The sequence below is a fragment of the Kogia breviceps genome, chromosome 3, assembly GCF_026419965.1.
Source record: "Kogia breviceps isolate mKogBre1 chromosome 3, mKogBre1 haplotype 1, whole genome shotgun sequence".
In the NCBI taxonomy this organism is placed as follows: domain Eukaryota; kingdom Metazoa; phylum Chordata; class Mammalia; order Artiodactyla; family Physeteridae; genus Kogia; species Kogia breviceps.
In genome coordinates, this window is record NC_081312.1 from 123947590 (window position 1) to 124091768 (window position 144179).

A 144179-nucleotide genomic window follows, 5' to 3' on the forward strand; every position below is an offset into this window, starting at 1 on the left:
GAACCCTCAAACACAAGGATACTGTTACTGTGTAATCTCTTTTGCTCACCTAGTGATGTTTCAATGCATTTTAATTTGTGACCATTTTTCTCATCATTTTTACCTCATTACTATCTTCTTCAGGTGCTATGGCATCTTGAGCTTTGTGGAAATATTAATATCTTGAGACCTATAATGTATGCATATCACATAGCACACAATTAGGGTGGCCATATGCTTTATCTTCCAAACTAGGATACTTTGGGGAATAAAAGGAGGTCAACCAATAATTACTCCAAGAGAACCTGGCATTAACCAATATTGTCCCAGGCTGATGAGTTAAAGGCCAATCATCGATTAAGGGATGCAAAAGGGTTTTGTGTTGAAGTTGGTTGAGAGGGCTGTCTTATGGTGGCTCTTGTGCAGCCTCAGTATTTCTATCCAAGGCAGCTACTCTCCACTGAGCATCCAGACTTTTCTACTAGCAGAAGGAAGATATATTCTTTCAATAGCATATTTATTTTATAAACAAGCAATAACCACATTTTTCCTATCTGCCAGACACTATAAAATGCAGACAATGCATGAGTAAAAAAGCATGGCCGTTTGCCTTCTGAGAGATCATAGTCTAGCAAGAGTCCATTTATTCATTCACTCACTCATTCATTCATTTAAAATATTTATTAAAAGCCTATCAGGCATCAGGTCAGGAAGAACTGCCCCAGTCCTTGCCCTGAAGGAGCTCCCAGATTGAAATCCAGGCAGCAGAGTGAGAATAGATGATTAAGAAAGTTATTTATGAGCTACAATGTTGGCCCAAAGGAGGGAGGTAGCAATTATGCCTGGATGAGTTAGTGGGACTTTACAGAGAAGAAAAAAAACAAAGATGTAATCACCAGGCAAAAGAGGCGGGAAAGATAGTTTAGAAAGAGGAAATAGCAGAAGCAAAAGTTTGAGGCAGGAAACAGCAAGGTCAGACATGAGAGTGGAGAGTATGTGAGGGCTGAACCACAGTGGGACCTAGGGGCCAAGCTTAGTACTTTAGATGTGACCCATTAGTCAACCAGAGGTCAAGAAAACTCAGTATCAGGGCCATGCCAAGATTGTGTATGTATTTTATTTTACTTATTTATTTTTTGAATTTTATTTTATTTATCTATTTTTTAATACAGCAGGTTCTTATTAGTTATCTATGTTACACATATCAGTGTATATATGTCAATCCCAATCTCCTAATTTATCCCACCACCACCACCCACCCCCCGCCGCTTTCCCCCCTTGGTTTCCATGTTTCTTCTCTACATCTGTGTTTCTATTTCTGCCTTGCAAACCAGTTCATCTGTACCATTTTTCTAGATTCTACATATATGTGTTAACATACGATATTTGTTTCTCTTTCTGACATATTTCATTCTGTATGACAGTCTCTAGTTCCATCCACGTCTCTACAAATGACCCAATTTTGTTCCTTTTTATGGCTGAGTAATATCCCATTGTATGTATATACTACATCTTCTTTATCCATTCATCTGTCAGTGGGCATTTAGGTTGCTTCCATGAGGTGGCTATTGTAAATTGTACTGCAATGAACATTGGGGTGCATGTGTCTTGTTGAATTATGGTTTTCTCTGGGTATATGCCCAGTAGTGGGATTGCTGGGTCACATGGTAATTCTATTTTTAGTTTTCTAAGGAACCTCCATACTGTTCTCCATAGTGGCTGTATCAATTTACATTCCCACCAACAGTGCAAGAGGGTTCCCTTTTATCCACACCCTCTCCAGCATTTGTTCTTTGTAGATTTTCTGATGATGCTCATTCTAACTGGTGTGAGGTGATACCTCATGGTAGTTTTGATTTTCATTTCTCTAATTAGTGATGTTGAGAAGCTTTTTGGCCACCTGTATGTTTTCTTTGGAGAAATGTCTAACTCTTCCACTCATTTTTTGATTGGGTTGTTTGTTTTTTGAATATTGAGCTGTGTGGGCTGTTTATATATTTTGGAGATTAATCTTTTGTCCGTTGATTCATTTGCAAATATTTTCTCCCATTCTGAGGGCTGTCTTTTCATCTTGTTTGTAGTTTCCTTTGCTGTGCAAAAAGCTTTTAAGTTTCATTGGGTCCCATTTGTTAATTTTTGTTTTTATTTCCATTACTCTAGGAGGTGGGTCAAAAAAGATCTTGCTGTGATTTATGTCAAAGAGTTTTCTTCCTATGTTTTCCTCTAAGAGTTTTATAGTGTCCAGTCTTTAATCCAATTAGGTCTTTAAAACATTTTGAGTTTATTTTTTGTGTAGGGTGTTAGGGAGTGTTCCAATTACATTCTTCTACATGTAGCTGTCCAGTTTTCCCAGCACCACTTATTGAAGAGACTGTCTTTTCTCCATTGTATATCCTTGCCTCTTTCATCATAAATTTCTTGACCATAGGTGCGAGGGTTTATCTCTGGGTTTTCTAACCTGTACCACTGATCTATAGTTCTGTTTCTGTGCCAGTACTATATTGTCTTGATTACTGTAGCTTTGTAGTATAGTCTGAAGTCAGGGAGTCTGATTCCTCCAGCTCCGTTTTTTACCCTCAAGATTGCTTGGGCTATTCAGGGTCGTTTGTGTCTCCACACAAATTTTAAGATTTTTTGTTCTAGCTCTGTAAGAAATGCCACTGGTAATTTGAAAGGGATTGCCTTGAATCTGTAGACTGCTTTGGGTGGTATAGTCATTTTCACAACATTGATTCTTCCAATCTAAAAACATGGTATATCTTTCCATCTGTTTGTGTCATCTTTGATTTCTTTCATCAGCATCTTATAGTTTTCTCAGTACAGGTCTTTTACCTCCTTAGGTAGGTTTATTCCTAGGCATTTTATTCTTATTGTTGCAATGGTGAATGGGATTGTTTCCTTAATTTCTCCTTCTGATCTTTCATTGTTAGTGTATAGGAATGCAAGAGATTTCTGCATTAATTCTGTATCCTGCAACTTTACCAAATTCATTGATTAGCTCTAGTAGTTTTCTGGTGGCATCTGTAGGATTCTCTATGTATAGTATCATGTCATCTGCAAACAGTGACTGTTTTACTTCTTCTTTTTCAATTTGTACTCCTTTTATTCCTTTTTCTTCTCTGATTGCTGTGGCTAGGACTTCCAATACTATGTTGAATAATAGTGGTGAGAGTGGACATTCTTGTCTTGTTCCTGAACTTAGGGGAAATGCTTTCAGTTTTTCACCATTGAGACTGATGTTTGCTGTGGGTTTGTCGTATGTGGCTTTTATTATGCTGAGGTAGGTTCTCTCTATGTCCACTTTTTGGAGAGTTTTTATCATAAATGGGTGTTGAATTTTGTCAAAAGCTTTTTCTGCATCTATTGAGATGATATATGATTTTTATTCTTCAGGTTGTTAATATGGTGAATCACATTGATTGATTTGCGTTTATTGAAGAATCCTTGCATGCCTGGGATAAATCCCACTTGATCATGGTGTATGATCCTTTTAATGTGTTGTTGGATTATGTTTGTTAGTATTTTGTTGAGGATTTTTACAGCTATATTCATCAGTGATATTAGTTAGTAATTTTCTTTTTTTGTAGTATCTTTGAATGGTTTTGGTATCAGGGTGATGGTGGTCTCGTAGAATGAGTTTGGGAGTGCTCCCTCCTCTGCAATTTTTTGAAAGTGTGAGAAGGATGGGCGTTAGCTCGTCTCTAAACATTTGATAGAATTCACCTGTGAAGCCATCTGGTCCTGGACTTCTGTTTGTTGGAAGATTTTTAATCACAGGCTCACTTTCATTACTTGTCATTGGTCTGTTCATATTTTCTATTTCTTCTTGGTTCAGTCCTGGAAGGTTATACCTTTCTAAGAATTTGTCCATTTCTTCCAGGTTGTCCATTTTATTGGCATAGAGTTGCTTGTAGTAGTCTCTTAGGATGTTTTGTATTTCTGTGGTGTCCTTTGTAACTTCTCCTTTTTCATTTCTAATTTTATTGATTTGAGCCCTCTCTTTTTCTTGATGAGTCTGGCTAAAGGTTTATCAATTTTGTTTATCTTCTCAAAGAACTAGCTTTTAGTTTTTTCATCTTTGCTATTGTTTTCTTTGTTTCTATTTCATTTATTTCTGCTCTGATCTTTATGATTTCTTTCCTTCAGCTAACTTTGGGTTTTGTTTGTTCTTCTTTCTCTAGTTCCTTTAGGTGTAAGGTTAGATTGTTTATTTGAGATTTTTGTTTCTTGAGGTAGGATTGTATTGCTATAAAATTCACTCTTAGAACTGCTTTTGCTGCATCCCACAGGTTTTGGATCATCGTGTTTTCATTGTCATTTGTCTCTAGGTATTTTTTTATTTCCTCAGTGATCTCTTGGTTATTTAGTAACATATTGTTTAGCCTCCATGCATTTGTGGGTTTTTTTCCCTGTAATTTATTTCTAATCTCATAGCATTGTGGTCGGAAAAGATGCTTGATATGATTTTAATTTTCTTAAATTTACTGAGGCTTGATCTGTGACCCAGGATGTGATCTATCCTGGAGAATGTTCCATGCGCACTTGAGAAGAAAGTGTAATCTGCTGTTTTTGTATGGAATGTCCTATAAATATCAATTAAGTCTATCTGGTCTATTGTGTCATTTAAAGTTTGTGCTTCCTTATTAATTTTCTGTCTGGATCGTCTCTTCATTGGTGTAAGTGAGGTGTTAAAGTCCCCCACTATTATCATGTTACTGTTGATTTCCTCTTTTATAGCTGTAAGCATTTGCCTCATGTATTCAGGTGCATATATACTTATAATTGTTATATCTTCTTCTGGGATTGATCCCTTGTTCATTACGTAGTGTCCTTCCCTGTCTCTTGTAACATTCTTTATTTTAAAGTCTATTTTATCTGATATGAGTATTACTACTCCAGCTTTCTTTTGATTTCCATTTGCATGGAATATCTTTTTCCATCCCCTCACTTTCAGTCTGTATGTGTCCCTAGGTCTGAAGTGGGTCTCTTGCAGACAGCATATATATATGGGTCTTGTTTTTGTATCCATTCAGTGAGCATGTGTCTTTTGGTTGGAGTATTTAATCCATTCACATTTAAGGGAATTATTGATAATTATTATAATTATATTATTATATTATTGTTCATCTCTGTTTGTTCTTTAATTCTTCTAGGTGTTTGTTCTTTAATTCTTCTAGGTCTTTGTTGAACATTTCTTGCATCTTCTCAATTTTTGCCTCCATTCTTTTTCCAAGGTTCTGGATCATCTTCACTATCATTATTCTGAAATATTTTTCTGGAAGGTTGCCTATCTTCACTTCATTTAGTTGTTTTCTGGGGTTTTATCTTGTTCCTTCATCTGATACATAGTCCTCTGCCTTTTCATTTTTTCTATCTTTCTCTGAATGTGGTTTTCGTTCCACAGGCTGCAGGATTGTAGTTCTTCTTGCTTCTGCTGTCTGCCCTCTGGTGGATGAGGCTATCCAAGAGGCTTGTGCAAGCTTCCTGATGGGAGGGACTGGTGGTAAGTAGAGCTGGGTGTTGCTCAGGTGGGCAGAGCTCAGTACAACTTTAATCAGCTTGTCTCTGATGGGTGGAGCTGAATTCCCTCCCTGTTGGTTATTTGGCCTGAGGCAACCCAGCACTCGAGCCCACCAGTTCTTTGACTCTGGGAGGGTTCACACCAAGGAGTACTTCCCAGAACTTCTGCTGCCATTGTCCTTGTCCCCTTGGTGAGCCACAGCCACACCCTGCCTCTGCAGGAGGAGACCCTCCAACACTAGCAGGTAGGTCTCGTTCAGTCTCCCATGGGGTCACCACTCCTTCCCCCTGGGTCCCGATGTGCACACTACCCTGTGTATGCCTTCAAAGAGTGGAGTCTCTGTTTCCCCCACTTCTGCCGAAGTCCTGCAATCAAATCTCACCAGCCTTAGAAGTCTGACTCTCTGGGAATTCCTCCTCCCATTGCCGGATGCCCAGGTTGGGAAGCCCGACTTGGGACCCAGAACCCTCACTCCAGTTGGTGGACTTCTGTGGTATAACTGATCTCCTGTTTGTGAGTCACCCAGCCAGCAGTTATGGGACTTGATTTTATTTTTTATTTTATTTTATTTTTTTTATAATAATGTTTTTTAACATCTTTATTTGAGTACAACTGTTTTACAATCGTGTGTTAGTTTCTCCTTTAAAACAAAGTGAATCAGTTATACATATACATATGTTCCCATATCTCTTCCCTCTCGCATCACCCTCCCTCCCACCCTCCCTATCCCACCCCTCTAGGTGCTCACAAAGCACAGAGGTGATCTCCCTGTGCTATGCAGCAGCTTCCCACTAGCTATCTAATTTACATTTGGTAGTGTGTATATGTCCCTGCCACTCTCTCACTTCGTCACAGCTTACCCTTCGCCCTCCCCAGTGACTTGATTTTATTATGATTGCACCCCTTCTACCATCCCACTGTGGCCTCTCCTCTGTCTTTGGATGTGGGGCATCCTTTTTGGTGAGTTCCAGTGTCTTTCTGTCGATGAATGCTCAGAAGTTAGTTGTGATTCCAGTATTCTCGCAAGAGGGAGTGAGCTCACATCCTTCTACTCCGCCATCTTGAACCAATCTCTGTGTATGTATTTTAGATAGATTATTGTTTTGAGGGACAAAACTCTTCTAAGAGTTAATTTGCAGAAAGTCAATGTGGACAGTAGCCCATGACATACACTACCTGCCCTTCCTTGCTTAGTCTAGGTTCCTGGATGCAGCATATGTCCACAGACTCTCCCTGTACCTGGAGGAACATCATTATTTTCCAAGATGCCCTCTCCTAGATGCAAGGGGTGTTTCCACAAACAAATGCCCAATTGTCCTCAGAGCCCTAATATGTAGAACCTAAAGATTCTAAGAAAGTCCCCCAAGTAAGCCTACCTGTAGGAGTGGAGAGAAACCTTCATGAAACAAAGTCTTGTTCGCTGTTGTGATGTCCCAGAATTGCTGACAGCTGAATTGTTATGTAGATGTGAACTCCCATGACCAGGGACTATACAGTCTCATGAAAATAGCATCATTACAAGATCTGATTTTACTTCTATGCCCATTTTGCTGTCACCTAGAGTGATGATATCTGTGTTGGCCAGAGGGGCATGAATGAGAGTTATTCTCAAGGTCAAACAATCTGCTAGTGCCCACTGGTCTTAACCCCTTATCCCCACATCTACTTCGTGCACCAGACTGGTCTCATTTCGTCTCTCATGAGGCAGCTTGTACTGCCCAGTTTGTTTATTCAACACAAACTAACTTTTGAGCTTAGACCTAAGGCTCCGAGTTCTTAAATCTATAGTATTTGCTTAATTCATAAGGACTATGCAAGGAATGAAAATTAGGCCATTTCCCCTGTGCTCCCAAATGACCCTGATGCCTCATGATAATTCTGGACTAGTTTTTCAAAGACTGAGAATTCCTTTTTCTAATATTTTTCACAAAGAATTAAACTCCAGTAGGGACTTCAGTTAATCTGCTAGAAATTATCTAACCATCTCTATCTGGCTCTCTCCACTCTCACCCTCTTTTTTATAAAATTCTTTTTTTAAGAACTGTGACAGGTCATGACAACAGAGATATCACACTATCTTAGCAAAGGGGATCTCAGCTTCAAAAGCTTATAATTCACTTCTTTTATTTTCTAAGTTTGCCTGTGTTTTCCTGTGTTGCCCTGATGTGACAGATTTATTCATTAATTTATTCATTCATTCACTCACTCATTCACTCAAAAATAAATGTATTAAATGCCACTACATGCTAAGCATTGATTTTTAGTTCTGGGCATATTATGGAAGACAAAAAGCAATGTTCTTCATAGGACTTATTTTCTAGAGCAGGTGTCAGCAAACTACGGCCTGTGGACCAAATCTATCCCATGGGCTGTTTCTGTAAATACAGTTTTAGTGGAACACAGCCACACTGATCCAGGGTACCAATTTTCTATGGAGCTGAGTAGTTGTATGGCCTGCAAAGCTAAAATATATCTGGCCTGTCCAGGGAAAGTTTTCTAAGCATAGCTCTAGCAGATGAGTGAGACAGGTAATAAACAGGTAAAATATATATATAAGATCAAGTATTTGTGAACCCTATAAAAATAAAGTGAGGTTGGACGATTGAGGATTATGATGTAGCTTGCACGAGGAAAACTAGTTCAGATAAGCTGGTCAGAGAAGTGTTCTCTGACTAAAGACTAAAGAATGGGAGAAGAAAGACAAAGTGTTATCTGAGGGAACAGAGAGTGCAGATGCACTGAGAAACAGAGTTAGCTTATTCTATTTGTAAATTCTAGTTAACAAAGTCCAGTCGGAATGGAGAGGGGCTAAGGAGGAAGAGGAAATATACATAATATAATACAACAAAGTTGTATTGCATTGTATGTATTTCCTTTTCCTGGCCTTGATAATGGTAGACTCCTGAAGATGGGAAGATCCAGGAAAACAAATCACAACAGTTCTTGGACTATCACTGCTTCTTTTTGCACAGCTTCCATTTATAGACAGTTTCTTCTGATCTTTGTATCATTTGACAAACTACAAAGGATGGAAAATGCAAGAGAGAAGCACTAAGTGGACCACACTTCCAACATGGTCATGATAAAACGACTCATATGTGGACATGTCACCCCAGTTCCTCTACCACCATCAACATGACTTAAGGTATAAGACACTTTAGTGTGTGTTGTGAAGAGAAGGTGGATTTGGGTGTCAAGCAGACGCTTTCCAGGCTGATGAGCCATTTACCTTCTCTGAGTTACAATTTTCTAATCTAGAAAATGCAGTTAATAATGCCAACCTTTGAGGATTTTTATAAAGAATAAATGGCATAATGCATGTGAAAGTGATTGGCTGGGTTCCTGGGTGCTTCTTGCGTATAATTTTCCCACTCTCACCCCTCTTCCCGCACTCCTTCACCAGGGGCACAGCACAGTTTGTGTTGATTCATGACCTAACAACTCTGGCTCCTTATGATCTTTTATCAGTCTGTCAAGCATCCCCAGAGGCAGCACTGCCTGCCTTCAGTGTAAGGGGAGTGTTGACATGAGAGATGAGCACTGCCAGCTCACACATCTTGCTGATACCCGGGAGGGGGCAATGGATTAGCCTTTGAGTACAAACATTTCACTTCTCCCTCTAGAGGTTTCTCTGCCTGAGCCCACCCAGCCTGCTTCTAGACAATGCAAAAATCACTGCCCAATCTGGTTCAGTTGGAACAAAAGAGTCTTTTGACGGAAATTGATCAATTATTTAAATTATTCAGGCCCCGATGAATCCTGAACCAGCAGCCTCAGCATTGTTTAGGAGCTGGTTAGAAATGCAGAATCTCAGGTCACATCTCTGACCCACTGACTCAGAATCTTCATGTTCACAAGATTCTCACATGATCTATATGCACATTAAAGTTTGAAGTCCACTGGGACAGACCAGGGTTTCTTTATTCAGCTTTTATACAGATGTCTCAACCACATCCCCCGAGAGTGTTTTCCTTGGTCTGGAATTTTTTGCAAGCTTCATGGATGATTCTCATGTGCAGTCAGGGTCAAGAACTACTGGACTACAAACTTCTCATCTAGGCTGACACTCTCGGAAGTCTCAGCAATGTTCACAGTCAGACCCCAAATCCCAGAGTGAATGCCTAACAGAGTTGGGATTAGATATGTAGCCTCCAAATGCCCAGTCTACATTCATTACTCTGTAACCCATTGTTCTTTCCTGAGCAGATGGATAAGGATGTAAATTCATGCATATGATGATATGTTAATTGATTATGACAGACAGTTTCAGAATTTCTAATCCTAATCCATTGAATCTACCCAAATCAAACTCTCCAAAAAAGCTATCCTGCAATACTTGTTTTCAAGATTAGAGTGAGCACAGATGATTTCATGAAATATCTTCACCATATCCTTCCCTCTGAATAAATGTTGATGCCCAGTTCTTCCTACAATATTCTGTGTACTAAACTAATGCTCTCCTTTCTTCCTCTGATATCCACCTTTCTCTGCTGGTTTAACTTTTAGATTCAATCCATCTTCAAAGCCCCAAACCAAAAATAGACTTTTTTAATGAACTTTTCTATGATTCCTCTAAAAATGGACTTTTCCTTCCTGAAAATATTCCTGTTGGATCAGATGAACCTCTATGAAAGAGAATGGCTGAGGTGGTGCTCCAAAAATAATCCAAGTGCCCCATCTCTACATTCTCCAACTTACTTGCAGCTAGTTTGGGGTTGTGCGAATGGTTCATGCCAACAGACGTGAGAAGTTTTCTGTGCCACTTCTTGGCTGAAGCATTTAAGAGGAAGCATGCTAGCTCCATTTCTTTCTTCATTTAAGTAGAAAACTTGGAAGCCACATGTTTATATGGTAGTTTCACAAAGTGAAGAGAACCTAGATCCCTGTGCCATCAGATGGTGGACAGCCCCCAACCACTCATATTGGACATAAAATTATTGTGCTAAGCCACTAAGATTGGGGTAGTGAGTTGTGGGTAACAGCAGCTGGCATTGCTTAACCTAAGAAGAAGTCCATGACATTAATGCATATCAAACTTTAATGTGAATATGAATCACCTGGGGTTCTTGCTAAAATGTTATAATTCAGTAATGTGGGGAGGAACCTGAGATTCTGCCTTTCTTACAATCTTCTGATGCTATCAATGATGCTAGCCTTTGGGCAACAATTTAGTAGCAAGACTTTAAAACATTCTCCATTGCTCTACAGTACTTGCTCTTTCTCTCTCCAACTATACCATAAGCTCTTGCTGGCATGTACCAGCATCCCTGCCACAAATATATTCAAGAAAGTTGAGAGCATCAGAGAAAATTGTGGAGCACAGCCCTCTGAAAATTCTCTTCTCCATAAATGCAAAAAGAAAACTGGCAAAAATTGTATTAAAAATTTCTCCAACACTCTGGAAATTAAAGTCTTGAAGCAATATGGGGAACATGTATTCCCCCCACAAAAAATGGTATAATCTTACTAAGAACAGTGAGTTTTGTAACCTTTTAATTTGTCCTAGTCCTTCCAGCTCTGTGTTAGCTTTGAAAAATAACTGACCAATTTCAAATGAAAACTAATAGTCTGGCAGCCATTGAGGGGAGCAAAATGAAGGGAACAAAAGAGTTTATAACCCTTTCAATTGCTCATTCTCAGAGTTCTGTAATTATCATCTATATAGTATCACTTACAAAGATGTCTGCATTTGACATGATTCAAAAATCTAAAATTGTGGGGCTTTCCCGGTGGTGGAGTGGTTAAGAATCTGCCTGCCAATGCAGGGGACACAGGTTCGAGCCCTGGTCCGGGAAGATCCCACATGTCACAGAGCAACTAAACCCGTGTGCCACAACTACTGAGCCTGCGCTCTAGAGCCCATGAGCCACAACTATGGAGCCTGCGTGCCACAACTACTGAAGCTCACACATCTAGAGCCCATGCTCTGCAACAAAAGAAGCCACCGCAATGAGAAGCCCATGCACCACAATGAATAGTAGCCCCGCTTGCCGCAACTAGAGAAAGCCCACATGCAGCAACGAAGACCCAATGCAACCAAAAATAAATATAAATAAAATAAAATTTAAAATTTAAAAAACATTTAAAAAAAAGAAATCTAAAACTGTGAAAATCATTTTCCCTGGGGAGATTATAAAAAAATTATTATAAGTATGTGATTAACTGTGAAGCAGCCTGAGGTAGCAGATAACAGTTGGGGAAAACAACAGATGAACCAAAAAGCCTAAAAGAAAAAGCTGGGGGGTGAGATGTCCATCGGAGCTTTTCAAAGGTGTGATATGTTCCTGGGAGTCTAGATGGCCACATGCACACCCAGGGAAGTACATGTGCCCAGGGTAGTACTCTTGATCAGGAAAGACCCAAGAAGGTCCTAAGTTCTCACATCTGGCTAAACTTGAGACTCTCCTAGAGCAGGAAGTGAAGGCTAATGCAGAGTCGCCAACTTCCTGGCTGAGTATTGAAGTTATACCCCAACATGCCCACAGAGTCCCTATGCAAAATTGGGAGACTTATTGGTTGCAACAATTAAGGAAATCTCTGTCCAATCATTAGCTGACCACTAAGCTAACCAAGGAGAGATTTAAGTGTTCACACATGACAAAGAATACAGATTTTACTGTATTCTGAATTTACTGTATTTACAGTTCAGAAAAGTCTCTAAACAAAAGTAATAACAGCTACAAAAAACAGCAGCAGCAACAAACACTTGGGGGGGGGCAAGAATTTGGTTTTCAGAGTTGCAGCATTATATTATTTAAAATTTCCATTTTGGGGGCTTCCCTGGTGGCACAGTGCTTAAGAATCCACCTGCCAATGCAGGGGACACAGGTTCAACCCCTGGTCCAGGAAGATCCCACATGCCGTGGAGAAACTAAGCCCGTGCACCACAACTACTGAGCCCACATGCCACAATTACTGAAGCCTGCACGCCTAGAGCCTGTGCTCCACAACGAGAGGCCACCACAATGAGAAGCCTGCGCACTGCAACGAAGTGTAGCCCCCACTCACCACAACTAGAGAAAGACTGTGTGGAGCAACGAAGACCCAATGCAGCCAAAAATAAATTAAATTTTTAAAAAATTTATTTAAAAAATTTATAAAATTTCTATTTTTCAATTAAAAAATACAACAGAAAAAAAAATGAGAAAATATAGACAATACACAAGGGAAAAAGTGATCAATATAAACTGTCCCTGAAGAAGTCCATTGAACTTGCTAGATGAAGACTGTAAGTTGGCTATTTTAAACATTTTTAAAGTGTTAAAAGAAACCATATTTAAATGACTAAAGGAGAGTATGAGAACAATACCTCATATGACAGAATATTAATAAAGAGATGGCAATTAGATGAAGGAAACAAACAGAAATTCTGGAGTTGAAAAGTATAATGAACTAAAATAAAAATACACACTAGGGTTCTCAACAGCAGATTTCAGCTAGCAGAAGAAAGAATCATAGAATTTGAAGATAGGTCAATTGAGATTATCCAGTCTGAACAACAGAAAAAAAAAAAAAATGAAGAAAATTAGCAGTGCTTCAGAGACATCTGGGACACCAAATGATGAGTAATGGGTGTTCCAGAAAGACAGAAGAGAAAGAAATGAGCAGAAAGAATATTTGAAGAAATAATGTATAAAATTTCCCAAATTTGATGAAAAACTTTAACCTACATATCCAAGAAGATCAAGTAACTCCATGTAAAATAAATTCTAAGAGATTTACACATAGACACATTATAATCAAAATGTCAGAAGGAAAAGACAATGAGAGAATCTTGAAAGCAGTGATATATACAACTCATCTTCAATAAGATAAACACCTGATTTCTTATCAGAAACCATGGAGCCCAGAAAGCAGTGAAATAACATATACAAGGTACTGAAAAAAGATACATATATATGTATATATGTATGTGTGTGTGTGTATATATACACACATATGTGTGTATGTACAATCTCTCAGTATATCAACCAAGAATTCTATATATAGTACAACTATCCTAGAAAAGTTAAGATTAAGACATGTCTAGATAAACAAAACCAGAGAATATGTTAGTAGAAAATATGACTTGCAAGAAATACTAGAGTTCTTCAACCTGAAATGAAAGGAGACTACACAGTAAATTGAACCCACGTGAAATAATAAAGACAAGTAGTAAAGGTAACTACATATGTAAAAATAAATGCCAATAAACATGAGTTTTTATTTGTAACTCCTTCTCCTATCTGATTTAAATACAACTGAAAAAAAGCAATGATCTGTAATGATGAACACAAAATCTTGAGAACAAAAACCAGTTGTATAGTGTACACTATACACTAGAGTAGTGAAAAATCTAAAAATAAAATTTTAAAAATATTTTCAATTTGCAGCAACACCAAAGAGTATAACTTAGGAATAAATTAAACAAACGAAGTATACACTTCTTTTGAAGAAGTATACACTTCTTTGGAATTACAAGTGACCCAGAACAGCCAAAACAATCTATGAAAAGAACAGAACTGAAGGACTCACACTTCCTGATTTCAAAACTTACTATAGGAATCAAATCGTGTGATAGTGACATAAAGATAGACATACAGATCAATGGAATATAATTGATAGTCCATAAATAAATCCATACATTTATGGTCATTGGTTTTTCACAAGTCTTCCAAGAAAATTCAACGGGGAAAGAAGAGGTTTTTTTGACAAAAGATATTGAGACAACTGGATATCTACATGCAAAAGTATGAACTTAGATCCCTACCTCACACTATATATAAGAATTAACTCAAAATGGATTAGACTTAAAAGTAAGAGCTATAACTATATAACTCTTAGAAGAAAACATAGGAATAAACATTTGAAACCTTGGGCTAGGTAATGTTTTCTTAGATATGACACCAAAAGCATACACAACAAAAGAAAAAATAGGGAAATTAAACTTCATCAAAACTGAAAAACAATGTGACTAAAAGGACACAATCAAGAAAGTGAAAAATACAACCCAAAGAATGGAAGAGAGATTTACAACACACACACACACACACACACACGTGTATATACACATATATACGTATATATATACTGATCTAGTATCTAGAATATACAAAGAACTCTTAAAATTCAACAATAAAGAGACAATAACCCTTTTTTAACTGTAAAAAGAGTCCAAATAGACACTTCTCCAAAGAAGTTATACAAATGGTCAGTAAGTACATCAAAAGATGGTCAACATAATTTGTCATTAGGGAAATGCAACTCAAAACCACAATGAGATCTTACTTCATATCCATGATGATGGCTACAATAAAAAAGACAGACAATAATACATCTTGGCAGGTATGTTGAGAAAGTGGAACACTCATACATTGCTGATCGGGATGTAAATTGTGCAGCCACTGTGGAAAAAAGTTTGGCAGTCACTTAATAAATGAAACAGAATTACTGTATGACCCAGGAATTCCACTCCTAGGTACGAACCCAAAATAATTTAAAATATACAACCATATACTTGTACACAAGGGTACATAATAGCATTATTCACAATGCACCAAAGTGGAAACAACCCAATGGCCATCAACTGATGACAGATAAACAAAATGGGGTACATCTAAAACTGAAATGCTATCCAGTCATGCTAAAACGTGATGAACTTTGAAAAGAAGCCAGACAAAATAGATCACATATTGCATAATTCAATTTAGATGAAATGTCTTGCATAGGCAAATCCAGAGGGAGAAAGTAGGTTAGTAGTTGCCAAGGACTGGGGGAGGGGAGAATTGATAGTGACTACTAATGGGTATGGGGTTTGTTTTTGAGATGATGAAAGTATTCTTCTGGAATTAGAGAGTGGTGATGGTTGCACCATCTTGTGAAGATACTGAAAATGACTGAATGGTATATTGTGAAAGGAAAAGACATGGTATGTTAGTTATATTTCTATAAAGGCATAAAAAGGAATAAAATAGAAATTCTTGAGTTGAAAAGTACATACAATAACTGAATGACATGAAAACAAAATACAAGCAAAAAGAAATTTAAATAGGAAGGCAGGAGGAAAGAAGGAAGAATAGAGGGGAATAGAAATATTTTTTTTTTTTTTTTTTTTTAGAAATATTTTTTATTTGATTAAGAACACTGCAGCACATCTAGAAGTTTCCTTAATAAACCTTGCTTTTCAGACTTTTCATATGCTATTTCCTCTCCCAGGACATTCTTTCCAGTCTGGTCTGCCCAGGGAAAGCTTAACTCCTTAAGCTCAAAATCTGACTCCAATAAGAAGCATTCTTATCTTCCCTAGGCACTTAATCTCTCGTTTTTCTGTATAGTCAAAGCACTTAGTATTAGTTCTATGGCAGTGGGTCTGTATTTTCATTTTTTATGTATTAATTAAGGCACAATTTACATAAAGTACACAAATGTTAAGGGTAGAGCTCAATTAATTTTTACATATGTATACAGTCATGTGACTACACCCAGATCAAGATACAGTAAGTCCCCTACATACAAACGAGTTCTGTTCTGAGAGCACATTCGTAAGTCCAATTTGTTCGTAAGTCCTACAAAGTTAGCCTAGGGGGACCCAACTAACACAATCGGCTATATAGTACTGTACTGTAATAGGTTTAAAATACTTTCCACGCAAATAATACATTAAAAAATAAAGAGAGAAAACATGTTTAATCTTAGAGTACAGTAACTAGAAAAGTACAGTAACACAGGACAACAGCTGGGGTACTCGGGCTGGCCTCGAGGGAGCAGGCGAGGAGAGTCACTGGTTGGAGGAGGGAGAGGAGTTGGGAGAAGGTAGAGGTGAAGGACTGTCAGCAGTAGGAGACAGAAGGCAAGCTGCCATTTCACTCATGCCTGACGTTGATGGCACAGGTTCCGGTTCCTTGCTGGAACCAGATGCATATTCGCATCTTTGAAAATTTGCAACTTGAAGGTTTGTATGTAGGGGACTTACTGTATAGAAGATTTCTAGGCTCTCAGAAGTCTGCCTTGTGCCCTCCCAGCTAGATAATCAAAGATAATCACTATTCTGACTTCTCTCTGAATAGATCAGTTATGCCTGTTTTTGAATTTCATATCTTTGGAATCAAATCATGCAATCTGAGTTCATTCCTGTCTGGATTTTTCATTCAACATTAGGTTTGTGAAATTCATCTATGTACTTGTGTGTAGCAGTCACGCATTATTTTTCATTGCTATGTAGTATTCCAATGTATGAACATACCAGGAGGTATTTACCCATTCAAATGGTGATGGATACACAGGTGTGTTTCCATTTGGGGGCTGTCATGAATAAAGTCTCTAGGAACCTGCCTGTATATACCTTTTAGTAAACATAAGCACTCATTTCTGCTGGGTAAAAACACAGGAGTATAAGTGTTGGATTATTGCACATAATTATGTTTAGCTTTAGTAGACAGAAACACTTTTCCAAATTGGTTGGCCTGTTCTACAAACTCCAGAACAATGTATGAGAGCATGGAGCTATGTTTTAATTGCCTGTCTACATACCTTTCTCCTCACTAAACTCTTAGCATCCTGAGGGCACAGATTATATTCTTTAACCTCTAAGTACCCAGTACACTGTCTGACATGGAAGAAATAGGAAATAATTCTTGCAAGGCCCTATTCCAGGGACCAGCAAGCCTTTTCTTTAAAGGACCTGTAGTAAATGTTTTAGGCTTTGCAGGTCATAACAGTCTCGGTCACAACTCCTGAGCTCTGCCATTTAGCAGTACAACGGCCATAAACAATATGTAAACAAATGAGCTGTGCTCTAATAAAACTTTATTTGTAAAAACAGGGAGTGGGTCAGATTTGGCCAGCAGTCTGTAATTTACCTACCCTTGCACTATATACAACTCTCAGTCCTATCCTTATCATTTCTCTGACCTCGTCTCCTACCACCATCCCCCTTGTACACCCCAGTACAGCCACACTGGCCCCCAGAACACTCCCATCCCAGAGTCACCTAATCTCCAGACCCTCTGCCTGTGATGCTCTTTCATCATATTTCCCCTGAGTGACAACCTCATCTCCCTCAACTCGTCAGTCAAATGTGCATAATTTCAATGCTTCCCCATCTTCTTTCCCTGGTTTATTTTTCTACATAGCACTTACTGCCATCTAACATATTAAGTATTTTACTTAATGTTTCGTGTCCTGACTCCCCACCATCACTCTCTCTGACCCCACACATATAAACATAAGAACAAGGATTTCTGACATTTTTCTTTCAGGGATGCATCCTCGGTGCCTGAAACAGGGTCTAGTACCCAGCAGAAGCTTCAGATGTATTTGTTGAATGCTTGCAGGAACACATAGTTTCTGACCCCAGGGCCTATGGTCAAGGAAGTCTATGGTTACAATGCTCACTATAATCCACGTGACTTCTGTGGGTCCCAGCAGTTCCCACCACATCCCTGTGGTCATGAAGCTTGAGCATCCAGACAGCAAGAGCACAGAGGCTAAGAAATAGGTCCATCACAGAGTACAGGCTTAGCAGTGGGGACAATGAGACACAGGCTGGCCACCACAATTAGATGCAGATTTCCTTATGGCCACATGATTTGCCACACAAGGCCTAAATAATTATGAATTTATTCTGTAATTATTCCATACCACCAAATTATAAAAATTAGAAGTAGAAAACAATAATGCTGCTAATGAAACCTTGTTTTCATTTGAGGTCTTCTTTCCAAATAGGTCAGAGTGCTTTAGACTGCTGCCCCAAAGTCACTCTCCCAGAGGGAAAAAGGTTGGTGGGCGAGTTTAATCCCCATTTAGTAGAAGGGCAAACTGAGCTACAGAATTAACAAAGATTCTTTCAGACCACATTATGTTCTTGACTGAGCGAAGTCAGGACTAAAACTCCAGTCAATTATTCCTTCCACCTTGCCCCTGAGCTGTTCTGGTCCTCTACACTCCTCCTGGGGAAAATCCATTGTTCTAACCCTCAAGGGCTTCTGGGAAGAAAGGCTCCAGGCTCTGAAAACCACTGCATGGTGCATATTTAATAATTCCTTTATAGAATAAGCACTCAGTTGAGAAAGCTCTTAGCTCTTCATGGGATCTTTTCATCACCCCTCGAGAGCTTTAAAGACCCTAAGATACCCCATGGAAAGAAGTTCGGACGATGCCAGCCTCTCCTCCATCCACAACTTTGGCCAGGTAACCTCATGCCATAGTTTCTATCTGCCCCATTCAGGGCAGAAGAGCTAGAGAAGCTTTTCTGAAACAAAAGATGGAAATAACATTTATCATAAAGGTAGAACACTCCAGCTTTATGCTAAACACTTATATCTCTTGTTTTAGCATTGTTCAGAAAGCATTGTTATCCTTATTTGTGTAAATTAGGGAAATTGAGACTTAGGTCTAAAACTGTGTCCAATACCACACACCAGGATAATAGCTGAGCAGGGAATCAAACCAAGTTCTTTTTTTTTCTATTGTAGAACACCAGAGTCATCATGTATTCTTGGCTGTGAGTAGAAATAATTCCCAGGCAAACCATTGACTTCTTATAAAAAGATACCTCTAACTCCAAAAACCATTACATAACAGGATAATTGTGTGAATAATAATGATATTAATCATTATCATCATCTTTATATATTGAGTTTTAACAGTTTCAGTGAGATACAATTCACATGGCATAAGTTCACCCATTTATAAAGTATGCAAATCAATGGGTTTTAGTACATTCATGGAGTTTTGCAGTCATGAACACGATCTAAGTTTAGAACATTTTCATCTCTCAAAGGAAACCCTGAACCCCTCAGCACTCACTCATTTCCCCCACAAACTCCAGCCCTAGGCAACCACAAATCCACCTTCTGTCTCTACAGATTTGCCTATTCTGGCTATTTCATATAAATGGAATCACATAACATGTAGTCTTTTGTGACCGGCTTCTTTGACTTAGCATAATATTTGCAAGGTTCATCCACATTGTAGAAAGTAACAGAATTTCATTATTTCTTATTGCCAAATAGTATTCCATTGTGCAGATATATCACATTTTGTTTATCTAGTCATCATTAAATGGACATTTGGGTTGTTAGCACTTTTGGCAATTGTGAATAAAGCTGCTATGAACATTCATCAATGTTTTTTTGTGTGAACATATGTTTTACTTCCCTTAAAAACCTTGGAGTGGAACTTTTGGATCATATGGCAACTCTGTGTTTCACTTTCCAAGAAACTGCCAAACTGTTTTCCAAAAGGGCTGCACCATTTTCCATTTCCACCAGCAGTGTATGAGGGTTCCAATTTCTCCACATCCTAGCCAACTCCTGTTATTGTCTTTTTGATTATAGCCATCTTAATGGATGTGAAGTAGGATCTCATTGGGGTTTTGATTTGCATTTTCCCTAGTGACTAATGATGGTGATATCTTTTGATATGCTTATTGTCCATCTGTAACCTTCTTTTTAGAAATGCCTCTCCAGACCCTTTCCCCATTTTTAATCAGGTTATTTTTTATTATTGACTTGTAAAATATACTTTTTTCTTCCACATAAGCCTCTTATCAGATTTGTGGTTTGCAAATATGTTGTCCTATTCTGTGGGTTGTGTTTTCACTCTTGGTAGTGTCATTTAACATACAAAAGTTTTTAATTTTGATAAAGTCTAATTTATCTATTTCTTTCTTTTATTGCTTATACTTTTGTTACTGCATCTAAGAAACCATTGCTTAACCCAAGGTTACTAGGATTTACATTATGTTTTCTTTAACAGTTGTATAGTTTTAGCTCTTATATTTATTTGTTTATGCATTTTGCATTAATTTTTTTTTTTTTTTTTTTTTTTGTGGTACGCAGGCCTCCCAGTGTTGTGGCCTCTCCCGTTGAAGAGCACAGGCTCCAGACGCACAGGCCTAGTGGCCATGGCTCACGGGCCCAGCCACTCTGCGGCATGTGGGATCTTCTCAGACTGGGGCACGAACCCGTGTCCTCTGCATCAGCAGGCGGATTCTCAACCACTGTGCCACCAGGGAAGCCCTTGCATTAATTTTTGATATCACATAAGGTACAGGTCCAAGTTCATTCTTTTCCATGTGGATATCAGTTGTCTCAACACCATTTGTTGAAAAAAATGAATACTTCCTCTACTGAATTGTCTTGGCAGCCCTGAAAAAAAATCAATAGCCATAGATGTATGGGTTTATTTCTGGACTATCAATTATATTCCATTGATCTTTATGTCACTGTCACACTGTTTTGATTTCTGTAATAAGTTTTGAAATCAGGAAGTGTGACTCCTCCAGCTTTGTTCTTTTTCTGGATTATTTGGGTTATTCTGGGTCCCTTGCAATTCCATATGAATTTTAAAACCAGCAGGTCAATTTCTGCAAAAAGAGCCAGTTGAGATTTTGATAGGGATTGTGTTAAATTTGTAGATCAATTTAGAGAAAAACACCATCCTAACAATGTTAAATCTCCTGATCCATGAGCGTAGGATGTTTCTCCATTTATTTACATGTTCTTTAATTCCTTTTCAACAATGTCTTATAGTTTTCAATCTTGCACTTCTTTTGTTAGATTTATTCCTAAGTCTTTTATTCTTTTTGATGCTACTGTAAATGGAATTGTTTTCTTAATTTTATTTTTGGATTGCTGGTCTATAGAAATGCAATTGATTTTTTTTTTTTGTATATTGATCTTGATCCTGTAACCTTGATGAATTTATTTATGAGATCTTGTACTTTCATATTGATTTTTGTTTAAAAATTACTTTAACATTCTTCATCTCATTTGAAGTGGGAGCTGTAGAGGAAAGCATACATGAGCCACCTAATGCTCTTATACTTCAAACAAAGAAACTGAGACCCACAGAGGAGAAGTAACTGGTCCAAAGACACACAGTGATAGAACAGAGATTTAAATGTCCATCTTAGAGATAACAGCTGGAGCTATGGAAACTGATGGGCCCATGAGAGAGGAAAGTCTAAGGAGAAAGCCTGGGAGCATAAGGAAGGAAGAAGAGACCTAAGCAATGGAGAAGGAGAAGAGAAGAAGGAAGAGAATCAGAACAGACCAATCATTGTAGGGGGATGGTTGGGGGTGGGGGCAGTAAGACTTGGGATCAAAGGAGCTGAGCCTACGGTGTTACCCTGGGCACCTTGTCACTTACCTCTCAAATAATCCATATCTTTACCAACAAATGAGATGTATAATGTGTGCTTTAGAAGGAGATTGTGAGAATTACATGAGCTCATGTTTGTGAAAGCACTGTGTCTTAAGCAAAGGGTTCAACAAATTCAAATCATTATTATTTGAGTGATTATTATATTATTAACCAACATTTTGCCAGCTGAGAAAAAGGACTGGATGGGAATACAATAATTGTGGCATGCACAAGTCCCCAGGAGAGTAGGTTTAGAATAGTCAGTGGGGCAACAGCCAGAAAGGGTTTAATGAACAAGTGGGCAATGTTGACACGGGACCCTGAACACCCACTACTCTTCTTTTTTAAATTGGTTTATTGAAGTATAGTTGATTTACAATGTTGTGTTAATTACTGCTGTACAGCAAATTGATTCATTTATACATATATGTACCTTTTTTTTTTTTTTTTTTTTTTTTTGCCACAGCACACAGCATGCAGGATCTTCATTCCCTGACCAGGGATCAAACCCACACCCCTGTATTGGAAGTGCAGTCTTAATCACTGGACTGCCAGGGTAGTCCCTGTACATTCTTTTTTTATATATTCCTTTCCATTATGGTTTATCATAGGACATTGTATATAGTTCTCAGCACTATACAGTAGAACCTCGTTGTTTATCCAAACCCACTACTCTTTTGAGAAGTTTGAAGGTAAAGAAAAAGGGAGCACTCAATGGGAACATAAGGAGTTTCCCTTGTTTAGGGAAGGTAGCCCTTTCTTTTTTAATTTGGGGTGGGGAGGCATGAGTAGTTTGGGAAGTAAAATAGAAGGAGGCAAGAAAGAGAGGGAGAGACAGCCATGAGAGAAAAGAAACAAGAGCTGAACAGGAAGGTTAAGTTTTGGCAAGGAGGGGACTCTTCTCCCTGGGAAGCAAGCCCAGGAAGAGAGGAAAGATGAAAAGGTGGAGAAATGCTGATACAGATGAAGAGCAAACATTTATCAAACGCATGCTATGTACCAGGCACACTATTTATTTCCTATATGTCAGCAATTTCATATTCATTAATGTACAATCACTAACGTAGAGACAGGCAGCAGAAAGGGGGAGATGAAGCCTTGGGGGAATAAAGAAGGTCTGGGGACCCACCATGGGTGTAAGCAGGTAAGGTAGGAGATTACCAAAGAAAGAGAACCAGGCACGGCTTTCTTGACATAAGAGAAGCCCTTTTTGGCCTAAGCCATTTAGTGATATAAGCCTGGCCGCAATGCTTGCCCTTGAACAGGTCTCAGTAATTAATGATCTTAAGGGAAGTGAGGAATGCAGGAACAAAGGAAAAGCAGTCAAGAAACAATATTTCAGCAATAAAACAGGGTCCTAGCCCTTTCTCAAGGGATATACATCACAATCTGATATACATTTTTGAGTTCTGCTGGAACTAAGACCCCCAACCCAGGTGGAAGAGGGAATGTTGATGTGGACCCTCAGGACTTCGATCAACTAAAGCTTGGACTCCGTCGACATTTGCACCAATCCTATGCTGTATTCTACTATGCTCAAGCCTATTCATGAATATGCATATTTACCCAAACCCCTTCATGAATATGCACATACCCTTAGCTTAAAAATTCTCCAATTTTGCTATTCGGGGAGACACTGCTTTGGGAAAGATCCCCACTTTTCTCCTTACTTGCTGCAGTTAATAAATCCTTCCTTCTGCCGAACTTTGCCTTGGTTGTGTCTTTTGGGTTGATACCTACGAAGAGGTGAACCCAGTTCTTAGGTAACAGGGGGATTTAATAACGGTCTGTCTCAATCCTGGTCTTTAAATAAAGCTGATCCAGCCGCACATTGCCTAGTTGGCAGCTAATGGAAACCCTTCATGGCCCCAGCCCAACCTCACTTCTGCCAGTGTTTGAGACACACTCTGCTAGGTCTTGCCCTTAGGTCACTGCTCCTTCTTTCCCAGGTGTTGGCTTTTTCCTTGTCTCTCACTTCCTTGGCTTTCGTGGTTTTCATCCTTGGAGTGTGACGTATACAGAGTCCTGGACTTTCCCTCTCCTCACTGCTCTAGAAACCCATCCTACACCACTTCGGTCCCAAGGACTTTGTTCTGGCACCGTTCCCAACCCCGCACCCCACCTCCTACCCAGACGTGGGTTTTGACATTAGAAAAGCAATAAAAGAAAAATATAAGGAGAGCCAAGGGCCCACCTACAACAGAGATTTAATTCTTACTTGCACCCTTAAAGTACCACAAACTCAAATAGCAGGTAACTTGAGCATGAGAAGAAAGTTGCATGCAGATTGTGGCAAACTCTGGTCCTCCTCACCTCAAGGGGGCAGCCCCCTGCTCATCTGTAGCCAATGAAGGGGATCCTTGCACAGGGTAAGATCTGCCCATTTTTCATAAATTGCAAAAATTTCAGATTTTTGATGTGAATTCTCCCAATCTCTAAATGTAAGCAGTTAATTTGGAAAATCTTAAATGCTGTATAAATCATACAGATAAACCCTGTCTGCAAAACATACATGGCTCTTCAGCTATCGGTTTGTACTCTATCCACCAGGTCTCATACTAACAGTATCCTGAAGGGCTGAAACAGGAGAGAAGGAGACAGGGAACAATCTTTGAAGGAATGACATAGCCCGAGAACATGACATAAACTGATTAGAACCGAGTGGGTCCAAGATGGCGGACAACTCGACTTCCACTAGACCTTAAGCCTCACATCAGCAAGCTAAATGACTTACCCACAGGCACCATGACAGTTCCAAGACCAACCATAAGGATCAAAAAGTGGGTGGTGGCCCAATTCCGGGAAATCCCTGCCCCTTCCTAACATAGCTGGAATACTCCTCCCACTCATTAGCCTATGAAATTACCCACCCCTATAAAAACTGACAACCCCATACCCTGGTGTCTTTCTCACCTTCCGAGAAGGCCCACACTCTCTCTGTCTGTGGAGTGCATTTCTCTTTAAATAAGTCCACTTCTTACCTATCACTTTGTCTCTCACTGAATTCTTTCTGCAGTGAGACATCAAGAACCTGAGCTTCATCAAGTCCTGAAACCAGGTGTGTGATCTCAGTTGGAAGACCATGGGTTTTGGCCGGGTTCGAGTCCCAGTCTGAGTTTTCGCTGGGTTCAAGTCCCAATCTGAGGTGCACAATTTCAGCACCTGGCATTCAGGAGAAAACGGCTCTTAGTGGCACTCTTCCTGGTAGGTGTCTACCTTGGGCTGGCCTTCACTCTGAAGCAGGGTCAGCAAAGCAAGGCCAGCAAGTCAGATCAGACCTATGGACCAAATTCAGCCTGTGGTCTGTTTTTATAAATAAAGTTTTATTGGAACATAGCCCTGCTCATTTATTTCCCTGTTGTCTGTGGCTGCTTTCCCACTACAACAGCAGAGCTGAGCCATTGCCATGGAGACCGTAAGGTCTGAAAACCTTAAAATATTTTCTACGTGGCCCTTTACAGAAAAAGTTTGCTGACCCCTTCTCTAAGGCAAAGAAAGTTCATTACAGGCCCCTGGGGTGGCACATTGTTACTTCCTGAGGAGGCTCCCTGGAGTTATGCCACGTGGAGGCCCTGGTTAATAACAAGCCGGCTGCTTTTTCCCCATTTTCTGGAGCTATTCCACAGATGAGAACCAGGGGCCAGGTAAGCAGCTCCTTACAGCAGAAACAGCAGGCATTTGGAAATAGGAGACTCCATTAGCAACTCTGTGACCTTGAGCAAGTCGCTTATCTCTCTAAGCTTCCAGATAAGAATTTTACAGCTAGAAAGGAATTTGAACCTTTGGGGTTTGTCTTGAGGTTTAAATTGGATTTGCATGCAGAAGTGTTCAAATACAGTTCCTGGCACCTCTGAGCTGCTCAATTATCAGCCACATTTAAACCACTTTGAACACTGCAATCCAAGGATCTAACAAGAATCCAGTTGGGCTTGATTGCAAAATTTAGGACGAGATCAAGAATTCTGGTTCCACTCATGGAAACAAATCCTGGGAAGGTGCTCCAGGGCTCATGACGGTGCTGATGGCCCTTCAGCATACATCTTGGCAGCCTACACTCCTGCCTAAGCCTGTTCTTTACCCAGCCCATCCTGGCACATCTCAACAAAAGTCAGAAGTCTAAGGAGTCTATTTTAAACACTTCAGATTTTCTCTCTCTTTTCTCTCTTCCTCTCTCTCTCTGTCTTTCAGTATCATGAAAACTGGCCAAATTTGTAATTTTGAAAATGAGCCTTTGGCCATCCATCATCCTCCTTATCATAGCCAAGGGGCATGTGCACACTACCTGAAACTTCATTGACAAAGATGTTGGTGAAGATAAGTTTCCTATCTGGACCAGCCCTGAATGTGAGCCATGCAAGGTGGTGAGATAATCCCAGATAGGTGATAAAACCAAGGAGCGAATGAACAAAGGCCACCATGAGGTCAATCCAGCTCCCCAGAACTCCATCCTCTGCTTCATCTGAGATGGGGTGGCTCCCACCTCCTCTGTGGCTGAGTCCCTGCCCCCAAATAAAAGAGCTGCCAGCAGCGAGGCCAGGAACAAGGTACCTGCAGTCCTAGGCCTGACACATGAGAGTCCGTGTCTTCAGAGCGCTGCGAAACAATCATTCCTATCTAAAAGAGACTCTTTGAACCAGAGAACACTCTGCAAAAGAGGTCACTGTGCAGCCCTGAGCCCTCTCTATGACCCTCACTTCCTCCATCACTGATTTCCTCTAAGCATTTTGTGACACCAGATTTATTTGCCCCATACAGATGGCTTGCTCTCTGTCACATCTGATCTTATCTGAGGACTCAGAGGCTCTCCACCTAATTGAAACCCCAAATTATTTATGCAGCCTCTTCAGTGGTCCTCATTCATAGCCTAGACTCCATTCATTGCTCCCATCGTTTGCATTAATGCAAAGCTAAGAGGCCTCTAAACACTGTAGAGGCACCAAGCCCTCCAACACTGGCCTCTGTTCACTGTTCTACACACTTGGCCACATTAATCTTCCTTCAGCCCCACTCGGACCATGTCTTTCCCTGCGCTAATGCGCACACTGACTCCCCTTTGCCTTCAGAAAGGTGCCCCTGTGCTTTGGTAGCATATTTCAAAACACTCCCTTGCCCTGCTTGCCTTTGCAAATTTTTCTCTTATTATCCATCAGCTGATCTCCAAAATAAACCCACATTTCCCACCTCTATGCCTCTGTCCTCAGGGTTTCCTTGGCCTGGAATTCCTAGTAATCATCTCCTCACTATTTCTACCTGCCAAAATTCTGCCAACCTCCGAAAGCAACTCACATGCTATCTTTTCCAAAACAGCTTTCCTATACCCACTGGGTGGAAATTACCTTTCCTGCCCTGGTCTGAGTCTGCCCAGGGTTTTGTATTTTCCACGGGACTCTCCACACATTCGGTCATTTTTAGTCATTACTTGGGTATGTTTGTTCCCTCCCTTGCTCGTTAACAAGCTGCTTCATGACAAGGACTAGTTCTTGGCCATCTTTCTGTAGCCAAATAGGGTGATGGTGCCCAGCAATAGAATGAAGATGGGCTTTGGAATACAACAGACCTGGATTTGAATCCTATTTCCACCACTTACTTGTTCCAGAAAGTTGGAGAGTTTATTTACTTATATGAGCCTAGTCCTTTAACAAAATAAAAATATGAATGTCTAATTCACTGTGTAGTTGTTTAGATAAAATCCCAGGCCAGGTATGAAGTGTATATTTAATAGTTGCCTTTTTCCGTCACCCTTCCCCCTCCCCCTCTATGCTTCCTATTTTGTATGTATCCTCTCAGTGTTCTTTCTAATGGAGTTCCCTGTCCTTTATCCAGGCACTGAGTTTCCCCTGACATCAAGGACAACACCCTCTGTATTCTCCTGAAGACCTCCCCTCCCACCTGTATGAAAATTTGGGGCATCTTTTGACTTGGTCTGAACAATAAGTTTGTCAAAGGCATTTGATGAATGGGCATTGGCAGAACAATGGAATGTCTGTCAGGAGGAAACATTTATTTTTAATTTATTTATTTAAAAATTTGCTCTACATATAACCCCGGTGATTATTTTCCTTTTATATGTGTGTTGTGTTTTTTTTTTTTTTGCGGTACGCGGGCCTCTCACTGTTGTGGCCTCTCCCGTTGCGGAGCTCAGGCTCCGGACGCGCAGGCTCAGCGGCCATGGCTCACGGGCCCAGCCGCTCCGCGGCATGTAGGATCTTCCCGGACCAGGGCACGAACCCGTGTCCCCTGCATCGGCAGGCGGATTCTCAACCACTGCGCCACCAGGGAAGCCCTATTTTCCTTTTAGAGAACAACAAAAGAACAACATTGAGGACAAAGACTTGTGATTTTACTTTAAATGATTTTCCCCTTTAATCACGTCCTCCTGAAGCACAAACCTGGCGTGACTCACCTTCGCTGATCTACTTGCAAACTCCTCAGCCTGGCATTCAGGGCTCTCCTTAGTAGGGCCTCTACCCACCTTTCCATGGTTCTCTCTACTGTTACCCCACACTTACGCCACACTGGCCTGAGTGTTTTCACCATCATGCCCTGCTGGTTTAAGCCTAGGGGCATTTCAACAGGCCAAGAAGAACAGGGTACATAATAAGTTAGGAAGCAGCACAAATAAGGACATTGGTGTCCATGGGTGCTGGGTGTTAGCTCTCTGACCTCTTCTCTTCTTCCTGAAGAACACAGCCCAGCATCTGCTGAGCTCAGAAAGGTCATCCATCTACCTGGGAGGAGAATAAACTGGAGGGAACTGTTTGTTCTTATATCTGGCAGACATGCCATGAGGACCTACTTTGGACCAGGCACTATACATCAACACTGGGGCTTGAGAGAGAGAAAACAACTAAACTTGCCTCTTGCTCTCGAGGGCAGCCACTGTGGCAGAAGAGACCTACACAGAGGGCATCTTCAGTAGATGGGTAGATGAAACACTGCGGATGCTACAACAAAGCACGGTAGAGCCAGAAAGAGATTTCCCTCATCCGGGGTCTGCGACCTCCCGGACTAAAGGGATCCAGGCAGCAGTTTCTCCAACAGCAGCGGGGAGGAAGACCTCTACTATTGCTGCTGGAGCAGCTGAGAATTCCCTGTGTGATCCCCCTCGTCTGGGTCTTCCACATTTATGGGGCCATCAACATACATAAACTGTTTCCTTCACTGACCGTATTCCGGGGCTGGGTACATCATCTAGATCAGTGGTCCCTGGTCCAGCAGCATCAGGATCATCTGAAAACCTGTTAAACATGCAAATACCAGGGCTCTCTTCAGACCTTCTGAATCAAGAAATTCTGGGGGTGGGGCCCAGCAATCTGGGTTTTCACAAGCCCTCCAGGTGATTCTGATTCTGATGCATACTGGAATTTGAGAAAGACAGTTCTGGAAAGATGGTGGACTCTGGAGGGACCCAGGTGTCTGGAGATGTAGGTCAGTGGCTGTAACTGCCTCTTTCTTTCTGCGGTGACTCTCAAGAGAGGTCACAGAGACCCTGACATTCACACCCACCATCTCCTCATCAGTGAACTGAGGCACTGGATCCGGCACGATGTGTGGGATTTTCTCAAGTGTGTTTGACATCTTTCACTGTACGTGTACACTTCTGTACACCATGCGTTCAGTCAGGGCAAGGAAGGTGGCAGAGGTGACAGGAAAAAGATTCTTCTCACAAAGAAACTTCCAACAAGTTCTCAGGCACGTCACAGGCTGGTGCGCCTGAGGGCCACAGCGCTGAGCCATCCTAAAGTAAGAATTGCCAAACGTGTAACATCCAGCCATCTGTGAGTCTGCTTATGTGTCTGGAGACCTCATTATCCTCCTGTGCACAGGAAGGGGTAGGGATTAGCCTGCTCTGAGGGCAAGGCTGGGATCAACTTATAGCCATACAGGAGTCAATTTCAGAAGTGATCCCTGCTAGCCATTACTGTTGTCTAACCTGGCCAGCTTGCCATGGCTCCTGCCCTAAGCGTATTTATCTAACCATACAGCACATGAAAGTGCCATGCGGGGTGGGGACGGGGTGATCACTTCTCCCTCTGGGCAGTGAGAATGACACTGATGAGGCTTCACTGGGAAAGCACAGCCTGGAATCCTGCATGCCAGCCTCTGTCTCTGCGGAACAACAGCGACCTGACTTTCCGTGGAGGGAGCAGGGAAACAGGGAGAGGTGTAAATGAGACTGTAATGAAACAGCTTCCTCCCTACCTCTTAGCAGCTTACAGGGAGAGAAACAGGAAACCTGTGAATTGCAGGCTGAGTGAGCAATCTGCTCTGCTCAGGACCCAATCGCTGACAAGAGGGAAATGGAATGCAAAATTCTCTGTGCTTGTATGGCTGGGAGCCTCCTGGTTGTGTAGTACGCACGTCCAGGGGCAGAAAGCATGCACTTGGGAGGGGGATAATAATAACAAGGGTAACAATGATGCTGCTGCTGACTACTGACAACAGCATCTGACGCTGAGTGCCTGCACTACATAGTATACACTAAAGGCTTCATAAGCATTACCTCACTTAATCTTTACAAGAGCCCCCAAGAGAGAGATAGTTACTATTTTAATCTCTATTTTATAGACAGCAAACTAAGGCTCACGGAGCTTGAGTAACTTGTCCAACATTTGTCTTGGAGCTGGGATTTAAACTTACACAGTGCCCAGACACTCAATAAATACCTGTTGAATAAGCCAATGAATGAATGAGCTCTGACAGTGAGACTCTATTCCAACCCTGGCACTGATTTGTGCTTTGGCCTCAGACAAATCAACTACCTCCTTTATTTTTCCATCCAGAATAATTCTTATAGTATCTATCATGAAAGTTTATTCTAAGAATCAAAAGTCCTAATAAAGGGCTGCCCTTGCATACCCCATGCCTTCCCATGGCTCCTTCATCTCTCTGCCCTGGGGGCTTAGACTAGCCAGAAACATTCTGTAAGACTCAGCTCAGATTTGATCTCTCTTGAGAAGCCCTTCCTGGCCCCCACTGTGACAGGAATGCTCCTCCTCTGGCTTATCTACTCTGTTTAGCTCATTGCATTATGATTTTGGGGTTAGTTGCTCATTCCCCCGTTGACCCTTTTGATGTCAGAGACTGTATTATTTATTTTTGTATCCCCAGAACCTGACCCTATTCTTACTACAGGTTGTTCTCAGGAAATGTTGGCTGAATTATTGTATATATGTAAGCAGGAATGCATTCATGTGTGCCCATATACATGTATACATGCATGCATGTATTATGTGTGTATGCCAAGGAAATTCCTTGGCCTGAACACTGGTACAACATAACGGTCTGACTTAGGGAATGAAGTGCAAGGTGAGATAGGGAAACTCACAACGAAGTCTGTTGGCACCTGTATTCTTACCACTGAAAAAAAGTAAAGCTAGTTGAGTCTGGGGAAGAAAGCTTTGTTTGCTTCTGGACTGTGTATCCACAACTTTCACCTGATTCTTCCTTTAGATCAGGGTTTCTCAGCCTCAACACTATTGAGATTTGAGGCAGATAATTCTTTGTTGTGGAGACTGTCCTGTGCATTGTAGAATGGTGAGCAACATCCCTGGCCTCTATCCCTAGATGCCAGCACCATCCCCTTCCCCTAGTTGTGACAAAGAAAAATGTCTGCAGACCTGGCCAAAAGTCCCCTGGGGGGCCAAATCACCCCCAGTTGAGACCGATGCTTTAGGTATTGTTATTGGTGAATTTGCATGGTATTTGAGTTTTCATGTATTTAGGTTAAATCTGTGCTTTGGGGGCAGCAGAAGCAGATTTGAAAGGTTGTATGCAAGCCATTACACAACAGGCCTTTCCCTGAGATCTAGGCTGACCCAAAAGACTGGGTAAATGTTAGGGACCTTGGGAATTGATTAGTTATGGCTTAGTTGAGAGACAACAAATTTGAGGTTTAACATAAGAAGAGGGCCCCCCCCCCACCGTGGAATGACCCCAGCCCTAAAAACCAAATGTAAATCAAGAATCAACACGTGTAAATGGGAAAAGAATTTGAAAAAGAATGGATACACGTATATGTATAAATGAATCACTTTGCTGTACACCTAAACTAACACAACATTGTTAATCAACTGTATTCCAATATAAAATAAAAAGTTTTTTTAAAAAAAAAGAATCAAGGTTTGGATTAAGCAGTCTTAAAGAAGGCAACTGTAGTAGAGAGAGCTGTCCAGCCTCAGAGATTCAGCTTCAAGGGAGACTGAAAGGGATTCAACGGCAGAAATCTCACCCAGGGAATGGCAGGGGCCCCAGGCAAAGACTCAGTTGGGGAAGAGAAGGCAGGAACACTGTGGTGGGAACATGAGCCTCAAGGCCCCCATGACTGGCTGTCAACGTGATGAACCAATGGCTCCTTCTATTCCGCAGCCCCAAACACAGAGCTTGGTCCACAGAGGTGATGAAGCAGCCCCAGGTGGGAAAGCTATTGGGCTTTCTCTGCCGGCTCTCCCTACCCAGGGAAAGCAACCCCTCCCTCCATAACTCACTCTTTGAAGTCCGAGCGTTGAATTTCCCAGAAATTAAAAATGTTTTATTTCTGTCCTTCTTATTGGCCACCATGTTACGCAGGTCATTCAGCACGCGTCCCACCCTGGAAACAATGGTTTGTTTCCTAACAGAGTCTGGGGCTTGTCCAGCAGCTTCCTGCTGAGGCCCATGACACTCTTTCCCAGGCTCACCTCAGTAACACGCCAGCACTACAAGGCTCAGTTTACAAGAGGAACCAGCAAGGCGGGGTCTACACAGACGCCAAGCCCAGGGATGAAAACCAGAAGGAAAAAGGAGCCATGCAAGGATCCAGGAGTTCCGGTCCCAAATTTCAAACCTCCAGATGTTTGGAACTTTCTCACTGAAAAGGCTGAGATGAGTGCTGATTTCATGCAGATGTGCACATCAGGTAGAATCCGTCTCAGTTACCAAGTAGGGACTCACGCACATGTACATGCATACAAGCCCTCATAAACACACACATACACTCAGAACAAAGGCAACTATTTCAGGAGACAGCTGGTTCATCAGATAGAGACAAGGCCTTCATTAATCCACCACACAGGAACCACCTCTGAACAGAGAGTGAAGGTGAATCTGAAGTGTTACTGGAACTCAGAAATCACTCCAAGTCTGAAAAAGGTATTTCTGTCTCCTCCATTTTTGACACTTTGCAAAATAGAGAAGGAGAGAGTCCCTAGAAGGCTCATTTTCAGCAGTGCTTGCTCAGAATTGATGCTAAACGAAAACTTAAAAAAAAAAAAAGCAATTGAAAACAAGGATTATTTCCAAAGCTGGGGCCTAAAGTACATTATGATGTTTGTGGTATGTTTGGTCTTCAGCTCTCTCATTATCTCTGCCTGCTGAACTTTCAAAGAATGCAGTGAGAGAGGCGAAGGGTCTGCAAGCAGTTTATCAGAGAAATATATGGGTTGGGGTCAGAAAGTTTGAAAAAAAAAAAAGTTCTTCCTTTTCCTAAACTCTTTAGTAAAAATGAAAGTTTAAAAGGTAGTACCAGGGACTACCCTGGTGGTGCAGTGGTTAGGAATCCACCTGCCAATGCAGGGGACACGGGTTCGAGCCCTGGTCTGGGAAGATCCCACATGCCTCAGAGCAGCTAAGCCCATGCGCCACAACTACTGAGCCCGCATGCCTAGAGCCTGCGCACCTCAACGAAGAGTAGCCCCCGCTCGCCGCAACTAGAGAAAGCCTGCACGCAGCAAGGAAGACCCAACGCAGCCAAAATAAATAAATTTTTTTTAAGTTTTTTAAAAAATTAAAAAGAGAAAAAGAAGCCTCGGCCCAAATATTGTTTCTATTCACCATTAGCTGTGTGTCTCTGGGCAAGGCGTGTGTCTCCTTTAAAAAAATAAAAATTAAAAAAATTAAAAAATAAAAGTACCAGGTTTTCTCTACCTTCTAAAGGAAATGAGTGAATGAATTACAGACCCCAGCCCAAGTAATAAAGAAGGAAGAGAGGAACAAAGGATGAAAGGACAAGACTGAAAAGCTGAGATAGGGAATTCATTTTCTAAATGTGTCTTCAACGAGACGAAATAAAGAAATTGGAGCAATTAGGAAGTAATGAAATCCTTACCCAAATTGCTGTTGTCAAAAACTAGATAAGAAAAAGCCTGGGAAATATGAATGTTTACAAATCAATATATTCTGATGACACAACTCCTGGAGTATTAATGAAATTGGCTAATGTACTGAACCATGTACAGTGATCAGAGTTACAAATTATTTAAAAACGATGAAGAATTGGGAAGCTAGCTGGAGGCAGAGGGAAAGGGGTGGTAGAGAAAAAACGTGGTAAGGATCTACTGAAATGTTAAAGGGTCCATAGAGAAATCACTTGCCAGAGTTTCTCACAACTATGTTTCAGTTTTATGCCATCATTTTGGGCAAAGAGAATTCAGCCTAAAGCAGGTAGGAAAATGAGATACAAATATACAGTATCAAGGGAATTTTAACAATTAATCACAGGAGAGGTGTTCTGGGGGTTTTTTTGTTGTTGTTGTTTTTTCCAACAGCATACATTTCAGGGTTTTTAATAATCAGCCAGCAAGACTTCTGTTTGGAACTTACGTGTAATTGCCCTAAGTTTACATTAGTGATATGACCTCCCAAGATTTGAGAACTCTGGAGAAGACGAATTCACCAGTGGAACTGAAATAATGAAAAACTGCTTTGAGGGCACAACTTGTCAGAATGTACTTCTAGAATAGTGAGTACAGATCAGGCCACCTCATTCCCTGAAGGAGGAAGGTTTTTATCATACTCACAGCTCAAATAAGACAAGTGGAAGAAAGTTTGGCCAATATCCAGAGACAGTAAAGCTCTTAAAAGTGGTGCTCAGGTTTCAGGGGAATCCAAAAAGTATTGCAAGGGCAGTCTGGGAGTGATGGTGCAGGTCCCCGGGGCACTCGGCTGACAGCGTGCTGAAAGCTGGAAGCCCCTCTGTGTGTGGCACAATTTGTGCAGCTACAGGGGCGACAGCAGCACAAGTTACACTGCTCCAGAGCTGTGCCGTGCAGAACTTCATCACAGACATTGTAGGGTAAGCACAGAAAAAGGGGGGATATGTGAGCTTTGGAGCAAACTCCAACTGTGATGAAATCCTACCTCCCTCTCCTAAGTTAACTGCTCTCAGCCTCACACTGTTCACCTGTAAAATGGGGTTATTAACACCTATCCTGCAGGAGAGTTGAAAGAATTAGAGATAATACAGTGAATGAATTTAACGGGAACCCAACAAACAGAGGGTTTTCTGGATTACATTGTTGATTTTCTAGAATTCTGATTGGGTGAACTATTTTTTTTTTTACATCTTTATTGGAGTATAACTGTTTTACAATAGTGTGTTAGTTTTTCCTTTACAACAAAGTGAATCAGTTATACATATACATATGTTCCCATATCTCTTCCCTCTTGTGTCACCCTCCCTCCCACCCTCCCTATCCCACCCCTCTAGGTGGTCACAAAGTACCTAGCTGATCTCCCTGTGCTATGTGGCTGCTTCCCACTAGCTATCTATTTTACGTTTGGTAGTGTATATATGTCCATGCCACTCTCTCACTTCGTCACAGCTTACCCTTCCCCCTCTCCATATCCTCAAGTCCATGCTCTAGTAGGTCTGTGTTTTATTCCCATCCTACCACTAATCTCTTCATGACATTTTTTTTCTTTTAGATTCCATATATATGTGTTAGCATACGGTATTTGTTTTTCTCCTTCTGACTTACTTCACTCTGTATGACAGACTCCAGGTCTATCCACCTCATTACAAATAACTCAAGTTTCATTTCTTTTTATGGTTGAGTAATATTCCATTGTATATATGTGCCACATCTTCTTTATCCATTCATCTGTTGATGGACACTTAGGTTGCTTCCATGTCCTGGCTATCGTAAATAGAGCTGCAATAAACATTTTGGTACATGACTCTTTTTGAATTATGGTTTTCTCAGGGTATATGCCCAGTAGTGGGATTGCTGGGTCATATGGTAGTTCTATTTGTAGTATTTTAAGGAGAACTATTGCTCCTGTTGCCATCTGGAGAGATCTGGGGTGAGGTAACATCAACAGTGATTTATAATATTGATCTGCTTGCAGCAGGCACAACGAATGATCTAAGCAGAAACGTAATTATAAAAAAGTTAGGAGGTCCTGGAGAAGCAGGCATATGGAAAACTCCTCTTTGTAATCTTCCTGCAGATAAACAAAGATCTCTAATTTTACATCAGTGGTTCTCAACGAGGGAATATTCTGTCTCACCCACCCCTAGGTGACATTTGTCAATGTCTAGAGATGTTTTTGGTTGCCACAACTGGGGATGGGGGTACTATTGGAATGTAGGGCATAGAGGCAGGGATGATAGTGGGAACGTGTAGACCTCCTATTTTCTAAGGATTCCCCAGGATCAATGGGCATGTGAACACAGGTCTCAGCATTTGGAGGAGAGAGGGGTAAAGGAGTCCCCATTGTGAATGTCCTTCCAATTGTCAACACTTCTGAAACTCAACGGTATTGTCCAGATTAGGCTCAGATCCCTTTAGTGAAGAGAGACAGAGAGAAATCAGTAGAGTCCAGGGCCGTGGGGTCTGGGACCACTTCCAGGTAGATGTGTGGGGAAGCCCTCTGGGCACTGGTCTGACATTAGTCACCTGGCCTTCATCCTTTCTATCAACCATTCTTCCTTCCAAGGCTCATCTAAAGGCACTTAAACTTTAGAGCTGTGATGTCCAGGAAGTAGACTGACTCAGACTCCTGCATTCTATTGATACTTTTCTTCTGTACATATGTTACAAAGCCAGTGGCAGAAATGACCCAGGTACCAGCATCAACATTGCTTCTTGTGGTTAATGTGCAAAAATGACCATCCCTTTGGTCTTAGAGACCAGAGTCTATAGAAAGCAGAGTGTACATGCTGTCTTTTCTTCCCTCAATGTAGCAGGAATTTAGAATGCAATGCCGTTTTCCCTAGGGACTACTCGCAATCCCTACTTTTGGTATCAGTTTGAGAGGATCATATGGCTAGATCTTGTGCTCCTGAACCAGACCAATGTTACTGTCAGCGTGGTCTATTTTCGTCTCTGATACCTGTTCTGATTTTCGTTGTAGTACTTCTTTGAAGGGGCAAAAATCCTCTAGGGCCATGATGCAAGAGAGGTCAGCAAGCTCATCCTCATCTATCAAACTCAACCAAGTTATCAACCCGCCTGCAATTGAATCCATAGAGAGTTTATAAAACCTATGTCCTACAGAGTGTGGTTCCTGCCCCAAATCTGGATCCATCCAGTGACCCAAAAGAGGAACTTTCCCAATCCAAGACATTTCCCGGGCTTTTCAGGAGTGGAGACACCTCGAGAGACCACTTCAGGGAGACTGGAGGTTTGGGTACTATTAGGAAATGCTTGACAGGGAGAGACAGTGAGTATTTATACTTTACTCTTTTATTCCTGACACACTAAAATATGTAGAGACATAAAACTAAGTATATATTCCTTATTCTTATAACTCTTATACAACCATAAAATCAAGACAGTGACAAATCAAGCACAAACAAAGCCAATAATACTTAAATTAACAGTATTAATTTAATGTGATGGATACGGTTTTTTGCTAAAACTAAATTTCAGCTCATAATGTGAATATAATACTGACTGCTGTGGAATAAATTATTCTGAATTTAGCATGCTAATACTAACATGGGCCCTGTGATGACTCAATTTTCCCACTACCTTTTTTTTCTTTACAAGCTACTGCCAAACCATCCATGGTTCAGGATGCAGTGACATCACTTGGATAGAAAACATCTTTTACGCTTTAATCTACCTCTGTCCTCTACTTCTTTGCCCAAACAACTGAATAATATTAGTTGGCTTTGATGCGATTCTAAACAAACTGTAGAAGTAGTCACTGAAATGGTGGCAGTATTTTCTAAGCAGTGGTCAGGCCAAAGCTCTAGAAAATGCCTACAATATATAATTTGGCATAGATATAAAATCACAAATTTTAAATATCATGATGGAGAACTCAGAGCTCCCAAGAATTTGTCCATAGACCACCACTCCCCAACACCGCAGTCCAATTGCAAAAAAAAACAAAAAAAAAACCACACAGGTGATGCAAAGAAGCAAAAGAAGAACCATACCAGAGCAAGAGAACCACAGTATGTTTATATCAAACCACCTGTTGGTTATATATTTTGGTGGTTCTCATCTTGAGTTCCTGGTTTACAGAAGGACCCTGAAAGATTATTGCAACAAAGCATGTCAGTGATGAGGGACAGAATGAATGGGTCGGCATAGGGCAGGATCTATCACAGAGGAAGAAATTAACTAGATGATCTGGGCCTAGAAAGAGTAAGGTCAGATGGTCACTTAATTTATATCAAAGCAAACCAAGACTCTAGATCCATGTAGGAAGAATAACTCCTATATGCTCAGAGGCCCTCACATATTGCTGAGCCTTAGATTACAAGCCCCCAGCTTACTCATCAGAGCCTGAACCCCATGGCCCAGTCTCAGATTCTGCCATTAACTTTCCACAGTACCCTTTTTTCATGTGTCCTTTTCTTTTTTTTTTTTTTTAACATCTTTATTGGAGTATAACTGTTTTACAATAGTGTGTTAGTTTCTCCTTTACAACAAAGTGAATCAGTTATACATATACATATGTTCCCATATCTCTTCCCTCTTGCATCACCCTCTCTCCCACCCTCCCTATCCCACACCTCTAGGTGGTCACAAAGCACAGAGGTAAACTCCCTGTGCTATGCGGCAGCTTCCCACTAGCTATCTAATTTACATTTGGTAGTGTGTATATGTCCCTGCCACTCTCTCACTTCATCACAGCCCACCCTTCCCCCTCCCCATATCCTCAAGTCCATGCTCTAGTAAGTCTGTGTTTTATTCCCGTCCTACCACTAATCTCTTCATGACATTTTTTTTTCTTAGAGTCCATATATATGTGTTAGCATACGGTATTTGTTTTTCTCCTTCTGACTTACTTCACTCTGTATGACAGACTCCATGTCTATCCTCATTACAAATAACTCAGTTTCATTCCTTTTTATGGCTGAGTAATATTCCATTGTATATATGTGCCACATCTTCTTTATCCATTCATCTGTTGATGGACACTTAGGTTGCTTCCATGTCCTGGCTATCGTAAATAGAGCTGCAATGAACATTTTGGTACATGACTCTTTTTGAATTATGGTTTTCTCAGGGTATATGCTCAGTAGTGGGATTGCTGGGTCGTATGGTAGTTCTATTTTTAGTTTTTTAAGGAACCTCCATACTGTTCTCCATAGTGGCTGCATCAATTTACATTCCCACCAGCAGTGCAGGAGGGTTCCCTTTTCTCCACACCCTCTCCAGCATTTATTGTTTCTAGAGTTTTTGATGGTGGCCAATCTGACTGGTGTGAGGTGATATCTCATTGTAGTTTTGATTTGCATTTCTCTAATGATTAATGATGTTGAGCATTCTTTCATGTGTTTGTTGGCAATCTGTATATCTTCTTTGGAGAAACGTCTATTTAGTTCTTCTGCCCATTTTTGGATTGGGTTGTGTGGTTTTTTGTTATTGAGCTGCCTGAGTTGCTTATAAATTTTGGAGATTAATCCTTTGTCAGTTGCTTCATTTGCAAATATTTTCTCCCATTCTGAGGGTTGTCTTTTGGTCTTGTTTATGGTATCCTTTGCTGTGCAAAAGCTCTTAAGTTTCATTAGGTCCCATTTGTTTATTTTTGTTTTTATTTCCATTTCTCTAGGAGATGGGTCAAAAAGGATCTTGCTGTGATTTATGTCATACAGTGTTCTGCCTATGTGTTCCTCTAAGAGTTTGATAGTGTCTGGCCTTACATTTAGATCTTTAACCCATTTTGAGTTTATTTTTGTGTGTGGTGTTAGGGAGTGTTCTAATTTCATACTTTTACATGTAGCTGTCCAGTTTTCCCAACACCACTTATTGAAGAGGCTGTCTTTTCTCCACTGTATATCCTTCCCTCCTTTATCAAAGATAAGGTGCATGTGTCCCCTTTTCATAGTGACCGCATATTCTTATGTCTCACTGCTCTTCCACTCTGATTCTGCGGATGCAACTTCTTGCCCCAAGATTGCATAGTTCATCACGTCCTGGCTCCTCCTGAATTAGCCTGTTGCTGACATATATAAATATCAAACCCAGGACTGGAGTCTTCAGCTTATCACACTCGTAGACCACTGAGAATACCAATTTGTACTGGAAAGGCTTTACATAGGCAGAGAGCTCCAACAAGTCACACTCAGACCCTGGTTCTCATTCTATCCATTGCCTGGTCCTCATAAATTAGTCCCCGAGAAAAAGAGAAGCAGAAGATGAAACAGTGAAACAGACTGAAATCTCCACCTTTCTCACACTGAGAAACTACAAGGGGAATCACAAAATGCCCAGGAAAGAGTGGTTTAGAGCAAGAGGGACCTGGGTTTCAATCAAGTCCATTATGGGTGGTAACTTCAAACCTGGGACCCCCGATGTTTGGCACAACGTAGAGCACACAGTTCGTGCTCAATCAAGGCTGTTGACTTGAATTAAATGGATTAATGAAATCACATGTACTCTCTTAGCCCAAGTTCTTCATCTGTAAAAGGAAGTTGGGAATCTCTAGATTGTAGGGTTGCCATGACTACTAAGGATGATGCACAAGTGCCTAAAATAGGGATAGGCCCATGGTAGGTGCTTCGAGGTAGGTTATCAGTAAATAGTAGTTATTTTACTAGAGAGAGCTAAAGTCATTTCCATGAATTGAAGTTTAAGACTCTAGTTCAGGGCTATCCAAAAGAAATATAGTGCAAGCCACAAATGTAAACTACATATATAATTTTAAATCTTCTAGTAGTCCCATTCAAAAGGTAAAAAGAAATTTTAAACTATATTTTATTTGACCCAATATATCCAAAACATTATCTTTCAACATGTAATTAGCATAAAGATAATTAAGGGGATATTTTGCATTCTTTTTTTCATACTAGGTCTTTTGGAATCCGGTGTATGTTTTACACTTATAGTACATGTCAATTCAGACCAAATGCATTTCAATTAACTACCATTTTGGCCAGTGCAGATCTGCAAAGCGAATTACCAACAAGACAGTGCATTGGATGAAGTGGTGCATTGGGGGCATTAACATCTAAACCATTGTCCTTTTAAGTTATGCATTGTGAAGCAGACGTGAAGAAGAGACTCTTGCCAGCTATCTTAAGAGCCAACTGCAGTAGACTCAGAATTATATAGACTCTTGTAGGTAGTGACTTTCCCAGACAGTTCTAGTATTTTTACCAGTTCATCATTAAAAAGAGAAACTGTGGCTGAGCCAGAATAGTCTACAGTTAAAGAGTCTTGGGGAGGAGGGATAAATTAGGAGGTTAGGATTAGCATGTTTAGATGAACATATATGCACTACCATATATAAGATAGATAATCAACAAGGATCAACTGTCTAGCACAGGGAACTATACTCAATACGCTGTCATAACCTATATGGGAAAAGAATCTGAAAAATTATAGATATATGAATATGTATAACCGAATCATTTTGCTGTACACCTGAAACTAACACAATATTGTAAATCAAATATACTCCAATATGATATAAAAAATTTTTTTAATAAAGAAAGGGTCTTAATTCTGCTCTCTTTTCACATGATGTAACCATGAAATCATTCTGAGACTCATCCTCTTCTATGCTGAAGAGAGCAAGGGGGCAATCTTGGTAATTAAATCTCCCTGTTCACACTCAGCAGAAGTGTTCCTTCTCCTGAGTTGTTTTCCAACACTTCACCCAATGGGCTGTTCATTGTTTCAGACAGAAGGGCATGCTGCAGGCTCTTCTATCACCCTTGCTTGCCCTCCTCCTTGTACTGGCCAGTCAGAGTTCTCCTAAGATGGACACAGTTTATGGGGAAGCACTGGTGCCTACAGGGAACAGAGATGCAAGAAGGGACACCTTGGTGGAATGCTATTTGAATGAATATTAATTAGCACAGCAGCTAGTTCTGGACAACTGATTCCAAACTCCAGATGTTCCCATTCTAACTATGAGTCATGTAGAAGGAAGAAAAAAAAACTAATTGGTTAGTATATTGTTCATTTTTAGTGTCATGTAGTGAAATAATCCAGGACTGCTGAGTTGATGGGGTTTTGCCTTGTTCCTATGGACTTTCAATAATATTTTAATGAACTTGCTCATTCCATCCCTTCTCTGCCTGTGGGATAATTTTTTTTTCTGTGTCCTTCAGATGCAACCATGCTTTACAAAACGCCCTTCCCCATAGAGAGAAAAGTAGAAAATAAGGTGGAATGAATATCATGGATATTCATTCACAGATATCATGTTTAAGGGAGGGATGGGTTTGGATCTTCTGGGCCATTCATGGGATTTTTCTGAAGTTGGGTTTTCCGTAAAGAGTAGAGACCTACTCTTAGAGTTTCCCTGGATGGAGTTTATTCTCATATCTGGTATCTGACATTTTCTAAGAGCTTGGAAATCATTGTTATTTATTCAATCACGATTCCAGCCCTAATTATTCACAGATAATGAGGAAAAGAGAGAGGACAGAGAAATGGTGCTCCCAGGTCATCCAGAAAGCATGACCCCATGCAATCTTGACAACAGCCTCATGATTCGAGCTTTATAACTTTTCTCTGTTTTCAGTCATCATGCTGTAAGCACTGGAATGATCAGGACTTTGACCCAAATAGCAAAAAGGGGAAAAAGCCAGAAATATGAGTGGATAATATGCCCTGAATTTTTGAAAAATTGTATGTCCATATTGATCATACCTTGGGGTCCATCCATGTCTAATGAACAAGGTCAAAATCACAATAGGCTCAGGAGTAATGACCCATTTAGAAGCTTCTGGAAGGTCAGAATTAGTTGTACTCCTAGATAAAGTAAAAAAGGAATATGGAGGAAGCCATAGCTGGATTGCTCATCAGAAGGTGTAGACAGTCACTGGGGTGGTGTAGAAGGATGAACAGGGAAGAAAAAAGCAAGGGCTGCTTGCCCTAAGCTTCCCAAGGAGATAAATAACCATAGTCTTCACACCAAGAGATTCAGAAATGGAGGAACTAATTGTGTAGGAGACAGAGGGACCCAATACCCTTGCATGAGGTCTAGCCTATATTCCCAAGAAAGTACCAACAGGGACAGTAGTAACACATTGTGAGAATTGTCTTAGCTGGTTCAGCCAAGTTGGAAAATCTGGGGTCCACAGGGCCCAATAGGTAGTAACAAAACTCAGTATGACTGAAACAAAACCCCTCCCTCCTTACCCCAAACTTCCTCCTTCAGAACTGCCCATATCAGTAAATATCACCTCCATCTACCCCGCATTCATAAAGGATACCCTCCACCAACTAGTCAAGGAATTCTATTTCACCTCTTACACATTTCTTGAATTATTTCTCTTCACCATCACCACCCTGTTCCAAAGTACTACCAGCTGCCCTGAAATGCCCTCCCACCTGCCTTCCTCATAGCCCTGCTTGAGACACTGTGATTCACTCTCTACACAGTAATTCTTGAAAAATGGAAATCCAAACATTTCACTCACCCAAGTGAAATTCTTCAATGGTTTCCAATTGCTCTTGAGATAAAATTTCCCTAATCTTTACCTTGACTAACGAGGACCAAATGCCGCTTCAGTCTCAGGTCATTGCCCCGTCTTTCAGACTCACTCAACTTCAGGCCTCTGGCTTCCTTTTCATCCCTAAGTGCAGGGTGCTCCTGCCTGCTCAGGCCCTTCACACATCCTGTTCCCTCCACCTCTTTCCCTGCTTCAGATAGTTCATGCCGGTTCATCCTTCAGCTCAGAGCTCAAATGTTACTTCCTTGACAAGACTTTCCTTACTTTCCTCACAGATTAGGGAAGATCTCCCTGCTATTCCTGCTCAAAACACCCTAAACCTCTGTGGTTCTTATGAAATGGTGGAATTAAATAATTAGTTGTATGTGTCTGTCCTCCCCATAGATTGTAAGCTCCTTTTGCTTTGCTCACTGAGGACAGTGCTCCATGTAATGCTGAATATGTAGTAGGTGTTAGATGAACGTTGATGGAATGAATTATTAAATGAGTGAACAAATGCATGAATGGATAAATGAAGGCAATGAAGTAGAAGCCCTTTAGAAAGCTGAGGTCAACACAGTATTCTGCTGTAGCTCAAAAGCAAAGCCTTCCACTGCAAATGGGAGGCTTCCTCCCAGTGAAGAGAGTACCCCAAAAGGATTAGCTTAGAGTTTACGTAAATGATCTATGACTCCTGGCTCTGGAAAGAGGTTTTTCCAGCTTTAGAAAGAAGAATTAAATGATGCAAATGAAATGCAGAGTTGCATCTTTGGTGTTTCAGTCAGGGATTTCAATTGCAAACAACAGAAGGTACTTCTGTCGAACTTAAGCATGAACTGAATTTGTTGGAAGGATATGAACAGGGAATGGATGAAAATGTTCAGTCTCAGATAATGAGCAGAAACCAAGAGAGTCTGGATCCAAGAACCAGAGCCACAGTCTAGTTCAGGAAGAGGCTGGCTAGGACCTTCCTTCACTAGAAGGTGACACTGTCCCTAATGGATTCCCACTGAATCCCCACTGGAGCCTTGCTGCCACTGGCTCTGTGAATAATGTCTCTGAGAGCCCCATGCTGTTGTCTCATTTCTCAAGATTCACAGTGGGGAGTGAGATTGCCAAATTTTCTTAGTATGGGGCACATGCCAGAGTCCTAGCTACCTGGGATAGCCACTGCCTTCCATCAAGATGTAGTACATCAGAGAATCCTCACTTGTAGGGACAGTGTTGAGATATCAGGTCACCAAAAAGTTTAATACATGCACTTTGTATCCAGAAATAGAATGACACCATGAACAAACTTTATAGTATCAATGGTTATTTTTTTATGAAACAGAATGTAAATACAATTAGGCTTTTTCTCCTCTATACCACACTCTCAACTCTGATTTTTCCCATGAGACTAATGCTGAGCTTCTCAAAGTTCATCAAAGCTTAAAAAAAAAAAATGGTGGGGGGTGTGTGGGGAGGATGTGTGAAAGTGAATCCTCTAAGTTCTGGAAAAGGCTTTAAAGGTCTTCTGAGGTAAACCCTCACTTCATTCATCAGGAAACTGAGGCTTTCTTACAACCTCACTCTAAGTCAATGAACCAGGGAAAGCATCCAGGTTCCCTGACCACCAGTTTTACACTTCTTTTCACAGTAACCTGCAGGTCCAATTCTCTATCCAGGACCAATCTTCACCAAAGTGTAAGATTTATTTTTAAACATAGTCCTCGATATCAGAACTTACCAAAGGTTTAGATCAGGGGTTGGCAAACTACAGCCCCCGAAGCCAAATCCAGCTTGCCACCTGCTTTTGTAAATAAAGCTTTATTAGGGGCTGCGAGGCACACACACACACATACACACACACACACACACACACACACACACACACACACACACACACACAAAGCTTTCTTGGAACACAGCCGCACCCGTTTGATTTGTATTGTCTATGGCTGCTTTGGTGTGACAGCTACAGAGTTAAGCCGTGGAGACAGTGACCTTCTGGCTTGCAAAGCCAAAACTATTTACTATCTGGGCATTTACAGAAGAAGTTTGCTGAATCCTGGCTTAGAGTCTAAGGAAACTGTGATCCTTCCTGGTCCACATGATTTTTAATACTTCAGAGGACTTCAGCCAAGAGAGGAGCATCTGTGTGTCGGTGGGTATGTTAGTTATCAGATGACAGGAAAGCTCCTTCATTCACTTAACAAGTCCTGATAAGGCTCCTGCTATGTTCAAGTCATCATGCCACAGCTGGTGGTGGCTTGGTGTAACATGAGCACATTAAACATTACTCAATGTAATGTAAGCACACATCTGTATTCTGGTGTCACATAGAAGTGAAATATCTGTGAAACTCGAAACAATGGTTTTACCATTCTCCTACATTATCTATTTTTTCCCCATCCACTGGCACAGAAAACCGAGTTGAGTACAATAATATAAACGGTCCCAGGTTTTCACGTAAAAATCTACGTAAATAGCGGATCTTGTTACTTTTCACTAGCCAAAATGTATCTTCCCATCCTTGGGTACCTTATAATGCCAGTGGCCAAGTCCATCCCTCTCCTGGCACCACACACACTCTCCTCCAGAGTTATGATCCACAGGTGGAGTGGATGGGGTTAAATTTTCCTGACAGCAAAGAAGGAGAAAACGAAGTAAGGGCACAGGCATGGTTTCCTAATACTTGGTTACTCAAAAACAGGCATCTGAGTCAGAAGTTAATGGTGAGATCTCATCTCCCACTTTCATTCCTCTCAACACTATGTCTTTGGACAGAAGCTCAGGAAGGACCCTTTGCTTTGTCAGGTTGTCCCAAGAAGAGAGAAATAAGCCCTCTGCTCCTGGGACACCTGGATGGGCCAGACACTGAGAATGTTTGTTTGGTCTTGATGCATTTAACCCCTCTTATCCAGCTTTCTCTTCTGACAAATGATGGAATCTGAACTCCAGCAGCAGGTTCTGCCGTGAGGCAAGTCTCTGAGGCTGGGGGCAGCCCATGAGCCTTGCTGAGACAGGGAAGAAACCAGAAACCCCTTTGGCCTGAAAGAAGCCCAGGGTACCTGCATGACTGTGCCTCTCTCCCTGAGGATGGAAAGCTCTGCAGCGGAGGGGATGGCAGCTTAGAGAAGGAAAGTGGGGGACGGTGTCACCATGCACAGAAAAGTGACCCTTTCCTTGCCCTTGGCAAACCCTGTATAATAAGATTACTGTGTAATCCTTGTTGCTTGTGTCCTAGGAGCGGCCTTATCAGAGGGACGGGGAGGCATTTTACATTTGGATCTTCTGTATGTACTACCTCCTAGCTGCTCCTTTTAACTTCGTTTTCAGAGACAGGGATTTGAGGCTGACTGAAGAGAATGGAAATGCAGGGCCAGCCCCAGCCAGCCCCCAGGGCTTCTGGGCACCCACATTAATGCACAAGACCAGTCAAACACTGAGATGTCATTCCCCCCCACCCCGGACACCAAACCCCTCACCTGTTGTCACAGGCTCTGCAGAGTACTAGAGCCCCTGGAGCAGCAGGATGAGGCAGAGGTCACCGTGAATGCCATCTGCCAGCCTCCTCTCAGCCTGTTTGGAGTCAGTTCTGGTCATTCATGGCACCACTGGTGGTACCCCTGGGTGCTGAGTGCTGGGAGAGTAAGGCCAGGGTTGAGCCATAATCTTGACTCTGCAGCACCAATATCATGCCACCCTTTAGGCGCCTGATGACCTCATCAGTAAACAGGGGTGAGAGGCAGGGAAACTGTTCTGGGGCTGCTGGGCACATTACATCACAGTAATTTACCCCTCTTGACCACAGTTTACGTGAAAAACTGAGAACATTATGCCATCCTTATCTAACAGGGATGATGGGAAAGGACAAGACGAGAAATGACAAAATGAGGGAAGCAAAACATGCAACAGGAAGGCAGACACTGACTGTCTCTGGGCTTGTTTTTTGGATTCTGACCATCAGATGAAACTTGGGAGTCCTGCCCTAGGCAAAAACCACCCCAAGCTAAGCCTATGACTCAGTGATGGACAAAGGCCAGAGAGGTGGGACTCAACTCCATGAGGTCATCCAGAGAGCATCAGTGCCAAGATGCATACTGTATTCACGGGCTGTTCCATTCTCAGTAAGTGAGGAAAAGGACTAATAAACCATAATGGAAAAGAATTTTTTAAAAAAGAAAGTACGTATATGTATAACTGAATCGCTTTGCTTTACGGCAGAAATTAACACAACATTCTAAATCAACTATACTTCAATTAAAAAGAAGAAAAAAGAAAAAAGGGCAGGCCTCAAATCTCACTTCTGGCATTTATCTTTGGGTGGGCTTTGGCAGAGTCATTTCCTATCACCTGGCCTCAGGTTTCCCATCCATACAATGAGGAGTTCAGCTAGATCAGAAGTTGCAAACTCAAATGCCAATTGGGGCCATGCAGATAAGGAAATGAACCAAAGGGGCAAGTATGATGTGATAGGGAGTGGGAGGGGCTGGGGTGGACAGAGGCTCAGGCACAATGCAAAGGAAGCAGCCACTACCTTATCCATTCATTGCTGCCGTGTAGAAATGCAAGCCAGCACTGCCAGATTTATGACTTTGCAAGAGAAACTGGACATCAAGGGAAAACTCGCAGGTTTTCAAGGTTGACATGTCATTCATTTAAAAAAAAAACTGTGTGGACTGAACAATATGTCACTGTAGATCAGATCTGCCATGGACTGTAAGTTGGTCAACTCTAGAGATGATCACTGAGATACCGTATTGCTCTGCTAGTCTGAGAGTCTGTATTCTGCTCCAAGGGACTACTAGAAAATGAAGGCATTTTAAAGGCTTCTGAAATTAAAGCAGGGGCTGGATCCAAGAGCATGCAAGGTTAGAGAGCTTTGAGCCTTGCTGGAATGGGGGGGCTGTAGGGCCGTGCCAGACAAAGCTCCTGAGTCTGTCCCTGCCACAGAGACATGAGGCCTCCCCAGTTTAAATTACTTTACAAAATGAGATGCCAAGTCCTGCTTGTTGGCTGGAGAAGGCATTCGGCAAGCAGGGAACAAGTGCAGGAGGCAGGAGGATGACTTGAGGCTCCTTGCTTGAGCACCACCCTCAGAAAGAAGGCCTGTTGGTGCATTCGGCTGAGGCTCTGGAGAGAGGCGGGAAGTTGGAGAAACAGCCAGCTCAGCTCAGCCCCGCCTCTCCCCCAGTTCTGGGACTGGGATTCAAACAGTCTGCTGCCAGAGAATAAGCTCTTACCCACAACACCATCCTGCCTCCCAAAATAATAAAGCCAATATTTATTAAGTGCTTACTGTACAGTGCTAAGTTCTTTACTTTCAGTGTGTGCTTTAATCCAAGCTACAACCTAAGAGATAAATGTAACTACTAGCCTTGGTTCACAGATGTGCAGAACAAGGCTGCAAAGGTTAAAGTAACTTGTCCAGAGACCCAAGTTTGGGGAGTGGGAGAGCAAGGAGTAGAGGGCAGACAATTTGACTTCAAGCATCGCTCTCCTCTGGTCCTATCTACTCCCCTAAATGCTAAGTGACACTCCAGGGCCAGGTGGGCCAGAAGAGGAAGGGGGTGAGGAAGATGGAGGGGACTAGAGGGAAGGGGAGGGAAGGAAAAGAAGAAGGGAAAAGAGAAGGGAAGAAAAGGAAAAAGAAGAGAGGGAGGGTGCTGGTGAGAAAGGGGTGCAGGAGAGGAATATTACAGCTGCTAACAGATATGCCAAAGAGATGGACAAAGGGATTGCATTACAATTTCTACTTGCTTATGTTCTTTCCATGACCCAGATTAAGACCCTCGAATCCCCAAGACAGTGTCCCTCCCCACAGGGAGAGAAATTTTATAAAGCTTATGCGGGGAGAGACAGAGGGATATGCCTCTGGGTGCGTCTGCTTGGAACCTTTTCTGAATCCCTTTTGCATTTTTCAGTAAGATTCAAAACCATAAATTATGTAAAGCCAGAAAGCTAAAGGGGCAGACCCTTTTCTGGAGTTCATTTCAAGTCTGAAGTTCAGAACGCTTTTAATGACATAATTGCAAAAGGCAAAAATCTATCTGAGTGCAAACTTCTCTTTGAACAGGAATGAATTCTCAGACAGTGGTGTAGTGTTCCTCCCTCTGTCTCCTGGGTGTGTGGACATGGAGGGGGAGGAAGACGGAGAGAAACCACGGCCGGAAAGACAAGGGTTTTGCTGAGAGCCTGCAAGGCTCTTTTTTGCCAACCTAGAAGTCATTTTGATATTTCCTCAGGATCTGGAGCCAATGGGTCCTGAAGAGATGACACGCAGTGTTAAAATTTGGATGATCTACTATTTTAATTCCTTTAAAACTAAGTATTTATGTTTCCAAATGCATAAGATCTACACATGGTTAGAAAAGAAAATCAAGAGATACTAAAGGGCATACACTGGTAATCAAATCTTTCTCCCAAGTCTATCCCCCACTTTTCAATTCTCCTACCAGAGGCACCTATTTCAACCAGAGTCCTTGTTTCCTCTTCTAAAAATTCTCTACTTAAATGAGCTTCCCCATGTATGCAGTATTGTGAAATGATTAAAGGTGTGAGCTCTAAGCTTTCATGTCTGAGTTTGGATCTCTGCTCAAACCTGATCCTACCTTTGTCACCTTGGCCAGCTCCCGTAGCCTCTTTGTGTCTTATTTTGATGTTGGTGAAATGGGGATGACACTGGGACCTACCTGAGAGGATCAGATGAGCTAATAATTGTAAATCTTCTAAATACTACTGAATGACACGTAAATCCAAAATTTGTTGGTTGCTATGACATAAGTATATTCTTTTTATTTGTAAATGGCCAAAATATTACACATATCTACTGAACCCTGCACTTCTCACCTAGCAGTGTAATTTATGGACCTCCCTGAAAATGGCAGAATAATATTCCACTGTACGCACATACCATTTTGATTGAACCAACTTCCCATGGAGGACCATTAGGTAGTTTTCATTCTTTTGCTGTCCTGTCACAATGCTACAGCAGTGATGATCCTTGTATAGGCCTCTTTGGTCACAGGTGCAAGCGGTATATTTGAAGGATGGTATCAGTCAGCCTAGGCTAAACTAGACTGCGGCAACAAATAAATTCCAATAGCTCAGTGGCTTAGTACAACAAATAAATTCCAATAGCTCAGTGGCTTAGTACAACAAAGGGTTTACTTCTTTATTTCTCAGTCCAGTGCAGATCAGACCACACTCCCTGGCAGCTCTCCTCCTCCAGTGTTGACTCAGGGATCCCAGATCTGAGCTACTTCCAAACTGAAACTCTATGTTTTGGAGTTCTTTGCTGCCAGCCTCATGAACTGGGGATAGAGACCACATAAGAACACCTACCAGCTCATACAAGTCAGAAGGGAAGTAGCATATCACATCTGCTCACATTCCCATTTGTCCCAAACCTAACCACAAGCATGGTCAGGAGATAGCATCATCTAGGGTATCCAGGAAGAGGAAACAGTGTGATGAGGACATAGTGTTCTTTGGGTCAAGGATTAAATTCTAGAAATTGACCGACTCAGCAGGATATATTTTAAATTCAAAGCATTTTACAGATTCCATACCAATTCAAGGATTCACTTCATATAACTGAACAACACATAATAACAGAAAGTTCCTATGAATTCAGTAATGCTTTTAAATGAGTATGTATAATTTATTAACCACTATTACCTCTGTGTTGAAAAAGAAATAAATTATAAATAATGTAAAGATGAGACATGTTACTAATTCTATCAATAATGACTGGTGCACATATAAATTCCAAGACTTTGTGAAATAATCCCAGGAGTCTACAAGCCAAAGGTCAAGCCATTGAACCTCTATCAGGTGTTCAAAATCAGCCATAGCCTCCATTGTGCATTCATGAATTGTCCACTCAACTCTATTCTAATTCTATAGTGCTGGGACTACTGAAGAGCTCAGACTTCTCTCGTTCCTCATGGTCACCATCTTTTTTGGCTCCACCACCTTTTATCAATATGGCGGTAAGTGATCTTCACAAATGTAGATCAGACCATGTCACCCCCTTCAGAGGTTCCCATTACTCTTAGAATAAAATAAACTTAACCATGGCCTCCAAGGTCTGAATAATCTGACCCCTTCCCACTGCTTCAGCTTTACTCATTTCACACAAATCTCCCCTTCACTTGCTTTGATCAAGTTGATTTCTGTTCTGTTCCTTTTACTTGCCACAGTCTTCTCCTTTGAACCTGCTTTTCTCTCTGCCTGCAAGGCTCTTCCACTCATTCTTCACATATGTGTCTTTCATCACCCTTCTAGACACAGCTCAGATGCCACCTCCTCAGAGAAAGCTCCCCAAATCACTGTCTATCACATCACCCCATCCATTTCCTTCAGATATTTCCCCAATGTAAATACAGTAAGTTCTCTACATACAAACCTTCAAGTTGCAAACTTTCAAGGATGTGAACATGCGTTCCATCAACATCAGGCGTGAGTGACATTGCAGCTTGCCCTCCGTCTCCTATTGCTGACCATCCTTCAGCTCTACCATCTCCCACCTCCTCCCCCTCCTCCAGTCAGTAACCCTTCTTGTCTGTTCACTCGATGCCAGCCCTTGGATGCCAGCTGTTGTACTGTACTGCTGTACTTCTCAAGGTACTGTACTGTAAGATTAAAAATGTTTTATTATATTTGTTTGTTTTTTATGTATTATTTGTGTGAAAAGTATTATAAACCTATTACAGTACAGTACTTATATAGCCAATTGTGTTAGTTGGGTACCTAGGCTAACTTTGTTGGACTTTCGAACAAATTAGACTTATGAATGTGCTCTCAGAATGGAACTCGTTCGTATGTAGGGTACTTACTGTATCAAGTCCATTTGTTATTTGTAGGTTTATATTCCTGCTTCCCCCACCATAATATAAGTTCCATGAGGACAAGGATAATGTCTGTCCTGTTTACTGTAGTGTGTGATCATCAGGGCTGTGGTGATGGATGCCTTCAGAGGGCACTATTCATCCTATATGCTGTCAAATGTCTTACTTAAGTCAGATATTCCCAGTTAGAGATGATTTCCTTTGGCAAAAGACTTTACCCCTATTATCCAGCTCATGCTAGAAACAGTATGCCATACAATTTATTTTAGCTTTTGTTTGGAGTGTTTTGGGGAGAGAAGGTGTGGAGAGGGAATAGAGAAGATGCTGTCTGGAGTTGAAGACTATGTGATAAAACTAGGCAATCCTAGAAAAGATGATCATAACAATGAGAGACTTGGAGAGTTCATTTTCTGAATTTGCATACAGTTAGTGGTGGGTACAGAAAGCAAGAGAGAACATTAATCAGGAAAGGGCCCCAAGAAGGGCAAGGTGGGTATTACATTCTCTGCATTGGGGCATCATTCATTTCTAATACAGCAACTGCCAGCAGTAGAAATAAACTGCTTAAAATGTCTAGAATATTGGTGCCACCATGGACAGTGAATAACTATTTGCAATCATGCGTAGGCCTGGGGTGAGTGGACAGGCAGATCTGCTATTGTCTTTCTGTAGCTGTGCTGTTTAGGCACCTTTCTGGGAGCACAGATTAATATAATGTGGATCCTGAAGGCCTCTCAGTCCATTAAGGAAGCCAAAGAAGATGACTTTGCTTATGACTGAGCAAAAACAACCACAGGTGCTTTGGGAATATGGAGCAGGAGGACAGGGCTAAGTTGGGAAGTGTGTCAGGGAAGGCTTCCTGGAGGAAGTGGTGCCTGAGCTGAGTCTTGAACTCTGTGGAGATCCTCTTACTATATTACCATGCTTTTGAAATAAAACGATTTGCAAACTAGTATATATAGAATGGATAAACCACAAGGCCCTACTGTATAGCACAGGGAACTATATTCAGTAATCTGTGATAAACTGAAATGGAAAAGAATACAAAAAGGAATATATATATATGTATAACTGAGTCACTTTGCTGTACAGCAGAAATTAACACAACATTGTAAATCAACTATCCTTCAATAACATTTTTTTAAAAGACAAAAAAAAAAAAAACCAATAAATTGTAAGGACTGCAGGACACTGAGGAGATCTCATTATGCCTTTTCCAGGAGCTGTAGACAATGAAGAACTTGGAGAGTGAAAAAGCCAAGCCATATTAAGGTCATCTGCAAGACCTCAACCTTGGAAGATTCCTAAACACGTGTTTGACATTTGTTTGGGAAAACGTAGCCCGTTGATGCTGGCATTTCCATACTGTAGAGAGGAATAAAAGGAGACACTCTTGTTTCACGTGTCCAAGGAATGAATATTCAAGCAAGATGGACAGTCAATCACAGAACCCAAGAATACTAGCCCATGCCCAAATCCTCCAGCCATGAGATCACTTTTCATGGGTAGAGGTAGAAAGATCATTACTGCCTGAGAAATGAAATGGAAATGTGATTGGAAATGTCACGCCTTGGGTGCATGAGCATTATTCCAATAATCAATCACCCAAATTGAATTGCTTATTTGTACATCTGTCTTTGCATTATTTAGAAGCTATTTAATGGCAGCCAGCCTAACAGCATGCATCTAACACATGCCAGATAGATTTAGGAGACTCGGAAACATTTCTTTCTAATTGTTTGGACAGGCATATTGATTGCTGTTTCCTCTTTCAGGATTCTCTAAAGCACTTTATGCCCTTTGTATGTTCAATGCACACACACAGGTGAGCAAACACACGTAGAGAATAAACGACGCCCAATGCAAAGGTGAACCTGCAGAAGGCATTGCCCCTAAACGGGGAATGGTGTATCTAGAGCCAAGAAGGCAGGTGACAAGGCCTTAATTTCAGTGTGAGTACTAGGCCCAGATTCCAGCCCAGGGACTGAGGAGAATTCTCCAAGATGGGGAAGAGTCTAACAACCACTTTGCAGGTTCTCCAGCTCTAGAAAGCAGGGCAGCATTCTCAGAGAAGCTGTGTTCCAATGTGTTCTGATAGTCTGACACTCCCCCAGGAAAGAAGGAACTGGCCCAGAGTTGGGACAGGGGATGAGACTGGTTTTTGTTTTGTTTTGTTTTTTAATTTCTGCAGAACAGCTGATGAGGTCTGAAAGCCCCTGCCCTTTGGTCTGTGTCTGTGACTAGGAGACAGACAGAGCGCAGTGGACTGTGAGATTAAGAAACCCTGTTCATCTTCTTTATCCGTTCATCTGTCGATGGACACTTAGGTTACTTCCACGTCCTGGCTACTGTAAATAGAGCTGCAATGAACACTGTGGTACATGAATCTTTTTGAATTATGGTTTTCTCAGGGTATATGCCCAGTAGTGGGATTACTGGGTCATATGGTAGTTCTATTTGTAGTTTTTTAAGGAACCTCCATACTGTTCTCCATAGTGGCTGTATCAATTTACATTCCCACCCACAGTGCAACAGGGTTCCCTTTTCTCCACACCCTCTCCAGCATTTATTGTTTGTAGATTTTTTGATGATGGCCAAGAATGGGACTCTTCTTTCCTTTCCTTTCATTTTCAGATATTTCCTTGTTAGTGTATACAAATGCAACCGATTTCTGTATATTGATTTTGTATCTTGCAACTTTACTGAATTTGTTGATAAGCTCTAACAGTTTTTTGGTGGAGTCCTTAGGATTTTTTATATATAAGATGATATATACAATGGACTATTACTCAGCCATAAAAAGAAACAAAATTGAGTTATTTGTAGTGAGGTGGATGGACCTAGAGTCTGTCATACAGAGTAAAGTAAGTCAGAAAGAGAAAAACAAATACTGTATGCTAACACATATACATGGAATCTAAAAAAAAAAAGGTTCTGAAGAACCTAGGGGCAGGACAGGGATAAAGATGCAGATGTAGAGAATGGACTTGAGGACACGGGGAGGGGGAAGGGTAAGCTGGGACGAAATGAGAGACTGGCATGGACATATATACACTACCAAATGTAAAATAGCTAGCTAGTGGGAAGCAGCCGCATAGCACAGGGAGATCAGCTCAGTGCTTTGTGACCACCTAGACGGGTGGGATAGGGAGGGTAGGAGGGAGACGCAAGTGGGAGGGGATATGTGGATATATGTATACATATAGCTGATTCACTTGGTTATACAGCAAAAACTAACACTGTAAAGCAATTATACTCCAGTAAAGATATTGAAAAAGAAAAAAAAAAAGAAAATAAAAGAAACCCTGTTCATCCTGTCTTCACCTCCCACTGGCGTTTCCATAGTGCAGCTTTATCACACTGCCGGGTTTCCCTGAATGTTAAATATAAGAAATTAAAAGTAAGGCCACATATGCTGATAGTTGATGGCTTTTTGAGCTTATGTCTGTATCTTGGAAAACATTTTTTTAAAAAAACCTTTGATGTGCTCTGTACTCTTCTTCATTAGAAATGATTCTTTTTTTCCTTCCCTCTCCCAGTCAAAGTTTATTTTTCTGCCTTCTATCCTAGCCCTGCCTGCAGAGAGGGGAATTTGCATGACAAATGAATGCCTTGATGGTGAACTCCTAGAAGCCTGAGCTTTAGTCTAGGGGAACCACGTCTGCCTCTGGGATTCTGAGCCCCCAACACAGGCCCCAACTCTTAGCACCCCTATGTATTCACGCTGGAAAGCCAATGTGTTAACATCTCAGCCCCCTACGTGTTAACAGAGGAAGGCCTTCTGCTCAAAGCAAGAGAAACACGGAGAGACTCCCAGCTAACAAGGAGCTTCTGCGGAATGACATTTTGATAAGTAAATTAATCTGAAAGGCACCAACTGCATTCTCTGGGTGTTTCCAAGGTAAAGCTCAGAATAGGAGAGTGACAGCCATTTTTCAAGTCAGGAGGAGGTCCTCTGACAACAGTCACTGACATTCGGATGCCCTCACGGGACTCCTTGGTGTCAGGCCCACCCGTGGCTAAACCAGAATGTAAGGCCGGTGTGCCACAGACGCTGCCCACAATCACCCGTGGAGGTCTCAACCCCCTTGAGCTCCCCTAGGAGCACTACATGAGGGGACGGGGAAGCGCAAGATGAAAAGGCATGTGGTCCATGCCCTCTCCGTGCTTATGATTTAGGAGGGAGCAGGCAACAGGGCAAAGCCTGCAATGGTAAGAGTTAATGTTGAACTAGCAGAGGACAGATAGACCAGCTTTGCCTCGGGCACTGGTGTTGAAGGGTTAGAAGACGTGACACCTGTGAAGGTTTTGAAGCAGGACCAGGAGCCTTTCAGTAAGAGAACAGCTGGAAAATGAAAGAGCTAGTACCATCCAATCATTGATTCCTGGGTAAGTTGGTCCTAATGGATCCCCTCCCTCAGGCTACAGATGTCAACTTAATGAGCCTGTTTGAGTGAATCTCTAAGGGCATCCACATGCCCTTTGCCAGTGGACCCCAGTCAGGAGACTTTTCAGACTCCAAGAAAGGAGAGAGGATGCCCTGGCCAGGCAGGGTCTGGAATATATTGGGAAGGGTAGGGCCTGTAGGCACTCTGTCTCCGGGACAGCTGCCTGCCTGTGCACCCTCTCCACAAAGCTTTCTGTTCACAGTCCACACAGCTCAGAGGTAGAGGAAGAGAATGGGGTGAGGGTTGCTCGCTGGGGTGTCAAAGAGGGAATGAAAGAACCACACTTCTCACCACGAACAAAGAACTCTTTTTCTTATAGTCTCTGCACACCCAGAGAGGGGAACAGTCCCCTCAGCCTACAAGTGGGATTGTTTGTTATCGGAAAAACTTCCCCAGGCTCCCAGGAGATGTCAGCTGCTTGCCAAGATCTTCACAAAGTCAAAGGTCTTTAAATGTCAGCCCGGCATCCAAGCATCCAAAGCCCCAAGTCCCTCTCCACCTCCACCCACCTTCCCACTCCCATCTCTTCCATCCTGTCCTCCTCAGTCCTGTTTATTTTTAGTGACGATAAACCCAGCTCCTAAGCTGGACAGTTGATCTCACTGAGTAAATTTAATTAACTACATCTTTACCTCCACTCCCCTGGGCTTTGGCAGGAGGGAGCCCATTGTCTTACAGATGACTGGCCTGATGGAGAGGGAGAAGGAAGGGGAAAAGGTAACGATGCCAGAGCCAGCAACCACCCGCCTTTCCTCCCTTCCTTGAAAGACATCAGTTAATGACGTGATTCTGAGTTGTCAGACTCACTGTAGATGGTGGCATTGTGGACCTGGAGGATGGAGATGGCAGGGACGAAGAAGGAGGGTCTAAGCCTGACTTTGGCCAAGTGAGGGATGAAGTGCAGTTCCCGGAACAGGTGTGCGTGTCCATGTGTGTGCACGTGTGTGCGTGTGTGTGTGTGCACACGCTGGTGTGTCTTTGGCACGGGACTAACCACTCGAGGTCTATCGCTGGTACTGTTCCTGGCCTCCCGCCAGGGTGATACACTGGAAAGGGGCAAAGCAGTCTGTTTTTTCCTCCTGTATCTCCCCCTCTTTGTTTTTATTAAACGCTGATTATTAATATTAGAAACGGAATACTGCCACGAGAAGCCATTTGCAGTTAATAAGGCTGTCACTGCTGCCCGGGGAGTTATAGAAGGCCAGGGAAGCCACGTGAGTACCCCTTAATAGCCGTGTAAACGAAGTGGGTCAGGAAAGCAAGATGCAGCCCGCCCCGGTGAGGTGGGTCGGTTCTGTCCCTGGTTCCGGGCACAGAGGCCAGGGCCCCCCTCTCCCCACTGGGACCGGGGTCATGCCTGGGTGTGCACAGCTGCTGGGGTGCAGGCCAATTGTGTGTAAGGAACTTGGGGAGCAGCCTCCCAGCCGCAGCTGTGAAAACATTGGCTGGGGCTCCAGGGAGATCTATCCCAGGATGGGGGGAGTGCCCGGCCCCCAGGCCTGGCCCCTCCACTCCCATGCAGGTGGCGAGTCTCAGGGCGTTGTTTCCCCACTTCACTCTGGGGCGCAAACTGCCTTGGGATGGGGAGATTGGCCCATGTGAAATGACTGGGGACAGGTCTTTGAAATCTGGGGGCTGCCTTGACACGTGGAGGGAAAGAAGATTCTGAGGCCAGCCCCTGATCGGTTCACTTGCTTATTTCAGGAGGACGAGAGCAAGGGGATGTGGTGAATACCCACCTGCCGTGAGTCCTGGGGAAAGAGGCTCTCTGCCCTTTGGTGATGGAAAGAGAAAGGGAGACCAGGGCCCAGGTGTGTGTTTTTCCCCTGGATCGGGGACAGGTGTGACTGAGGAAGAGCACCTACTTTCCCCTGATGCCTGAACGAGATACACTCTCTTCCTCGAAACCAAGAATAATAACCACCAAATAATAAGCAGCCTCCGTGTTGGTGAGTGGAAGGGGTGATATACTTGAGGGATTTTTTCCAATCACTGCTCAGAGCTTAATGCATCTCACAAGCTTAGGAAGACTGGACGAAATGATGACCAAGAGCGATTGGGTGCATTTAACAATGTTACAAAATTGTGTTTGCATGGACTCAGACTTAGAGAATGAACTTACGGTTACCGGGTGGAGGGAAGGGACAGTTAGGGAGTTTGGGATTGACATGTACACAGTGCTATATTTAAAAAGGATAACCAACAAGGACCTACTCTATAGCACAGGGAACTCTGCTCAATGTCATGCGGCAGCCTGGATGGGAGGGATGTCTGGAGGAGAATGGATACATGTATATGTATGGTTGAGTCGCTCTGCTGTGCACCTGAAACTGTCACAACATTGTTAATCGGCTATACTCCAACACAAAATAAACACTGAAAAAAAAAATTGTGTTTGCAGTGGAAGTGTGTGTCTCTGTATGTGTCACCCTAGCGACCGGACAGTTTATTTGTTGATCTTTGTGTGTGTTTAGCTAGTGTGTCTGTGTGTCTGTGTCCAGGCAGGCCCTCAGGCACGTGTATAAACACATCTGGGTGTCAGTGTCTGTGTGCTTTGAGTGTATCGAGCATGGAGAGCAGCTGATACCCTCCTCATCCTATTTCTCTAGCCCATGCCCTCTCCCACTCAGACAAAAGGACAGCCTGAAATCTGTGGTGGACTCTATCAGGAGTCCTGCATAGCTGAAGAACTATGCAAGATGAGGAGGAAAAAGGGGAATCAGATCTAAGGAATGTGAGTGAAATCAGCATGATCCTGACAACAACAGCACTTGGAAATCATCAGGGAAACCGGAAGTTCCAAGGTTCTTTCTCTCAGTAGAGACATAGCTTCTCAAACACAGGGAAGGAGTTCACAACTCCTGTTGTGAGGAGTACAGAAAATAAGGCATGTTAACAGTTGTGAACAGTGCCTGGCACACATGAAATTCTTCATAAATATTAGTTATTGTTGCGCTCATCTCTAGCAAAGGTGAAAGGTACCCAGGAAGGAATGATCAGGTTTCCCTTGAACCCTTAAGTGAGTGGAACAAGGGCACATGGGAATGTTTTCATGCAGAAAGTCTATGCCCTGCATAAACAACAGAAACAGAGCACCCTTCTTTGAGGAGAAAGAGTCTACCATGCTCCATATTTCAGACAAAGGAAAATGCATGTGGCCATAACCAGATGAAATAGTCTTTCCTGCGCTCTTTCAGCTGAAAAGAGTCCCTACCATTCGAGGATCTATTTGTGCCAACATTTACTAGGAGGAAGCTTGAAGAGGGTCTTCAGCAGGGAAAAAGCAGGTGAACAGTGACCTTCAGAGTCCAAATATCTCCTTTCAAAATGACCTCTACTTGAGTTGCAAGTTGGACAGTTGAAAGGGGGTCCCTGGCCATTTGTGAATCTGAAGACTACAGTTGGGGACATCCCTGGTGGTCCAGTGGTTAAGACTCCATGCCTGCACTGCAGCAGGAGTGGGTTCAATCCCTGATCAGGTAACTAAGATCCCACATGCAGCGCTGCATGGCCAAAAAGAAAAAAAAAGAAAGAATAAGACTACAACTGGAGAGATGGCAGACTGAGCTTTAAGTGGTGGTGCCAATGGCGGACTAGTTCAATATCTGCTGGGGCTCACCAACGAATCAAAATAGAGGGCTGTCTACACTCGTCCAAATAGCTCACTTGACTGATGTGCTTTAGTTGCCTTCCTGAATTGACTTTCCTTTCCCAATGCACAAAATCTTTGTCTTCACAGGATGACACTGACCAATCTCCAGGTAGATGCTGGAGAATAAAGACTGGGGAAGAGAAGCAGCCTTTCCTCCCCTGGATACTAAAGACATCCAAGCTGGTCATGGTACCCTGGGGACAAGCCAGGACCTACGGGCAATCTCAGTAAGTTCTATCTTATAAGGAAGAAAAAAAATCCGTATTTCAATAAGTTTTCAAAATGAACAAACAAAATCTTTGGACAATCAGAAGAGAAAGCCATGTTCTTCAGTTTTGTAACAAATTTTCCCAGTTGGCATCCAGGGCTTGGGGAAAAAACCATCATAGTTACTTGGAGTAAGGGACCACAGATGACAGAAGTTAGAGTCCTCTTGAATCTGTACTTCTGCCAGGTTTTAAGAGCCTAAACTCCTAGACCATGAACATCAGTGTCATAGGCTATTGGCCACATCCCTCACTAAGGTGATGGGATATGGGAGAGATCATCCCCCAGTGTCTCAGAGTTTGGGCAGGGTTGAACCTGGAGGTGACTGTCCCTTCTATAGATACATGTTACCTGGCTAGGGCTGCCAATAATCTCCACTTGGGATCTATTATAACTTCTATGACCAGGAAAACCGTAGTTACTGAGTTGGATCAGTCACCCCAGTTTCTGAGACATCCTCCCATTCCAGCCCCAATACAAAACCTCTAGATTGGAGGTTGGCCCCCTCTCAAGCAGAGAGCAACTAGAAGAATTACGATGCTCATTCTGGTTCAAACCTCACCCAACCATGGTCTTTGCCTTCCAAATGCATACAATCCAGGGAAATGATTCTCAAACACATTCAACTGCAAAGCACCTTGAATGTGTTTTGGGGAACATTTTTACAATGTGTTTTGGGGAACGTTAATGTATTAAACTTGTAATAACCAAATAGGTATTTTTAAAGTAAATTAAATTATATAACCCCCTTATACCAGATACTATCTTAAACAAACAGTAGAAGGTGCCATAGATTTAAGACAAAATGTGGGTACTTAAAATATTAGAAGAATTCTATCCAGTCAATTCATTTTTTTTTCTACTTAGAAAGCACATGGGATTATTTCACATTAGCTGGGAGGCTCCCCAGCCTGGCTCCTGGCATCCCAACACTTGTGGTCGGGGTTTAAGATTCACTATCCTAAGGTAACATACATAAACGCCAAGAACTAGATCATCATCAAGTGGAAAGCAAGGTCTTTCCAGGAATACTCTGGCTCTGGAACTCAGAAACCATTCTGAGACCCCGAAGGAGTCATCCTTCCCCCCAAAAGTTAAAAAATTGACAAATAAACAAAATATTGGTACAAAAAATGGGGATTGACAATTCCAAACAATAGACCATAAAAAGAAAAGAAATTGATGGAAGGGCCCATTGAGTTGATTTAGTCTAGAATTGGGAAACTGACTTGAACTTGAGCCAACTCTATTGATTGGTAATCACTTTCTAGAGTTCTGGGCTAGAAAGATTCGAAAGCACAAACACAAGCATTGACCTATAACTTCTATTCAGGCAAACCCTGATCTACCACCAGCCCCCTTATAGAAGAAATGAGGAGGTTGAGCTCCAGAAAGAGATCAGACAATTTAGAGGCAGGGCAGCAACCTTGCCTTTTTGAATACTGATTTACACATTAGAATCCGATTCAAATCAATATACATTGTGTTACTATGTGTCCTGCAATATGCTGGCTCTAGGAATACACAAACTCCTCATTTTAAATGACATATATCCTGAGTTCACTACTGTTTATGGTTAGAATGAGTTCTTCAACTGTATGTTTCCATATCTGGTCACCGTTTTAAATCTGGGCAACTAGAAGTGCATATAATGTTCAAAATAAATTCCGACTGCCTTGCCAACATGTATCTACTAATTTCCATTACAATACTCCCTCACTACTGCAACTTCTCATTATGTAAACTTCTAGTATATGGGATTTTTAATTCTGTGTACTTTTTACCCATTAGAGAGAACTGCAGTTTGAGTATATAAAAGTCACAAGCCCTTCTGAGTTATTAAATAAAAATGCACTGAATGCATTTTATACAGTAAAATGACATCCGATAACTTGGAAAGATGTCACAGTATATTATTGAGTTGGGTAAATAAAAGATTACCAAACAGTATATAAAACATAATCAAGAAAATGATGATTGATAGGGCCTGGTGGCAGTATGGATCTTGCCAGTGGAATGGACACCATACATGCTGACTGGTTGGGTACTGGTTTTGACTGAATGTCAAGCTGTTAAATATTTTGAATATCGCCTCTAAGAGTAGCAAAATAGGCAATTATTAACCCCTCTAAATCTCATTTTTCTTACCTGTAAGAGTACGGGGGAGAGAGCTATAATTCTGCCTACTCTGAAGCTATTATGCAGCTTAGAACTAATGTGTGTAAACGGCCCTGCATATGGTAGGCACACAATAAAAGATTATCAGTATATTAAAAAGCATACATTCTAAAAGAATTCAGGCTACAAAGCATCATAGTTCCTTTCTATCATGTCGTGCCAAGCCATATGCCATGAATAGTCTTAAGTGAAAGTTCTAAGTTTCTTCTCTTTCATCCCATTCGCATGAGTCACACACTCTCATCAATCAATCACACAACGTACAGTCGTGCACCCCCTCTCTCCCACAGCACTGGCCCAACCAGACACTTGGTTAAAAAACATAATAAGAATAATCAAGGTTCTGCAAAACTGAATGTACATGGAAAAAGGATTAGAAGGACATAAACAAATGAATACCGTTAAGTGTCTCTGGATGGTGGTAGTGCAAGCCATCTTTATCTTCCAGCGTTTGTAGTCTATACAGATTTCCACGGAACGTGTATTGCAGTAGCTGCGAGAATAAATAAAACAATTTTTAAATAAAAGAGAAATTACTTTGAAAATTTCGATGTAGGACCAGGCCCATAAAATACTGTCTCTTACCCTGCATAATACCTTTAAACGGTTTTTAAAAACTATAAGCACCTTATTAAATTTGCAAAGAATGGAAGTCTTGAAAAGTTTCTAGGCAACAAAGTAGAGTAAGGAAGATTGACTGTCTTCTATTACTTGTTAATAGTGTAAACTGTCACTGATTGTCTCTTTACTTAGTGCTCTTGACTTTATTGCTTTATTTTCAAGGAATGCAAACTATTTGTGTCCTGTTGATAGTTCACTCACAATTATAGGTCTCAAGCATTATTTCCTTGAAAAGGCCTTATGTCTTTAAACATAAATTACACTACCACAAATTCTCCTTATACAAGATTTTGTTGTGAAGATAGCGTTTATGATCAAGAAGGCTGTACTATAAAAATTCTACTTCTCTGCATTTGTCTTTTTTGATCCTCAACAAACTTTACGAGGGTTTTGGACATAAAATAAAATTAAATCTGTGTCCCTTATCATGTATCAACACTAATTATAAATAAATTTAAGATTTAATTGTAATAGAACTATAAAAATTCTTTAAAAAAAAGCATGGGTGATTACTTCTATGATCTTAAAAGGAGGTCATCAGAGGCTAATGTCAAAAAACAAATAGGTGGTAGATTTGGGGACATATGTTGATAAATCAAAACAGAGCATGCAGCAATTATCACAACAGACAGAACTGAATGACCAGGGACAGTTTAGGGAGAATATTTGTTTGTATCAGATATGATTGACCAACTTAAAGTGCTCTTCCAAATTAGTACTATGAATGAAAAATATTGCCTGCCACATCAGCAAAGAAAAGATGTTGTAGCCATCAAGCCATCACATTACAGCTGCCCCCAACAGTGCACCCTGAGGAGACTCAGGATGGGAAAGCACAGGATACTAGCCCCCGCTGGCTGAGGTGCATATCAAAGGAATGATTTCAATGAGCCCAGATTCTTGCATCTTCCCATACACAGAAAAGCACTAATTTCATTAATTTGAGATGTCTGGTTTCTTTACTTAACAATAATCTTTTGATGCCCCGACTACCTGGTCCTTGTTGCAAAAACTCCTGTATGTCCTGGTCCCCCACCCCCTGCCTCTTTGGAGCAGTCCCTCAGAGCTATCTGAGATGCTGTGTCCTAGGCTTAAGTCCTCAGTTTTGTCCACTGAATAAAACATCATTCTCAGCTTTTAGGTTGTGCTTTTTTTTTTTCAGTCGACAGTCCAAAAAATGTGGAGAGGCTGGACCTAAAGAAAGGGCAGTTCAGCAGATGGGAGGTGACATAAATGCAGAGCCACTTCCCCAAGTGGCCCACAGCACGTGGGTCTCTAGACTTCAATAGGATCCAGCAGATTAGAGAAGCTCTGGTAAACGGGATTGGAACTATTTCTCTTCTAAGAGGAAAGAACCTATTAGTTTTAGTTAAATGGGAAAGAAATGTGACATTTCCTTGCACCTGAATGTCTTTCAACAATCTATCTTTTTCTTTGCCTATATTTTCTGAAAAACAAAAGACTGCACTTTAAGAGAAAATGTCATTATATGCTCTAAGAGAATGTTGCTAAAGCATATTATACATTTTGAAAAATAAACAAAATAGAGCAAAAATGCAGAAAGATGATAGTGAGATTAAATGAGATGCAAAGTACTTGGGATGCTCCCAGAAAGACTCCTTGTGGGTCTCTGTGCTTGCTTCTCTCCTGCATGGAATACACCTCTTCCACACCTGTCCCAGACTTGCTCCCTCATTTCCTTCAAGTTTCAGCCCCAAAACCAGCTCTTTTAGAAAGGGCTTCCTTGACCACACTTATCTAAATAGCCGTACATCTCTTTCCGTCACTTTTCTGAGTTCCATTCTGCTTTATCTCTGGCTGAAATAATATTAAACATTTATTCACTGAAATATTTATTTCCCATCTGCTACACTGGTTTCTCCATTTCCATAAAGTCAGGGACTTTGTTTTATCATTATTTTATCTTCAGGCCCTAGAGAGATGCCTGATAGATAGTAAATGATCAATAACACATTTGCTGATTGAATACATAGTAAATATTAAGTGATATTCATGATCGTTAGAGGTGATAATGATCCATCTTTCTACTGGGGGCTCACACGATCAGTATTGACTTTGGCAGACAGTTGAGAGTAGAGGTCAAGAAGTAGAGCTGGGGGGGTCAGATATAGATATTTCTCCCAACTTATATACTGTGAAAAATCCAAACCTACAGGAAAGTTGGAAGAGTAGTACAATGAACATTCAAATGCCTGTTACCTAAATTCACCAATTCAATTAAAATTCTACCACATCTGTTTCCTGTCTTTCCACAAACATAAGTGAGTGTGTATATGTATAGATAGATGCATATATAGATAATGCATGTACACAGACTTTTTTGGCTAAACCATTTGAGAGGTAATTGTGGACATATGACACTCAACTCCTAAATACTTCAGCAAGTATCTCATAAGAACAAGAATATTTTCTTATAAAACCACAATACAGCACTTGGGAAAATATAATGCTAATACTATATTATTGTCTCATAAACTGCTGGTACTCAAATCTCCCTGATTTTCCCAATGCTGTGCTTGATATACAAGGTACTTTTAATCTAGGCTCAGTCCAGAGGTGGCATTGCATCTAGATGACGTGTTTCTGCATGCTCTTTCAATATGGAGTCCGAGCCCCAGTTGCTCATGACATTGACACTTTTCAAGAGCCTGTCCAGTTGTTTTGCTGAGTGTCCCTCAGTCTGGACTGTCTGATTGTCTCCTCAGGCTTAGATTCAAGTTATGTATTTTGGCCCAAATATGGCAGAAGTGATGGTGTGTCCTTCTCCGTGTGCTGGTTTTGACACCTGACTCCACCATCTTATTTACCATGCGAGTTCTGGCACTTTCCATTGCCTCTCTGAACCTTGATTTCCAAATTTAAAAAAGGAGGATGACACTACTATCTCTCTTAGGAGATACTTAAATAAAAGAATGTATCAAATGCTTTTAGCACAGAGCCTGATTCTAGCTCTTTTACCAGCCACGTGACCTTGGACACAGTTCTTAGCTCCCCTGCACCTCCTTCCCTGTAGCATGAAATCACAGTTAACTAACTCTGAGGGATTTCGTTAAGACTAACAGTTTACACATACGAAATATAATAAGCATCCAAAAAGCGTTTTCAATTCTCATTGTTATTAATAAATGACATGTGAGGTCATAGAGTGATATCAGGACTGATTTTGAAGTCTAAAACTACTTGTTTCTTCTTCTCCACATCTTGGGAGAGCCTTGTAGGAACATGTGTCTTCCTTTCATAGCCCTTGCCTCTCTTCTCTTTCAGGTTAATGCTTAGAATTTTGCTCTGATCATCACACAACCCATCCCTACTTTTCAAATTCGTAGCTAATAACCAGCCCAGCTTTCAGTAGTGAAATACAGATATTTGATAAAACTGAGTATAAATAGGTAAGAAATTGAGTCCACATTAGTCCCTTCTTGCCTTCTTTTATTTTGTTCACTTAATTAACGTAAAGCAGCTGGGTAAACACCCGAAGTACAATAAACCGAAGTACCTGTCATCTAGTTTAAATAGCATCATGCCCCTCGGAGTGAGTCCATAAGGCTGATATGATTTAATATCTTCATCAAGCGTCTGGTAAAGAATTAAGATCATGCCCACCAATCTTCCCAGGGATCAAGCAGCATTTATCTCTTCAAAACCTGACCTCACACCCCAGAGCCTGTGGTCATCAAGAGGGCGTTGGGGGCCCCAGGAGAAGCCCTGATCCCTGTGTCTTCCCACAACATACTTCTCACCCCTCACTGTCTGACTGAGCCTTAGGTCTGACTGCACTCCTCTGTGGGCATGGTTCTGCCCTCAGTCTCCAGCTCCATCTACATCCAATCACCCCATGTTACCACCTCACTCCTCCATCTCCCACAGTGGTCCACTGCGCCAGTGTCCTCTCAGTCCTGCCCTGCCTTTCAGGAGGAAGAATTAACCAACATCAGAGTCAAGCCAGATCCTTCTGGATGAAGTCCAAACCAGATGTCAGGCTCAATCCAATATCCAGCCCAACTGTTCCTTGGCACTGGATGGAGATGACAATCATTTGATTTAATTTCTCTATTTTGACCCAATCTATGTCATCTTGTTTAGAGACACCTATAATGCCAACTATCATCTTTAAAAAGATGATATAGATATGCCCTTGATTCAGCTAGAGCTTTCAGTTTCATTTTTCCCCCAAATTTGCAGATACGCTATTGTAGGATTTCAAGAGTACATATCATTAGTAGCTGATTAGAAATATCTGTCCTTATAGAAATCCTCAATAAAATAACTTCCCCTCTTTATTTCATGTATGGCCTTCTCTTTGGTTACTTAAACAAAGCTGAACTCCTTTCTAAAAGCAAAAATTAAAAAAAAAAATCTAGTCAGAGCCCTTTGGTTTTACCAGTGCTCTGTAATGAGCTACCCTCTGTGCTAGGGACAGACATTTCATTAACTTTTCCTCTCTGGCTTTCCTTATACATGAGTCTTGTGTCTCTCATATTTAGAAAAATAATAAGAACTTTTTCTGGTTCCTTCCACCTCACAGGCTAGAATCAACATTTCACAAGCCGGTGTCTGATAAACAATAGGGAATGCTATAAACAACATGAATCTGATAGGAAGACTAGAGAATAGTAACAAAAAGTAATATAAAATGTTGGGTTTCCACCAGAATAACTAAATCTAGGAAAGAAATACCATGAGCATAGAACAGGCAACTGGAAAATCTAATTGTAATAATCCCAAAGTCTATTTAATTCTGCCTTTTATGTGCTAAACAGCACAGGCTCCAGACGCGCAGGCTCACTGGCCATGGCTCACGGGCCCAGCCGCTCCGCGGCATGTGGGATCTTCCCGGACCAGGGCATGAACCTGTGTCCCCTGCATCGGCAGGCGGACTCTCAACCACTCCTCCACCAGGGAAGCCCTGTGCTAAACATTTGCTAGGTACTAAAAGATAGATAAGTAAGTAAGACAGTTTTTGCACACAGGTCAGGATAGGAGAGAGAGATGTTAAAATGTATAAAAAGTATGTTACCATAGTACTAATTATTGCTTTATTTAGCACTAGGGACCCAGAAAACTACTGAGCAGGGCATTCAAAGTTGAGTAGGAGTCTGTGATATGAATGTGATCAGGAAAGACCATCTGAATAGCAGGAAGCATGCTGTGGCCAGCTCATGGATTATATGCTGAGAAATCATGGGAGATGGGACCAGAATGAAAAGGACAAGCACGTCAGGAAGCACAGACTGCACTAGGAATGTGAATCTGATTCATATACCCTATATCCAGCCGTACAAAACTACTGACCATCTGCTTAACATACCTGGCTTTTTCATGCATTTGTGTCTTTGCAATGCTGTTTCCCCTGCCTGGAATGGGCTCAGCCCATTTGTCCTGACAGCATTTTAATCTTCCTCCAAGACTTAATTCTAGCCTCTCCTTCTGGATGAGGGCTTCATTGAAGACTGTCCCATAGCCGCCACCCTCCATGATGATATGACAGTATAAAAGAGATTAAGATATATAGTTCAGGAGCAATTAATAAAACTATAACAAGCTAAAAGATAGCCAGATTTGAAATCTAATTATATTACAGTAAACACTAGAGAATCAAACTAAAAGCTCTCAGAATTTATTAGAGTTCCGTAAACGGTAATAAGCAAGGTAAAATTGTGAAAAATGTGAAACAAATCAGATTTCCCATATGCCATCAATAATGATTTAAAAGATATAATTGAAGTAAAATTATATTTATGGTAGTAAGCAAAAAATATCAACTACCTACAAAAAAGACCTAAAAAGTTATGCAAGGACTCTATGTACAGGTAATGATAAAATTGGAAATAAATAAAAGATTTAAGTAAATAATATTTCTGGATGGGAAGACAGAATTTTTCCAGTATGTTAACATTTCATAAAACTAAGAAATAAGATGAATACAATCTAAATCAAAATTTCATGCAGATATTTTGAATATTTGCCAAAGTTATTTTAAGATGTTCTAGAAACAAACAAAAATGAAATAGCTATATTTTGGGAGGAAAAACAAAGTATTCACTTGCCCTCACAAATACTAAAATATCTTATAAAGCTCTGGTCATTTAATAACCATGACATTGGCCAAACAACCAAGAAACAGCCCAGTGAAACTAAACTGACAGCCCCCAAAGAAGTGAAAAGTTACTAACTGTTAAAGGGGGTGAAATAAGGCAATGCAAAAGGGTTTCATTAGTCAATAAAAGATGCAGCAAAAATATTAAACTATTTGAAAAACAAATGAAATCTTAGTATACACATTAAAATGAATTCTAGATGTATTAAAGAGTTAAAGGTAAAAACTATTAGAAGAAAACATAAATAAATATCTTAAAGCGCTCTGAAATGAGAAAAATATCTTTTAAACAAAAAAGCAATAGAAGAAAAGACAGAAGAAATACTAATGAATGTAACTATATAAAAATATGTTTGCTACATGAATTTGTTGAACTTTTGAACACAGAAATTGGTTAAACTTATTCACTCCAAATCACTAAATTCCTGCCGATAATAAAATTCTGCATATTACTGATTTCTTAGCTTTTCTCATTTGCTGAGAAAACCAAATTGAGAAAGAACTTTGGAAAATTGCGAGATGAAAAAAATACAGACTGTAATTAAAACACTACAAGGAAGAAAAGAATCTAAGTTTGCATACACCAAAAATAATAAGACAAAATGAAAACAAAAGTGAAAAATTGGATAGAAATATTTATAAAAAATTGAATAATAAAAGGCTAACGGCAAATATATAACAGTTCTTAAAAAATAAGAAAATATTAAAGATAAAAATGGAAAGTTAAAAAAAGATGAACAAATGAGATTAAAATAAAATTCACAAAAGAAGAAATATAAGATTAATAGTGAGATTTTTTTAAAGCTTAAATATCACTAATAATAAAATAATTTTTTTAAAAGATGCCATTTTAACCTATGAAATTGGCAAACGTTTTTTAAAATGATGATATTTAATGTTGACAGCACTAGTTAAGACAGACAGGGCTTCCCTGGTGGCGCAGTGGTTGAGAATCCGCCTGCCGATGCAGGGGACACGGGTTCGTGCCCCGGTCCGGGAAGATCCCACATGCCGCGGAGCGGCTGGGCCCGTGAGCCATGGCCGCTGAGCCTGCGCGTCCGGAGCCTGTGCTCCGCAACGGGAGAGGCCACAACAGTGAGGGCCGCATACCACTAATAAAAAAAAAAAAAAAAGACAGACATGCTGGGGCTTCCCTGGCGGCACAGTGGTTAAGAATCCACAGGGGACATGGTTTTGAGCCTTGGTCCAGGAAGATACCACATGCCATGGAGCAACTAAGCAACAAGGTAAGCCACCACAGTGAGAAGCCCGCACACCGGTACGAAGAGCAGCCCCCACTCACTGCAACTAGAGAAAGCCCACATTCAGCAATGAAGACCCAATGCAGCCAAAAATAAATAATTTTTAAAAAATATATAGACATGTTAATACACAACTGCTGGGAATGTGAAAGGATATAAACTTCGTAGAAACCAATTTACAATATGCATGAAGACATTAAAAATATAACAAAATTCTAGTTTTAAGGTAGTGCAGAAAAGGCATTTTGCCTTTCAGCCTCTAAAAAATAATCACAAAACTACATGAAGAAAATGTAACAGGACCAAAACCTCCATTTTCCATGAAACTGGGGAACATCTTTAAATGTGAGCATGATACATAAAATCAAACTGCAGATGGAAAAAAATAAGTGATTAGCAGAGTTTAAGGAAGTCAAAGCTAAGTGGATGGAGAATTTCTATGGAAAGCAAAAGTCCAGATTTCTTGTGCTTTTCTGCCCTGTTATTTTTTGTGTGACAATTCAATCTTCCAGCTTGTTTCATGGTCACAAGATAATTGCCCAAGCACCAGCCATTACATCTGTGTTCCAACAAGAAGAAGGAGGAAAGGAGGAAAGTCAAAATCCACCTATATGTCAGTTCCCTTTAAAGAGCTTTTCCTTTTAAATAATTGCCACATGCAAATCATCAACTACCCTATCTATAAGAGAGGCAGCAAAGCATGGTGTTTTAGCTGGAAACACCATCCCCTATTATATAGGGGCCTGCTGCTAAGCAAGAATGAGAGAATAAATTTAGACAAGAAAATTCACCTCAGAAGTAAAATTGAATAATAGGTAAAAATGAAGAATCAAAAGACAGCAATACATGCATATTATTTAGAAATATGGACGCAAAAAGCAAAAGAAACAATCACAAAATTTGATTGTCTTTGGAGGGAGAAACAACAGAAAAAGTAGGGAACCAGAGGGCTGATATTTTCTTTTTATTATAAACCTTTTAGCACTATTTGCCTTTTTATACTATGTACTCGCACTCGTTTATTAAAATAAAATATAATTTAAAAATTCAGCTTCAAAAAGATCACTTCACAGCAAATGCAAAGTTGCTCAATCTCATTAGTAACCAAATTAAAAGACAAGTTAAAAGAACAATGAGATATCACTTTTACTCATCAGTCTATAAAATATTAAAATAGTAATGATAGCAAGCATTGGCTCAGGTGTACAGAAACAGGTCCTCAAATACTGTTGATGGGAGTGTAAATTGGTACATTTTTAGAGATAAGTTTGGCAGTTTCTATTAAAATTTAAAATATGCACATCCTTCAACCCAGAAATTTCACTTCTAGGTACCTACCTTAGAAAAATGCTTGTCATCAGTGCAAAATGGCACAGACAAGGATTTGTGTTGCGTAATTATAGTAGGAAAAATGTTTAAACATCATCCATGTCCATCAATAAGAAAATAAGGGCTTCCCTGGTGGTGCAGTGGTTGAGAATCCGCCTGCCGATGTAGGGGACACGGGTTCGTGCCCCGGTCCGGGAAGATCCCACATGCCGCGGAGCGGCTGGGCCCGTGAGCCATGGCCACTGAGCCTGCGCGTCCGGAGCCTGCGCTCCGCAACGGGAGAGGCCACCGAAGTGAGAGGCCCGCGTACCGCAAAAAAAAAAAAAAAAAAAAAAAATCAGAAAATGACTTGATAAACTATGGTCTATTTATACCACAGAACTCAATGTACTATTTTTTCAAAGGAGGTAAGCCTTACCTGTTTTGTCCTGGAAAGAACTCCTACATGTATCATTAAATGAAAAAAGCAAGCTGTGAAATAGGTAGTGTTTAACAGATTTAGTATTTACACTTCTGTTAAAGTCTGGGAGGATAGTCTTTAAATTGAACATAGTAGTTTCCTCTATGGAGAGGAACCTGATTAGAGAAGAAAGGGAAGAAATGTAAAATAGAGGCTTAATCTAGTAATACAACTTTATTCTTAAAATATCTTATATTTATGAACATATTACAAACTTAAAAACAACATCAAAAAAATAACATCCTGCAAAAAAAAAGCCCCTTAATATTAAAGAATTTGTATACTCCAAAACCATGACTGGATGGAGTTCTGTGTGTCTGTGGTTCCTGTTTCCGGGGACTCTTTCTCCACCTGGAACAGTAAGTTTGTCTTAAGGAGGTCATGGGTGTTATTCACTGAAACAATCTAAGGTGGTAATGAGAACAACCTGTTTTTCACTTTACCTATTTCTGAAATGTTTGTTGTAATTAGGTGATTAGCCAGCTTCGTTAAGGATGCAATTACAGACATAAATTATCCTTTGAAAGCACTACTTGGAAAGGAACCCACAAATGTAAACAATACCAAACATAAAAAAAAAAAAAAAAAAACAATTCAAACTCAACTGCGCGGTTATTTTAAGAACAAGATGTATTCAGTCAAATGCAAGAGCAGCTAATCCTTTACTTAACTGAATTCCACCTCTCTTTTTTCCAGCCCAGTTGGTACTTAACTCTAGAAACAGCGATTATTACACCTGGACAAGTTGTGCTGTCAACATGTACATTGGGGTCCTGATTCGCAGCCTGCGTTTCAGGTATACAAGACTGCTCTTATATCACCAGGGTGTTGTTGCTTTGCTCCATTACAATTTGTTAAATTCAGAGTACATTTAACAGCAGACACAGAAGCTGCCCTAAATCTTCAGAAGATACAGAGGACTGCCATTGTTGGAGTAGAAACCAACAACCTTGGCCAGTGGCAGGTGGAAGTGAGAAATCTTCTTTTTCCTTCCAACCAGCACAAGGCTCCCAGTCAGGAGGGAAAGAACAGCATTCATTACCCATGCAAAGTACAAGAGCCGGATAAATTTCAGGAGGTCAGAATATAATTATATGGTCAAGAACTTCCCTCCTCCGACCCTTGGGGGAATAAAACAACCCACTCATACTATGTCATATCAAATATTTGAAATATCTTGGACAGAATCCAGGAGTCTGTTTAAGATCCTCTTTATTCTCTCTTTCAGAGCTAGTAAGGAAATTTCATGAGATGAGCTTGATGTGTGTGGAATTCTACAGCAAGTTATCTGCAGCGTTTGCATATCGGACCGGAGTTAAGTTTTGCTACCTACGCAGAGTTTGCAGATGACAGAAAAGTAACTGCTCCCTTTTTAATAAAATGCTCATCCATTGCAAATTGCCCCCAAAAAATCACAAGAGGAAAACAATAACAACCTCCCCATATATATTGTCCTTGGCAACAAGTTCAGGTGCTCAAAATTAATTTTGCAAATAATTGCACCTTCTAAATGGCTTCTCTGTAAACTACGAGGTAGAACCTCCAACATAAAGCAAACTCCTAGGTGAGCAATAAAGAGGGCCTATGTGTACCTTCCTGATAATAACATGGCCCAGCTTTGCTGCTAGTTCGGTGTATTCTATGAGAGTTTTGTAATAGGGAAGAACAAACCTGAATACGTACTGAATATGTTTCTTTTAACTTTAGCCTTTGTATCTATTGCTTTTGCTACAAGTTAAGAATGTTGCCTGTAGCCTGAAATATACAGGATAGCCCATTCCCAAAAATCTGACCTTTGAAGGTATAACACTTTTCCATTCATATAGAGATAAAAAGTTGCAAAAGAGAGAATAACATTTGTCTTGTTGGAGGTTTACAGGAACATTGTGACCAGATTTACCCGGACAGCTGCAAGAACAAATGATTCTGGCACCAAGAAGTCTGCAGCAACCAAACACAACCCACCCACTGCGCTTCTTAAAATTATTTACTTATTTATTTGGCTGCGCGGGGTCTTAGTTGCCGCGTGAGGGAGTCTTAACCACTGGACCATCAGGGAAGTCGCCCACTCCCCTTTTAGTATAAAAGAAGCCTGAATTCTAACTGGGGAAGATGGTTCTTTGCGACACAATTTCTCAGGCCCACATTTTTGGTCTTCTCCAGGAGAAGTAACATTTATGTCTCCCTTTCTTAAAAAGCATGTGGTCGTGTTTTATGTATTTAATCACTGCAACAAGCACTATGAGATACTGGTGACAGGAGGGGCCACTGAGTCCCAGAGTCAGCTAGTCTGCAAGAGGCAGGGACAGGATACAAAACCCAGACTTCAGGGACGCAGCCAGAGTCTCACTTACCTGAGTCAGGTCGCAAAGGTCATGATGCCTTGCGTGAGCAGAGCGCCCTGCACGTTTACGTCCGGTCAGTAGAGCCCGTGAGAAGCTACCACTGAGTTGCGGGTGAGAGGCTAGAGATACCGGAAAAGCTTCCTCCTTCCGGTACGCTCCACCCACCCCGTGGCTATGGCCCCTCCCCTTCTCAATGCTCCGGGAATTCTTTGCAACTCTGAACCAGCACTTTTCCCTCAGCCTTCAAAGCCAGTTCAGGTAGCTCTGTGTCCCTCCAGTTTTCCTCATCCCACCATTCTGGATTCAGCTCTTTCTCAACTCTCCCATAGCTTTTTGTGTATATGGCTATTATGCCTGAGCCTACCCTCTGCCTGCCCCCTGTTATGGTCAGCCGTGAATGTGTCTGCATCCCCCCGACGCATTCTCCACTAAGTGTTAAACCTTTTAAGAAAAGGACCAAGTCCTTCCAGTTTTTTCCACGTGGCATGTTTCACAGGACTAAGCAAGATGATTTGCACGCATTGGGTCCTTAATCCATGTTGAAGTTCAGTGAACTGAATTGCATCCAATTAGAAGAAGGAAACTTAGATAATAACACAGTTTTATATGTTATGTAATACTTAAAAAACAAGCAGTGTACACACTCTTAAAAATGTTTTGCATGTCATATAGCATTTAGTCTTCACAACTACCTTGTAACATAAATAGTCGATTGCATTATTTTGCTGTATAGTTAAACATACCAGAACTCGAAGAATCTAAGCCCCTGGCCACTGAGTGACCAAGTGATAGAAGCCAGATTCAAATCCAAGTCTCTGAACTCTTAAACCAAGGCTCTTTCTTCCTAGCTGTACTTAGATCCTTCAAGGAAGCAGATACTTTGTCTTTGGCCACCTTCCCAGCCTGCCCCCTTCCACGTTCCCTCAGTGCGTGGTCTCCCATGGACACGCCCAGACAAAATGTGCAGCATCCTCTCCCCCTGCCCCACCTCTCTCTGCTTCCTGGGTACCATTCCAGGACACCAGCAGCCCACTCACTCGGGATCCAGTCCATCCTGCTGATGTTATTCATTCTGGGGGGAGGGTGGGAGGGAGGGAGACGCAAGAAGGAAGAGATATGGGAACATATGTATATGTATAACTGATTCACTTTGTTGTAAAGCAGAAACTAACACACCATTGTAAAGCAATTATACTCCAATAAAGATGTTAAAAAAAAGAAGAGTAAATATAAAATATATTGTGGATAACATCTTTTTATCTCCTTCATATCACAATCTCAGGATAGAAATACTGCCTTGTGCATTTGTGGGGGTTCCCAGATTTTACCATCTTGCCAGTTCCTCTCACCTTCTGATCTCTAAATCACCTTTGACCCAGCTGGTGGTTAGCCTGGTCCTCTGTGGCTGCTTCTCCAGCAAACCTCAAATTCTGCTGGGCTCCAGAAATTCCCCACTTCTCTGGAACGCTTTCCCACAGAGGCTCAGGATGGGACATCAGGCTGAGAAAGAGTGTCCACGATCTCTCTTTGATCTGACTGCCTCAGTAAGAGCCATATTAGTTCCTTCCTGCAAGTCCACACTGATGAACTGTGGGATATTGTGCAAAGAATTATTCTGCCCTGACCCAGGCACCAACCACAATGTAAATTTGGGCAAGTGGCTGCTTCTCTGGGCCTCAGTTTTCCCATCTGTAAAATGAGAGGTTTGGAATAACTGACCTCCTCAGATCCCAGCCAGCCCCAACCTGCAGTTTGAAGTCATACTTTTTTTTTTTTTTTTTTTTGCTCCCTTGGTTGCCCAAATGTTAAATGGGAATATGACTATCTGCCTACTTTATTCCCTAGGATATTTGTGAGGATAAGCTATGATAGACATAAAAGCCATTGTGGGGTGAGGGGAGTTATTGCATCAAAAAGCTAGAAAAGCTCTTTTCATTAGTTCCAGCAGCCAGGGATGCCACCGTCACTAGCCTTGCCTCAAAGTTAAAAGCTCTAGGCTGCTCTTAGAGAACAAATCAGGCCCTCTTTGGGATCCCTCTTTATCTGGATCACTTCTTACCCATCAAAGTGAATCCCTACTGAGAAGCAAGTTGTGTTCAGGCAGAGTCCAAAAAAATCACATGGTTGAGAGGTCTCCAACACCATCCAGACCTCTTAGTGCTATAGACAAGTCTCTCTTCCAAAATATTCAGGCTCAGTTTGCATACCTTCAGTGGTGGGGAGCTCACTACTTCACAAGGTAGCCCATCCAACAGTTGGGTAACTCAAATTATTAGTATGTCTTCCTTCAATTGCACTAAAATCTACCTTTCTGAAATGTATAAAGATTGGTAATAACTGTGCCCTTTGTAGCTGCACAGACTGTTTAATCCCACCAAGCTCTCTACTCTGACCCACACGACCTCCTATATGTGGTCCTTCTCGCCCCTGGTCTTTTTGCCCCCAGTTACTGTTGGGCTCACCACTGCATCTGGGGGCAGTCCTCCACACATCCTCTTGCTTGGTTATATCTCTTGTAAAATGAATCAAGAGCTGGTTTGGGTCTGACTAGTATGGCACTGTATGTCATCCCTCACACTCTAAACACCATTAAGAGATGTAGGGGAGACATATTCAGAAATAACACTTCAAAGCTTTTGATCAATTAACAGAGCAATTTTATATCAGTTACCTCACTTAATCCTCACCTCTGTCCTATTAGATAAGTATTATTAACACCATTAATCAATTTAAAAAAGAATCAGGGAGGTGAAGTATCCTCTTTATAGGGGCCCTACCCATAAGTATTAAATCCTGTTCAAATTCCTGAATGCTTCCCAAGTATTCCTGAATATGCCTGGATGTTTCCTCCAAGCCCAGCCCTGATCTGTGTCCCCTTCATCCTCATCCCAACAAGTTTCTCTTGTAGCGTGAAGGATGCCCGAGCCCAAGGAGCTTGGGTCCTTCGGATTCTAGGCAGCTGTCCACTTGCCTCTTGCCTTTACCTCCTGGATCGCCAGCTTCTGGGATTCATGTGTCTGTCTTGCATTTTCCACTTAGCAATATTCCATTTCCATCGGGGCTCTTCCTTACCCTTGGTGGCTTGACACTCCTGCTGTTCCCTGGCATTGCCACCAGCCTTCTTTCTCTTCGGAGGGGGGAAAGCAATCCACTTATCTCACCCACCTCATTTTTACTCTGGGCTTTAATGGCCTTACTCAGCAACTTCTTCCAAATAGCATCTGTAATATCCTATTTTCCACAACCCCATTTACCATCCGAGTGTGATACTGTAAATAAAGCAATCTGGTTATAGGGGCCAAGAAGCTCATGAGTGCAACAAGCTGCCAGGAAGAATTAGAAGCCTTGAAGGCCCCAGGATGGGAGGGGCTGGCAGGGAGGGTGCTGTCCTCCAGGATGATGCTTCTCAGAAGGTTTGAAGCCCCGCAGTTATTCCCTCCCTGAGTGTTTGCTGTGGCTCTTGCTTCCTGGCATATTAAAGCTCTCATTTCCAGAAATCAAACTGACAGTCCTTATAAAACGGTGAGCTCCACTATAGTTGACCTTGCTGCTGTTTGACAGGGACCTTTAGAGACAGAATCCCCTGGGTTCAATCCTGCCTCCTATACATCCAGCTGGAGCCCTTGGGCACATGGCTCCACCTCCCTGACCTTTTTTTCTTCATCTGTAAAATACGGGTGTTTATCTCTTCCGAGCAGATTAGTCAAAGGATGGAAAAGGATATCACCTATAGACTGCTCAGCACATGGCAGGTAATCAGAAATTGTAGTTACTAATGGGAAATCTTACAAATTTCTTGTAACTGAGAACCTAGAAATTGCTTACCAGATCAATCCAAATGTGAGGTGATAGGGGTTGAAAAGGCCTAAGAAACATCTGAGCCCCCAATTCAGACCACCAGGTCACTGGAAAGCCATGCTAGGATGGCATTCTTAAATGCTTTAAAGGGAGCTTCCCTGCTTGCCTGACCTCGACCTCACGCCTGCGCCTCCCTTGGCTGCCCAGTGTTATAAGAGGGATCCTGCAAACAACACATCTCACCCTCCCTCACCTGCTGGCTTTCAAGAGTGTCCGGGATCAGTTGGCAGCGGAGGGGCAAAAACAAGCCAGACTCTATCTGCGTCTCTATCTCTTTGCTTTGAGTGGCACTTGTGGCAATAACTATATTCTGAAATGGTTCGAGCTCTCACCAGTGTATCACTCCCTCTGGGGACCCATCTCCCTCTAGAAGCCCTGGGTCTTGTGCTCCGACCAAACCTCCACCTCCCTTTGTCCTTGTGAAACCGTGCAACTCAGATTGGGACTTGAACCCATGCACCACGACTCGAACTCAGCCAAAGCCCAGATTGGGACTTGAACCCACGGTCTTTTAATTGAGATCACACAGCTGGTCTCAGGACTTAATGAAGCTCAGGTTCTTGATGTCTCGTTGCAGAGCGAATTCAGTGAGAGACAAAGTGAGAGGTAAGAAGTGGATTTATTTAGAGAGAAACACACTCCACAGACAGAGCGTGGGCCATCTCAGAAGGTGAGAGGCCCCAAAGTATGGCTTGGTTAGTTTTTATGGGCTGGGTAATTTCATAGGCTAATGAGTGGGAGGAGTATTCCAACTATTTCAGGGGAAAGGGAGGGATTTCCAGGATTTGGGCCACCGCCCACTTTTTGGCTTTTTATGGTTAGCTCTGAACTGTCATGGCTCTGGTGGGTGTGTCATTTAGCTAATGTATCAATATTACAATGAGCATGCCCTATGCTGAGGCTCAAGGTCCAATGGAAGTCGAATCTTCCGCCATCTTGGATCTAGTTAGTTCTAACCAGTTTTTGTCATGTCCTATGGCTGTGTCATTCTTTTCAATGTTTTGCCCTGGCTTCTTCCCTCCTATTTCACTTGCAGCCCAAAGACGGTGGTGAATCCCTGCTATTGTCAATTTTGCACTTTTCTCACCACCCCATTTGGTTTTGTGGTGCTTCCAACACATTGTAACTGGTTCCTTATATCAAATCCCCTCTGTTGAACCACCTGGCATGGGTTTCCTATCTAGACTTTGACACACACTACTCAGACCCAGAAGACCCTGTTCTTCTCCCTGCAATTGTAATTTCCTATTGATCACCTATTGGTAGAATCTGTAAAACCAGATTTGGAGTAAAAACAATGTATTACATAGTGCCAGTCAAAAACCAAAAGCTTCTCTGTCATAGGAGTTGGCTTTCCCTTAGAGATCGTCTGCTCTAAATCTTTTGTTTTATCCCTGATGAAGAATCTGAGGCCCTGAGAATTTGAAGGGCATGCCTAAGGTCATTCCGTTAGTGGCTCCTCTCATTTTGCCAGTAAGTATTATCCCAAGGTGATTTGAATATCTTTATCTCCCTAGCACAAAGACAAACACCCCATATTTTTATTTCACTTGAAGGGGTTGGCCTATATTTACACAGATATTTCCTGAAGGGCATGATGCAACTCTGCATCTTTGCATTGCAAATAAGTGTCAAATTCTAGTAAGTCAAATATAAATAATAGACAATGGTGTGGCAAGGCCCTGCTGGACTACTAAATTTGTCCCATTGTATCCCTATACATACAAATACAGATGTAGATATACAGATTTAGATAGAGAAAAAAGACACAGATACAGAGAAAGGAACAGATAGAGATAGAGAAATAATGCTCTCCCCCTAGGTCATTACTTGGTTTTAAAAGGAATGAAAACAGCATGCTATTCCACTCGCCATGCATAAATCATCACTGAGAAGGAGCCTGATAGCATCTTTGCAAACTTGACTTAGAGAATTGAAATGCACTGAAGGTTTCTTTCTTGATGACCCAAGCAAAACAGTTCAAGGGCAGAGAGGGCTTGGCGGGTAAGCAAGGCTGAAGGGAAGGATGGCCTGGCTCACAAGGATATGTGGGCACCCAGGAAGAGAGATTTAGAAAGAGGCTGTAATTGCAGGGGCTGCACCTGGGCTGGGACCGGACCGCTGGCGTAAGCAAAGAGTGTTCCTTTCCAAAACACAAAGTCTAAGACTGAAGCCATGGTTTGGAGTCAGGAGCTAAGTACAACAAGAAAACACGGCTATAACGTCAAAGAGGGGCTCTTCCAACCAGGAAACCAAGTCAGCCATGGGAGAAGTAGACAGTGCTTTAGAAATCAAACAGAAACGAAAGTGACAAAGCTGAAGCTTGAAGCAAACGCCAAAACAAACCAAGAATGGACGTGCAGAAGATCTGATCACCTCTTGGCCTGGAAACCCACTGAGTCTGAGCAAGGATGGCATCAATGAATGTGATGTTCATCCAAATCGATCTCTTGGGTTCATCCTTTGGGCCTGTAAAGGGGCCAGGGTCACATTCTATAGTTAGAGCCCCATTGTCTGGACATAGCCCCAAAGAGGCTAAGACTTGGAATTCAACCTCACCAGTGCCAGGTGATGTCATCTGACCTGTGACCACTGACAGGCCACCTCTCAAATGTGCTTAATTGTACCTCCTGGGCAAGAGAGAGCTCAGGCCGCTGGGTGGGAATCACAGCAAACCGATATCAGCTTCCACACTGACAGCTCCCAAGCAGCGTGGTCTGGAGCCCAGGAAACATAAGTCCTGGTGCTAAATTGGTCTTCAGGAGCTTTCTGATCCAGCCTTATTTCTGAGTCACGTTTACCACCTTCCCATCCTCCAGGAAGTCACAGAACCTTCTTTTTCATTTCTCTCACCCTCTCTTTTAATCCTTTTATAATTTTCTGCCTACAGTGCTCAGTAAATATTTGTTGGATTTAAATTTGGAATTCTAAAATATATAGAGTAGTGGGTTTTTGTAGCAGCTTTATGCATGCAACAGAGTGTGGGTCTATCATATATGGAGCCCCAGCCTCAATAAATCCTAGCCCTCCCATGTTGGGTGGCCTTTCCAGATGAGACTGGGGTGGTTGGCAAGAAGGACAGGCCATCGTGGACCTCATTTGGACAGTGGAAGCAGGGAAGGCATCCAACCAGGGTTCACGCACAGACGTTGTGTACATGTGGTTGATCTCATCCACTATTGATCTAGCAGACTAGTTGAGTAACTGTCTCATGAAAAGTAGGGAGCATGCAGAATGAGACATGCCAAGCTCACTGCCCTCCCCAGGTTTGAAATCTTCTTGCGATGTAAGATGTGAGTTAACCAAGCCTCTACCAGGCGAAGCTTTGTAGGGATAAACGAGAAAAGGGGAGAGAGCAGCATGACCTGGTGAAAGTGAGAGGGGATTTGCAGCCCAGAATACCTGAGTATCATTCCAGATCCATGTCTTAACAGCTCTGGGCTCTTCAATAAGCATTTTAGCCTTGTGCCAGTATACACCACTGTTGAAAAAAAAAAAAAAAAGATAATAATAGTACCTTGCTCCTGGGCTTATTTTAAAGATTAAATGAGATATTTTTATTTTATTTTTAAAATAAAATTGCATTTGAGTTCGAAGAAGTGGGATATCTCTTTTGGCTTCAAGATCAAGGAAAATAATTTGGAGAAAATGCCAAAGGAGGCTTGAAGTACTGGATGCATTTGGTAGACAGAAAAAAAAAGCAAGGAGTGCGTGTCCATGATGAGGAGGGAATAGCATAACTCCAGACACAGGGATGGGTATGCTTGGGAAATTTACCCCTTCTGGGCATGCTCTGGCTACTGAGTTCAAACCAATGTCTCTGTTTTCCAGACACTTTTTGCATTCTTCTCTTTTTGCATTTCATCACTTGAATACCTTTTTAAAAAAAATCCATGTATTATTCCAGGCACTAGACATATAGCCACAAACAAGATAGGTATGATCCCTACCCTCCAGGGGTTGATCACGAACATTGTTTTCCCTAAAAGCCAGTTGAGGTTCAGGCATACTGGTTCTGGCTTCGTCTGCATCCCTGTACACACAGCAAGTATTTAATAATAAAAACTCATTGGTTAATCGGTTGATTTTGCTCCCCAAACTCTGTCTGCCCCTGGCCTCAGATTCTACTTATAACTTCATTCAGTCTCCTTCCAAATGCCCACCTTAGATCTTGAGTCATGTAGGCAAAGCAGTATGAGGTCCACACTCAGGACAAGGCAAGAAAAACCCAAAGTGTGAGCCAGCCAATGGTGACAGAGAAACAGTCTTTAATAAAAGTGAGATCCATGTACAAAAAAAAAAAAAAAAAAAAAAAAACACCTTCAAACAAGTAGATTGCATCCTGATGGACTTGATAGATACATGAATTGCTTGATTGAGAATAAAAAAATTTATTAAAAACACATACAGAACATTCAGACTGGTGCTTAATAAAATAGCCTATTTGTGCTTCTGTAATTGGATGAAATTTTGACAGAATTTTTAAAATTCACTCATTATGACTCAATGAATATATTTTCAAATTAGCTTTATTGCCTTTAAAGTGCTAACTTAAGGCATTTCAGTGCAGTCAGCGTGGTCCCCTTGGCAGAATATTTTCTTAATTAATGTTTGCTACTGATCTGACATGTGTCTCACCTGCCTTTGTGAGGATGGAATTTAATTTTTTTCTTTCTTGGTTTGCCTTGCCATTTGCAGAACACATTATTCTAGAAGGAAGCTTCTTTAGTATTCAGACCAGGTTCTCCTGCATGTCTGCCAGCGCTCCCTCTCCAAGCATAAGTGAAGCATTCATAGGGGTTTTTTGAGCTAGGGAACCCTTTCACACCCCTTCTCCAAATACAGCAGAGATGTCTCATCAGTAAATACCCAAGCCTGGGGTCATCAGTCCCACGCAAAGCCCATATCCGACACACAGTGCCTCATCTTGAGACTTCCTGAGTTGGGTCTACAGTCTGTTCCCCAGTGACCCATGGAATAAAGAACCTGAAATGATGGAGATTGGAAGAGACCTTGGGGTAAAGACAGACTGAAGAAATCAGGTCCGGGACTTCCCTGGCGGTCCAGTGGTTAAGACTTCGCCTTCCAATGCAGGGGATGTGGGTTCGATCCCTGGTCAGGGAGCTGAGATCCCACTCGCCTGCAGCCAAAAAACCAAAACATAAAACAGAAGCAATATCGCAACAAATTCAATTAAGACTTTAAAAATGGTCTACATCAAAAAAAAAAAATCTTTGAAAAGAAATCAGGTCCATGTTACTGCAGTTGACCTTGAGGGATAGTTTAGTTCAATGTCACCTTTCACAGAGGCCCAGAAGCCCACTAAGGACCCAGAACTAGACACAATGCCAGAAGAGGATCCCAGAAGTGCCCTGTGTGGGCAGCCAAGGATGCTACGAGCTGGAGATATTAGTAGTTTAGAGGTTGTAAAACAAAACGGGAAACAAGGTTCTGCCTTTGTTTTCCTGAGCTTTCTTTGAGCACATATTACAATGCAGAGCCCAAAAGCTGCCAGTCTCTTTTAGCACAGCCTCTAATCCTATTAAAAAGGATTATTCCATTGTCCTGGGCTATCAGATCTTTGTAAGAACTCATTTAGGTCAACCTTTTAGGAAATTTACACACACATTAAAGAAAAAAAAAAAAAAGTTAAATAAGCCACTTATTTAACTCGAGCCAAGCCTGGTAGGCTTGACTGTGTACAGCCCTTGTGTCTTTTCATTTTCTCTTAAAGCCTCATGCAAATCCTGTTTCTGTGACCCCTTTGGTTGCTCAGTTCTAACTGTAGATGGGGGGGGGAATGCCTGAGTAGGAGTCAGAGACTGATAATTTCCAGCAAAAGGACTAGAATGTTAAATCTACTTCAATCACCTCTATCTGCTATGAACTTCACCCTGAATTCCTTTAGTCAGCTCAAGCTCGAAGGAGAGCTAGGACTAACAGAGACCAGAGCAGGATGGCTGTGGGTGCCCAATCGGGAGTCAAGAGGCCCCTCCTACTGGGTTTCTGAGTGTCCAGTGACTCAGACTGACCTCTGCCTAGGATGGTATTTAATGTCACGAGCCTAACAGTGCCTCTACCTCCCCATTCTGCTTTGCCCATTTCAAATAATGGCATCACCAGTCATCCTTATCCAAACCAAAACCCTGAAGGCATCACCTGCTCCTTCCTCATCTCTGTAACCCACACCCCATCAGTCTCCTTCATGGAGGTTCAGGTTTCCCAACCTCTCCCAAATCCTCCTGTAACAGGCAGCTTCCAACCTGGATCCCAGTGATTCCCCACCTCCTGTGTTCACATCCTTTTGTAATCCACATCCCTTGAGTGTGGGCTGGACGTAGTGATTTCTAATCAGTAGAATATGGCAAAGGTGATACAATGTCATTTCTGTCATTAGGTTTCAGAAGACTGTGACTTCCATCTTGTTCACACATTCTCTCTCCCTGTTTCTTCTCAGCTGGTTCTTCTGTTGGAGAGAGGTCAGGGCAAGGAACCAAGGGTGGGCAAGGAACCAAGGGTGGTCTCCAGCCAACAACCAGCAAAGAACTGAGGTCTCCGGTCCAAAAGCTCATGAGGAACCGAATCCTGCTAGCAACCACCGAAAAACCTTGGAAGGGGATCCTGCCCCAGCTGAACCTCAAGATGACAGTAGCCTGGCTGACATCTAAACTGCAGCTTGTGAGAGATCCTTATGCTGAGGACCCAGTTCAGCCACACCCAGACTCCTGAGCCTCAAAAACTGTGAGATGCCAAACATGTATTGTTCTAAGCCACTCATTTCAGGGTAATTTTTACGCTACATATATAACTAATACAATCCCTCCCATTCCATCCTCTGTCCAGCCCTCATTTTCCCCTGCCTAGAAGATTCTAAAGAGCCACTTAATTGGTCTCCAATCTCAATCTGTCATCTTCAAGGCTATCAAGTGATCTTCTAAAACAAAGCAATGATCACATTGCCACCAAAGGGTGAAGGTCTAAGTCATCAACTTCCATTTCAAACAGATCAACTTCAGTTCTACCCATTTTATGTCATATGCTTCTCAAATAGATTTCATTTGAAGGTGGAGATGGGGAGGAAGAAAATGATACTTTCACTGTAAAATTTTAAATTAGAAACAATTTGAGGGTAGGGCAAATAGCCATGGGAGCATTTACAAATGTTCTGATTCCCCAACTCTTGGTCACATGGTAGGACTGCTCTTCTCGGCTTCCTTGTGGTGAGGTGTAGCCCTGTGACTGGTGGGGGCCAATGAGATGTGAATGCACATGTCCCTTTTAGATGAACGTATTTAGTGGTGGTTACTTGAATTCCACTTTTCTATTCCCTGTTGTGGAGCCTGGGACCCTGAGAGGCTATAAAGAGCAGAGCCCCCTGCTACTCACGCATGTTATAGCCTGAGTGAGAAATAAACCTTTGCTGTGTTAAGTCCCTTAGGATCAGGGGTTATTTGTTACACAGCACAGCCCATCCTGCCCTGACTAACACAGAACAGCAGTGAATCAGTCCCACCTCTTTCATAGCTTAAGAAACTAAGGAGAAAAGAAGCCATTGCTTGAGATTATCCAGTAGAGGGCCTATCCCAAGCACTAGCCGGGACACTAGGCCCCCTATTATGTCTATAAGCACTGATGAGGTGATCGCCCAAGTTTCTGTGAAGATGCCTACAGTTTCCCAGCAGAGGGGCTGGGAAGGAGCTAATACTCATGATGGGAAAAACTAGGAAAGGGGTGACGTGTGCTGTTGCATGGGGAGTGGGAAATAGCGAGCTAGAAACCTCTTGGGAGTTGGAGTAAGAGACCTGTAATTCCTAATGAATTTCCAGATTTTCATGTCTTTTTTGCTGTGCTTTCAAGATGTGAAACTGGCCAGAGGGAAGGGCAATACTTAACCCAAATTCCTTCAAGCAAGTCATCCTTATTGCTGAGTGGCTTCTAAAGTGTTCCGAAATAGGCCCTTGGTCAGCTTTCAGCAGGGTGACTATATGCCCCATCTTGCCCAGAATAGTCTTGGTTTACACCTATTGCCCTGGCATAATTATTAGTAACACTGCCTTTCACTCTCAAACATGTCCCAGTTTGGAAGATAAATTATACCGTCACTCTAGCTTTCAGACTACAGTTAACTTGCCAAGCTTCATTTTCCTATTCACTCACTACAGACCACTGACCACTGACTGGTGAAAAAGGAAGAATTTCCACCAACACAGAACTGTCAAAGAAAGTCAGCTTCAGGCAGCTTCAGGCAGCTGTTAGGCTGGCTGTGGAGATCCTGGGTTCCAGTCTCCTCTCTGATATCATCTGGCTACATGATTTTTAAAAAGTTGATTTTCTTCCTTTGACCTCTGTGTTATGCAAATTAATGGAGCTGGATTGAATGGCCCTTTGATTTCCTTCCAGTCTTGGGATCCATAAACCTGTATATTGGAGAGGTTTCCAACAATGGAGAAATCTACAGGGGTACCAAGCATTGAATACAGATGGAATCAATCATGCAGCCCACAGATATATTTACAACTTTTCATTTCAAATCCATGTAGATGCTGTTGTGATTAACAAAATGCAAAATCTCTTAAAAGCATTACAGAATTCAGAGTCTCTGTATGTCATTAGATATTTTCTCAATCCGCAAGATGAGAAGTGCCGTTTGGGGAAGAATGGATACATGTATATGTATGGCTGGGTCCCTTTGTTGTGCACCTGAAACTATCACAAATTGTTAATTGGCTATACTCCAATATAAAATAAAACGTTAAAAAAAAAGATCAGGTTGGGGGAGGGGCATAAAAGGCAAAAAATATTGTCATTAGAAAAGGACATTCATAGTCAAACAGGTTGACAACCACTGAGCTACAGGAAGCAATAAATAGAAGCATGCAAAATTTTGTGTTATCTGCATATTTGCTTGTTCTGGGGAAAGTTCATCAGCTTTTCGAATGAGTCTATGACCCAGATAAGATCCAAAATAACTGTTCTGGAAAAACAAGAAGCATGAATGATTTCCAGAAGCCCTGTTTAGCCCCATCCCTACCCACCCCCCAAATAATGATAACATTAGCTTCTACTTTTTTTTTTTTTTTTTTGCGGTACGCATGCCTCTCACTGTTGTGGCCTCTTCCGTTGCGGAGCACAGGCTCCGGACGCGCAGGCTCAGCGGCCATGGCTCACGGGCCCAGCCGCTCCGCGGCATGTGGGATCTTCCCGGACCGGGGCACGAACCCGTATCCCCTGCATCGGCAGGCGGACTCTCAACCACTGCGCCACCAGGGAAGCCCGCTTCTACTTGCTTTATCCCTATTATGCAACGGAGATTATGCTAAGTGCTTTGAGTAGCCATCAAAGTCCCTAAAAGAAATGAGATAAGAAAAAAAAATGCACAAAGGAAGGAAGTCACTTACCCTAAGTTTCTTATGGGCAGGGGCAGGGCTCACACTCGTGCCTGTAACTTGTACCTATATTCTCCTACTATGTAGTGCTGCATAGTAGCACTGAACCCACTGCCCCCTGAGAGCTGAAACCTAGTGTCTGTTCCAAATGGTGTGATTTCCTGAAGGAGAGCAGGACTGCCCAGACGGCAGGGAGTGGGAAGAGGGGGAAGGAAGGCTTATTTACCTTCATGGCATCACGCCTCTCCTGCCAGTGATAGCAACAGCCATGGGAGCAATGGAAGGCTATTTCCCTTTAAGAGGAATCTCAATAAATAAATAAATAAATAACTTTAAAATTTTAAAAAGTATCCTTTGAGGGTTTCCCTGGTGGCTCAGTGGTTAAGAACCTGCCTGCCAATGCAGGAGACATGGGTTCAAGCCTTGGTGTGGGAAGATCTCATACACCGGGGAGCAACTAAGCCTGTGCACCACAACTACTGAGCCCGCAAGCCACAACTACTGAGCCCGCGAGCCACAACTACTGAAGCCCGCACGCCTAGAGCCGGTGCTCCGCAACAAGAGAAGCCACCGCAATGAGAAGCCCACGCACCGTGTCGAAGAGTAGCCCCTGCTCGCCCTACTAGAGAAAGCTGCACACAGCAACAAAGACCCAACGCAGCCAAAAAATAAATAAATATATATATATATATTTTTTTTTTTTAAAAAGTGTCCTTTGAAATAGGCAGCAACCAGATTAGCTCTTGAGCTAAATTCTTTCCTCTTTTAATTAAATTGGAATTAAATGTTCTTTATTATTTTTCTGCTTTAGCATTTTGTGCTGTAAGGACCAGAGTGTAAGGCATGTGCAAAATAAATCTTCAGAGAAGGCAACACAGCCCTCACCTCTGAATTCCTAGGGCACTGGGCCAGTGAGCCAAGTGGGGATCAGAGAGGTGAATCTTTGGCCTCATGGGTTGTCCTGCACCTATAAGCCATGTACAAGGGGCTGGCAGAAAAGGGGGTGGGCTACACCAGACTTCTATCAGTTTTTTTCCTTCCTAAGTCAGCAGGTAGAAAATCCTCCCCCAATGTTCCCACTTATTCCCAGGCCACAGCAGGCCTGTGCAAGGAGTCTCCCCAAACCTCCAAGCTCCCCAACCCAGCCCTGCCCCCACCATGCGCCTCTGCCTGCCTCACCCTCCAGTCTTATGATTCCTGCCTGCTTCCTCACTTGGGGTGTTGACAGCTACCTGATGATTCAAGACACATCCTCACTTAGGACATTTCACTTAGAAAAGCAGCCCCCCACCGACTTCATCCAGTACCCCAATCTCAGTTCTGTAGGGTTGGAGGCTGCAACGGTTTGTGCTTAGCTGTTTTTTGAGCAACCAGAAGGATGAGGTAAAGGGTACCAGTGGCTGCCTTTGCTCTGGTACATTTGAACTCAAACAAAATAATATCTTTCATCTTATATCTTGCTTTACCCTAAAGATTCTATTGGTCTTTAACTATTTGTTTCAAGAGCCACTCTCATCACAGGAAAATGTTGGCATCTTAAAGAGAAGTTTGTTTTTTTTTTCCTCTTCCTCTATCAAAAAATATGTGGGGCTTCCCTGGTGGCGCAGTGGTTGAGAGTCCGCCTGCCGATGCAGGGGACGCGGGTTCGTGCCCCGGTCCGGGAAGATCCCACATGCAGCGGAGCAACTAAGCCCGTGAGCCATGGCCGCTGAGCCTGTGCGTCCGGAGCCTGTGCTCCGCAACGGGAGAGGCCACAACAGTGAGAGGCCCGCGTACCACAAAAAAAAAAAAAAAAAAAAAATGTGGCAGAGAGGGGTAGTGTTCATGGAATAGTCCATGTGTTCCTTTGTGGTTCCCAGGGTACGTCATGGCCAGTGTGGCAAATGAGATGGGAACGAAAGTGACAGTCTGCATGAGTCTTCTGTGCGATCCACAGTGGTGAACAGCTGATGTTTCCTCTCTCTCTCTTTCCTTGCTGGAGCAGCTCTGGAGGCCCCATGTTCCAGATGGCACGTCTACCCAAAGGAAGCCACCTGGATCTCCATCACTGCTTGGAAGAGGGCAGCTCCGAGAGTAGCCCAGCCATTATGCACTGGGTAAGCAAGAAATAAACTTCTATTGTGTAAGCCTCTGACAGGTCGGCCTGCAGTCCATTTTAATACAACGCCAAAGCTGTTCAGTGTGGTGTCACAGGAGTGCTCTTCTCTAAGCCAGCCAGGCCTGGCATGCGTGTAAGCCCACAGCTGCAGCAGCTACTACAGTGGCAGGAATTTATCGTGTACCTTCTCTCTCCAGCGCAGCCATCAAACTGGCTCAGCTCTACTGTCTAACTCTCTGTTCCAACTTTCATGGTCTCCAGGCAGAGATAATGTAATTGGCCCCATCAGAGCCATCATTCATGGCATAGAGCAGGGTCGTGGAGCACTGGCATGGCCATGAGGGGCCCATTCCTACGTACTGGGTATTTCCAAGAGGAGGGCAAATGACTATGACCGTGAGAGGGGTAGCCACCCCAATTATTGTTGATGGCAGTCCTGCATAGCCAGCGTTCCTGATGCATCCTGAAAGCCGATCGTGATTAAGATCCAAAACAAAATAAAACAGGGTTGCTATGCAGGAGAGTGAGGAAAAGAAGGGATATGGGGGAAGAAAGGAGGTTTCAAAGAAATGAGATGAGGCCAGAAAGGAAGGAGTGGTGGCTGGGGGTGGAAAAGAAGCCACTTCACAGAGTCAAGAGGAAGCATCCCAACCAGAGCATGACAAAAGAAACTATTTATACCACAAGGAATGCTGCACAGTGTATGTATAAATATAGACACGTATACATATACACGTTGTAAGGACCTCCTTCAGAAAGAACTGGGCAGGGCCCAGCTCCTCACCCTGACACCATCCTGGGCTCTCCTGAAACCTGCCATGCCGGGTTAGACAGCCAGCATCCCAGCAGCCGTACACACTCCTGAGATCAAAGCCATTCACAGGAAACCTTCATTGATTCCCCTCTGCTGGTCTTCTTTGAGACTCCAGTTTTCCTGCTTTTGGTCATTACTTGTGACCAGGATATATGGCCTCTCACCAGTTGGTCATTTCACAGTTGGATCTGTACTCAGATTGCAGTGGTTCCAAGTCCCCATTCCCCTTCCCAAACAAGAACTTACCCCCAGCAGAGTATCTACTGGCTCCCCCCAAATTTGTACATGTGCCCACAGAGTAATCCGCAGCTGTCTTCACGACAGACTGCCCCTCCGGTCATTCTCGCCACCTGCCATTTGTCGATTTCTGCTGCCTGAGAACCACCTGAGGGGGGCTTCTCTGCAGAGGGGAGCCCTGCTGTCCCCGTTCTCCTGAAACTTACAATCCTCAGGAAGTTGGGACTGCCCTGGCTTCCACATCCCTGCAGGGAAATCACAGCTTCCTCCTCAACCCAGCCACTCTGGGGCCCCTCAGCTCTAACACAGCCTCCTGGGGCCCTGAGACTCACATGGACTCTCCAGACCAATTCTGTCAACTTTTGACTTACATGCTTTAACACGGAGGTCCAAACAAAGCCTGAGGGGCAGGTGAAAAAGATTCTCACACCCAATCTCTCTTGTCTATCTTCTTGCCCCTTAACCCTCAGTCAGAATATTTTTCCCATCCCCAATCCTCAGTTACCTTCTTGTCCATAAGCAGAGGACTGGCAGGTGGGTTTGTCTATACTTTCAGTCTCAGAGTCCCAGCTCAGCCAAACTAAAATGCCCTGATTGTTGGGCTTCCCTGGTGGTGCAGTGGTTGAGAGTCCGCCTGCCGATGCAGGGGACACGGGTTCGTGCCCCGGTCCGGGAAGATCCCACATACCGCGGAGCTGCTGGGCCCGTGAGCCATGGCTGCTGAGCTTTCGCGTCTGGAGCCTGTGCTCCGCAACGGGAGAGGCCGCAACGGTGAGGGGCCCGCGTACCAAAAAAATAAATAAATAAATAAAAATAAAATAAAATGCCCTGATTGAGATGCCTGAGACCCCAGCCTGTATATGGAAGGTTCATTAGGTAAGGGTGATCCAAGCTGACAGCAAAAGACAAGGATTCTGCAAAGTTCATTGCCACTGATAAGAATCGGAAACAGTTTTTCACCTGATACATGATAATTCACCTATACTCTCCCCAAATGACTGAGTTCCTGGTATAAAAAGGAAGAAAAGAGAATGGTCTAGGGCCTGGAGCAGTTCAATCAGAGGGATTCCAACAGCCTCATTAAATTCTGGCTCTTCTCCTCCTACCTCTGATATCTGGTCCACCTTCACCAGTGAATCACTGTTTCTGGGACCTGGGAGAAAATGGCTGTTCACGGTTCTAATGACAGGTACAAATCTCCCCTGATCCGCCCAATCTGCATGAGGGAGGAAACAAGAGACAGAAAAGCTTACTTACTTACTTGCTAGAAGTGCTTGACAGTCCCTCCCAAAGGGATTTGCTACTCTAACTTTGGGGTGGAAACAGGGGGATTGGGAAGGCAGGAGGCAGATCCATGAGGTAGTGGCTGAGCTCTCCTCAAACAGAAGCACCCTTAATTGCCCGTCATACATGGGCATACACATATATGTGGATGCACATGCACACGTGAACGCAGGCACTCAGTGACAAGGCTGCATGCATGGGGCACCATCAAGAAGCAGCCTAATGCTCTCTAAAATTATGAAGAGTCAATGAAGACCTCCCTTTCTCAGGGTGGACCGCCCTTTCACGGCATCAGCAAAGGAAAACCCACCGAGACCCGAAAGACCCAGAAAAGAAGATGCATCACCTGGGTGGGACTACAGGGGATCTTTTTCTTGCTGCCAGTTTCCTTAGAAAGGAAACTGGGAGAGAAAGTCTCACCCAGTCCTGACCTCAAGGTATCAGGTGCTTACCCTCCTCTGCAGGTGGATGAGAAGGAAGCTGCTATCAGGTCTCCTCAAGAAGCCTGAGCCATGCCACACATTTTTTCCCTCCCTGAGCAAGGAATCCAGCCAAAACTCTGAGATCGGTCACACCTCTAAAACCAGTTTCAGTCACATCTTTGTTATTCCAGCTTTCCTGCATGACCCCCGCCCTTTTTTTTTTTTTTTTTGCTGTGGATTTGTCGGGTATGGCCTTCATTATGTTGAAATAGGTTCCCTCTACGCCCACTTTATGGAGAGTATTTATCGTAAGTGGGTGTTGACAGTAGGTGCTCAATACATGTTTATTGATTAAATAAATGCCCACAATGCCACAGGCTTTGTATTGGACATTGGGGTACAGATGTCAACAAGATTGTAATAGGACCTGGCCGAAATCAGAAATGGCTCTCCAGCCATAAAAAAGAATGAAATTTTTGCCATTTGCAGCAACACGGATGGACTTGGAGGGCATTATGACAAGTGAAATAAGTCAGATAGAGAGAGACAAACACTGCATGATATCAATTATATGTGGAATCTAAAAAAATACAGTGAATCAGTAAATACAACAAAAAAGAAGCAGTGGGGAGAGGGAAGGGGGAAGGAGAAATATAGGGGTAGGGGAGTAAGAGTTACAAACTATTAGGTGTAAAATAAGCTACAAGGATATATTGTACAACATGGGGAATATAGCCAATATTTTACAATAACTATAAAAAGTATATCCTTTAAACATTGTGAATCACACTACATTGTACACCTGTTACTTATATAATATTGTACAGCAACTACACTTCAATAAAAATTTAAATTAAAAAAAAATAAGTGGGTGTTGAATTTTGTCAAAAGCTTTTTCTGAATGTATGGAGATGATCATATGGTTTTTATTCTTCAATTTGTTAGTATGGTGTATCACATTGATTGATTTGCATATATTGAAGAATCCTTGCATCCCTGGGATAAATCCCACTTGATCATGGTGTATGATCCTTTTAATGTGTTGTTGGATTCTGTTTGCTAGTATTTTGTTGAGGATTTTTGCATGTATATTCATCAGTGATATTTGTCTGTAATTTTCTTTTTTGGTAGTATCTTTGTCTGGTTTGGGTATCAGGGTGATGGTGGCCTCACAGAATGAGTTTGGGAGTGTTCCTTCCTCTTCAATTTTTTGGAAGAGTTTGAGAAAGATGGGTGTTAGCTCTTCTCTAAATGTTTGATAGAATTCACCTATGAAGCCATCTGGTCCTGGACTTTTGTTTGTTGGAAGATTTTTAATCACAGTTTAAATTTCATTACTTGTGATTGGTCTGTTCATATTTTCTATTTCTTCCTGGTTCAGTCTTGGAAGGTTATACCTTTCTAAGAATTTGTCCATTTCTTTCAGGTTGTCCATTTTATTGGCATAGAGTTGCTTGTAGTAGTCTCTTAGGATGCTTTGTATCTCTGCCGTGTCTATTGTAACTTTTCCTTTTTCATTTCTAATTTTATTGTTTTGAGTCCTCTCCCTCTTTTTCATCATGAGTGTGGCTAATGATTTATCAATTTTGTTTATCTTCTCAATGAACCAGCTTTTAGTTTTATTGATCTTTGATATTGTTTTCTTTGTTTCTATTTCATTTATTTCTGCTCTGATCTTTATGATTTCTTTCCTTCAGCTAACTTTGGGTTTTGTTTGTTCTTCTTTCTCTAGTTCCTTTAGGTGTAAGGTTAGATTGTTTATTTGAGATTTTTCTTATTTCTTGAGGTAGGCTTCTATTGCTATAAACTTCCCTCTTAAAACTGCTTTTGCTGCATCCCATAGGTTTTGGATCATCATGTTTTCATTGTCATTTGTCTGTAGATATTTCTTGACTTCCTCTTTGATTTCTTCAGTGAGCTCTTGGTTATTTAGTAACGTATTGTTTAGCCTCCATGTGTTTGTGTTTTTTATGTTTTTTTTCCTTGCAATTAATTTCTAATGTCATAGCATTGTGGTCAGAAAAGATGCTTGATATGATTTCAATTTTCTTAAATTTACTGAGGCTTGATTTGTGACCCAAGATGTGATCTATCCTGGAGAATGTTGCATGCACACTTGAGAAGAAAGTGTAATCTGCAGTTTTTGTATGGAATGTCCTATAAATATCAATTAAATCTATCTGGTCTATTGTGTCATTTAAAGCTTGTGTTTCCTTATTAATTTTCTCTTTGGATGATCTGTCCATTGGTGTAAGTGAGGTGTTAAAGTCCCCACTATTATTGTGTTACTGTCAATTTTCTCTTTTAGAGCTGTTAGCAGTTGCCCTATGTATTGAGGTGTTCCTATGTTGGGTGCATATATAATTGTTATGTCTTCTTCTTGGATTGATCCCTTGATCATTACACAGTGTCCTTCCTTGTCTCTTGTAACATTCTTTATTTTAAAGTCTATTTTATCTGATATGAGTATTGCTACTCCAGCTTTCTTTTGATTTCCATTTGCATGGAATATCTTTTTCCATCCCCTCACTTTCAGTCTTTATGTTTCCCTAGGTCTGAAGTGGGTCTCCTGTAGACAGTATACACATGGGTCTTGTTTTTGTATCCATTCAGCATGCCTGTGTCTTTTGGTTGGAGCATTTAATCCATCCATGTTTAAGGTAATTATCCATATGTATGTTCCTATGACCATTTTCTTAATTGTTTTGGGTTTGTTTTTGTAGGTTCTTTTCTTCTTTTGTGTTTCCCCACTTAGAGAAGTTCCTTTAGCCTTTCTTGTAGAGCTGGTTTGGTGGTGCTGAATTCTCTTAGCTTTTGCTTGTCTCTAAAGCTTTTGATTTCTCCATTGAATCTGAATGAGATCCTTGCTGGGTAGAGTAATCTTGGTTGTAGTTTCTTCCCTTTCATCACTTTAATTATATTATGCCACTCCCTTCTGGCTTGTAGAGTTTCTGCTGAGAAATCAGCTGTTAACCTTATGGGAGTTCCCTTGTATGTTATTTGTCATTTTTCCCTTGCTGCTTTCAATAATTTTTCTTTGTCTTTAATTTTTGCCAATTTGATTACTATGTGTCTCGGCATGTCTCTCCGTGGGTTTATCCTGTATGGGACTCTCTGCGCTTCCTGGACTTAGGTGGGTATTTCCTTTCCCATGTTAGGGAAGTTTTCGACTATAATCTCTTCAAATATTTTCTCGGGTCCTTTCTCTCTCTCTTCTCCTTCTGGGACCCCTATAATGTGAATGTTGTTGCATTTAATGTTGTCCCAGAGGTCTCTTAGGCTGTCTTCATTTCTTTTCATTCTTTTATCTTTATTATGTTCTGCAGCAGTGAATTCCACCATTCTGTCTTCTAGGTCACTTATCCGTTCTTCTGCCTCAGTTATTCTGCTACTGATTTCTTCTAGTGTATTTTTCATTTCAGTTTTTGTATTGTTCATCTCTGTTTGTTCTTTAATTCTTCTAGATCTTTGTTAAACATTTCTTGCATCTTCTCAATTTTGCCTTCATTCTTTTTCCGAGGTCCTGGATCATCTTCACTATCATTATTTTGAATTCTTTTTCTGGAAGATTGCCTATCTCCATTTCATTTAGTTGTTTTGGGGGGTTTTTATCTTGTTCTTTCATCTGGTACATAGCCCTCTGCCTTTTCATCTTATCTGTCTTTCTGTGAATGTGGTTTTTGTTCCACAGCCTGCTGGATTGTAATTCTTCTTGCTTCTGCTGTCTGCCCTCTGGTGTATGAGGCTATCTACGAGGCGTCTGGAATTTTCCTGATCCGCTGCATGGCCCCTTATTTCTGAGCTTTTGAATAGTCCTCACAGTTATTTCTTCCCAATACCAAAAAAAAAGAAAAAGAAAAGAACATACCCTAATTGGCTCAAAGTGAGTAAAACTCAATGGCCAAGAAAAGAGGCAGAGACACTGCAGTTGGGGTGTTTGCAGCTAGATTGAAATAAAAGCGAATTTCCTTGCCCACCAAGAGTGCAAGGTCCTTCTTAATTAAACGCTACAACCGTTTGGGTGTTGATGCTGAGCACGCTTCCCTTTAACCTCTGGATGGCCTCCCTCCTTCTTCTCTGCTGTGGTAATGGGAGCTTCTCTGCCACAAAGGTTGAAAAGCAGTTATCACCAAACTCCTTTGTTGCATTTTCCCCAAACACAAAAGATGGGCGTCTGGAGCTCTAGCCAAAACAAGACGCTATTCACTCTTAGCTCAACAGCACAAAAATATGCTGGGTGAGGACAGCAGTACCATCCCTGACTGTGGGGCTGCACATTCTTGCTTTGGATTGGAGACAGGAAGCCAATTTCCCCAGTATGTGTATAAGGGGGGAGGACTGAGACACCTGTTAGTGACCCCTGCCCCATGGAGAGTCCCTTTGGCCAGGGGGCTTGACTGAACAGCTTGTTCAGGTGTGGATGAGCCCTGCTCACTTCTGGAAGACTCCTGACAGCTCTCCTATCCATCCTGGCTACGGGGAAGCCTGCCTCCAAAACACACTAGTCATCTGTTGATTCTGATTCAAAGCAAGGGGTTGACCCGGGCGCCCTAGCCAGCGGAGATGATGCAGCTGTTTATGGCGCTGGATGGAGGGGAGCTTCCTGGTGCAGCATGAGGCTGGCCCCAAAGTGATCCTCAGGGCCCTCCATCCACCCATCAGAGCTGAGTGCTGAAAGCTTCCCACAAGGCCCAGCAACGGTCTATTCCAAAAGCAATTTAAAGAGCCAAAGTAATTGGCTTTCTATTAGCTTCCTTGAGGGACTGTTTCATTCCATCGACCTTTGGTCATACACAGACGTAATATCTAACTCAGTGAGGCGAGAACAATTAGCAAGGTCCCGAATTGTGTTTCTCTGGCACCATTTATTATAGCGACCCGTGTTTGAAGTTAGGACAACTGCTTCACAAGAGCTGTTAACAAGGGCCTGCACTTCATAACCTTAAATTACCCCAGGGAGACAGCCTCCACAAACACACTTATGGGTCCGAACAGCTCTAATTAAGAAGGTCTGCCTTCTTAAATGGACCCTTGAAGACGAGGCTCTCTGAAAATACAAATTGGGAGCCTTAAGCAATTCTCCATTGCTTTCCAGATTCTGTTCTCAGTGCAGTGGGAAGACCAGAGATAAATCAGAACACATCCATGACCCTAGAGCTCATGCTCTAGTGGACAAAAGAATACAGGAGGCAAGTAATAAGCAGATTGCAGTAGGCACTATTAAGGTCAAAAATAGATTACTATGGTCATGTGGTTAAGATGGTTTCAAGAGGGGTTCACCCAAGCTATCCCTCAGGCAAGTAAAGGTGGAAGATAAAAGAGAGGCATACATGTTGAAAGCAAGTTCACAGGTGAATTGAATTTGCTGGTCTGGAGACCACACTTTGAGAACCACTATATTAGAAAGTACTCTGGCTGCAAGTGAGAGGAACTCTCAACAAACTTGCTTTAGCAAAGAAAACTGAGAGCAAGTCATTAGCTCACTGAAACAGAAAGTTTCATAGCAAGGGTAGGCTTCAGGCACAGCTGGATCTAGGGGCTTATATAATGTCATCAGCCTTTAGCCACTCTCTCTATTTCCAAGCTCCATTTTCTCCTCTCTTAGTATCACCCTCAGGTAAACTCTCTGTACATAGTACCCCTGACATTTCAAATTTATAATTTTATTATAACCAGAAACCCCAGGAAAAAGGAAATTTGCTGTCTCAACAGTTTAAAAAGTCCCAGAAATGACATTTTGGTGATTTGACATAGGTCAAATGTCCACACCTGGTCCAGCTGAGAAGATGGAATATTCTGATTGGCCAGGCACAGATCATGTACACACAACTTCTGGACTCCTGGACTAAAACTAGGGTGTGAATGAGTCCCTTTCTTCTGCCCAGAAAATGAAGTGCTGTTAAAACAAACAAAAAAATCAGAATGAATTTGTGGCACATAAGAACAACTGAGGTTTTACAGGTAGATACCTAATTGGTCAAAAAATGATGCCAAGCAAGGGAATTTAAATGTCATTAACATGATTGACAAAAGGTTTTTTTTTTTTTCTTTTTCTTCTTTTTTTTTAATCCTACACTTTAGGAGGCATTCTCCAATGACCCGAGGATATAGACATACAAGATACTCATTTGTGATATAGTTTTCCAAAATGTGTTCCCCAGAACACTAGAGCTACAAAGTTTTAAGAGGTATCTCTAACAAAGAGGGGTTATACCAAGTGAAACACATTACTGAAGGACTTCTCAGGGATTTTAAATGTTAATGAGCATTGTGAATCTTCAAGAGGGGCATATGATGAGCAGAATTTCCCAATAGAAACCTTCCTGCCTTATTTTTTTCCCAAGAAGTCACTCTTGGCACTCATGTCCTACAGAACACACTTTGAAAATGTACCTTTAGAATGATTCATCTGGTGGTGGGCAGGTTGGCGGGGGTGGGGGTGGGTGATTGGATTGGAAGGAAGAATTGGAAAAGAAAGGACTCTGAGAACTGTTTTTCTTCAGCTCCTCCCAACCTCTCTGCAATTCCACGTACCCATCCCCCTCTTCCCAATATACACACACAATTCCTGAGCCTGAAAGGACCAGGACAGAGTCTATATTGACAACATCTCAGTCAGTCACACTTCCCCTGATAACCACAGCATCACACTGGTGGTGCCACTCCTGTTTCCCTCCCAACAGCCACTTCCTGGCACACAGCCTGCTTAGCTGCGACCCTGTTTCAGACTAGAGATACCACCAGTCCCACAGCAAAAGGCTGGATTCTACAACTCACGTTTCCGCCCATTGACGGGGAGGTGCACATTTGTTTCCTGCGGTGTCCTGGCAGAATGGAAAATGTGGGCTAGGATCAGCACTGAGACAGAGCCTGGGGAAACGGACTCCAAGCATAAGGGCATCCAAACAATAAGTGGGGGAAACAGCATGAGGCTTGGAACCAGGGCAAGCTGGTGTTTCCCATTTGTGAGTCTCTGTTTACTCATGTCTAATAATAATAATATGTACTTTATTGAGTCCTCAATGTGACTGATCATCACCTGGGACATTTTTTAAAGAAAATAGTTTTCTGGGTCTCCCTTGAGACCTCCTAAATCAGAATCTCCAAGAAAGAGGTGTAGGTGAGATGGGATGAGCATGTGATGACCAAGGCCTTTCAGGTTGGAGAGCACTAATCCCAGGTTTCCCAAACCTGCCTGATCAGCGGGATCATCTAAGCACTTGACTGAAACACTAATATTCTGGCATCTTCCCTAAAGAATTTAATTCTGTGGATTTGGGATGGCTACCTGAGAATCTGTATTTGTAATTTGCCCCTGGTGATTCTTATAATCAGATAGAGTTTGGGAAACAAATCTATAAATTATTTCAAGGTTTCTTAACCCTGGCTGCATATTAGAATCACAAGGGGAGTTTTAAAAACACTCAATTTCCAGGTCTGACCAGAATAATGTCCATGAATGGGGTCCAGGCATCAGTTTTTATTTTGTTTTTTTAAAGCTCCTCGTGTGGTTCAAATGATCCACTGGTCTACTTCATAAACTTAGATGAAGGCTTAAGTGAGATCTTATAGATACAACAATTAGTGCAGTGCATGACAAATACTAAACACCCAACAAATATCATTAATTAATGTAACCTGAACAATGTGAAAATGCAATAAAGCGGCCTTAAATTTTTTAACTCAAAAGCTTTGGGCTTTTCTTTAATAATTCAAATATACAGTAGGAAGAGGAGTATAACAGGCTTTCATATACTCATTACCCAGAATTTTTTTAATATCAAATTTTTGATATATTTGCTCCGATATTTTCTAATTTTAAAAAAGCCATGATCAATACAATTCAGACTTCTTATACCCTCTTCCTTTCCCAGAGACAATCTACTGACATTCGTTTCATTCTTTTGGTTCTTTCTACAAATACCTTTATACACATGTACTTACCCATAAACCACATAGAATATGGTTGTATATGTGTTATAAATGTACATAAATGATAGTATGTTCTAGGTATCATACTAAAACTTTCTTTTGAGTCAACATTTGTGTGAAGTTCATCCATATTGAAGCATTTAAGATCAATTTTATATATTACAATCACTGTTAAATCTATCATATGAATAAACAACAATTTATGTATAACATTTCCACACTGATGGAAAATGTTTCCAATTGTAGACTACTAAAAACATGACTGCGTGGAAATCCTTATACACATTCACCTTGAATAAGAGGAAATATTTCTATCTGGCATGTTCCTAGAAGTATAAAGTTAGGGTTATAGGATCCGTGCCTCTTCACCTTCACTATATATTGACACTTGCCTTCAAGAGTGGCTATAACAAATGTCTGTCTCCCAGCAACGTATGGCAGATCCATTTCCCCCCATCCTTACCGACATTTGGTATTATTAGTGTTGTACTAAATAGAAACAAACTCTGGTTGATTCAAGTAGGGGAAAAAAAACTTACGTAAAAGATTTTGAGTGGTTGACAGAACCACTGCTATGAAGGCTGGGAACAAGATTCACAGCAACTCAGCTCAGCATAACATTCAAACTCCAGTCCAGTGAGGATACCATTATCAGGCTGCCATCAACTCCAAGCACTGTACACTGTACCTATACCACTTAACACTCCTAACACTGCTTGCTAGAGACCTGGGTCATCACCCCACATGTGGACCCAACACTCTATTGCCCCACTAGTATCACTACCCCCGGAAGAATTACTCACAGTCAGCAGCATCTGATTGGTGGAGCCCACGTCATGTGCCCCATGCCTGAGCTGCACTAGCAACTAGCATTTTCAGCTTCCTAGAGGAAAGCTGACTTTACCTCAAACAAAAAGTAGGGAAAATCCCCAAATATAGGAAGGGAGCTTAGATTCTAGATGGATAAGATTGACAAATATCCATTACATTGATTGATGAATATGAAAAGTATACTGTTGTTGGTTTCATTTGCATTTCCTTATTACTATGGATTTTGAACATCTTCTTCATTTTTATTGCCCATTTGAGTTTCCTCTTCTGGAAAACATGCTTCATATATTTTCATTATATTTTTCACTGAGTTGTTTGCTATTTAGTATCGATATGTAGTCATTTGTATATTCTAGATAATCATCTTTTGTCAGTTATATGTGGCAAATATATTCTTCTGTCTCTTGTATTTTCACTATATTTTATGACATCTTTGGTTGTGCAGAAGTTTTTAATTTTAATATTGTTAAATGTATTGATAAATTCCTTTAAGAGTTATGCTTTTTGGTCCTGCTTAAGAAATTTTGTCATAAGTTCTGAAAGGTATTCTACTATGTTATCTCTAAAAGTTTTATTAAAGTTTTTATTTTTAGATTTAGATCTTTAATTCATCTGGAATTTATTTGTGTAGATGGGGTAAGATGGGGATTACATTTGTATACATATATATTTTTCCCTGTAAACAGCCAATTTCTTTTTCCCCACTGATTTGTAACAGCACTTCAGCCTGATACTGTACCACCATTTTTGTTTTTGTCAGCTTATAGGAACTTTATTATAAAGCCATACTGCCAAGTATGGTAGCCATAAGCCACATGTGACTACTTAAATTTAAATTAATGAAAAGTACATGATATTAAGAATTTTATTTCTTAGTCTCACAAGCCACATGTGGCCAGTAGCTACCACACTGGATAGTTTAGAGTTTGGATATTTCTATCATCATAGAAAATTCTATTGGGTTTTCCTATAATATTGGTCACATGGTTCTACTCTCATCATGTTATGCACTTAAGAAATTACTGTGGCTTTATAAATATCGATACTAGATAGGGGAAAGTCTCTTACAAATTCCCCCTTCTTATTGTACTTCAAAATTGACTTAGCTATTCTTAGACATATATACTTCAAAACAAATTTTATTTTATTTTATTTTATTTATTTATTTTTTGCAGTACGCGGGCCTCTCACTGTTGCGGCCTCTCCCTTGCGGAGCACAGGCTCCGGACGCGCAGGCTCAGCGGCCATGGCTCACGGGCCCAGCCGCTCCGCGGCATGTGGGATCTTCCCGGACCGGGGCATGAACCCGCGTCCCCTGCATCGGCAGGCGGACTCTCAACCACTGTGCCACCAGGGAAGCCCCAAAACATATTTTAAAATCAATTTATAAAGTTCTATGAAAAGTCCTATGTGGATTTTATTTAGAATTTTATTGAATTTATAGGTTATTATCTGAGGAATTCACATCTTTATAATATCGTGCCTTCCCATTCATGACCGTGATGTATTTCTGGTTTACTCAGGTTTTTATATCGCTTAATAAACTTTTATAATTTTCTCCATATTTTTCTCTGCCGGTCTTTTATTATATTTATTCCTTTTTACCTTACAGTTCTTGTGACTATTGTGAATGAATTTTTTATAAAGTACATTATCTAATTGGTAGAATATAGAATCTATTATCTATTGTCTGTTGATCTTATAGCCATGATTTTTACACCTATTCTAATTTTTCAGTAGATTCTCTTATATTTTTATATAGATAATCATTCATGCATCTGCAAATAATAAAATTTTCCTTCTTTATAACCCTTATATCTCATTTCTTTATTTTGTCTTTGAGCATTGACTAAGCCCTTCAGTACATATTGAATAGTAATAATGAGGAAAGAATCTTCTGGAATGGTCTCTGATAGTAATGGGCTTACTTCTAAGTATCACTAGCAAATATATTTTTGGTAGATACTGTCATGTTGAAGATTACTTCCTTTTTAGTTTAATATATTTCTAGTCATCAATAGATCTTCAAATTTCTCAAAAGCTTTTTTTCAGCATATCTTGAGATGATCATATGTTTAAGATTTATATGATAATATGGTGAATTAGATTAATAGAATTTTTAATGGTAAGCCAAATTTGGACTCTTGAGATATATACCATACTTGTTTTGTTTTATTTTGTTTTTCACATCACATTTTCAAATTTATTTGTGAATGTCTTTAGGACTTTTTGCATCTAGGTTCTTGAATATGATTGAGCAATAATTTTCTTATACAATCCCTGTCTGACTTTTATCCCCTAAAAAAAAAAAAAAAATTATTTTGGGAGCTTTCCTTCCTCCCCCTCTCACCCCAGGACAATTTTGCATAAGATAAAGATGATCTCTTCACCGATAACCTTAAACTGTTCAGTTCAGATTTTTCTTTGTTCTCTAATAAATTTAGAGAAATCACATGGATTTTTTTTTTTTTAAGTTCCAAATTGCTCTTGTCTGGATATGGTGGTGATTCTGTTCATCTCAAAACTGAATGACAGAAGCTTTGGAAAATTATTTTAAATTGGAAATTTCCAAATTCCAGTAGTCTTATAGGTAAAAAGTGGATACCACACAGATATATCAGTTTGATACAGTACCAAACAATATGCATGGACTTTGGAGTGATACAGAAATGGATTCAAGCCCCAACTTTGACAGTTATAGCTAGGAGATGTTGGGCTAACTACTTAAGCTCTTTGAATCTTGATTTCTTCATACATGAAAAGGGGACAATAATAGTAATCCCCTTTTCCAGCTATTGGGAGAGTTACAGGAGCTGACATATGCAAGGTGCTTAGCTGATGTTCAGCTCAAGGTAGGCACTGAATAAATGGAAATGATTATTATTATAAGTCAGGGCTTAAGGAACCTAGTACTGTCCCTGAGCCCTGTTTTACAAGTGAAAAGGTGTCCTCAGCTGGCATATGTTTTAAGAGGAAGAAGAAGGAGTGATTTGTGTGGTTTTCCCCATTGAGTAAAACTTGGGAAGTTATCTTATCCTCAAGAAGACTCATGGGAAACTGTTCAATCTCTCCAAAAGTTTGAAGGGCTGTCAAGGAAGGAAAGAGAGCGATGACTCTCAGTGTTTGGAATTAATGGGTTACAGCTTCAGGGAGACAGATTTAGCTCCACATCTCCTTCTGAGATGCAGGACAGTTCCCTGGGTTCCCTTCCTTTCCTCTTCTCTGGTCCCCTGGGTCTTTCAATTCTCCTCCTTCTCCAGGATCACGAGGCACTCTCTATGTGGATTCTTCAGCCCGACCCTGGAGCTACCCACAGGGTGGGGCATGGTATCCTCAGTTCTCTACTTCTTACCAGCACTTAAAGACACGGCCATAAATCCCTTCAGTTTAAAAGGTTTTCTGGATAACTCACTTTAGGAAATTGACAGAGGAAAGGTCCAGGGTCTCAGAATCTCATGAAGCTGTTGCAGATGGGTGCTTTGTCTCTAAGCCCTGACTTCCTTATGAAAGATCGTAACTAATGGCTTTGTTGGATGCATCCCCACTTTTATTTCTGATCCCCACTTTTATCCCCACTTTTATTTCATGAGGGCCTCCCCCCTCCTTCCTCCATGAAAAGCTATCTTCTTAGTTTAAAAAGGCCATCAGGGCAGAGTAACAGATGTCTGCTGGTGTTTAAGTGGGTAATTTGCCTCTCTGAGCCCTCCAAGCTGGATGACCACTTGTCTCTGGGTCTCTGCACTTGTGCGTTTTTGGCATCCCTTCCTGGCATGTAAAAAAGTCCTCCTTGCCAGTTCTCTTGAGAAATGAAGGAGCAACAGCCATCCATATGGAATGAAACTGGAAATTTTTCCAGGGTTGAAATAAAAGGAGGTTGAATAAAGGGAGACTGCTGACTGCTCTTGTCCCTGAGCTGTGTGACTACTTCCTCAGCCCTCTGGCTGTTGCGATGTGCAGGAGCTGAAGGAAAGGCACCCCTGAAAACACATCACAGCCATCCAGTAGAAATCATGCACAGTAATATCTGCAAATAATTAAACATTGCATATCTGTATTAAATTTTATTCTTGATAGGAAAGAATTGAGCCTTCGATGCTGAAGGTTTATCTTTGAGGCTTTTGTCATCATCGGTCCATGACTATTCTGGCTAGAACGTGGGCTTCTAGCAAAATGTCTTCCCAGAGAAATGCTAATTGGACTCAGTCATGGCCTTGGGTTCTTTGTATCTCCAAAGAAGGTTTGGGTTTTTCCTTGGACTCAGTGGCTTGTTGGTTTCATCCAAAACTTCTTTTGGGTATCAATCTACATTCCTTACTGTCTGAGAAGACTGCTTTCTGGATTCTCTAAGCCTGACCCCACCAGGTCAAGAATGACTGTCTGCCTTCTTGCCATGTCCACGTGGACAGTTCTCTCTTGGGGGCATAGGGTCTAGGCAAGTCTACTCTTTTTTATAAAAGAGATGGGAATCAGTTGGATAAGGCAGGCTTACTCCTTCCAGGGTTAATTTTGAAGGATGTATAAATCACCCAGCTCTGCAAGAAATGTGTTATGGTTCTGATAATCCCTAGCTGGCCCTGTGATTTTAACTACAAAAACACTCTCAACGTTCCCTTGGGAGATGTAGGTACTTGAGTAAATGGTAATGAATGAAGCAGTCTCTGTATACGGTGTTATCAGGAGAGATATGCCCCCCATTTGGAAAACACCTCTCCACGATGGAGAGAGAAATAAAAATAAAAGGCCTCTTATAAAATTATTACCTTGTCATTTAAGTCAACAGCAGTCATGCCATGATAGAAACCAGCAGTTGTGTCACATTATTTTATCACTCTAATTGCATCAAGAACACAGTAACTGTCTGGCAGAGATAAGATTAAGGGAAGCAGAGCCCTTCTGAAATTTCCAATAGACAGCCCCTGGATTTATGGACTGATTTTGTGTTTGGACATTAAGTTCAATTACTTTTCTTTAGTTCGGAAGAGTTCTGTCGCCAGAGAAATAGCATCTGGTTGATCTCTCACCACCCCAGCCCCACTCCCACCCCCTCCCCGGCGCTGATCTGCCCAGACAACGCGGGGTCACACTCTGGGAGACAGAGGCTGTCTGTTTCCGTATCCTCTGCCTTCTTCTCTTTTCCTATCTCCCTAGAGCCTGAGCAGGAGAGTCACAACCCTTCTTGTTGACTGAGAATTTCAGGATCAAAACACAACAGATCACAGAATGTTGGTGGTGGGAGGGCCCAGTGGAGTCATCCAATCTGGCCCCTTGGCTCTACAATGGTGGAAACTGAGGTTCAGAGGGTGAGTGATTGCCCAAGGGCACATGGCGGGCACTGCAAACAGAACCTGGGCTTCTAGTCTCCTGGGAAATACTAAGTTCACTTTTGCTTCTCACACAAGAAATCTGCCTTCTTTGGCTCACGCTGGCATGAATTCAGCCACCCCTGCCCCAGAATGTATGTTTGCCTTTTAAAGCTGAAAACACAAGCATAGGGAAGTATGGGTCTTACACTAACAGTCTCTGCTCCTCTTCCTCTCTCCTTCCTTTCTTTGAGGTGAAGAAGGGTAGAGGGGTAGATTCAGCCTGCTGTGGCTCCTACTTCCAGGATCATTATGAAGTTGGAGAGGTCACAAGAATTTGGGAACATTCCAGGTGGCCCATGGCAGGGCTTCTCCAATGTGGTTGCACAACTGAATGGCCTGATGAGCTTTTAAGAGCACAGATTTTTGTGTTCCTCCTGAGTTACCAATCAGAATCCCTGGAGGTGAGTTTATATATTTCATGAGTTTCTTCTTACAGGCTTCTTCTGTGCCCAGCCCAGAACCAATGAACAGACCACTGTTTGGAAACCATGGAGTTTAGAGTGGATAGAGCAGAAATTTTCCAAAAAAAAAAAAAAATCTCAGCTCTAGCTCATGTACCTCACTGTGACCTTGGGCAAGTTCCTTAACCTCCTTGAGACTCAGTTATCCCATATGAAAAATGGGCTTTCGGGGTAGAATAAAACATAATGTGTATACATAATTACGTATACATAATATGCACACAATTTACATATCTGTATAATATTTACATATGGTACCTGCTCAACAAATGGCAGCTATTCGTACCTGGGCCACTCTAGGTCTTCAGGTTAGTATCCCATGGTTCCCCCACTTCCGGTGCCCCAGGACTCCTCCTTCACCATCAAGAGCCCTATTCTGACTATCCTCTTTGTGTGAGCACCGGACAATGGGAGGCCAGCTCCCTAAATGTTTCTGCTGTCAGTGAAACCATAAATCAGTAGAGAAATGGTGCTTCTGACCTTGAAAACAGAATCTTTGTGACTAGTCTGCGAGGTGCATACAATTTCCTTTCTGTTCTGTAAGCACTTAAGCTACTGTATACATATAGGACCTAGAGATCGTGGCTGGATTCCACCCTGGCTTGGCCCCAGGTCAAATGGAGTTCTGCTGGGGTTTTGTCCATTTGGAAGGTCAGGCAAACAGAAAAGGGAGTTAGAAGGAAGGGAAGTGGAATCCTTGGTCCCAGCAGGAGAATTACAGGAGTCTTCATGCCCTCTCAGCAACTTACATCTACTGCCCACTCTCTCCTTTCCATTCCAGCCATTCAATGGATCATATATAAAAGGGGCCTCTATTGCTCATTTCATCTTAACTCATTGCAATTTGCCCCTGCATGTATTTGGTCACCGATGCCCTCCCAATCACAAATTCAGTGGATTTACCATGATTTCATAGATATAAATTTGTTTCCCAGTACTTGGAAGAAAGGTACTTTTTTTCTAAATTAATTTAACAAACATTTATATAGAGCTTACACTGTGTCAGGCAATGTTCTGAGTTTGCTTTTCAAATGTGAACTTATTTAGTCCACATTACAGGTCTATGAACCTCCTCTTCTTCTGACCCCTCAATCACAAGGAATTCAAGTCTCCCATGTAGGGTGGCCAATTGGTCCCAGTTTGCCCAGGACCTTCCCGGTTTTAACAGTGAGAGTCTCACATTTCAGGAAACCCTCATTCTGGGAAAACTGGCCACCCAAATCCCAACAGTAGATTTGGGAATTTGTTCACCTTTAATATCCTTTGAGAGATGCAAGTGAAGATTGGAATTACATATAATTACTTCTTGGCTGTTAGAATATGTTTCTTCGTATGTCACACAAGGTAAAGACAGTCATGTGGAAGAGAGGTTTATTTGGGTAACAGTCCTCACCATCACTCCCCATCGAATGCTCCCCTACTTCAATTCCTGTCCCTTCATTCTCCAAAATCCAGTTCATCTCCCACCTCACACTTGGCTCCTTCCCTGAACACTCTAATCTGAAGAAATTTCTTCCCCTCAGAATTCTTCTGGAAAGTAGTATCTTTGTATTTTATTTGTCATTGAATCATCTGTGGTCTTGTGACATCACTTCTACTAAATAAGTTAACATTTATGTCTTTTTTGCTATTTAAGTTTTACCCTGTTCACATCTTATCTTGGCAAAAAAAAAAAAATTCCTCAACAGGAAGAAATTGTCATATTTGTATCTACCTCCATGCCTTACACATAGTAATTACTGAGTCATTATGTGTTTGTCTATGCTTCTCTGTAAGGAAGCAGTTCTAAGATGGTTGGTGCTTAACCACAGAATCCTCCGGAGTACTTATTTAAAATGCAAATTTGGAACCTATCCCGGACCTCCTAAATTTAAAGTCTGATAACGATTGTTGTGGTGGAGTGATCTTGGGGTTTTAGTCTAAGATACCTGGATCCTAATCCAAACTACCACTGACCAGCTGTGTGACTTGGAACCTATTCATCTCTCCAAACTTTAGTTTCTTCATCTGAAAGCTAATAAAACAACATCTGATGGTATTCTTGTGAGGATTAATATTAAAACATGGGTGAAGAACTTAACACAGCACTTGGAATATTATGAGATGAACAACTACCAGTCACATACCCATATAACCCACAGACAGACTTTCTCTTATATATAAGGCAGCACCAAATTTCCATATAGTTATATACTCAGTGAGATTTAAATTCTCCCTTTCTGTGTTCACCAAGGCCTGTGTGGGTTCTAAAGATTTTACTGAAACACATCATCAAAGAGAAATGTATAAGAATAGCAAGATACGTGCTTCTTTTAGTGACCTTTTCCAGCATCTGCTCTATGGGGGCATGAACTATTTGAAGAAAAAAAAAAGGAGTCAAACCTCTTGGCCATCAGGAATCAGCAAGTAGAAAGAATCTGTAGTTCCAACACTGATTAATTCCAGACGTAGAGAATGAGACTGATTAGTATGTCAGTTCTGTAAAAAATAAAAATAAAAAAGAACACATCTTACCCAGAATAGCCTCAGAGATCAATCAGTGAAAGACAAACAAAGGAATGAAGAAAGAAAAGGAGGAGAAGAGGACGACTTTGAAGAGAATCAGAAAACATTATCCTGGGTGAGGGTCCCCCATTGATATGGCAAGAATGGCCTCTGTAATTAACCCAAGAGCGACATTTCAAGCATATTTGTACTACACACATTGTTTGCTGTACATACTGTTTGCTTACATTAACTGTTAATCCATTTTCCTAATTCAATCTCTAGCATAGATATTTTTCTCAATTAATCTTTTTGTTGTTAAAAAACCCTTAGTTAAAACAATGACTTTCTATGCATGCCCTTATTATAGCTCGTCTCACCCTGTTATTTATGTACAGATCTAGCTCCTCTGTTCAACCCAGGGAAATCAGGAGGCAGAGTTTCATTCATCTTTGTGTCCCCAGAACTCAACACAGACTTCAGCACATAGTAGGTACTTGTCATTGTTATTGTATTGGAGTTACTTGAGTTGAAAAAGACACCTGAACGTTATAGTTACTCTTCTAGCCCTCAGAGTAGACAGACAGGGGGATGATCGTTTGTGGTTGAGGATCTGAACAGTCACCCCTTTCAGAAAATGCCATAAAAAGACCAAAGAGAGATCAGCAAAGTTCACCAGTGATGTAAGTCCTCTGTGAGGCCCTAACTGTGTGATTCAGGCACTCAGGGTGAAAAAAAACAATCAGGTGACCTTTAGTGGCTATAAGTTTCTAGCTTCTAGTCTGCTCGTGGGTTAATGTCCTGGACACTGTACCTCCATCCATTATTTTAAAAGTCACAGAATAGAATTTCCTGCGGATCCCAGAGAATTGCCTCTTACAACTTTTGTAACCCTGGGCGAGTTATTTAATGTTTCTGCCAAAAGGGGGTTACACTCATAGCTACTCACGGAGCTGTGATGAGAATCGAGCAATAAAAAGGGGGTAAAGGTCTTAGCAAAGAGCCAGGCGCATAATAAACTGAAGAAGAAGAAGAAGGCTAGAGGAATGAAGAGGAAGAAGAAGTTGCAGCTGGGAGGCTTACATATATTTTTCCCTGCTCAGGCTCTGGCCCATAGCTGGTCTTCAATAAATGGACCTTCCACGCACGGTGGTACTCAGTAAAGTATTCTTGAATTGCTGAATAGTCACCCCTTAATCAATCAATAGCTGAATTGATGCATATTTGACTTGGATTTAAGCAGATCTGTTTCAGACAATTTTCTGAGTAAGCAAGTCGAGGCTTTTTTTTTTTTTTTTTTTTTTTTCTGTTCTCTCCTTTCACTCTTCAGTGATCTTTTGACCTTACTAAGTGAAACTTCCAGGCTCTTTTCTCAATGTTTTCTCATCAAACCTCTCTGAAAGCTTTTTCTTTTGACATGGTGGGTTATAAATTCAGTAAGTAGTACTGATATCTGTCATTGCCATGTGATCAGAATTTTCTCTGAGAGACAATATCAGGCCCTCCCCAGTTTCAGGAGGACTCTCTCCAGTGTCACAGGTTTAGAGTAGGGACAAGTACACAGGAGCAGGGCCATGGACTTGACAAAGTTCCAAGTGAGCCCATGCAGAAAGGAGCAAACAATATCTGACCATAGTCTATACAAGTGATGCTCAGGAAATAAGCCTGCAGCTAGAGCTGGCCACTTTCTGCCCATATTCAGCCTAAAAGAAAAGGTCCCTTTCCCTCCCCCATCCTTCTGTCTTCCCTGTATTCAATGGATATTTACTTACTATGTGCTTGACACCAGGGTGCACTAGTAACAAGATGCGGTCCCTGTCCTCACAAAGGCCTCTTCTAGCTGCTCCCCACATCACTAAGTCAAAGCTATCTGTCCCGTCTCTGGCCTCAGTGCCGCGCTCTGAACAGATGCTACTCAGCTCACTTCCACGCCTTTTAAAAAATCTTTTTATTTGGAAATAATTTCAGACTTACAGAAAAGTTACAAAAATAGTACAAATATTTGATTTATACTCTACTCAGATTCCTCAAAGTTTAAATGTTTACCTCACTGGCTTCATCCTCCTCTCTACATCTATCTATACATATATATTCTGAAGCACTTTAGAGTAGTTTGCAGACTTGTGGCCCCTTTATGTCTAACTACTTTGGCGTGTATTTTGTAAAAGCAAGGACATTCTTTCACATAACCGTAGTACAGTTCCCCAAACCAACAAATTAGCATTAATGGAGTATTATCATCTAATTTACAGACATTCTTCAAATTTTACCAGTTGTTCCACCAGCATCCTTTGCAGCAAAAGCAAACAAATTTTCTGGTCCAGAATCCAGTCTAGGACCCTGTACCACATTGAGTCATCACATCCTTGTGTCAAGTATTCTGAAACAGTTCCTCAATCATTCTTTGTTTTTCATGATTTTTGAAGAGTACAGGACAGTTCTCGTTCAGACAGCCCCACCATTTAGGTTTGTCTAATGTTTCCTAATGATTTGGTTTAAGCTGTGTATTTTTGATAGAGTAAACACAGAAGTGATGCTGTGTTCTCAGAGCATCACATCATGGGCATGTGACCTCTAGGATTGGTGATGTTAACATCGATCACTTGGTTAAGGTGGTGTCCATCAGGTTTCTCCATTGTAAGGTACTATTTTTCTTTTGTAATGTATCAGTGCCTTGTAGAGAGGTGCTCTGAGACTATGGAGGTATCCCATTTCTCATAAAAATTTCACACACTGAATTGAGTATACATTGATAACTCTTGCCTGAAAAACCTATTACTATAGTGGCTGCCAAATGGTAATTCTAAATTTCATCACTCTCTCTTCATTTATTAACTGGAATTCTACTAGGAAGAAAAGCTTTCTCTCCTCCATCATTTATATATATATATATATATATATATATATATATGTTTATACGTGTGTATATATGCTTGTAAGTATGTATGTCAGTGTATTAGTTTCCTATGGCTGCTGTTACAAATGACCACAAACATAGTGACTTAAAACAATACAATTTGGCCCAAGCCCAGCGGCCCGCGAGTCGGTCTCACGGTGAAGAGGCACTGGGCAGGCGAGAGAGTGTCTGAGGGAAGGAGCTTGGAAGCTGGCTGCCGGCTGAGAAGGTGTATTGTGCCACCGTGGTCCTGGAGGAGAGGGGAGGCACTGAAAGGACGGCTGGAAGAGGAAGATGCCGAGTATGGACCTTCTGATGTTGAAGGCCTTTGAGCCCTACTTCGAGATTTTGGAAGTGTATTCCACAAAGGCCAAGAATGATGTAAATGGGCATTGCACCAAGTATGAGCCCTGGCAGCTAACTGCATGGAATGTCGAGTTAAAAAAAAAAATTTGTTATCTTAAAGTTCTGGAGGGTCCAATGCAAAATAGGTCTTCTAGGGCTAAAATCACGTTGTCTGCAGAACTGCATTCCTCCTGGAAGTTCTAGGGGGGAATCCATTCCTTGCCTTTTCCGGCTCCCAGAGGATGTCCACATTCTTTGGCTTACTATCCCTGTCCAGCAATCACACCACTCCAACCTCTGCTTTCATCATCACGTTTTCTCTGACTCTTTTGCCTCCCTCTTGGATTTGTAAGAACCCCAATGATTACATTGGCCCCATCTGGATCATCCAGGATCATCTCCCTAGCCCAAATTTCTTAACCACATCTGCAAAGTCTCTTTTGCCATGTAACATGTTAAGGCCTCGTATTCACAGATTTTGTGAGTTAGGGCGTGGACATCTTTGAGGACCATTAAATTTCTGCCTACCACAATCAGGATGAACTCATGGATTCTTATTTTATTCAGTGGGTTATAATCTGTTACATTATTGATTTTGACTCTCAGCTGTCTGAGATGTGGTCAGTGGGAGACCCTCCAATCTGGCTTCTGATCCTGTGTCCTTTGGAGCTGTCCCTATCATTCTTTGAGCACTTCCATGCTTTTCGGCATAATGTGTTCTGGGTTCAACTTGTACTTTCCCTATCCCAGTCATGCCTGAGATGAGCCATTTCCTCAGAGGCCCTGCTTTCTTTTAATGGAGAATAATATCTAGAAGCTAAAATCTGGTTATCTGGTAGGCTTATTGCTGCAGGGCCCTGTCATTTTACATACACACACACACACACACACACACACACACACACACACACACACTATATCAAATTATGTGCCTATCATCTATTTATTTCTATGTGTTTCTATATATGTTAAAAACCATGAGTTTACGCTGACACCTCCAATTCCAAGCCAACATCACAGAGTTCATTCTAGCCTTTCCTTTCCATATTTGTAACTCCCTTCTCTGACATTAGAACTCTCACTCTCCTTCTCTGCAATATATTTTGTAAATTTTCTCAACTAAGGACACTTAGTTTTTGTATTTGCTAACCCGTGTGTAAACAGACATACTAACTATAATTTAGTATTCTTTAAAATTTACTTATTTTATTTATTTTTGGCTGTGTTGGGTCTTCGTTGCTGTGCGCAGGCTTTCTCTAGTTGCAGCGAGCGGGGGCCACCCTTCGTTGTGGTGCGTGGGCTTCTCATTGCGGTGGCTTCTCTTGTTGCGGAGCACAGGCTCTAGAGCGCAGGCTCAGTAGTTGTGGCGCACGGGTTTAGTTGCTCCGCGGCATCTGGGATCTTCCCGGACCAGGGCACAAACCTGTGTCCTCTGCACTGGCAGGTGGATTCTTAACCACTGCGCCACCAGGGAAGCCCTATAATTTAGTATTTATTTGTAATTCTTTCTGTCTTTAGCCTGAGGGTACAGAGTCAAAACATGGTGTTCAAAAGTTATTTGGGTTAATTCTCCCCCTCTGCATTCAGTGTAGTTATGTCTCCACGCCTCTTTTTTTTTTTTTTTATCTTCTCCCCAACAGGAATGACCACTATACCAAGGAAATTTGATCAAAAACTGCAAATCAACTGGAAGCCCTTCCAATTAGAATAGTCTGTTTGATGGCTCCCTTATAGCAGTTTCTATTTTATGTTAAATTGTTTCCTTTTCTCTGGGTGTCTCCAATCAGAATGAATGCAGTGTAAGGGTACAAGAGTGACCTCTCACTATTCTAATCTTCCATAGAGCCTTTCAGATAAAGCATATAAATCTTTGTGGCATCAATGAAAACAGCTCTCTGGCTAGAAAAAAAAAGTGGCAAAGATGATTAAAGGGATGAGAAAAAAGCTGAAGCCATGCAATCATGTTCCTTACAATTCTAGCATAGTAATATTTGACATTGTCTATAATGTCTAGGTTTCCTATTTGATCTTCAGAACATCCGTTGAGCATGGACATTATGGTTTCCATTCCTATAAAGGAGAAAATTGAGGTTCAGATCGATTAAATAACTGGCCCATGCACCCTGCTTAATAAGTGGTCTGGAACAGAACGGGAATCTCCTGTGGAAAAAAAATTAATTTAAAATTTTCTCTTCCAAATGAACATGTTTATTGTAACAAAATCATTCAGAGATGCATGAATAAAAGTAGTCTTCCCTTTCCTTCCCCACTTGCCACCAATGTTAACCATGTCGTGTGTATCCTTCCAGACCTTTATCTTTCACAAAAGCATGGTCTTGAGACCTTCATAAATGCCAGGATTCTGAGAGTAAAATCCTTCTGATCCATATGAGATGAGGGAACGGAAGCAGAAGACTCACCTCATGATGTCAGTCTAACACTCTGACACATTGGCTGTCTCCCAGATTTGATAGAGACGGACTTTCAAATTATGATCATTGCAGAGAGAGGAGGTTCTACCACCTGGAGACCCCGTCGCCCTTGGGGGCATACAAATGGCTTTTCAGTTACCTCAGAGTCTCATTTTTCCTACCTGTAAAATGGGAGTCATGGCCAGTTGTACTCTAGAGTCCCTTTAACTGGATAAACCCATGATACATAACTACTTTCTCTTCTTCCTTAAGAAAAATTTGCATTTTTAATCTTTGCCCATGCTGGGGAGACCATGAGTGACAGAGTCTGCAAGAGGATGCAAAACGCTTTCCCTTCCTCTTAGGTAGCCTTTACTTCATTTGGAGAGTTGAAGAGCACAGGTTATAACCCCTGGATTCTTAACGAGCCATCCTTTCTTGTTTTGTTTTCTGCTGGGTGCCTGCTTTAATAGCGAGGATCCTCTTGAAGAGCTAGTGACATCCAGTTCTGGCCCAGAGTAACTCCAGTGACCAGCCAGGCTGGGGTGTTTTGTCTCCAAGGAAGGTCCAGGCTCTTTGAACTTGTTTCACCTTCAGCTTTCTGTACTTGAAAGAAGCATGAATCAAGTACCGTACCTGCAGTGCCTGTGACATCTGTAATTCAAGACAGGGGAAGAGGACCTGCCCAAGGAAACTTTTGTTCAATAATCCATACAAAGTGTAGCAATAGATACTAAATTTCTCCCTCCATCTCCACCTAGTGGGAATTTCCCAAGAATCAAGGAACCCACAGATTTGGGTTCTAGCAGTCTCTGGCATGATTCTTAGCTATGTGTCTTTGGCCAACTTATTCCAGTCTCTGAGTTTCACACAAAGGGAATTCACTGAATGAGTTTCTATATTGCTTCTAGTCCATTCATGCTAGGATTCCTAATGGAAACTCAGCCACAACTTAGATTTCACACAGACTTGGGAAACCTACAGCCCCTCCTCTCTACATGCCTTGGCTAAAGCTCAAGTCCTGGGCTGGGCCCCCAATCTCTTAACAATTAATCATAGGACTGCTCTTCACTGAGGGCGAGCCAGGCCTCTGACCACCTTCCTTTGCTCATATGAGGTCAGGCAACCTATTCTCCCCTCTAATTAGAATGGGCATGATTCACAAACCTAGTATAATCATAGAATGTGGTGAATAAATGTCCATTCATACTGCAAGGCTTTAGACTTTACAAGCAAAATCCAGATTTTGTTTGTACAGATTTTTCAGCCAGCCTAACTACCCCCTAGAAGCCACATAGGTTCTAAAATGAATCACATCCTTTCATTATCCCCTATTTTACATTGTTACTCACCTTGGCAAAATGGTCAAAGGATTAGTTCAAACAGTTCCCAACCTGGGGTTTCTAGACCTGAAGGGATCCATGAAAGGGGTAGTGGAGGTCTTTGAGCTATTTTCAATATTTCCAAAAGCCTGACAGCAATTGTGTATTATCTGCGATAAGGCTGCATAGGCTAACTAAAATGTCAAATTGCTTAGCTTTTTGCCCATATCCTATCAATTCAACGTGTAGCTATAGCTATCAGGTGTTGACCTGAAATTGGAATTGGAAGGCATGTGGGCCTTTGTTAAATAAGAAAGGAGAAGCTATTAGTTATACATGCAGGCTGCTCATTAGACAAAATATTTCAAGGCATAGGGTCTACATGGGGAAAATAATAAAAAACGTCCCTGATAGTAAAGAAATTGGAATCCCAGGTCTAACTGCCCATGAACTTAACCCACAAATTGCCTTCACATTACGATTTCACCCTTGCTTAAGGAGGTGCCTCAATGCAGCTGTCAACCACTATGATTCCTTTACCGTGGGATACGTGGATCTGCTACAGATGAAAGCCAGGCATCCACCCGGATAAGTATTTTCCAAATTAAGGAACCTTTAAAGAGCTCTAAGGGAGCTGTAGAAATCAGAATTGCAGCAGGAAGAAACGGTGGGTCCCTGGGATTTGCTGATTGTCAGGGCTGCTGTGTGTGTTTCTGGGTATATGTGAATGTGTGTGTGTTGGGGCATGAGTAGGTTGGGGAGAATCTAGATGTGTGTTTGTGTGATTGATGGATGAGTGTAGGTTGCAGAGTGGGAGTGAGAATGTGTGTGTGAGTCTTCAGTGTATGAGTGGCTGATAAAGAAGTGTCTATGGAGTTACATGCTGTGTATGTGTGTGTGTTGGGGGGGTGGGGGGCCGGATATGGACTGCGTGTGGAGGTGAGTGGGCAGGTAGGGGTGTGTATGCATGTGCAGACTTGCGTATGGATGTGCAGGAAGTGAAGTGGAGCCCTGGAGCCTCCTGATATAAACATTCGAGAGAAACTCTCCCCCAGGCATCGGCTGAGTGCAAATACAATAGACAGAGTTTATGATTTCATAGATTCTAAATAAACGGAGGGTTAAATCAAGTTCACCTGAAACAAAACAGCCTGTAACAAAGACCCTGGTGCATCCCAATCTGGCAGGGGCTGCCAATCGCGTCTTCCCGACCCAGCAGCAGATGCGGGTTGTTTTCTTCTCGCTGGCTCCGCAGCCCCGGATGAGGGAGCAAGGGTGCCTGGACGGGAACTGGTGAGAGGAGGAAATGACGTCTCACGTCCCGCGAGACTTGGAGACCCCATACAACTCTCCTCCCCGACTCCAGCCTGCCCTCCCGAGCCATGCAGCAGACTAATGTGGGCTGCCTGCTTCCACGCCCTGCTTCCTCTAATCCATCCTCCACATCGCCAGACAAGTGTCGTTTCAAAAGCTCAGATCTAATTGCGTTACTCTCCAGCTCAAAATCTTTTGTCTGCAAGAGAAACTCTAAAATCTTTTACCTGGTTTGTCAACTCTTGATCTGGTCTTTACATTCTGATACTCTGTTGCCGTTGCTGTTAACTGCATTTACAAACATCCCTTTTTGCTCCGTCCAAGCAAGTTTCTGCCTAGTGCTGTTGGGGATTGGCTAAGGGAAGACAAAGGAGGAAATTACATAGTGGAGAGATAAACTTGTCCGCCTACATCTCATTCTGATACTTTAAAAATTGTGTTTGTTGTTAAATTTTAACCAATCTGAAATTTATCTTCATGGTGGATTGTTGTTTCAAAATGGATAGCCAGCTCTCTCACTGATTTAAAAATGCTGAATCTATCATACAAAAAATATCCATATAGTCTTTCAGAGAATTTACTATTTTTTGTTGCTGATATATTCATCTGTTCTACTGGTCGGTAAATTACAGCCCATGGGTTAAATCTGGCCCACATCCTGATTTTTACAGCCTATGAGCTAAGAATGGTTTTACATTTTTTAATTGTTTAAAAACATAATTGAAAGAAGACTATGTCTTGCCACGTGAAAACTGTATGAAATTAAAATTTTAGTATCCACAAAGTAAGTTTTATTGGAACGCAGTCACCTCCATTTCTTATGTTTTGTGTACAGCAGCTTTCACACAGCAGAGCTGAGTAGTTGCAACCGTAAGACCCACAAAGCTGAAAATATTTACTGTGTTTACAGAAAATGTTTACTTACCCCAATCTATTCCCAAACCAATATAGCATATTTTAAATTACTCTAGTTTTATATATTTTGATACCTACTAAGCAGGAGAGGATTCAATTATTGTAGGGCCTAAAGCTTATATAATTTGGAAGATCCTCTTTAAAACAAAAGAATACCAAATTACAGTTAGAAAATTAGGTATAAAAGAAAATAATTATTGGGTGAGAAAAAGATCACAACAAATTACAAATTTTTAAAAGTTCTCAAATACTACAAACATCACAAAATCCAGGAAAATAATAGTAATTGACACATCTCTGTGATAATTTTTTCCTCCATTTTTCAGGCTATCTACTCTTTATCACCCTCCTCACATGACAACCATTTTGTAATATTTTCTAGAGGGAGAATTAAAAAGTTATTCAAACTTTCCTTTGAGTCAATTGAAGTTTAGTTTTTTTATTATTGATAGCTTTAAAAAAACTCAGTATAATGCATAGTTATTGGCAATGACAGTTAAAGTTTTAAGATTTTTGTCAAATTTGGAAAAACCTCTAGCTAATTTCTTTTTTTAATATGTTTTTAATATTGTGAAATAATAAGAAATAACCTATTTATTAAACCATCAAATCTTGTAAAATGTGACCAATAAAAAGCAATATTTAGGAATTAAATTTTAATATATCTTCATATAAGAAGTAATTATTTTCAACAAAACTTCCATTAAATCCTATCTATCACTTTGACCAATTATCTATTCCCAATAGTCTTATTTATTGTCCCCCAGTTGTCTTTATTTATTTTTTTTTTAAACATTTTTATTGGAGTATAATTGCTTTACAACAGTGTGTTAGCTTTGTGATACAGCAGTTGCTAATTTTTTTTACACCTGAGCTCTAAGGTTTCAGGGCATTTCAAGTTTTCTGTGATGTGATTAATCTGAAGGACTCTCTGAACTGACAATACTCATTAGCCAGTTTCATGTCAATATCCTTGTCATAGTGGCAAAATATAAATTTATTTTTGTTGATATCAACATATTGTGTCAAACCAGCAATAAATGTTTCCAGTGTGTCCCTATGATTCATCATCTTCATGACTTAGATCATCAATCTATGAGCTTATTCGTAACTTCTGTTTAAAACATATCTCTTTCTCTTGATAATTATGCCTTTTGACATAGTTTGGCAATTTTTTGTTATACTTTTCTCCTCGGAGTCTGCACAATTTCTCTTAATTTTATAACCCATTTTTATTGTTTGGGTTTCCTGCTTCATTATTTTCTCTGACTTCTTTATCTATACTTTAACAAATAAATTTAATGATGACAAAAGAAGTTACCTTTTATATCCATCCAAATCAGAAGTGTATAATTTCTCACTATTTTATTGAAATGTTCCAAAACTTCTTCCCAAATTGTAGTTACAAGAGTGTATTCAAGCTTTGTCAACTTTATGAATTAATTTTGCATCTCATTTGCTTTCCAATCTCTCTCTTCGAAATGAATTTTAGAGTCCTGAAAATATCATTGTAACCACATTGCAAAAACATAGTAGTGTGTTCTGGGGTTCTGGCTTAGGGTAGGTTGAGTTTGGGGTAGACACATGGGGTTCACAGTCACTTCTGTGTATGGTTTGGCTATTGCAAAGCCAATCTGGTATAGCAAAAGCCTTCAACAATGGCCACTGTGCCCATGACCTCACCTTGAACTGGTCCTGTTACTTCTCCAATACCTCTGGACACAAGTTGAAACGTGACAGAGAGGAGGTAGAGCAGAAAGAGATATGAAGTTAAGAAATATTAATTTGGCAATTTTCACAAAAACATGACCACGTCAGAATGCAGCGAGGCTCCTCCCAGGAGAGGGGTCCTGAAGTTGAAGCATTATTCTCTTCATGATAAGTTCACCTCTGCTAGTAGATTCCCCTCATTGTCCATTTTTAAAGCTGCCTTGGCTGTACATTTTCCCTTTTTCTATGAATTTGGGAGTCAGCTTGTCAAGTTCTATGAAAAACACTATTAGGTTTTTATTGGGATTGCATTGAATTTATACATAAATTTGGATACTGTTCTCATTCCTCCAATACTAAATATTCACACCAAGAATGAGCTATATCTGTCCATCCCTCAGGCCTCTTTTATGTCCTTCAGTAAAGTTTTGCATTTCTCACAATGTATGTTTGGTACTTGCTTGTTTTTGAAACGATTTTTGTTTGTTGAGCTTGACTCACGATACTAAATGCTCATATTTGTTCTAATATTTGTCAGTAGTCTAGCTAGAAGATTATATTGTCTGTAATAAAAAGGAGGTTTTTGTCTCTGCTCTTCTGGTATTTATAACTTTTTAAATTTTTCTTGTCTTCCTTCATTGAATAGGGCTCCAAGTACAATGCTGATGTTTCCAGCAGACGCCTTTATCCCAGAAAGGCAATTGCTCTCTACTCCTGGTTTTCTAAGAGGGTTTTTTTGTTTTGCAATTTTCAATTCATCAGTAGCTTTGTCCCCTTTTAAATTCAGTTATTTATTTATGTCTTATCCCATCTTTCATTAAGTAAATTTGCTGAAGATTTGTCTCTTTTACAGTCTTTTTAAGAAAGAACTTTTGGTTTTATTGACCACATTTATTTTTTCTGTGGCTTTTTTTTTTTTTTTTTTTTCCGTACGCGGGCCCCTCACCGCTGTGGCCTCTCCCGCTGCAGAGCACAGGCTCCGGAAGCGCAGGCCCAGCAGCCATGGCTCACGGGCCCAGCCGCTCCGCGGCATGTGGGATCTTTCCAGACCGGGACACGAACCCATATCCCCTGCGTCGGCAGGCGGACTCTCAACCACCGCGCCACCAGGGAAGCCCGGCTTGTCTTTTCAATTAAGTTATTACTCCATGAGGAAGGGGGGTTCCTTGGTACTCTGATGTTCTTTTCTTAGCTTCTTGAGTGAGAAAGTTTATTAACATTTGCTGTTTATCATTGACAAACAAATGCACTTAAAGCTACAGATTCTCCTCTGACTTTTATTTACCTGCATCTCATAGGTTTTCTACAGAATACTCTTGTTATGGTTTATTTCTAGGCTTGGCAAAGCAAAAATCCTTTTTAAACAAGATACAAATTGGGCAAGCCATAAAAGAAAAGGTTGGTAGGGCTTCTCTGGTGGCGCAGTGGTTGAGAGTCTGCCTGCCGATGAAGGGGATACAGGTTCGTGCCCCGGTCCGGGAATATCTCACATGCCTCAGAGCGGCTAGGCCCGTGAGCCATGGCCGCTGAGCCTGCGCATCCGGAGCCTGTGCTCCGCAACGGGAGAGGCCACAACAATGAGAGGCCTGCGTACCGCAAAAAAAAAAAAAAAAAAGTTGGTAAATTTGACTACATCCAGGTTAAAGTAGTATAAAGTTTAAAGTTAAAAGACAAAAAGTGGCTTGAAAAATATATTTTTTTCATGGAAGAACAATTTGATATCCATAATATAGTACTGGTTTTTATAAATCAATAAAAAATAACTCAATATAATACTGGACATAGGATGTTAACAGGATTACACAGAAGAGGAAATAAAATAAGTGGCAAGTAAATACAAGAGAAAGATGCTGAATGTCCCAAATAATCAGTTAAATGAATGTAAAAACAATGGTATGAGACCCTTTCTCATCCAAAAGATTGACAAAGAGGGAGTCCCAGAAAAGAGAGTGTGAGAGAGGTACAACCTCAAAGTAAATGTGTACAGGAAATTCAACAGGGACTTCCCTGGTGGCGCAGTGGTTAAAAATCTGCCTGTCAATGCAGGGGACACGGGTTTGATCCCTGGTCTGGGAAGATCCCACATGCTGCGGAGCAACTAAGCCCATGCACCACAACTACTGAGCCTGTACTCTAAAGCCCAGGGGCCACAACTACTGAGCCCGCATGCTACAACTACTGAAGCCGAAGCACCTTGAACCCATGCTCCACAACAAGAGAAGCCACCGCAAGGAGAAGCCTGTGCACCGCAATGAAGAGTAGTCCCCACTCGCTGCACCTAGAGAAAGCCCGCATGCAGAAACAAAGACCCAATGCAGCCAAAAAAAAAAAAGAAAGAAAGAAAGAAAGAAAATTCAACAGTAAAAACTCTCAGCAATCTAGGACATGATGTGAACTTCTCCAGTCTGATAAAGGGCATCTACAAAACAACCAACAGCTGACATCATATTTAATGATAAAATAGTGAATTCTTCTACTGTAAAACCAGGAACAAGCAAAAGGGGACCATTCACCTTACTTTTATTCAACATGATATCTTTGCCATTGTACTAAAGCAAGAAAAATAAATAAAAGCATAAAAGAAAAAGTAATAAGTAAAAGTGCCTCTACTGTAGATGACATTACTGGGTATACACAAAATCTCAAGGTGACATACAAAATCTCTTACATATAAAACCAATTAGTAAAACTAATAAATAAATGTATACAGATAACAAAATAAAATGTAACATGCAAAGTCTGGTGTATTTTTGTCTTCTAGCTCCAAACATCAATATAACAAAATTCCAATTGCAAAAGAATTAAGACAAGCAAAATACTTAGCAATAAAATTTTTTAAAAGATGTGCAAGACTTGTACATTAAAAACTAGAGGGCTTCCCTGGTGGCGCAGTGGTTGAGAGTCCGCCTGCCGATGCAGGAGACACGGGTTCGTGCCCTGGTCCGGGAGGATCCCGCATGCCGCGGGGCGGCTGGGCCCGTGAGCCATGGCCGCTGGGCCTGCGCGTCCGGAGCCTGTGCTCCGCAACGGGAGAGGCCACGATAGTGAGAGCCCCGCATACCGCAAAAAAAAAAAAAAAAAAAAAAAAAAAAAAAAAAAAACTAGAAAAAAAATCTAAGAAAAGTGAAAGAGGACACATAAATGAAGAGGTATACCATGTTCAAATATTAGAAGACTCAACATTATTAAGATGTCAGTTCCCCCTAAATTGATCTATAAATATTAATTCCCAGTCAAAATTCCAGCAGGCTTCTTTTTCTCAGAAATTGGCATGCTGACTCCAATTTAAATAGAATTGTAAAAGACCTAGACTATCCAAAGCAATTTTGAAAAAAAAAATGCATACTACCTGATATCAAGATGTACTGTAAAGCTTCAGTAACAAGGATAGTGTGGAATTGGTGAAAGGATGCACATTACATCAATGATTAGAACAGAACATCAAGAAACAGACCCACACATAAATGGTCAAATGACTTGACAAATGTACAAAGGCAATTTGATGGAAAAAGGGTAGCCTTTTCAACAAATGGTACTGGAATATTTGGAGGTGTATACGCAAAAACAAACAAACAAAAAATCAAAAAAACACATTGACTTCCACTCATGCCTCACCAATGGACAGCCTAGAAGAGAGAGCCCAGAAATAGACCCACATTTTACAAGTATTTAGTTTTTAACAAAGGTGACAAAGCGATTCAATAGAGATAGATAGGTCTTTTTAACAAATGATTCCAGAATAACTAGATATCCATCTGGAAAAAAATGGACTTCAACCACTGCCTCACACCAAACGTAAAAATCAGTTCAAAACTGATCACACTCACAAGTGTAAAAGATAAAATGTAAAGGTTTTAGAGGAAGACATAGAAGAAGAGATTTTGGAGTAGGCAAAAGTTTCTTAGTTTACAGAGAAAGATTGGCACAAAAGAAAAAATAATAAATTATATTTCATCAAAGCTAAAAACTTCTGCTTATCATAAGATATCATTAAGGAAATGCTTAAGCAAGCTACAGATTGAGAGAAAACATTTCTAAATCGTGTATCTGACAAAGGACTGCTGGTATCCTGAATATAAAGAACCCCTACAACCAATAACAAAAAGGCAAACAACTCATTTACTAACTGACAAAAGATTTGAATAGATACTTTACAAAATAAGACCTCTGTATGACCAAAAAGCAGATGAAAAAGCATTTAGCATCCTTCGGCATCAGAAAAATGCAAATTAAAACCACAATTAGATTACCTCCACGTACTTGTCCAAATGGTTACATTTTAAATGACTGGTAACACCATATTTTGTCAAGATTGTGGAACAACTAGAATTCTCATACAATGTTAGCAGGAATATAAAACGGTACAACCACTTTGGAAAAAGGTCTATTGGTTTCCTCTAAACATATATGTACTCTACCACCCAGTAATTCCATTATTTACACAAGAGATATGGAAATATTTGTACACAATAAGACTTGTACAATAATATTCATAGTAGCTTTATTCATAATAATTCCAAACTGGAAGCAGTCCAAGTGTTCATCAATAAGAAAGTGAATAATACATAGGTTATAGTCATGCAATGGAGTTATACTCATCAAAAAAAAAAGGAATGGATTATGTACGCCCCAACAGCATGGATGAATCTCAAAGATGTTATTCTGAATGACAGAGTCTTATACAAAAGAGAGCGTACTGTGAGATTCCACATATATGAAGTCCAAGAAGAGACAAAATCAATCCACAGTAGAAAATGACTAGAAAGAGTTGTTGCCTCTGGTGGGTAGGAGCAAAGACTGACTTGACAAGAGAACTTTCTGAGATGATGTTTATGTTCAGAATCTTTATAGGAATTTGAGCTACACAAGGGTAACCATTTGTCAAAACTCATGTACACTCAACAGTTGCACATTTCTTTGTATGTTAGTTTTATTTCAAAGAAAAAAATCCAATAAACAAATATTGAGCTATAGCTGATGACATGAATGCTGAAATACTTAGGGGTGTGTACACTGATACTGCAATTTACTTTGAAATGCATCAAAACTTAGATAAATTAATGGAAGAATGGATACGTTGAGAGATATCTGATAAAATAAGTATAAGTTGATATCTGATAAAGTAAATGTGGTAAAAATGTTAATGGTAGAAGCTGGATGGTAGATATATGGGTATTCACTGCAAAATTCTTTAAGCTTTGCTGTATGTTTGAAATCTTTCATAAGCAAATGCTACAAACAGAAAAAGAAAGAGGAGGAGGAGGAGATTGGGGGAGGGGAGGGGAAAGGAGAAGGGGAGGAGGAAGAGGAGAAGAAGGAGACTCCCAACTCCAAAAACTTCTTAAGCTTGAACCCTGTAGGAGCCCTGGCTGTACCAGCCCCACCAGGGCTCTCCCTACAAAAGAAGTAGGGCTCAGCTGCCTTCCAAAGTCTGCTATAAAGTCAGACAAAAAGGTCTCTTCCTTTCCAGAGCCGTTTTCCTTTGTAAAATGAGTTAGAATACAATGGTTTCCTCTTAAGCATTCATTTATGCCTTCAAATTCATAAGAGGGATAGTAGTGGAAAAGCTGAGAAACAAACATATTTGGAATTTGACAAATGCCTTTTGGTCAACAATAAGGGAGAAGCTAGAGCCTGCAGTATTGTGTGCTTTGACAGAACCAGCCAATTATAATTTTCAGAAGTAATAACCTGCAGTCATTAAAAAAATATCAGATGTAAATGTAAAGCCGGAGTTTACCTGCAATCCTTCTATTAATGCTTCCAGACTGAACAATCCACTTCTGGGAGATAAAAGTCTTTGTAGAAGGATTCTCTGCAGTAGGGGATCTGAAGATGCTGACACGAGGGCTGCAGGTAGAAATGTAAGGAAGAAGGGAAATGCTGCACTGAGACAGAAGTTGAGAGCTAACATGATTTAGGTCACCACAAAGTTGACTTCAAAGGCTTAACTCAATCTTGCGTTGGTGTCGCTTTGGAGTCTACCATGTCCCAGATTTTCCTGTTCGGCTCCATGTTGGGCAATTTGCTTATTTGGTTAAAGGCAGCCCAGTCAATGCACAGCTACATATTCCTCTAGATGTGTTTGCTAAAAGTCTTTCATATTAAGACATAAACATATCATGAAAAGAGTTTTTGAGCAAGCTTCATGCCGTTTTCTTGTTTTGAACACAATCCCTGGATATGGCAATAACAGTATTAGGAAATTCTACTTACTGTGAGTGCCTACTATATGTAGGCACATGCTGAGTCACATGCTATGCCTACAGTAACTCCCAGCATCAAAACACACCCTAAATGTCAGCTTCACACATAGGGAACCAAAGCTCAGAGTAGGTTAGTGCCTCCTGGTCCCCAGCTGGTAAGCAGTGGGGTCAATATCAGAGTTACTTCTGCTGGTCTGCAAAATCCTTGTTCCTTCCATTTCATCCTCTTCATGTATTCTATGACTATTTTGCAGCCACACCATATCTCTGTCCATCAACTGCAGACTAGAGACTCAGGAAGTCTCACTGTTGAAAGAAGCACCAAGTAATTCACAGTTGTAGTATTGAGGGCCACCTCAGGCCAAAAATAGGCCAGGTTTGTGCCCCGGAAGCCAACCCAAGAGACATGGCCTCCTCAGGTTACAGGGCAGAACTGAGACCTCCAAACCCCAGAAAATACAAGATGCATCTTGTACCTTGAAGGCCTGGTGTAAGAGCTGAAACAGGAGCTATCTATCTCTAATGGGCATATTCCAGGAGGCTCTTACGAGTGAAGTGAATCACTCCACAAAACATTCCCCTCTCATACTGATCACAGTTCCATGGTTTGAATATATAGTGAGATGCAGGTCAAGGTCATGGCTGTTTGCAGGGCTGGATATTATCCCCAAGTCAGTCAGCCATTCATGCAAAGAATTTCCCCAGGCATGTAGTCTAACCTAAACTGGCTTAATCAACTAAATTTTCTCTGAGTTTCCTCCCATCTATGAGAGGGAGGAGTTTTCAAATTCACTTCGAAATAATAGTCTTTAGAAATCAGTTCCTCTCAATTATTTTAGCAAATTCCTAGAAACATACACTATTTAAACAAGCTGCATCTAGTACATTATTGGAGACAAAGATGGTGGCATGCACCATATCCAGTGGAATAAATCCAGTTACGAATTCAGCTCTGCAAGACGAATATCATCCACATCTTACTATCAGGTAATTAAAATTCAGAGAATTGAACTTACCTAACTAAGGTGTGGCAGAATCCAGGTTCAAGCCCAGGGTTTACTCCAAGCCCAATGCTCTAACATACCATAAAGCTTTGCCTTTAAAAGGGCAAACTCTGGAAATTTCAAACTCTTATTTAAAGGGCTTGCATTTCATGACTTATATATAAGGCAAGTGATTACAGAAGGCCCATCCAGTATGGTAGTGGTTCTTAACTGTGGGGAGATTCTGCTTCCTAGGGGACATTTGCCAATGTCTGGAAGCATTTTTGGTTATCACTACTGGGAAGGTGCTCCTGGCATCTAGTGGGAAAGAGCAGGGATGCTGCTAAACAGCCTGCACCACACAGGCCAGGCCCCCACGGTAAAGAATTATATGAGCTAAAACGACAAGAGTGCTCAGGGCGAGAAACCCTACGCTGTGGTATAGGGAGATGGGAAATGAAGAAGGGAAGGGTTGAGGAGGAACCCATCTGAATTAATACATACAAAACTTGACCATAGATGCTCTCTTTCCTTTCCTTGCTATTTTTTTTAACCCAGACTTGAAGACAATCATATATCACTGGTGTTACAAAGCATAAACAATGCAAATCAGCCATTCGACTTTTAGGTCCTGCAACCCAGGTTCTGCCTGCGGAAGGGCAGAGATGCAAAGTTTCCAAGTTGAAAACTCACATGGTCTTCCCAATCTGCAAGCTGTGAAGCCCGAGGGTGAACAGTGCGGGGAGAAGGCCATGGCAAAGACTTACTGCCAGAGAGCTGAAAATCCAAATGTATATATACATATGCTACAGTTTTCCAAATGGTTGGAGTTGATGTTGTGATCAGTAAAACACAAGTTCACTTAAAAACACTACTGAGTGCATTGGCATTGTTTATCTTTTTAGTCAGTGAATTAAATAAATTATTATGATAGCAGATCAGGGGTGACTGCTACTGACCTACAAGCATTTTGTAGAAGTATACCACCAGAGTAGTGCTTGAAATGTCACTGAACCCAATATGGAAACCATCACCAGTCCTTGAGTGATTGATAGCTGTGTCTGTCCTAGGAGAGAGAGAGCAGAGTTGATTTTAGTTAGTGGAGCATTTTTTTCTGATTAACTCTGATATCAGATTAGACTCTGGGACGATAACCAAGTCTGGGAATTCTAAATGGCTGGCTTTGCAGATTCTCAAAAGAACTCTCAGCCCAATCTGCAAGGTAGAGAGCTAGGGCTGCACCCCACCTTGGCTGATAACCTCAACCCTGACCCTAGTCCACACATGCAGCATCTTCCGCCATTGAGAAATGGCCTTCCTAGCCATTCCCTGGCAAGAGCCTTCATTTCCTGGGAATAAATGTCCTGCCCTGCAACTACATGAAGGTGAGAATTTAATTTAGAGATAGAAGGAAAGAAAGGAACTAGACTTGGAAATAATAGCCTCACATAAATATCAGAGTAAAATCAATCAGGTGGTTTCATAACACCTGAAACTTAAATAATCCCACTTAGGAAATATTCCTAAAAATCTTGACAAATCATTGCCGTACATGAGAGCAGTTTGGAAACTCACAGCCAACCAGTGTGCTCTGACATCCGGAACACGGCTCAGGCCCCATGTGTGGCCCCAGGTATGCCTCCCCCAGCGCCTTGGGGTCCATGTGGAATAGTGGACAGCTCAAGTCCACAGTCCACTTGACCTGGATCAAATCCCAGCTCTGACTCAGACAAGTCAAGTGATCACAAACCTACTTAACTACACTAAGTCTGAGTTTTTCTCCAGTATAAAATGGGGCCAATAGATCTACCCACAGGATTTTTGTGAAGGTAAAGAGACAATGTGTGTTTAACCGAGTGTCCTCAAGTCTTGTAGCAGGCAGGAGTCACCCTTCCCATTAACATAGAAAAAAGAGACAAAGTTCCCCCGCCCCACAGGGAGAGGGAAGTTGGGGCTACCTCCAGAACTTTAAGGATCCTGGGACTGGGGGGTGGACACTTAGATTTTGCAGTCACTTCCTGCACCATATTCTTGTTTCTGCTCCTGCTGGGTCCTCCCTCTGGGTGAATTCCCAGTCATCCTGCTGGGCAGCCCACACCAGTGGCCACTGTCCTGTCACTACCCAGCTCCACCTCAGCCTGAAACCTCCCCCTTTTCCTTCATTCCCACAGCTTGGCTAATTCAAGGCTGGGTGTGCAGCAGAGCCGACCAAGAGTTTGGTGGAGCAGAGCTCCTCATCCTTAGCACTAGTGACTTTTGGGACTGAAGAGCTCTTTGTTGTGAGGCAGACCTGTGCCATGGAGGATGTTTAGTTGCATCTTTGGGTCGTGACTCACTAGATGCCAGCAGCGCTTCCCTGCCCAATCACGGCAACCCCAAATGTCTCCAGACGACATTGCCAAATGCATGGAGGACAAAATAGCCTCCCCCTGAAAACCATTTCTTTGGAGGCAACAGTGAAGGGATGAGACTGTGGCATAAGGGAAAACGAACACAGTTGATACTTAATAGTAGTATCTTCTACTATTAAGTAGTAGGGCTCTCCCCCCTGAGTCCCCGGATGCTTCTTCTGACCTCTTCTCCATCCCTCCTTCCGTGCAAGCCACACCCTCCATCTGTCTCTGCTCCAGCCTGTTGCTTTCTTCAGTAGAGTAATTTCACCCTTTCTTATTCACTACCTACTCTTACCCAGACAAGCCCATATTTCATGATCAGCAACCCCATCAAATTGTTTTCCTAAGAAGAAAGCCCTTCTCCTCTTCAACAGAATTCTTGTGCAGCTGTGGGCAGCAGACCCAGGCTGCCTTTAACATAGCGCTCCCATCCCCATCGACCAATGGAAACCACCCAGCGCAGTGTGTGGCACAGAGCAGCCCCCTGTAGATGACAGCTGTCAACACCATGACTGTAGGCACTGGATCTGACAGCGCTCATACATGTACATCAGCCTCTTCATTTATCCTACGGGGTGCCCTTCGAAGAGGGTCTGAGTCAGTTCTTCTTGACTCTGGAATTGGCGTGTGGCAGGCGGTTCATTAAAAGCAGGCTTTCTCCTTCCATCCCTGCATCACTGAGAATCCCAGGGAAGCAGAGTTTCCAGTAATGACAATGTCTTCTGTTTAAGACAGAAAGTAATATATTCTATAATATTCCTATTGAGTGTGTGTGTGTGTGTGTGTGTGTGAGAGAGAGAGAGAGAGAGAGAGAGCAAGAGAGAGAGAGAGAGAGAGAGAGAGGAGGGGGCAGGCAGGGAGCTGTGGGTCGGAGGGCAGGGAGGTTTTAAGGGGAGCACAGGCTGCCAATTGAACAAGGAAAGGATTTAACACCCACTGCACCTCCAGGGGCTCGTTTCCCTCTTTTGCTGAAGCTCAGCTCAAGGGCACACTGCGGATGCTATGGCCGTGCGTCAAGGCCTCACCGTCCTTGCCTTATGGTTTCAGTTTCACGGGTTTAAGTGTCTCCCTTTGCCAATAACGTTTCCCCTGCTGCTTATGTCCTTTCCATCTGACTTGTATCGATCGCTTACTCCCGGTCCTGAAGTTGTAAAAGCTGCAGTAGCTCGTGGCCCCCAACCCGGCCCACGGCCTCAATAGCGGTCATACCTTTGGTAGATCAGGCTTCAGTCCCAGGCCAGGTCCTCCACGTGGAGGCCTCTGACATCACGCCCGCCTGGCCAGAGATCCTAAAATGGCAGACCCGGAAGTGCGGAACCGAAGCATCTAATTCTCCCTGCTCATCTAACAGGTGAGGAAATAAAGCTCAAGAGAGACATAAGAACTTGCCCAGTGCCGCCCAGTTCCACCCAGATAGTTAGTACAGAGCTAGGACTTGAGCTCATGACTTTTTATGCCTGATTCACATTAGAACAGTTTCCTCTATTCTTCATTCCATTTTGGAAGCTAAGATCCCTGTTTACTCTGGAATAATCTGGGGGCTGCCACAATACACGCAGCGCTCTTAATTTGGTTGCGTATTCCAAGGGACTCGAGTGACATTTGGGGTCTTTAGGGGCTCGACCACGCTGGGGGTAACACCAACATGTCAGCAAATCCAGCCAAAGCTCTTTCTGCCAACACAACCACGTGTCTTCAGCTGCCAGATTCTTACAGAGAGTTTATTGCTGTTTCAATCGCTGGGACAGTCCATCTTGCTTTACAAGGAGAGACGTGCTTCTGAAAAAATTGTACATCTGGTGAACACTTGATTCATTAAGTGCTCTGGGTCCAAATCTCCTTTTTAACAATTCCCACTGAGGGGTAGCCAGGGTGGCAGCTTTTGCTGGAGGAGGCATCTGCAGTCAATACAATAGTATTTTTAAATTAAATCCCATTTTCATTGACTTATAATTCCCAGGAAGCATTAATGAATGCCTCTTCATTTCTGATTGATCTTTAATGGACGGTAGATTTTAACACTTTAGCCTTTTGGTTTCCTCTTCTCTTTCCCTAAAATAAGCAGTTTGTGATCTCTCAGGGCACATTTAAATACCCAGGGAGGGAAGCTGCAGCGGGTGGGGGGGTGCTGTGATTAGATGGTTGCTATTTAAACATAATTTTGTGATGGTGCCAAATCCCTCGTTAAGCCTAAGACCTGTTATGTAATAAAAAGAATTGCCTTTCAATTGGCCTGTTGGTAACTGTGGATTTTTTTTTCTGCCTTCCTTGGGAGGCAGTGGGGTACACCGGAACAATACACTGAGTCAATCCCAGTAATCAAGGTATGAAACGTTGCCGTTTATTTGCTTTGCCATTTAGGGTAAATCATTTAACAGCTCTGTCCCTCGATGTCACCACCTGTAAAATGGGATTGTCATGATGATCAAATGGCTATAGAGGCTCCCTGCTTCTTTTCCTCTTGCCCTTTCTTTTATTTCTCAAGGCAAACTGGCCAGGCAAGAGATGCTAAAAGTAATCAGCATTGTTTAAGGATAGGGTGCTCCTAGACCACCTGCTGCCCTGTCCCCAGTTGAGACTTGTTGGCCTCACCATGTGACCCACTGCTGGCCTTCAGGGTCAGTCACTGCCTCCCCTGGCAAGGTCCTTTCTCCATGTGAGTGTGTTCTGTACCCCTGCTCTGAGATCATTGCCGAAACATCTGCAGAAGCCCAAACACAAGGGGCAGTTTCAAGGTGCCCCAGCCTTTGTACATACCATGCCCACCACCCAGAGCACCTTCTCACTTTGTCCATTCTGCAAACCCCTTTCAGGAAAGACTGACTTCAGAAAAGTCTCAGCACAAGCACCACCTCTCCTGTGAAACCTTTTCTGACCAATGCCCTTTCACAGCCAACTTGACCTTTCCCCAAGACTTATGAACAGGGGTCCGATCATGGGTTCCGTAAACCTCTACTGAGCTTTCTTGTGGGCACATCTGTCTCTTCAACTAGTTGGTTGAGCTCCTTTTGCAGACTGACCTTGACTTATTCAACATGTTTCCCCGGTATCTAACATTGAGTCTGATACTAGGTGCTCAGTAAATGTTTGTGAATGACTGACTGACTGAATGAATGAATTAGTGTTAAGCTAAAGCTGATGGCCAAGCAGGGTGTGCTGGATTGAATACTGTCCCCCAAAACTCATATCCACCTAAAACCTGAGAATGTGGTCTTATTTGGAAATAGGATCTTTAGAGATAGAATCAAGTTAAAATTAGGTCATACTGGATTGGGATGGGACATTACCTAACGACCAGTGTCCTTATAAGAAGAAGGAAATCTGAACAAAGACACATGCACAGAGGGAAAGTGGCCATGTGAAGACTCAGGCAGAAGCCAAGAAATGCCAAGGAAGAGACAAGGAAGGATTCTTCCCTAGACCTTTCAGAGGGAGCACTGCCCTGCAGCCTACTTGATTTTGAATTTTCAGCCTCCAGAACTGTGAAGGAGTAAATTTCTGTTGTCATAAGGCACCAAGCTCACGATAATTTGTTAAAGCAGCCCTAGGCAACTAATACATAGGGTCAAGATATGTCTCTGGGGGCTTCCCTGGTGGCGCAGTGGTTGAGAGTCCGCCTGCCGATGCAGGGGACGCGGGTTTGTGCCCCGGTCTGGGAAGATCTCACATGCTGCGGAGCGACTGGGCCCGTGAGCCATGGCCCCTGGGCCTGCGCGTCCGGAGCCTGTGCTCCGCAACGGGAGAGGCCGTAAAAAAAAAAAGATATGTCTCTGGGCTATTGAAGAAATGGATGGAAGGGTTTCTCCAGCCCAATGTCTTTTGATTGGGTAAAAGTACAGCTGGTATCCAAACCCAATACACCCAAGTTTTCCTAACAGCTAAAGGGCTGTTCTTTCCATAGCACACCCTACCTGGACTTCCTACAGCCAGTGAGAAGGTGGGAGGCTTCCAGAATACATCTCATATTTGCAGTTCCTCCTTTTCCCTCACAGCTGGGGAGACAGCTAAGCTTCTGGGGTGCTTCTGCCTGGACTATATTCTGGTATCTTCATGGGTGATCTTGGGCATGTTACTCAATTTCCTTGGGACTTAAGTCCCTCACCTGCCCAATAGTTACCTCCTGGGGATGTTGTGAGAATTAAATGAGTTATTACAAAGAAATCTCTTATTGTGGAATGTGATAAGGGCTAAATACATGTGATCATTAGTTCTGTAGCATCATCATCATTATGGTTTTTCTCAACTTCCAAGTCCAGGCCACCCCAACCTGTACCCCGGTGCACACACACCCCATCCTGAGAACACCCAGCATTTTGACTTCCAACCTGCTTGATGCCCAACTCCAAGCAGAAGTTATAGTTTGAATAACGTGACATTGCCTACATAAAATTGTTTCCAACCTACAAAATATGGGACTTTCATATGGTTCGATTTCATAGGTGCCAACTCTTTTTGTCCTTAAAATGGAGAGACATAAACAAAGGTACCTTGCTAGCCTTCCAGAAGAGAAATTTTTAAATAATTTAAAAAATTTTTTTAATCCAGCTGGAAAGAGTAATAGAACTGTATGCCCTTTACAGACTCCCCCGGCAAGGAGGGAGTGGGCCCCCAGGGAATGGAGACCCTCTGAGAGAAAATAGGTCCCAGAGCCCTTCTGTATGATGGGAGACAAGCTCAGGAGTGAGGACACTCCGTGTCCAGGTGGTCTAACATGAGATTTGTCCCAGAACAATAGTTAGCACTTTGGCTTCTAAAGAACGAGGAGGAGGGCGACTTGAAAGTCATGAGACAAAGAGGATTTATGCTCAGAACCCCCGAGCGGTCCTCTTCTGCTCTCTAAGAAGGGCCCCAGTTGACACAGGGCAGGTGGGCAGGGCCGCCTTCTCCGGCTCCTAACTCAGCGCCTTTGAAGCGGGCTCAGATCTGCTCTTTCTCCCAGAGAGCCCCTGCTGCCTCCCTCCCTGCCCCCCATGTTAGTACTTCCTTAGCACCCTGCCAGCAAGAAAAGCTATTTAAACAGCTCCTGCTGACACGGCAAGTCTTCCCCTTCCATTGAGGAGTCTCTCTGCTTCTGACAATGGCATAGCTGGGTGTGGGGTCCTGCCCAGCTGGATCCCAAGATGCCTGGCCTCTGACCTTGCTCTGTCCAAGCCCTGCCAGCCCATGGTCTCCCATGTCTGCCTGCACTGAGGGAGGCGGGGAAGGGGCAGGGGGCTGCATGGGACTGTAGGATCAAACTGCCTAGGACTCCAGCAATCCCAGTCTCCTTGGCTTTGACTTTCCACATTGATGCAGAAGGAACCACCCCTGGATGTGCTATTAAAGGACTCCGTTGACGTCTACTCCATCAGCAAAACCCATTCTCCCCACTTTACTGCACTGAAACACAATAGATGTGCTCACAGAGGCATCATTATTCATTGATTCCTTGACTCTTTGGTATATTCATCCAAATGACTATAACTAATATGTATCAGACACCCACCATAGAGAAGGCCCTATTTTGAGTTTGCTGCGGTCTCAATGTCTTTTGCCATGGGAAGTACCAGTACATTAGGGTTGGATAGAATTGACAAGCACTGACCCAGGGATGGGGAATGCCTGCAATGGTGAGTCTTGGTGGCATGTGACTCTGCACCAGCGAAAAAGAGGAGCCCTGTCAAGTTAGGGCAACGTGAAAGGACAGAGTATTTGTGTATCTGCGGGGATGGGGATGGCAAAAAGGGAAGGAGCCAACTAAGGGTACTAAAGATTGCTAAAATATTGTTCAGTCTCTGGTCCTATTTGGCAACCACCAGCAATGCTGGAGTCTGGACCATGTAGTGGACTTTTGGAGCCTGACCAGCCATAGTCTCATCTAAGTGAAATTAATGCCTGCACCCACTCAAGGGTCAGGTTAGGCAGCCATGTTTTGTATCACACGATCCCTTCCCCTAACACAGCAGATTGCTCCAGGGCAAGCACCTAACAAGGGTGGTCCTTCCATACACCTGGCATGAATGAAAAAATAAGCTGAGACAATTAGAATTCTTTTTGTCCAACAGGGAAGGGAAGAGGGGGAGAGAGGACAAGAGAGGGGTGGGGGGAGGGGGGAAGGAAGGAAAGAGAAAAAGGACCATGCCGCAGCCCCATGAGAGGAGAAAGTGGGAAAGAGAGAGAGAGAGGAAGAGAGAGAGAGGCCTAAAGCTGTTTCCATCTATCATGAGCCTTCATTTCTTCCTCTAGTTCCCAGGGAGAAAACCACGTAGCTTTACTAACTCCCGTTTCTGAGATTTCTGGTCCTTGCATCCAGAAGGCACCCACTAAAGCAGACTCTAGAAGATGAACATGCCATTCCCCCGGTGCTGGGAAATTACGGAATGTCGTAAGCCCTGGTGCCCAGTGCCTCTTCTGGAGTCCTCAGGGCCGGTTGCATTTCAGGGTGCAGGTGTTTGCCGTCTTGAGGAAAAGAATCCGTGCATATACTGTATGTCCTCCAGCACCCTCAGCAGGGCCAGAGGTAGCACCTGTAATCAAACACATAAATATTCACACTACATGGATAACCTCACGTCAGATAAGGTCACATTTTTGCAGCAAAGTGAGTTCAGATCAGGTCAGGTTTTGCTGCTAATTAAGTTAGGAAAAAAATTTCCATTTTCTGAGCTCTTTCGGAATTGCAGATCAGGAATTGTGAGCGTGTGTATTTGCCAGGGGAGTACCAAGCCCACTGTCTGGGGCCTTCTTTAAAGCAAAACAAGGAGGTCCTGTGGATGCCCATTTGGGCCTTCAAGGTGATGGCTACACAGCAAGCAGCCAGAGGCCTTGGAGTGTGGCCAAAACCCCGCTGGCAGCACCGGCCGAAATTCAACAATGCTAAATTAGTGGATACCAATTAGTGGGGTCTTAGTGATGTGTTTCGTCACTTTCCAGTCCCATCAAGGAGTGGTGCTGGGCTTACCCCTGCACACAGCCACCATCATCTTATGAGTGTCAGGGATCCTGCACCATTTTCCACTTGGGTAGTGGGAGGGGGGAGTGATTCTACATGTCCTGGGCACCTGAGGAAGGAGTAGTCCAGACGGGGCTGTGTGGATGGACTCAGCAAAGTCTTGGGAGCAGGGGTGGTCTCCATCAGCTGGACCACTCAGTGGCCCCCTGCAGTTGCTGTTGTGGAGAGCCCTCAAGGGAGAGAGAACAACTTGAAGCACAGCTCCTCAGCCCAGATGCCACAGTGACCATCAAATTGGTGGGGAGTGAAGGAGAGACTGGCTTTATGTCTCAGTGGCTCTCAAGAGCCACGGGGCTCTTTCCAGGATCTCCTCACCCCTCCCCTCTCCAGTTCTCTGAGTGGATGGAGAACATTAATGTTAGTATCGTCTGCACCTGGTTCTATTCTTCTCCACTATTATTATGGAGCACACGGTACCTAGTCCCCTCATGATCTTCCATTTTGATCCTCAAGATCTTGTATTGGAAGTTTAAGTTATTTGTTTCTCTATGGCTCCCATTTTAACCACCCTAATTCTTCTTGAAGCAATGCAGATGCCCCCTGCTCAGTGGTTTCCAAAGTGGGGTGAAGATGATTCATTTAGGTCTGAGAGAAAATATTGACTTCAATACATTTTTTCAAAAAAGTTTTAAAAATATGCTTTATTAGCTTTGAATATATATGGATGGATCATAGTGCATGTGCATATTTTATAAGTAAATACATATGTATATGTTCAACTAATAGGAGTGCACAATGAAAGAAAATTAATAAACTCCTGTTCTAGGTGATCCCAAAGGGTCAATATATATGTGAAATAGGAAAATAAATGAAAAATAAAAGATAACTACTTCAAGATACTGTCTGCTTTCATTTGTTTTCACACATATAGCCCATATAGACTACACATTCTCTTATAGCAGAAAGAAAGTACAGGTAGATATTAATCCACCTAAAAAAAAAATGCTCCTAGCCCAATGGTACCAGTGGGTCCTGCGACCTGTAACAGGAGAGTACTACAGGAGTAAAGCAGAAATTGTTGCAAAACATCTGATATGCAGGGATTTTCTTTTTCTTTTTCTTTTATTTTTTCTAACCAGCTCCTTCGATTCTGTGCCTCTGTGAAGGATCTCACTTTAATGTAAAGCCAATCTCAGGATTTATGGGTGTGGGTGTGTACAGACCCACATACAGCACTGGTAGGGGAGGAAGATGACCTTATGGGAGACATGCTTCTGGTCCATAGATTAATACACACCCTCACGCCTGGCTTTGCTGACCCAGAGTGTCCCAGCAGTTGTAGAGCAAGGCTCCATGTGAACCCCAACCTTGGCTGTGGGCGTGAGCTGCTCACGGGCTCCCTCGACGTCAGTGCTCACTGAGATCACAACACTCCTCCCACTTGAACTGAAGCCTTTATCCACCAGCAGGAGTTTGAGAGTTGAGTAATGTGTGTCATCAGTTTTCTGTAGCTGGAGAAAATCCAGGGAAGAAAGAGGGACTGCCCAGCAGGGAACGAGTTTTGAAGGACTCGGTGGGGTGCAACTGTACTTTGACAGAATATCTGGCTGATAGCCCAGCCATAGCTGGACACCCGGGAGGTGTGGTTGGATCTCTCCCCAGACAGAGTGGAGCCCTGAGCCCTGGGGAGCTCTAATCGACTTTCCTGCCTCTGTTGAGATGTTCACAAGTAAGCAGGGGCTTCTGCACACAAGGGTTTGCCCTTGACTTTCCAACACTGGCTCAGCCACTTATCTGCAAATATCAGCTTTTTTTTTCAACTCACATTTTCTCCAGCTTCACTTCTAGGGGCTGAGGGAGGAAGAGGAACCATACCAAGTCCACCAGAGTGTTTATATTTACAGCCAGTACTTTTTGAAGTTTATGTCGTGAGGTTACACCCCAGTCCTTATCTGTTTCCTACTTAGTAAATGGTTTTCAGATTCTTTCTCTGATCCTTTTTAATTATTGGGAGGGAGAGATTCTGTTCCTGTGCTTAACTCCACCATCTTAAAAAAAAAACCTCCTTCTCAGATTATTATTCCTTTAAGCGGCATAATGGCATTGAGTTCAGTAGGTCTGCAGACCTTGGTCTGAAACCCAACTCTATCCTTTAAGACAGTAGTTCTCAACCAGGGCCAATTTTGTCCCCACAAAGGACATTTGACAATATCCAGGAATTTTGATTATCATGACTGGGGTTTTCTACTGGCATCTAGGGCAAGGATGCTGCTCAACACCCTTCATGGCACATTCTGGCTCCAGCTCACATACTCATGGGAAAGCCACCCACAGCAAAGAATTATCTGGCCCAAAGTGTCAACAGTGTAGACGTTAAAAAACCCTGCTTTAGTAGCTGAGTACATTTGAACAATTTTTTTAACCTCCCTAAACTTTATTAACTTTGTCTTTAAAATGAGCATAATAATACCTGTCTAAGACATCATTAGGTGGCGGATTTTAATGATCACCATAATAATATAATGATAATACTTTTCATTACTATCATCGGCATTATTATTAGTAGTAAAATAGCCATTTTTTAAACAGCTGTAAAAATGCAAACAATTACTTAACCTATTCTGACCTTTAATTATTGCATACAGAGTTGAATTCACTTTGGGGGTGACATTGTCTTTCACTAACTCCTACTGTTTCAACTGTTATTTTTATTTGATTGTTTGGTCGTTGTTTTAACTTGTACTGTTGATCTTATTTTTTTCTTTTTAAAACATTATTGGCCTTTTATGGGAAAAGCAGCTTCCTCTTGCTTTTTTTTTTTTTTTAATTGCAAGGTGTGTTTTGCTTGCCTCTTTTTATGTAAATGCCTCATATTACACACATCCTCTATACTCACTCAGCTATATCTATAGAGCAGTAGACAGCCCATGGAGGTTAAAGATAGAATTATTTTTAGAAAGCACCCAGTTCTTGTCTTTTACAGGTAGGAAAACTGAGTCTCAGCTCATGGAGACTCCAGTATCCGGATAAAAGTGTCAGAGAAGGATAACATCTAACACCACGGCCAGAGAACTGACATAGGCATTGGATCAGAGGAGCCCTAGTAATAATTCTGACTTTGATTCTGTGAAACGAAAGTCAGAATGTTTTGCCTTGTCTTATTGATAGAAAGTAGCCATGGTTTAAATATGCGCAATATTGGTTGTCTGTTGTATATTCAGGTTATTAATACAGGATATCACCTTGCCATGCTCCTATCTTAAGACCTGTAAAGTAGATGGTGTAAGATACCTGCACAGGAATAAGATGGTCTAACACTGAGGGAGCCACACTTTCCAGATTTTTCTTCCTTCTTCTCAAGGTCTCAAAGCAATATAAAGATGGCTTAGGGCTTGGAAAGATCTTCTACACCTGGCCCATAAAGGTTACAGATGGGAGGGGAGTGGTGACTCTGGCCTTGGACTCTAACCGGCTCAGAAATGCTGGTCCAGAGGAGCTTTTGGAAAACTGCAATGTATACTCAATCATGTGCAGGTGTATACGTGTCCACAAGTCCTTGTGAGTTTATAAAATAGCAGAACACTATAGAACTAGCATGATCTTCAGAGTCAGGTGAACCTATGTTCAAATTCCACCCCTGTCATTTACCAGCTGGGTGGCGTTAGGCAAGTCAACCTCTCTGAGATTCAGTTTTCTTATTTGGAAAATGGCAATAATAAGGTCCAGCTAAGCAACAAACAGATGAACCTTAAATGATAGCTTCTGCCCTTCCCTTGTCCCTCTCTATCACTCAGTTTTTGACAGCACGACCAATTTTTACTTATATAAAATATATTCTAGTTTTGAAGCTCTGGGAGTTGTTATTATTCCTGGATCCATTAGTGGCTTCTTGTTGTGTAACAGTCAGAAAGAAATAGCCGTGACCAGGCTGGGGAAGCTGAGGAGAGATGGACTGACTTTGGGCAATATCTGGAAAAGTGTCTAATTCCTGGGGTTTTCTTTTATTGTTTGATTTAATGAATCTCAAAAGGGCTTGGCCTTGGGAGGTACAAATCAATAATGTAATTCCATGCTGTCAGGGGCTTTCCTGTCCACCTCAACAGAGAGAAAGCCTCCCAAAGTGCATCTAAGGCCAGTCAGAGAGGCATTTAGTTCTTAGAGGAGGGGAATATGGAGACCACTCTCAAGCAGATTATGAAACTGATGATGATGATGATAATGATGGTGATGATGATTATGATAATGATCCTACCATTTATGTAAGGCTTATTAAGTACAAGACCAAGTACCAAGCACTTTGTGCATGTCCTCATATGACTTCATACTATAAGAACAGATCATAGTATGACTATGTGTCTTTTACGTATGAGAAAACTGAGGCCCAAAGAACTTAAATGACTTGGCCATGGTCCCCAGTTGATTATGGATGAAAAAAACTTTGGGAGAATGAGAGGTATTTTTCCTTCCTCACTGTTTGGGGGACAAACCCCACAGGTGGTACCAAACAGAAACAAAATTTGCTGAGCAGTTAGTCAGACAAAAACTTGAATTTTGCCCTTGCCTGATACTTGTTTGCGTCATTTGACAAGAAAATTAATCTTTCGGAGACTCAGCATCTCCAAGCCTCAGTTTCCTTATCTGGAAATATGAAGATAAAAATATATAATTCATAGGGGAGAGTTATGATGGTTCAGTGAAGGTTTAGCGAGATGCCTATCTGGTACATATTATGGGCTTAATGAAAGTTAGCTTCCTTCTAGGGACCCAGGTGAGGGACCAGAAGAGGGAAAGCTCAGGGTTGGAGCCCATATCAGCTCTGCTGAAGTTGGACTACAGGAGTTGGGCAGCCAGGACTGACTGAGAATAAAACTGAGGGAAGTTCCAGCTGTGAGTATAACACTGCAGGGACAAAAAAAAAAAAAAAAAAAAAAAAAAAAAAAAAAAAAAAAACCAAGAAAAAACATGGTAGAAACTGGCCTCATTTCTCTGGAAAAAAAATGTAAAGTTCTTATGAAAGAGATGCAGCCTTGTTTCTTTAAAAAAACCATTTGTCTCAAGGAAATTTGCTGATCCATTCTTTCTGGATGGAAAACCCTACATTTATAGAAGGAGAATAAACACTATTATAACTCTCCCTGGGTCTTTTAGCCAAACTTTGAAGTCTCCTGATTTAGTATGGGAATCTTCTTGGATATTTCAGAATGATTTCTCACCCTTACTCCTCTGATTATGCTTGAATGATGGGAACTTAAACATGGGGAGAGCATCAACTCAAGATGAGAGAGTCCAACTCTCTTCTCTCTGCATGAACCGAAGCTCCATCCAAAGGTTGGAGATTAGTGATCATTTGGTTCTACCTGTGGACTAGAAAAGAAGAATAAGGAAAAGACACAGTAGCCATAATCCAGACAGGATCTGGATATCCTACCCTACCAGATTACTTTCAAGTGGTCATACACCACTTTGATTCTGAGTTACTCTCTGTCATTTATTTCCACTTGTTTTGAATCACAAGAGACTTCTGTCATAGGTGACCATATCTCTAACACATACACAGGTATCTGTCACAAGGCACAGAGGTAACAGTAATGTCCTCTCACTTTAGGGTGTCAGGGTCCTAGCCTCACCCCGACAGATGGAACGAGGGGCTCAGAGCCTACCTCATCCCCCCAAAGGACAGAGTCCCCGATGAGTATACCATCAATAAATACCAGAGCAGATGTCATGAAATTCCAATCAGAAGAATTTATAATGTGAATTCAGGTACTATATAGTGAGAAATAGATAAACAGAAATTGTCGGTCAAACTCCTGGCAGCTGGGGCCGGCATCAGAGGCAGTAAATAAACTAACTCCATAAATCACGTTAATGATCAGCCCCATTGCGCATAACTCTACCAGTGGGGCTTTCCATTAAGTAGCAGGAGGCAGTGGCTTGTTGCGTCTCATAGAGATAGAAATGAGCAGAGGCAGTGTGTCCCTGGAGCAGCGGCCCAAGGGTGTCAGACTATGATTGAGACATTACCCTGCTTTCTAGGTCAATGTTTGTGTAAGGGCTTGGGAGAAGGGTTCTGGCTTTCCAACTGGAGTAATATCCAGGAGAAGGTCAAGGCATCCACAGAATTCTGGTTTGGTAGATCTCAAAGCCCTAGACCTTTCCATCCACAGCACAAGGGCAAAAGGAGTGAGAAGTTGGCTGTATACTAAGAGAAGCTGGGGAAGTCTCTTTATCAAAAACTCTTCTGTTAGTCATCATTCAAATCATAACTGAAATCCTGTCCTCTTTTGCACTCTCTGAGTCTTCTTATAGCCTTGATATTAGCAACCCAGACGATTTTCTATTCACTGTGGGATCCAGAGTGTGGGATAAAGAGGGGTATGGTCTGGGGAGAGAGTCTTAAATCTTTACATCTTCAGGCTTTGGCACATTATAGTACCTCTAATAGAAGACTGCTCCTAAATGTATTACATCACAAATGAATGAAAGACTACCCTGAAAGTGATACATTCTAAACTGCTTTCTCCCCGTTGTTTTTGTGTTTGTTTGCTCTTTGGCTTACAATCCTCCATTGTGGTCTTGGACAGCAGCTTCAATCCATGGGATAGGAAGGATAGGATGGTGATTAAGACCATGTGTACTAAACCCAACTGCTGGTTTCAAACCCTACCTCTGCCTCAAGTAACTGGGCAGCCTTGGACAAGTTATCTAAACCTCTGAGGCTTGATTAGCACATCTATACAATAGAAATATTAATATATGTCCTCATTAAAAGAATTAACTCATTCAGGGCTCCTGCAGACAGCTTGCTGGGCAAAGAGTGACATATGGCTTAAA

The 144179-nt window shown here is 41.8% G+C and overlaps 1 long non-coding RNA gene across 1 annotated transcript; it reads right to left on the reverse strand.

Annotated features, from left to right (window-relative positions):
* Nucleotides 1-63087: 63087 nt before the first annotated feature.
* Nucleotides 63088-118144, reverse strand: LOC136793935 (uncharacterized). Its single transcript, XR_010840032.1, has 3 exons — nt 118030-118144; nt 109818-109913; nt 63088-63107 (listed from the first exon to the last, which is right to left on the reverse strand). It is a non-coding gene; the product is annotated as an uncharacterized lncRNA (long non-coding RNA).
* Nucleotides 118145-144179: the final 26035 nt, after the last annotated feature.